At 61.2% G+C, this 136,344-nt stretch overlaps 6 protein-coding genes across 15 annotated transcripts; 2 read left to right on the forward strand and 4 right to left on the reverse strand.

The window, feature by feature from the left end:
• Window positions 1-462: 462 nt before the first annotated feature.
• COG1 (component of oligomeric golgi complex 1) lies at window positions 463-9,064 on the forward strand. 3 transcript variants are annotated; one of them, XM_074889659.1, is made up of 15 exons: window positions 463-782; window positions 870-1,114; window positions 1,576-1,757; window positions 2,062-2,232; window positions 2,333-2,486; window positions 3,276-3,486; window positions 3,662-4,453; window positions 4,759-4,905; window positions 5,778-5,939; window positions 6,210-6,370; window positions 6,836-6,944; window positions 7,273-7,382; window positions 7,475-7,550; window positions 7,926-7,965; window positions 8,903-9,064. In XM_074889659.1, exons 1-14 carry the CDS (start codon window positions 471-473, stop codon window positions 7,941-7,943), a joined length of 2,850 nt encoding a protein of 949 aa, XP_074745760.1. In that variant the 5' UTR covers window positions 463-470; the 3' UTR covers window positions 7,944-7,965; window positions 8,903-9,064. The 3 variants fall into 3 exon arrangements, with proteins under 3 accessions (XP_074745760.1, XP_074745758.1, XP_074745759.1); XM_074889657.1 differs by lacking the exon at window positions 7,926-7,965; XM_074889658.1 differs by lacking the exon at window positions 7,926-7,965 and having other exon boundaries at window positions 6,210-6,337.
• A 556-nt stretch (window positions 9,065-9,620) lies between these two features.
• Window positions 9,621-18,166, reverse strand: VCF1 (VCP nuclear cofactor family member 1). Of its 4 annotated transcripts, XM_074889660.1 has the most exons (5): window positions 17,975-18,166; window positions 16,172-16,268; window positions 12,300-12,341; window positions 11,966-12,028; window positions 9,621-10,276 (listed from the first exon to the last, which is right to left on the reverse strand). In XM_074889660.1, exons 1-5 carry the CDS (start codon window positions 18,019-18,021, stop codon window positions 10,031-10,033), a joined length of 495 nt encoding a protein of 164 aa, XP_074745761.1. In that variant the 5' UTR covers window positions 18,022-18,166; the 3' UTR covers window positions 9,621-10,030. The 4 variants fall into 4 exon arrangements, with proteins under 4 accessions (XP_074745761.1, XP_074745763.1, XP_074745764.1 ...); XM_074889662.1 differs by lacking the exon at window positions 12,300-12,341; XM_074889663.1 differs by lacking the exon at window positions 11,966-12,028.
• A 108-nt stretch (window positions 18,167-18,274) lies between these two features.
• Window positions 18,275-21,922, forward strand: MTNAP1 (mitochondrial nucleoid associated protein 1). Of its 2 annotated transcripts, XM_074889242.1 has the most exons (4): window positions 18,275-19,668; window positions 20,048-20,155; window positions 20,339-20,455; window positions 20,951-21,922. In XM_074889242.1, the coding sequence occupies exons 1-4, from the start codon at window positions 18,342-18,344 to the stop codon at window positions 20,977-20,979; spliced, it is 1,581 nt and encodes a 526-aa protein (XP_074745343.1). In that variant the 5' UTR covers window positions 18,275-18,341; the 3' UTR covers window positions 20,980-21,922. The 2 variants fall into 2 exon arrangements, with proteins under 2 accessions (XP_074745343.1, XP_074745342.1); XM_074889241.1 differs by lacking the exon at window positions 20,951-21,922 and having other exon boundaries at window positions 20,339-20,660.
• A 148-nt stretch (window positions 21,923-22,070) lies between these two features.
• On the reverse strand, window positions 22,071-25,414 carry CPSF4L (cleavage and polyadenylation specific factor 4 like). Its single transcript, XM_074889244.1, is given in 8 exon segments — window positions 22,071-22,363; window positions 22,723-22,905; window positions 23,060-23,102; window positions 23,414-23,507; window positions 24,028-24,123; window positions 24,387-24,539; window positions 24,987-25,037; window positions 25,312-25,414. Coding segments are annotated over 8 exon segments (792 nt in total). The 3' UTR covers window positions 22,071-22,294.
• Window positions 25,415-27,879: 2,465 nt separating this feature from the next.
• On the reverse strand, window positions 27,880-35,131 carry CDC42EP4 (CDC42 effector protein 4). 3 transcript variants are annotated; one of them, XM_074889379.1, is made up of 2 exons: window positions 35,073-35,131; window positions 27,880-29,852 (listed from the first exon to the last, which is right to left on the reverse strand). In XM_074889379.1, the coding sequence occupies exon 2, from the start codon at window positions 29,731-29,733 to the stop codon at window positions 28,804-28,806; it is 930 nt and encodes a 309-aa protein (XP_074745480.1). In that variant the 5' UTR covers window positions 29,734-29,852; window positions 35,073-35,131; the 3' UTR covers window positions 27,880-28,803. The 3 variants fall into 3 exon arrangements, with proteins under 3 accessions (XP_074745480.1, XP_074745482.1, XP_074745481.1); XM_074889381.1 differs by lacking the exon at window positions 35,073-35,131 and adding an exon at window positions 32,132-32,152; XM_074889380.1 differs by lacking the exon at window positions 35,073-35,131 and adding an exon at window positions 30,025-30,811.
• Window positions 35,132-40,913: 5,782 nt separating this feature from the next.
• SDK2 (sidekick cell adhesion molecule 2) lies at window positions 40,914-90,069 on the reverse strand. Of its 2 annotated transcripts, XM_074889263.1 has the most exons (45): window positions 89,845-90,069; window positions 70,369-70,528; window positions 62,433-62,539; window positions 60,954-61,101; window positions 60,064-60,197; window positions 58,915-59,026; window positions 58,533-58,723; window positions 58,328-58,411; window positions 58,059-58,253; window positions 57,784-57,900; window positions 57,469-57,636; window positions 57,120-57,222; window positions 56,709-56,885; window positions 56,475-56,611; window positions 56,127-56,274; window positions 55,912-56,052; window positions 55,649-55,830; window positions 55,297-55,412; window positions 54,406-54,601; window positions 54,056-54,154; window positions 53,331-53,522; window positions 53,117-53,238; window positions 52,939-53,048; window positions 52,693-52,843; window positions 52,333-52,570; window positions 52,129-52,244; window positions 51,681-51,870; window positions 51,383-51,481; window positions 50,906-51,100; window positions 50,600-50,801; window positions 50,320-50,423; window positions 50,133-50,203; window positions 49,897-50,032; window positions 49,226-49,282; window positions 48,892-48,993; window positions 48,672-48,787; window positions 47,855-48,041; window positions 47,282-47,419; window positions 47,019-47,180; window positions 46,755-46,880; window positions 45,030-45,194; window positions 44,561-44,701; window positions 43,815-43,953; window positions 43,351-43,477; window positions 40,914-42,298 (listed from the first exon to the last, which is right to left on the reverse strand). In XM_074889263.1, exons 1-45 carry the CDS (start codon window positions 89,921-89,923, stop codon window positions 41,945-41,947), a joined length of 6,534 nt encoding a protein of 2,177 aa, XP_074745364.1. In that variant the 5' UTR covers window positions 89,924-90,069; the 3' UTR covers window positions 40,914-41,944. The 2 variants fall into 2 exon arrangements, with proteins under 2 accessions (XP_074745364.1, XP_074745365.1); XM_074889264.1 differs by lacking the exons at window positions 62,433-62,539; window positions 89,845-90,069 and having other exon boundaries at window positions 70,369-70,437.
• Window positions 90,070-136,344: the final 46,275 nt, after the last annotated feature.

The following is a 136,344-nucleotide window of genomic DNA, read 5'->3' on the forward strand; positions in this document are numbered from 1 at the left end:
TCTGGATGCGCAGTGCTCCGCCATCCTCCGCCGTCCCGCTGCCTCCCTCTAGCGCTGCCGGGCCGCGGTGGCGGGTCGCGGGCCTGGGGGGGCGCCGGGCGGTCCCCTCTAGGACAGACCCGGCGGAGAGGGGACGCGGAGGGCTCAGCGAGAGCCCCTCGGGGCCCCCAGCCCCGCTGCCCCGGGGGGCTGAGGCAGGGCCGCGGCCCGCTCCTGGGCCCCCCCCCCCCCTCCTGAGGGGCCTCCTAGAGTGTGTGGAGCGAGAGCGGCACCCGCAGGGCGCACGGACCGGCCCGAAACGGACCGAAAAATAAATAAATAAAAAATTAAAGCGAGTTTTCTCCACCCCCGCTGCCCCGGGCCGCGTCGCCATGGCAACGGCGCCTAGGCGCGGCTCGGCCCTGCACAAAGATGGCGGCGCTCCGCCCCGCCGCCAACCCGGAAGTGCCCGCCCCCTTCCCGTCGCAAAGATGGCGGCGGCGGCGCCCACGTCAGCGCCGCCCCGGTTGCGGGCCGAGGCGGCCATGGCGGCGCGGGGCGCGGAGGCCGAGGCGCTTTTCGAGGCGCACACGGCGGCCGAGCTGCGGGCGGTGGAGCGGCGGTTACGGGCCGGCATCGAGCAGAAGCGGGAGGAGCTGCGACAGATGGTGGGCGAGCGGTATCGCGACCTCATCGAAGCGGCCGACACCATCGCCGAGATGCGCCTCAGCGCCGAGCGCCTGCTGGGCGCCGTGCGGGGCCTACAGCGGGGCGGCGCGGCGCGGCCCGGCCCCGCGGCGCCGGTGAGGGGGGCGAGGGGCCGCGGTGGGACGGGGGGCGGCCCCGGAGCCCCCCTTGACTCCCCATTTTTTTGCCCCTCCCTCCTCCAGGCTCGGCCGCCGGCTCAGGAGAGTTTCTACCGGGCAGCGGCGCAGCTGAAGCTGCTGCTGGATGTCCCCGAGAAGGTGTGGGGTGCCGTGGAGGCCGGCCGGTACCTGCCCGCCGCCCGACTCCACTTGCTCGGTGGCCACCTCCGCTGTCAGCTGCAGCTCGATGCGCCCCGAGCCCGCGCCAGCCCCGTCCTCGCCCGCTTCCCCATCCTGCTGCGGCAAGTGGCCGCTGCCAGCCACCTCAGGTGGGCCCAGTGGGACAGCGTGATGGCCACAGCTGGCTCCTTGGTGGCCACTGGGAAGAAATGTATCAAAGGAGGGTGGAGGGACACTGGAGCAGGTTGCCCAGGGAAGTTGGTGGGTGGCCCAGTGTTGGAAGTGGTCAAGGTCAGGTTGGACGGGGCTTTGAGCAATGTGGTCTGGTAGATGTCCCTGCCCATGGCAGTGGGGTTGGACTGGATGATCTTTGGAGCTTCCTTCCAACCCAAAACATTCTGTGAGCCCATGCCCTGAGATCCCAGTGCTGCCCCGAGGCTCTCGCCACCAGCCACCCTGCCCTGTGGGGCAAGAATGTTTCACTCAGTCCCATAACACCCAGGTAGTCCCACTTCTGTCCGGGAAAAATCACATCCCTGTTTGGGGGGTTATCACGTAACCACACCTGAATATCTCAGTCCAGTGACTGTCCACCAAATTCCCTTCCCAGATCCACCATCCTGCAGGAGAGCAAGTCCCTGCTGAAGAGCCAGACCGTGTCGGACCAGGCAGTAGCAGAAGCCCTGTGTGCCATCATGCTGTTGGAGGACAGCTCTCCACGCCAGGCCCTCGCTGACTTCCTTCTGGCCAGGAAATTGGCCATTCAGCAGCTCCTCAACCAGCCACATCATGGTGAGTACGATGGGGCTGCCTCCTTTTTAAAGTCAGGGTAGCCCCCTTCATCTCCCTCTTGCCCCACAGAAGAGCAGGTGGGTAAAGCTCATGATGGTGGGGATGCAACCATGTCATGCTGGCAGTGTTCTGCCCCAAATGCCACAAAAATTAACAGTGCTCGGGGTCTTAAGCCAAGCTCATCCGTAATGGGGAAGCAGGTGGTACCTGGGGCTGAGTCCTTTGCCCTCCAGTTCTTCCCTGGAAGATTCCACTGGTCCCTCTGTTGAAGGGGCTGCTTCAGCTGAAAGGTATTTCTCTGCAGGTGCAGGGATAAAGGCTCAGGTGTGTTCCCTGATGGAGCTGCTAACCACTACCCTGTACCAGGCTCATGCTCTCTTCTACACCCTGCCCGAAGGGATGCCACCGGATCCCGCCCTGCCCTGCGGCTTGCTCTTCTCCACCCTGGAGAGCACCACAGCCCCGCACCCAGCAGGTGAGCACGCGGGCAGCTCTGCGTTAGGCCCCTGCCCACCTGGGTTTGCAGGCAGGAGGCTCCCCCCGTGCTGGGCTGATCCCTGCCTGTGTGCTTCCAGGGAGAGGTGGGGTTTTAGAGGAGGAGGTGAAGCTGAGCAGCTGGTTCAGGTACCTCCCGGAGTCCGTGGTGGAGTTCCAGCCGGCCCTGCGGACGCTGGCACACCCCATCAGCCAGGACTACCTCAGAGACACACTGCAGAAGTGGATCGCCATGTGAGTGTGACTGTCCCCCTTCGCAGGGCTCCCCCAGATGCCACGTGGCCTCTGTGCCAAGGCAGCACCCAAAGCAAACCCACACTCACTTATTTCCTCACTCTCTCCAGCCAGGCTGTGCCTTCCGCTGGCTTTTGGCCCAACATCCCCTCTCCCCAGCAGTGAAACAGCTGGAGGCTGCACAGTGAGAATTGTCTAGAGCTGCTTTACGCTGCCGTAACTGCCCACAAACAAACCCAGAGTAAATGAGAAGAAAATCCCTTACCTGGCTTGCTTGGCTCTTGATCCAGCACCTCCTTTCTCCTCGCTGCCCTTCCCTGGACTGGGTGGGGGCAGCCAGACCCCTTTATAGAGTTGCCAGCTCCACCCCCCTCGCACCATGCCTTGCCCTGCAGCTGGGGACAGCCTGGCAGCCCCGCCTGCCCCTTAACAGCCTCCTCAGTCCTGTTTTGTTAGCCCATGGGGCCAGGGCCACGGCCACAGGCTATTTCCCCAGAGCCCTCACCTGCCCGCGTTCCTGGGGCTTTCCCAGGGCACTGGGCTCCCAGTTTTGACACCCACCACAGCCCAGGGTTCCTGCTGGGGGGCACGTGGCCTTCCCGTGGGATCCAGGGGGGCAGCTGCCTCGCCGAGAGGCAGAGGTGCCCTCAGCCCCACGGGGGATTGTGCAGGCAGAGCCTTGTACCCACAGGTTAACAATTCCCCTGCCCTGATGTAGCCCATGTTCTCTCCTGCCTTCCCCGGGGCTGCCTCCGAGCAGCTCAGACCAATGTGAATTGTTGCTTTCAGGTGCAGTGACGACATCAGGGCTGGGGTCAGCAACCTGCTGGTCTACGTGAAGAGCATGAAAGGCCTCGCGGGGATTCGCGACGCGGTGTGGGAGCTGCTCACCAGTGAGTCCATAAGCCAGAACTGGGAAGCGGTGTGCCGGCGCCTTTTGGACAAGCCTGCTTCCTTCTGGGAGGACCTGCTGCAGCAGCTCTTCCTGGACAGGCTAGAGGTGGGTGCTGTGCTGCAGCAATTCCCGGGGAGCCTTGCTCTGTGCCCCCTCTTGTTGTCTCGAGTGGCCCACTGGTGCCTGTTAGCACCCCTAAGTGTGTATTTTCAGTGCTAAGTGGCAGGAGACACATGTAAAAGGTGTGGTTTGGTTTTTTTTCCTCCTCGTTCTGTTCCAGACACTGACCAAGGAAGGGTTTGACTCCATCTCAAGCAGCTCCAAACAGCTTCTCACCTTAGCCTTGCAAGAACTCGAAGTCAAATCCAGCACCTCTACCCTCAGCAAGCACATCCAGTTTGAACACAACGTGGCCCAGTTCCTGTGGTCAGAGAGCTCCAGTGACCTGCCTTCCGATGCCGCGTGGGTCAACGTGGCAAACCGTGGCCAGTTGGCTAAGAGCGGCCTGTCCATGAAGGCCCAGGCGCTGACGCCGTGCGTGCAGAGCTTCTGCTCGGCTCTGGACTCCAAGCTGGAGGCTAGGTTGGACGATCTCCTCTCCTACCTTCCCACAGACTCCTCGGCCATCAAGGAGGCCGCTCCCACGGGGCAGCTGCGCTCTGCCTTCGACCGCTACGCTGACGCCGGTACGGTGGAGGGGCTGCTCCGCCACCACTGCGTCGCCTGCATCCACCACATCCTGGGCTGTGTGCGTGAAGAGCTCCAGAGGGCCCAGACCTTACAGGGGGGGCAGGAGGATGCTCCCAGCGATGCCAGGCTGAACGCTGTTCTCTTCATGGCGAGACTCTGCCAGTCCCTGACCGAGCTCTGCCCTCACCTGAAGCGCTGTATCCTGGGCCGGTCGGGCAGCGCGGAGACGGCGCTGAAGGAAACGCGCTCCACCAAGAAACTGGGCAAGGGGAAAGTGGCCCAAGAAGTGACACCCGTGCAGGCCAAGTGGCAGGGGGTGAAGGCAGAGCTCCTGCAGCAGAGCCTGTTTGCTTACCAGATCTGGAGCTCAGCCATCACCAAAGTAAGGAGCTGCTTCTCTCCTCGCAGCTGCTTCCTGCGTGGGTTTCGCTTGCAGTCAGCGCTGCTGCTCCTGAGCTGGCTGCCGAGAGCTCGCTGCGCCGCTGCCGTGCTGCTCAGTCAGCCTGTGGGGACGCGAGGTGGGGGTGGCAGCTCTGAGGTGGCATCCAGGGGGATGATTTCCAGGGGAGTCACTTGGGGGGATGTGGGCGGTGGGTCTCTCCGGGCAGGAGCAGGTTGCCCGTCCTTTGGTGCTCCTGGTAGAGCTGCCTGTCCCGTGACCAGCTGCTTTTGTGTTTTGCACTCCAGGGTCTGGTTCAGTGCTTTACCCGCACGTTGCTGCTCGACACAGCTGGCTCTGTCTTGGCCACAGCCACCAACTGGGATGAAATTGAAATTCAGGAGGAGACAGAGTCTGGAAACAGCGTCACGTCAAAGATCCGGCTGCCTGCGCAGGTACGAGAAACGTCCTCTCAGAATACACAGAGGAAGGGTCTGTTGGGAGGAGAAAAGCACCTGTTTCCAAAATCCCTGCTTTGTCAGATGGTGCTGACCTGCTGTGGTGTTACGAGCAGAGGGCAAACGCTCTCCAGTGTTCTTATTTGCTCTTTGAGATCCTCCCCTCCTAAGGACAGAGGTAGGAAACTTAGATAGTTGCTGCTGTATATCCAAATGAATAAGATTGGCCCAGATCCTGTAAAACTGAGCTAAAGAAAGACTTCTGCCTGCTCGATACACTGAGAGATTTCCTGGATGCACTGAAGGACAGGGCTGCAGCAGTGGGACTGTGCAGAGCCCAGGAGACCCGAGGCTTGCAGCCTTCCACAGGCGGGGGGGTGGTGGTGCAGGAATGACACGGTGACAAAGCATGGAGGGAGGGGAGGGCTGGGGCGATAAGTCTTTTGTAGTGAACCTTTTAAGGTGAATTTTGTTGATTCTGAAGGAAAAAGCAGCCACATGAGAGCTCAGGATAGGTGGGGGGCCCAGGAGAAGAGAGAGGGAGTAAATAACGAGCCTGGGTAGTGGGTGGTCAGCGCAGGGGCAGCAGTGACAGAGGCACAACAAGCAATTCTGTCTGACTACACTCGGGTGAATACCCCTGGTAAAAGTACTTGAGGACTGCTAGAACCAAAAGTCTGGTGTGTCAGGAAATAAAAACCCACAAGATGCTTGTGCCACGCTATGGGGGCAGGTGGGTCTTGGTGGCAGAGCTTTGTGGTTGCTGAGGAAGTAGGAAGCTCACGTGATGAGAATTGAAGCGATGTTGTGCCACTGATAAAGCGAACGAGCTTACAGCCCACGGGAAAGGAACACTTTTTCTTAAACAGCCATCGTGGTACGTCCAGTGCCTCCTCTTCAGCCTGTGCCAAGAGGTGAACCGGGTCGGTGGCCACACTCTTCCGAAAGTCACCTTGCAGGAGCTGCTGAGGACCTGCATGACAGAAGTGCTGGCTGCCTACGAAAAGCTCGTTGAAGAGAAGCAGGAGAAGGTACGTGAGTAGGATCAGCCCTCGCTGCAGCTGGCGTGGGGCGGGAGGGTCGCTGGGCCCTCGGAACAGAAAACATCTGCCTGTGAGAGGTGGGAAGGGTGAGTATATTCTTCCCCTTCTCCCCCAAAAATGAGGCAGGGAGGGATCAGACACCAGATTGCACACTCAGACCGGTTCTGAGGTCGGTTGTTTCTTGGTGCTGGTGTTTTTAAACGTTTCCCCTGCTCTCGGTGTGAGTGAAGAGCCCTGTGCTGTCCGTCCTATTTGCAGAAAACCGGCACCTTCCCCATGACCCAGAACAGAGCTCTGCAGCTACTCTACGATCTGCGGTACCTGAGTATCATCTTGACGGCGAAGAGCGAGGAAGGAAAAACCAGCAGGATCAAGCCCGACTCTGGGTGCGGCGCAGTTCTGGGGTTCAGAGACTCGCGGTAGTTTGTGGGGCTCTAAAATGGTTTAAACCTTAGCGGCAGCAGGGAGGATGCCAGCAGGAGCGGGGCCTTTGGGCCTCAGGGGAGAAGGGCAGCGCAGGCTCCAACATCTTCGCCGACACTTAAGCTCATCCTCAAAATACAGAAGGAGGGTGGGATTCTGCAGCGGATGCCCGGGAGAGAACAGTTAGGCTTCCACCCTAAATAAAACCTTGAGTACTGAGGCTTCTCTCCAAGATGTACCACGGGGAGAACGTTCCTCTGCAACAGCCGATGTTGTAGGCTGTGTAGTAGCTGGAAGCGCTTTAGGCAGCTGCTGCTCTGCTGAGTAATTCCCATTTTGCTCAGTCACCTCTGAGGGGTAAGTCCCTCACTGTTGGAGAGGGGCCGGTGAAACCGCCCTGTTGGCATCGCGGCCGTCGCCGTGACGCTGCCCCTGACAGGATTCCTCCGCTCCCCTCGTAGGATCGAAGCGGTGACCGACTTCCTGGAGGGACACATAGATCCGTTTGACTTGGATGTTTTCACTCCGCACTTGAACAGCAACCTTAATCGCCTGATTCAGCGAACCTCCGTAAGTTGAAGGGAAAGGGAGGGACGGATCAGGAAGCAGGGCTGCAAAACGCGTTCTGAAGGGCAGCTGGGGTGGCTTTATAAACTGCTTAATGCCTAAAGATAACTACTGGCACTTACTCAGAAATGGGAAGAGTGTTTAATGCCAGCTGAAGATATGAGGAGCTTGCTGAGCTGGCTGCATGGCACATAATCATGCATGGAGTTGGCTGAACTTTTATCTAACAGGATTCACTGGAACCTGGGCAACGCTAATTGGGTTAAGCAGTGCTGAAACAGGCCTAGAACTATGGTAATAATGAGCCCCACGGCTCCTTCGTGCCTTCCAGGTTCTCTTCGGGCTGCTGACCGGGACAGAACACCAGTACCCGGGCCGGAGCGGTGCTCTGAGCTCCCAGGAGCTCCACAACATCCTGCCGTTAGCGTCCAGCCAGATCAGGTACAAGATCCAGCTCTTCTCTGCCTTGGGAAGTGGGGCTAGAATTGCTGCTTCCCTGTGACCAGCCCCCTTTCTTTCTTCCATCTCTTCAGATTTGGCCTTCTGCCGCTGAGTATGTCGAGTTCACGGAAGAGCAAGTCTGCTCCCAGGAGCACAGAAAGAGTTCAGGTTGGTAAAACGGAGCCACATGAACTTTTTGCCATTACTCTAACCAACACTGAGCTTGTGGGGAAAGAAGAAAGTAGCCAAACAGTTAATATTTAACCTGATTTTTTTTTATTTTCGGTAAAATGAGAGAACCATTATGGCAACACAGCATGAGATGGTTTGGATTTCCCCTTGACCCTCAAAAACCCTGATGGCCCCTGTATTTTTGGGGCCCACTGCTCTGTGGTAAAACACAAGCCATAACCACCGTGAAAACACAGTGAAGCCTTACACGGATGAGGCATTTCTGAAGTCAATACATGAAAGACAATTCATTTAAAGGTGGCTGCAAGAAATGTTGCAGAATACTAGATAATGATTTGAACTTCTTTCCAGTGCACCGCGGACCCTTAACTCCTGAGGAAGCCTGGCTTGGGTATTTAAGCCTGTGTGAAGAGTGGCTTGCTTCTCTTGCAAAGACTTTGTCATCCTCTTTCTGAGTTCTCCCAGTAGCCAACCATCATGTTGCTACGTTTCCCCCAGTTTAAAACAGCTGCTTAGATGCGAGTTCTCTACGCTGAGGATTGAGAGCGCCAAGGAATACCTCACTGCTACGGGGAGCTGTAATTAGTAATCTCTTTCCTTTAGCTATTATCAACTCAATAATCCATCTGTGGCGCTGTGTTTTGAACTGGGACTGGAGAGTAAAAGTCTGGTTTTATCAGAGCAGGGTGTTACTTGAGATGCTGATGTTTTACGCTGCAGCTCTCGTTCTCCATTATTCCGAAGCATTAAGGTGTCAGGGCTGGTTAAAAGCCCAAAGCTTCACCACAAAGGTATTCTTTGCCTCTTACGCCTCAGCTGGAGTAGTGCAGAAGTGTGCAGTGCTGTCTGGCTCGCTCCTACCGCTCCCCTCGCCTGCCGTGGTGCCACAGGGATGTTCCTTGACAGCCGCTCGCTCCTTTTATGCTAAAACAGTTCTGGAGAGGTTAAAGTCCATAGTTACTCAAGCACAGTGCTCTGCAAGGGCAACAGCTGTACTTCTACGGTGCTGCTGGCCCCTTGTGCTCAGCCACAGCCCCTTCCCTGAAGTTCAGAACGATTGATTTATTTTTTTGAGCATTAAATGACATCTGAAAAATTACCTGTTGGTAACAGCACGGCGCTGTGCTTCTGCCGCTCAGACCTGCCTCTGTCTGCCTGTCACTGAGCTCCAGGAGTGACACCGCTGAGGTGGTGGCTCCAGCTCGGGTTGCCAGGGAAGAGCTGCTCTGTAGTCTACGCCTCCTTGCAGCTACTCTCGATGAGGGTATGGAGTAAGTCAAAGGTCTGCTGAAATAGTTACTGACGCTTTTGTTTTTAAAAACTAACAGGTTCCACCTCCTGCCCTCCCAAGAGCAGAAGATGAGGTGTCGCGCCCTGGCTCTTTGTTCAGGCAGCTCGTAAGCGAGGAAGAAGACACAGCTGCCCCTTCTCTCTTCAAGCTGGGGTGGCTTTCTGGCATGACCAAGTGATGCAATAAAAAATAAGAAGTTTGTCTGTGTATTTGTCTTCACCGAGATCGCTCTCCTCTGCTGCTACGGCAGAATTACTTTTCCATCCTTTGCCAGATCCCACGTGCCACTTGAACCAGGCACAGGGTGCATCGTCCTTCCCCTCTGGCTGCTGGAACAGAGGTGCAGCTCCTCTTTCACCCCCTATTCCTTAAAAGTTGTTAACCTTAAAGTCAAATTGAAGAAGAAAAAAAAAAACAACCAACCTACACACTAACAGAAAACACATTTCACAGCTAGAAAGGGGGAGTGGAGCGCTGTAAGCCGTCTCTCTCCTTCCAAAGCCCCTTCCCCAGCCCCCACGACTGCGCTCTGGGTGAACCCAGCAGGCACCTGATGTTTCAGCTCCAGCTGTCTCAGCTTTCCTGGTTCTCCTTTCACATTATATATTTTTTTTTTTCAGTGCTGCAGCAGTAAAGATCAAGATAAGGCCCAAGCTGGGTGGAAAGTTCACAGCTGGGGCAGTCCTAAGGGATTCCAGTGCCAGCACCTCTTCTGTCTCATTAACTCTACAGGCTCAAAAAAAGTATGTTGCCAAATAAATTTTTTACTAGTTTATTGAAATTAAAAAAGACTTATAAAACTGAAGATGAATGTTTGAGAGAACTTTACATAAAGCAACAAATTGCTAACAAACAGATTAGGCAGTCGATTGGAATTGGACATTTTGCAACCCTATAACACAGATGTGGATTCCTCAGTCTCCTCTTGACACGTACTTTGTAACCACCCCAAAAAGAATCCTATAAAAATTGCTTCAAAGCCCCTTTTGCATTGCAATAGTGCAGCAAACCACAAGTAAACAATTTCCTGTTAACCTGTTATTTCAAATATAGACTGAAAAGGCAACAGGCGTTTTGTGCAATTCCATTTTAACGAACTTTTAAGTTGAAATATCAAATCTACACAGTGCTGTCCCTTCACAGAAGGCAGGGAACTGCTGGTTCATCATGTGGGAAGGCGTCCCCGGCTCTGTAAGCTGTGAAAGTGTGCCTCCTTCAGGATCTGGTTGATGTGGAAGTAAGGACCTTGGCTTAGTGCAGACTGCTCATGGAAGGACTGAGAGGAGACAGGACTGGATCCCGCAATTATCGGGTTTAGGCTGGTTTCTGCACCGCACGCTCTGTCAGGGCTGTTGATGCTACTGCTACTACAGCTGCTGCTGCTGCTGCTGCCGCTATCGCTGCTGGAGGACTGAGACAAAGAGAAGGTTAACAGCAAAATCACACAGTTCTCTCTCCTGTCCGTAATGAAACGCCTCAGGTAAGCAAACAATCCTTACAGCAAGTCCCTCCCTTCCAGATTTGCAGGCTCACGTTCAGCCTGATGGACTAACGTAAATCCACCAAGTGCTTTCTTGGCATTCACAGCTTCCGTTATTGCCAACACATGACAAGCGTCACCGAGCTGAAGGGAGGAGCAAGCCTTCACCCGGAGGGTCGCCGACCTCCAGCACATTGGATTTCAATCTCTCTGTTTTAGGCCCACCAGCTCTGCCCCCATGACCCACGTTAGCACTAGTGAAGTTTGCTGAATTCATCCGAGAATTGGAAAATAAAGAACATTCCTACTGAACTGCACGGGTCAGTAAAGGCAGGCAGGGCACAAGGAAAAGTTTATCACTTCTGTTCTAGCAGACATTTTAGGTAAGCACCATGCAAAGCATTTTCCTACAAGTCAAATCTTTCTAAAATGAGATCTGAAGCATCCAAAGCAACAGGCTGTTAAAATCAAATGCCACACGATACCCATTTTAAGTCTTTGAACACCTTGACATATATACATCTACTCTTCTCCCAGTTAAGTACTGGGACGGCAACATTAACTGGTAGTTTTTCATAACAATTTACTCAACACGACAGTGAAAGAGCAACAGGCATCGAAGACTTCCACATGCAGGAAAGAGAACTCATGATTTAGCTCGCAGAGAGGACAGGGCTTATTTGCCAGCATTTAGGATAAACACATTTCATGGTAATGACTGGAAGAGCGTTAGCCATTATTTTCAGTGTTTCAAAGACATAAAACTGTTTGGTTTACCCCATTTTAAGGGCTGCTAATGAAAGGTTCCATTAGTTACAGCTGAAATATTTCATTACTGTGTGATATGCTGTTCAGGACAACACTACAAATATTTAGGTGCTTAAGAATCAGAGAACGGCTACTTTGCCATCCCATAAGAAGTTAATTCACAAAAGCAGCCAGCATAAGTGACAGCAGCTAAAAAAAAAAAAAAAACCCCCCACGTTTTTGTTAAGTATTAAACCAAAACCACAGAAGTCAAAGCTTGGTGGCCACAGCAGAGGCAGACAAATTTAAAGACGTCCACAGTAATTTAACAGTCAGCACCGCATTCAGAAGGCCCCACTTTGGGGTAAATCCGAAGAATGGTGCAAACTGCACCCGACATATCTGTCAGTGAGCAGTGAGAAAGGCCCAGGAAGGCACTGTATGAGTATTTGAGGTGGACCACATCTCAATGCCAACTGGAAACCCCATGGCACTGATTCCACAATCGATAGTGACAATTCAACCACATAAAATTTCCTGGTTTTGCTAAGCACCAAAAATGCTTCAGTTCTGTTGTAGTACAGCAAGCAAGACAATGGCACCAAGGCTGCACCCGCACCGGCGTGTTAGGTTCAGCTAGCGAGGAGAAAACAACACCACACATGTGAAGTCGTTCTCGAGGAAGCAGCAGATGTAACTACATGAGCAACCGGCTCCTCTTCCTAACGCTAAAGAGGGAGAGAACACCAGAAGGACAGAGAGGAGCCACGAAATGGTGCTTGCTAGACCATCTCAGTTTGCATAGAAGCACAAAGATTGAAATGCAATGCTGTTACGCTGAACAAGTCACAGCAGCCTTGGAGAGAAACCCACCGCACAGGACACTTTGTTTCCTTTTAGTCTGTGTTCCTTATTGTTTTTCGTTACAGGCACCTTCTGAAAATCAAGGTAAAAATCGAAATGAGAATCTAGTATTACTTACTGCTAAAGTTTCACATCTTAACAAACATTTTAGAGCTGTTAGTAATGGTTATTTTATGCACGTCTAATTTTTTTAAAACCGAGATAGTGTCCTGGGACGTGCTTCCTACATCTAAGGCTGTTGACAGATCTGGTTTGTCAGACCCTCTTTATTTCCATTTCTCTAATGCAAAAATTCACTAGCACGTGAAGCCCGTTTATTGCCCAAATCACGTCAAAGACCTACCATTTCCCCAGGCTGTGGTGCACATTCTGTTACGCATTTGGACTACAATTAGACAAAAAAAGAATCCTTAAAGTCATCATGTCAGCAATGACAGGCATCTACACAATGAAACAAAGTTTTAAGCAAAAGGGCAAAGGAAAGTAGCCCAATGAAAGTTTAGGAGTATTTAAGTATCAAAAGGGCATCTTCAAGGTTTACCCAACCCATCAGCCCCTCTTAACATCACACCGAGTAGCTATCGAAGTTTTAAATAATTTCCAAACAAATGTCCCAATAAATGTATTCATCTGCTGATCTGCGACGTGGCATCTCAATCACTCATGACAGGAACTTAAGAAACAGCCATTCAGACTCTGCTGTTCTCAAAAATCTTTCAAGATGGGTTTAACAGAGACGTTACCTGGGTTTAGCTAGAATTTAAGACCAGCTCGTCCTCAATAGTGCAATACTGTAGAGCAGCATAGCTGCAGTGCTAGACAAAAACTTTTGAGAAGCAACTGCTGCCATGCCTCAGCAATCTCCACCAGCACAACAGTGGTACCTCTAATCTCTGGGGAATCCTGTCATCGGTCAGAATAACAAAGAGGAACTACAAGAAATTAGGTTTTACAGAAGTTATTCAGGAAGGAAAAGAGTTACCCAGAACACTGCAGACTCCCTTCCTTCCCAGGGAAAATCAGAGCAAAGGGCTTTTCATTGGTGATTCCCCAGGCTGCAGAGCACAACTGCAGATTCTCCCAATTCCCGTGAGCGGCCGCTTGCAGTCGGCCCTCGGAGGATCCACTTCAATTCTGCCTGACTTGAGGCTGAATTTATAACCAAGTACCAGGGAAAACAACCCAGCGAGCCTCTTGGTAAATGGAGGAGAAGCTGAACAGGAAGTGAAATGTAGTGGCCAAAGCTCTGCTTTGCTAATGTTTAAGGTTGGCTGTAGTTCTAGTCTCGTGTTTTGGTCGTGTGCCTGCTCACGGACTGAACTGCAAAGCAGAAGTTTACTGTCGTCCTCAGGGTGGCTGTCACCCAGGAGTGTGGGTTTGTTCCACGAAGAGCAGGAATTGCACATCCTTAGAGCAATGTGCCAAGAAGCAGTGCTGACAAAGACTGAATAATCTCAGGTTCCCTCCTGTCAAAGTCGGAGTCAAGGCTGCTGTCTACCCTGGATGAAAGAGCAATCTAGTGGGAGAAAAGAGCCATATCCTTTTGCGTGGAATCCAGCTCACATCAGCAGTAAGATTCAAAGTGAGGGACTGAGGGGTAACATCACAGAACAGCCCACATTTGAACTGCCACTAAGAAGAAAAAAAAAAAAAATCTCCCTTCATCTTACATACATTGCTGTCAGCTCTGAAGAGTAAGACAAAAATATGGAAAGAGATCCTGACAAAAGCCAAGTCCAGTTTTAGTAACAGGGCTGCCTGATTTTCCTCGTGAGGTTATGTCCTCATGTAAACCACACTCTGCAAGAGAAAAGCCAACTTGCAAGTGAAGGAAGGCAAAAGAAATCAGTACTTTAGCTAATGTTTCACAAAAAGCAGGTATGCGTATGCCCGCAGATGAAAAGCAAGTCTCTTCTCATGGACTCTTTGAAGTTACAAATTTCTCCTACGCACAGACTTTCTCTCCCAGTTCAATACCCTAAAGCTAGTGAGGATTTTTAATCAGCCAGAGCTGTCTTTGCAAATGGCAAAGTATCAGGAAACTAAATAAAAGTATTACAAATGGCCAAGAATTTCAAAGTGACATGAATCGGAAGCACTTGTGCACTATAAGCACAAGAATTTCCCCATTTGGCACAGGAAGTCCTTAAAGAAACATTTGAGTAACACTGATTTAATCTCACGGCTTGAATTTCTGGGCATGCTCAATTCAGTGATCCTACATTACGAGAAAACAAGCACACACACACACACACACAAAAAAAAGCTCTATTCATCTGTAGATGACATTGTGAATTTTGTTCCCTCGAGAAAGAGAATGTCGATTTTTGTAAAACTGTGTCCAGCAGGCGCATTCCTCCACTTCAGCGTCAACGGTAAGAGATTCTCCTTGCCTGCACACCAGGGTTTAATGTGTTAAAAACATACTTTTACAACACAAGGGCATGCACGAAGCAGGACTCTCAATGTTAGCCTCAGCCAGGGACCTCGGCAGCGATTCCGCCGGCGGCGGGGCAGGCAGGTCATGCCCATGCTGTTCGCTTGCAGGCACCCCAAACAAAACGGCCGTTAAGGACAGAGTTAAGGTGTGTGGCTACTACAAGACTACTTCCATTTCTGCATTTTAGCGGCTTTGCCCGGTCAAATGCCAAGTGTTTACATGACAAGCAAAAGTGCTTCTGCCACTCACCATTAAGGTTTTTCCTGATATTCTTAAATTTCATTACTCCTACTTCAATCCCTTGTTCCACACTAAATTCTTCCTCCTCCCGCCACAAAGCTCGTTTAGCCATTAACTACTCTACACAGGAAGAGGTGTTTAACCTGTTGGACAAGTGATTCAGTGTCAGATGGCAAGCAACTATTTACGGTTCTACCCGTTATACCCGAGAAACAAAAACAACTTCATCCCAGCAAGTCTTACTTCTGGCAAAACAGCAATACAGGAACCGGGAACATTTTTCATTACAGCAAATTCCTTCGTGATTAACATCTCAGCTGTTAAGAGGGTTTTCTGTACCATATCACTGACTATCGCAGCAGCTACGTGTAAAGGTGTACTGGTTAAGAGAGTCTCCCTCACAAAAGGAATGGTGGGATACAGAGCTTCGTATCATTTTAAACGTAATTATATGTTTGAAGCCATTACCATACGTTGCTCAAAGCTACATAGCACAAAACATTTTCTGCAGTCAAAGTATAGTTAATAATTCAGGATAACTGCAATAGCTTGTAGTTACTCATTACGGCAAATCTTCGGAGAGGGCTGTACAAAAAAGCAGCAAGGATATTTCAAAAACCTTAAAAAAAATTCATTTCATTAACTTCCAGGGACACAAACCAGGAGGGAGCCTTTGCTCTGCACGCTCTTTTTCAGTAACATTTTGCAACAGAACTGCATTGCTAATTGGAAATGCATACCGTGAATTTTCAGATGATTAATACAGGCAACAATTCAGGAAATCTGGCAGCAGGTTGGAAACCAGCACTTTTTTTAAAAAGAAATCTCATAGCTAGCAAATTGCACTATCCTAGAACACCTGTCACGTGAGCAATGAGAAAGAGACAGTTTATCCCACGTCCAGCAAAAGATCGTGGTAAGTATGAGCGGAAACCCAACAGTTTGAGTTCAGCTGGTTTAGCTGTGAACGAGCAAGTCCTGTTTAAACTGCCGAGCTCTACCAGAGCATTTTTTAAACATCAGATAAGCACCACCGCTTGCAACAGGCACTTTGTGTATCGCACTAGCTGGAACGCTTTTTGACTTTCTACCACAAATCACGTTACTATAAGTAAATGCAAAACTGGAGGAGTAGATGGCCAGCAAAGCGACCACACGCGCTTGTAATCCACCCCAGTCATCTCCTCTGTTCTCGACACGCTACACCTCATTTCAGACAGCAAAACTAAAAGTGGCAGCAAATGCTTTTCTTGTATCTTCACTTGAGTGCTACACTCAGTATCTGAAATATATTAACAGAAATATTCAGGCCAAAGCTAACCAGGTTCACTGGAGAACATGCTGATTTCCAAACCATGTTTTACAGATTTCAACCTCTGAAGTACGTAGCAGAGAAAAGCCTCGTGACCTCGTACACAAAGTAAAATAAAGTGTTTTCAGTAACTACTCTCCATCAATAAAATTTCACAGAATATTACAACTGTTATTTAAATTCAGCATTAGAGGAAACTGAATTTGCCCAAGAAGGCTCTCACCTCAGTGTCCCAAGAGTCCTGAAGCACAGTATTCCTGGTACTACGTTTTGTCTGGGGAACGTGACCATCATCTTCATTGCCGTTCCTTCTCCTCTTCCTGAAGAAAGTTCAGGGAGAAAGGAGAAAAAAAAAATATTATCAGCTTACTAATATACCTTCTAGTTTGTTCTCTAAAAGCAACTCCATAAAAAAAGCAGGAAAACTTGATAAATGAATGAAGGCTGTATCTAAACCTCCCATGTGCTCTGCACTTTCATATTCTCTTTTTAGCTGGTCCCTACAGAATAAGGAGAAAACCACCACGTTTCTCACAAAGTAGCCAGGCTGATGTTTTCATCTTGGTTTAAGGGACACAGACTCACACCTACCATTAAAACCAAGCCTCAGCATCTTTCTAAATAAACTCATTTGACAATTCTCAGCCTTGGAACTGGTCTCAGTACTCAGACACGTCTAAAAATAAGCCTGGGACTTTGAATAACATCTGACAGGCTGAGAAAAGCACCCGAAAGAGCAGCAGTGACCACACTTCCAATAAATACCCAATTACATTCATCTTGTTTACATGAGTCTGCAGTTAGCCCCTATGAGGACTTTCTTTAGTCTCTCCACTCTGACAGCATTTGAAGTCACATTCCTGAGCAACATTATTTTCCATGCAGAAGGGAAGTTTTGAGAGAAAACACCTCACAGAAGACAAAATCCTTCCCTATTTCTGATGTATTTCCCATCCTCTTAAGACATCAACGCTGCTTCACAGCAGCTGATCAACAGCAGCAACCTAGAATTCCTGCAAACCAACATCTCCCAGTGTCCACGGAACTTTAATACTAATATCAAATTATTTTTCCCACCGTACAAACACCACAGGTCAACCAGGACCTCGGTGTGCTGAGCACTATCCGAAATACAGGATGGAGCTGTTTTGGTGCCTAAAAATTAATACATACTCAAATGAGTCAAAACAGACTCAAGTGAGGTATTTATAACCGAATGTTTTCTTACAGACAAGCTTCTGCAGCAGACTCAGCTGCCAGTATTTGGTCCACGCCTACAGACCAAGAGCTGCCTCCCAGCTCTCCCATCCCTGGGATGCCCACAGCTCATCAGCTTCTCCCTCTCCTAGGACCACTCCTCTAAGCAAAGCCTTTCCCCCTCCTCGCTCCACATGTGCGTTGCCCCCTCCTTTTCTTAACGCCTGCAGCCCACAAGCAAACTCAACACCTCCACCCCCCCACACCCTACCCTGCCGCCTCACAACGCCGGGCACTCACAGCCCAGCTCCTACGTGCTTCGCGGCCCCTCCTGTTTCTCCCCCACCCAGACAAGACCTACTTCCTCCCCTTCCCCAACAAGCCGAGCAATGCCCCTCCAGCGCACCGCGAGGCCTCCCATACCCTCCGCACTCTCAACGCCCGTTTGATCTCCCGAACGCAGCCAACCACCCCCTTCCCCCGCCGGCTACACCGTTAACGTTCCACCGCCGCCACACTCCCAGCCCCGGTTTAACCCCTTCCACAGATCAGGGGGCCGCTCCTCCCCTCTCCCCCCACCCTCGCAGCTCCTCTCTTCCGCGCACCCTCTCGCTCAAGCCGCCCCCTCCACCCGCTTGCCAGTCCGCCTCCCCAGGTCGCCACATACACGCCCCCCACACACCTCCGGTGCCCGAGGGGCTGTCCCCCAGAGGCCAAGCCCCTACCCCTCGCTCCAGGCCGTCCCCCGGCGGCCGAGCCCCTGCCCCTCGCCCCAGGCCCCCCGTCACCGACCAGCCACCTCCCCTCAGGCCGCGCTCCCCTCCCCCACCTCTGTCTCGCTCCCCGCTCGCTCGGCAGCGGCTGCCGGCAGCTCATGGCGGGCTGGGCTGAGCTCCCCGAGGCGGGACGGAGCAAGGCGAGAGGCTGCGGCCTAACCCGGCGCGGCCCCGCCGCCCACCGCTGAGCGGAGACGTCCCCCGCTCGGCTCCAACGGCCGCTTCCGGCGTCTCCGCCTCCTGCGCATGCGCCACCCCCTCCCCGGGCGGCCACGCCCCCCGTGCGTGCCTTGCGTGCGCCGGGGCGGGGCGGCTGCGCATGCGCGCTGCTAACGGCTGAGGCCCCCAGCGCGGGGAGGGGGGGCGGCTGCGGCGTTGCCTGACGGAAAAGCGGCCCCGGGAGGGCGGTGCGGTGCTGCCATGGCCGCGGCGCCGCCGGGGCGGGAGCTGTGCCCGTACTGCCACCGGCCCTTCAAGCGGCTCCGCTCCCACCTCCCGCACTGCAAGGCCGCGCCGAGCCCAGCCCCCGGCAGCGCCCCGGGGCCAAGTTCAGGCCCAGGCCTGGGCCGTGGCCCGGTCGGCAGCAGCGCCCCAGGCCTAGGCCTGACCGCCGGGCTCTCCGCGCTCGGGAGCGGCTCGGGCGGGACCAGCCCCGCCGCCGGGCCCGGGGCAGGCAGCAGGCCACGGGCGGCAGCGGCCGGTAAGAGCAGCAAGCGGCCGCCCAGCCCCGGCGCAGCCCCGCGGGAGGAGGCGGCCCGGAAAGGGAAGAAGGCCGCGGCCGAGCCGGGTGGAGGGTCCGGCCCCGCTCTGCACCACCAGCCCGACGGAGACCGCGCAGAGCAGAAGGTGGAGCCCGCGGTGCAGGACATAGCCAGGTCCCTCGATTTGCTCCCCGAGGAGGTTAAAGAGATACCCAAAAAGCTGAGTAATGGGGTGAAAATAGTGATAGAGAAGCACCGCGCCAGGGTGATCAGGGAGAAGAGCGGTTCCAGCAGCAGGGACGCTCCAGCAGGAAGCCCCAGCACACACAGGTCGCCTGTGGAAGGGCCGGCTCCGGGCAGCGCTGCTGGCCATGCTGACACAGCCCAGCCTGACCCGCAGGAGGGAATCACTGTAGCAGAAACCCCAAACACAGAGACGCGCGGCCTTGGAGCTGTGGAGAATGCGTCTGGAAGCGCAAAGGGAGAAAAAGGCCGTAGTTTAAAGGCCACAGAAATACACGTGCTTCAAGATGCCCCTGAAGCTGGCTGCAGAAGTAGCCCCGATGACCTCATTCAGCAGGAGGTAATAGACAAAAGCGTGACAGAAGAGAAGCAGATGTACCGAGAAGTTGGTGTGGAATATAAAGCCCCTCTTTCTGCTTTGCATACCAAGAGCCTCCATCTGTCAGTGATGGAGGGTTTCAGAGGTCACAGTGAAGGGACATCCAAAAATTACCTAACCAGCATACAAAAGCTTCAAGAGAGCAAGAAGCAGATGGCTGTAGCTCCCGAGCCCATCCTGAATGCGAGGAGAGACACCGAGCTGGCGTTGCACCAGCTCTCGCTCCACACCTCCAAAAGCCAACCCATCTGTCTATCCCAGGCCTCTGGCAGGAGCGTGGCCGTGGGTGCCACGGGCTTAGAGTGGTTTCCAGACTTCTATCCTAATTACGATGGGCTGAGTATTTTTCCAGGGAAGCCTTTCCAAGAAAATGTGCGGATCACAATGAAGACACCAAAAAGCAACCTCTCAAAGGGCCAGCAAGGTAACGTGAGAAGTCTCTGCTGCTGAGATTTACTGCACTGTCAGGGTAAACTGTCCGATGTGAGTGGGAGAGGAGGGGTAGGAAATGCTGAGCTGCTGGGCATGTCCAGAAAGGATTCAGGGAGGTTAACTAGCCAACCCTCCAGCCTGCAGAACCAATGGTTTACATTTTTATTTAGGTTTGAGTCAGGCTTTTGCATGTTTGGGCTGGTGGAGCCAGCTCACTTTGTGGGGAAGATGATTCGTTCTTTCTTTCCGAGCAGTCAGTCCCAAGCCCAAGTCACTTGCAGCCGCGTTGGATACCAGCTCTGTGCTCACCACCCAGCGCAACGTTGCTCTCGCTATCCTACCTTTGACCACTCTGGCTTCTTCTTGCCCAGGTCCCCTCTCAGCACAGCCTCTGATGGATGTAAAGCTGGGGGAGCTGCCCGCGTGGCTGACCACCTGCGACTTTTCTCCCCCGCGGCTGCTTGGAGGAGTGCAGAAAGGTGAGGCTAAATTCCTGGCTCTTGGAGCAGAATTCTCCCACTTACCTGATTTACTTGCTGCAGCCTGGGCTGAGCAGCCAGGCTGGATCTTTATAAAGAATAGACCCAACCATTTGGCTTTGGAAACCAATGAACTCCATAAAACCTGCGTGTGATTTGACCCTTGCATTTCTGTTCCAACAGCCTGGAGCAGCTATTACGACAAGTACATCAACGTGAAGAGGGGTGGACCAGCTGGGATCTCCATGCTGCTGGCCGGATACTGCCTCCTCAGCTATGGCTGGAACTACCAGCACATCAGTAAGATTTCCTTCTTGGTATCTGTCTTATTTCAGGAATTCTCATTTTTTGCAGCAATTGGAAAGTCTGTTTGTCATTCATGTTAATTCAAGCTCTGAAATAATTTAAGTACATCCCAGTTAAGACTAATATCAGAGCTCAGAGAACAGTATGCTGACCTGGCTTAGGTAGAGAGAGGAATTTCGATAATAAAGGTGGTAATAACAATTGCTGATTCACAGCTTTTCCCTGGAGAGCACCAGGAACTGTCACTGTTAAACCCTGCACAAAGCAGAGGGAGGAAATGTTCCAACACTAAGCACCCATTCCCTGAATTTACTTATAAATGACAAGGGATTTACTGGTGCTTATGTAGTTTCCCCAGCAGGACTTGCTCTCATGCGCAGCTCTGCAGCACGTAAACCAAGAAGGCTGCAGTCAGTCTCCCCACCATGGCTGTCCCCGAGCGTAGCACTGTGCTGACACTCTTCTGGTTTTCCCCTCCCATTTTTCTAGAGTGTCATCGCTGGCGTAAATACCACTGAAGAAGCTGGAACAGCACCCAAGGAACAGTCACAAATATTTGGGAGCAGAAGTGCTCACAACCAGTGTCCCAACAGGGGTTCAAATCAGCAGAGGCCCATTTACCGTCAGAGATGGTTCTTTAATTGCTGAGGGGGCTGCTTTTCACTTACCCTCCTGTAGGCAGGGGGGTGACACTGACAGTAACAGCCTGCGGTCGCTGCTCTGTGGTTCAGGCAGCGTTTAACGCTGAAAGTGTTCGAGTTGCCTCTCAGAGGTCTGTGTGCAGCAGAGCTCCTGGAGTCTGCAGAAGCCAAAATCTCTCATTTTGGGACCCCAGAAACAACAACTCCTTGACCTGGGCTGTTAATACAGACCAATCAACATGTTATGTTGTAGTCAGAGTGTTTGGCAGGAAGGTTTGTGGAGCTTGTGGCAGGGTAAGCTTCACCCAGAACAACCATTCCCTTGAAGTTAGCGGAGTTAATGCCCAGCACAGCCCATCTTTGACTTACCCCTCTCCACAGCAAGTGTGATGGCAGGAGCAGGGTAATCCCTTCCACAAAGGGCCCCCAGCCCCCTCTTTGCTGTCAGCACAGCACTGGTGGGACTGCCCAGGCTCTGCGGGAAGGATCTTTGCGCAGGCATTAAAGCGGCAGCACTCAGACCGCGGCGCCCTATTTCTGGAGGAAGAAAATCCATTGGATTAACTGTTGTGCCCAAAGGGCAAAGCGATGGCTGTCTCAGACAAACGAGGACAGTTAGAGCACTAGTTGTAGCCTGCCATCACTAGACATGTCTGGAAAAGGGTTGGTCACGTTACAGGCATGAAGGGTGGAAAAAAAAAAAGCACCCAAGAAAAAAAAGTGTGAACTCTTTATTCAAAGAGAGTGCGGTAGTACTGTGTCAGAGGTGTTTCACCACAAACTCCCTCTCGCCAGCAATAAAAGCCTTTGTGAATTTTCCTTTCCTGCTTGGTACTGTGTGCTCAGACATGGTGCTTCTTGCCCCCCTTCATGGGGGATTTGCAGACCCACACCTCCTCTGCACAGGACCGCAGCTCAAGGCGGTCCCGTGCCCCTTCAAACCCATGATTGCACAGTGACCACCCCCACTGCCCCCGTCCACCCACGCAGGAGGCAACGGGGAGCTGGGCAGGGTCCCATTTTAGTTGTGTTAGGGAAGCTGTGATTTCTCTGCTGCTTGTGCAAAGAGCTGTGAGAGCTGGTGCTGAGCAGAACCAACTGGCTTTTCTAGTCCGGCAGCTGCCCTCGTGGCCGTCTGGCTGGCTCCATGTCACGCTTTATGGTGTCCTCTTTCCACAGCCAGTCACTCCAGTCACTTCCCCAGCAGGATTCCCACCCGAGTCTTCCCACTCTTACTGGTGTGGTGACCCTTCTGTCTGCACTGGGGGCACAGGGAGAGGCGTCGGTTTAGTGCTGCATCAACGTCACCACATGTTCGTTTTCCTGTCATTTCCCAGCAGTGGGGGCGAACGGAGCCGTGTCTTGGTCCAGCACAGCTCACACCTGCACCCCGAGACCCCCCCAACTGCACCAAACCTCCCACCCAGAGGCACGCGAGGGGCTCGCTGCTCTCCGGGGCTGTTCCACTGCACACCAAGGGTTTATTTCCTTCACTTGCAGTCAGATTATTTCAACCCAAGGACAGCCTCAGACATCTCGAGCCAAGGGAGCTGTTTTGAGACACTGTACCCTCCCCTTCCAAGGCAAGGCCATTGCTCCCAGCCCCTCAGAAACACTCACCTTGAAGCAGATGCCTTGTTCAAGCTGGCTCTGTGGGCCCAGGGCACAGCTTTTAGGGTCCCACAAGTGCTGGGTGGTGTCGGTGACTGGTGGAGGGGGCTCCACGGGTGGCACATCCCTGCAGCCGTTCTCCTTGCCAGCAGCCAGGTCCAGCTGGACCAACCCCCAAGGACAACCAGCTCCCTGGGGGGGCAACACAGGGCAGGAGGGGGAGATGGCAGCTTCTATCCCACAAAAACTGGGGCAGAAGCAAGGGAAGCAAGAGCTGCTGGGCAGAGGCACAGAGCAAAAGGGTTTCAGCTCAAGAGGGAATGGCACAGGACCATCCCTGCCTCACCTTGGGTGGATCTGTGCTGCTCGGCATCAGCCCAGCCTTGAGGCTGGAAGGGGACACAGAGGACAGGCAGTTACTCCCTGGGCCATGGCAAGGGCTACCCCCAGATCACCCCCCGTAGCTCCCTTGGCCTCAAGGAGCTGGTACAGGCATCCCCAGAGGGACTGGGGCTGTCCCCTGCCCACCTACTGCAAACCCTGTGGTCCCCAGCTCAGGTTGGGCACAGGGAGAGACCAGAAGGACCCAAAGCACCCTTGTCCTTGACCCAGACACTTCAAGGGCCACAGCCACCCCCGCAGCCTTGGGGAGGGGCCCCGTCCATCCCCCGAGCTCCCCCGCAGCCTGCCCCCTACATACTGCATGAATTTACACTTGGGTCCTTCCGGGCAGAAGCCGACGAGGTAGTTGGTACACATCACCCTCCGCGTGTGCTGGTACTTGCACAGGGGACCTGCCATGCAGAGGAGAGGTGCCCATTTGTGGGGACACGGCACCCCATGCCCTGCCCCGCAGGGATTTCGGGAGCTCAGCTTTCCCCAGCAGCCCCCTTCCCTTCAGCTCTACGGGGGCCTTCGCTGCCCCAAGCCCAAAGCCCCACCAGGCTCCCAGTGCCACCCCCAGGCAGTCCCCAGACTGTGCTTAACCCCACTGTGGCTTGGTCACCTCAGAGGTGGCAGCAGGGGCCCCTCATCACCAGTGGGTAGGGAACACAGAATCATCTTGGCTGGGAAAGCCCTTGAAGCTCCTCCAGTCCAATCATTCACCTCACACTGACCGTTCCCAACTCCACCAGATCCCTCAGCGCTGGGTCAACCCGACTCTTCAACCCCTCCAGGGATGGGGACTCCCCCGCCTGCCCTCGGCAGCCCATTCCAACGCCCAACAACCCCTTCTGCAAAGAAATCCTTCCTAAGAGCCAGTCAGCACTGCCACAGGAGAGTGGGCAGCCCCTGCTCACCCCGGCAGCTCACCATTCCAGCAGAAACCGCGGTCGTACCAGGGGCAGCCCACGGGGCTGGAGGTGGCATCAGCATGCGGGAAGGGACAATCCTTGTTGCTGCACTCACCTGTGGGAGCAAAGGGTGGGACATGCGGGACAACACTCACTCAGACGCAGTAGAAATCACTCAAGGATGGGCTGGGAGGAACCATGGTGCCCCAGGAGCACCCAGACTTGCCCTGGGGCACAGTGGCCCTGGGTGGGTGCCAGCAGCGTTTCTTCCCACAGACAGGAGGTGGCATCAGGCACTTGCCTGAGGCCAGACCCGAGGGACACAGGTGCTGGGGTGGGAGAGGCTCACTGCGGTCCCCAGCCCCGTCCCACACCTACCAAGCTTGGCATGGAAATAGCACTCGGGCACCTTGGTCGCTTCGTACTCGTGCAGGAAGTCACACCCATCGCCCTTCTTGCAGAGCCCGCGCAGCCAGTGCTTGCACACCACTGTTTTCTCCCCGCCGACGTGCGGGAAGGGGCACAGCACGCCTGCCCACAGCGCACACCCACCATCGCGGCCTGCCCGTACCCCCCGGCCCCTGCCATCACAGCCCCTGCCTGCACCCAGGAACCTCCCGCCCCAGCACCCCAGTTCCTTGGCTTGGGACATGCCAGCAGGAGCTTTCTGAGCTGTGGAGGAGATTTGGGGCACCCAGTGGGTGTGTGGGGCTCAGTGCCCCAGGACCTGTCAAGGTCTGGTTGCCCCGGAGGTGCTCAAGCCCTCCCCGGTGCAGAGGGGTAGGAGCGCTCATTCGAAGGGCTGGGGGGGGACGATGGGCTCTGAGCAGTGTTAGAATCACAGGCCAAACCTGCCAACCCACTGGCCACAGAGCAATCTGCTGTGGATGTGGGCTGGTCACAGAATGGAAAGGGGCCCGTCCAGCTCCCTGGTGTCCCCAGGATCTTGCAGGGGACATCCCTGTCCCCAGCACTCACCCTTGGTGCACAGCCCTAGGTGGAAGAACTCTCAGGCAGCCGCCCCCAGCTCTGCAGGGGAAAGCAGGGCAGGGAGAGCTTCACCCCCTGGCCCCGGTGCCACCAATGGCAAGAGCTTCTCAGCCCCCCCCAGAGCTGTGCCAGATGCACCCCCAAAGGAGCGATGCCTAGAGCCAGCCTGGCCGCAGGCAGGAGCCCTGGGGAGGAGGCAGGACCAGGGGCACCCAGGCGTTGTGAGGGGTGCAGTGAGAGCCAGGAGCACCCCAACACCTCCTGCACCCCTGTTACCCTCCAAGGATGCCACAGGACCCTGTCCCCAACTTACCGTCCATACCCAGGAAGGGCAGGGGCCAAGCTCCCCGCTGCTGCTCCACGTCAGCCTCCAGATCAAACCTGATCTTCTCCACACCAGCCACCAGCTCCTGCATCCCCCCTGCTCTGCCAAGAGGCACCCCCAGCCCCGCACAGGCAGGGCAGGCGGCGGCAAAGGGGCTGGCAGTGGGGCTGCCCGAGGAAAGCCCAGCTCTCCCGAGGGAGCACCACGCTCTGCAGATCACTGCAGCCAACCTGGGCCCCAGCGAATCCTCCTCCTCCTCCCTAAGCCAGAGTAAAATGAGCCCAGGCAGCAGCCCGGAGAGCTCCATTTAGAGAGAGAAGCAGCCCACATCTGATCTCAATTTGCAGCCGTGATCGCCTGGTGCTGCAGCCCAGCTGCAGGGAGCTCAGCCCCAGGCCCCCATCGCATCCCCCCCCACCCCGCCGTCATTGCCTCTCCGCACCAACATCTGCTTTTTCCTCCAGCCCCGGCTCTGGGGCAGCGCGGCTGCCCCCCATCTCCCCAGGAGCATCGGGGGCTGCCGGGGCTGGCTGTGAGCTGGGTTCAAACCCCCTCCCACCGGGGCTGCTGCCTTAAGCTGAACCAAATGTGGCTTGGGTGCTGTAACTAGACGCTCAGATAGCAAGGGACGGATCCTGCATGGGTTTTGTTGGGCTCTGAGTGCTCTGAGCACCAGCCCCAGCCCCTCTCTCCAGTGTCTGGTACCCGGCAGGACAAACCCATGTCCCCGGGGTCATGGTGGGGACGGCCAGGTCACACTATGCACCCTGAGGAGAAGCTCCTTTGGTCCCCGCTGCCGGGCCGGGGGCTCACACGCGTGCCAGGCCGCAGCGGCACGTGCCAGGCACGACCACGGTGCCATGCTGCACCCAGAAAAAGACAACGCAGCCCCCAGGTTTAACCTAACGCTCCGTCCCTCCGCCATCACGTGGCTCCCGCAGCCACGCTTGTCCCCGGCACACGCCCGCAGCGACGTGGCCTGACGCATCGGGGACGGAGACCTGCTCCCATTCTGTCACTAGTGATAAAGGCACTGGACCAGCGCTGCCCGCTTGCCGGAGCACTGCCTGCGGGTGCTGTGCACCGACCCAGCACCGAGCCGGGTGCCCCGTGCTGTGCGGATGGAGGGTTTTGGGGAGGCTGTGGGCGCAGCCCCGCTCCGCAGCAAGCGCTGGCCACGCTGCTGGCACCGCACTACTAGCCCCACTAGCCCAGGACCTGTTGTGCTGGCCCCGTGCTCACTTGCTTGTGGTGTGCCAGGGCCACTGTCCCGTCCCGTCGAGCGGGGCCATGTCCTGTGCGTGCTCAGTGAGCCGGCACCGCTTTCTGCCCCATCGGCTCGTGGCAGCGCGGTGCTGCCGAGCGGGAGGCTGGAGATGACAGGCGTCACAAAGATCACAACTGCCAAGTGATGGTCGCGTGTCACCCCAGGGCCTGTCCCCTCCCCATGAGGTCCTGGGGAGCGAGGGGGTCCCAGGAGGGGGCGCAACCCCCAATGCCCTGCCCCGCTGCTTTGTGTCAGTGTCCTTAAGGGACAAGAGGAGCCAGAATCCCCCCGCAGCAGCCTGGTGACCTCGCAGGAGGCAGGGACCAGGACGATGGGCGCAGGGGATGCTGGCATGGGGCGGGGGGGGCCTGCGCTGTGGTGGCTGAGGCAGAGGCTGCCCGGTGAGCTCAGAGCCACCCGCTGCAGCTGCTGTTGTTCTCCCCAGGGCGGACAATAGCCCAATGTCTCACGCCATGGGGCGTTGCATCGGGCCTGGCGCATGCACAGGACCCCATTGTGTCCCCACTGCGGCACAGCACTTGCCTGCTCCCACCAGCTTCACCAGGGGAGATCCCTCCGGGAGGACAGGGGCACCCAGCCCCTCCTAGGAGATGATGGAGGGGCCAAATCCTTTCGTCCCCCTCCATCAGCGGTGAGGAGAGCCTGGCCGGTGCTTTCCACCCACTCGGGGAAAGGCTCTGAGGCTGCTCCCAGCACTTCACCCCATCACAGCCCAGCTCCACACGTGGGACTGGGGAGGGAAGGCAGCCCCGGCGCTGTTGGATGGGAACAACTTGCCCCACTCCCCATGCCACGGCAGCCCCACGGGGCTGGGAGCACCCGGGGCAACCCCACCGCTGGCCCCCAGCCTGTGGGAGCGGGCACAGCCAGTCCTGACCCCCCCCATCACCCTCCCCTCCTCCCTGGCTGGCAGCGAGCGGGGCTGTGGGTTGCAGAGTGGCGTCTTGGCAGAGCCGTCCCTTGGCAGGAGCCGGCCTGGCCGGAGGGTCCCAGCCCAGAGCCAGATCCGGCCGGTGGGAGCTCGCCCACTTCCTCCCGCCACAGGCAGCCCCGCACGACGGGCAGATAAAGCAGGGCCACTGCAGGTGCCGAAACGCCAGCCAAGGGACCGGCCGCTGGGCAGGACTCCAGCCAGGGAAGGTGGAGGCAGCAGGACAGGGTCTGGGGATGGTGGCAGCACAGAGAAAACCGGTCCCCACTTGCGCAGTGGGGTGCCAGCACACGTGTCCCCCCCACGTGTCTCATCCCCCAGGAACTCAGGCCGCTGCTGTCACTACCATTTCCTTTTATTCTTTGCATTTGTACATACACGGTATAAAACCCTCCTCTTCCACCCACCTGCACCGGGCCAGCGTCGGCACTGCCCAGCCAGACTGGGCCCCACGCCGGTGGCCGCCCGGCACGCGGGACACTGGGGCTCGCCCTGGCTCACGGGGGGGTTCCAGGTGTTCCTCCCATGGGGGACAGACCCACGCTCCCCTCGGCATCCCCGGGAGCAGCCGCCTGGAGGGCTGGCCAGGGGGCATCCCCCCAACCCCCGGGCTGTTTGGAGGGTTGAGTGCCTGGGATGGATCCATCCATCCACCCATCTGAGGGATGGGGAGTGAGCCCCCACCATGGCACGGGGCTGGAGGCTCTTGGTCTGCAGAAAGTCCCCAAAAAACCCAGGGAGCTGGAGCTGCCCACGGTCCCAGGCCTCCTCTGAGCTCCAGAGCCAAGTCCTTCCTCATGGGAAATCTCCCCTCCGTTAAAACCAAAAGCGAGAGTAAAGAAAGTTAAGTACAAATCAGAGGGCAGTAAAAACCGTACGGCGGAAAAAAATATATATATTACTAAAGGGGCTAAAACTTCAAAGCCTCGTCTTGTTTGATCCTATATTGCTTTACATGGACAAGGGGGAAAACAAAGAAAAGAGCTAATATCCAAAGTCCAACAGAAAGAACCAAAATCGAGTCTGCTTTCCCCTCCCGGGATGTGCTGGAGCTCTCCGAGGGCCAAGAGGCGTCGGGGCTGCCCCCGGCCCCGGGAGCAGAGCGTTGTCCTGCCGCGGCACGTCCCCGGCGGACGGGGAGAGGGAACGAGTGAGGAGTTGAGTCTTCCCTGGTGCCACCCGTTGCAGCACCGGGGTGTTCGGCCCCGTGTCCAAGCAACCACAAATGAGAACCAGACCCCTTGGCTCAGCCGCCCGCCTTTTATACTCTGATCTCGTCGTCGTCTTCGTCGGCGAATGAGAACTCCTTGTCGGGGCGTTTTGGGGGGCCCCCCCGCTGGCTCGGTGGCCCGGGGACGGGGCTGCGCTCCTCCGGTCCCGAGGTGCAGCTGGACGCTGAACTGCTGTCTCTGGGGCAGTGGCTGCTGGCGCCACGGGACGGGCTCTGGCTTGGCGGGGCCGCTGCCGGGGAACCGGGCAGGGCAGCATCCTCCTCCTCCTCCTCATGGCTTTCCTCCGCCTCGGGGTCTTCATCCTGCTCCCACTGCTCCTTATCCATGATGCTCAGGACGTCCCCGAGCATGGAGGGCCCCAGGTCGATGTGGAAGGACATGATGGACTCGGCATGCTTCATGCCCGCCCCACTCTTGGCCACCACGACGGGCAGCTCCGTGATGTCCCCGAAGTCGCGCTCGTCCAAGCCGGGGCTCAGTGGCCCGGCGGCCGCCCCGTTCGGGCGCTGCTGCTCTTCAGGACTCACCTCCTCGGGCAGTTTCTTGACGGGGCTGGAGGAGAGACTCTTGGGCAGCTGCCCCGCGCTCCTGTCCACCTCCTTCTCGTTGAGCTGGGGCAGGGAGACGGCGTTCTTCACAAAGAGCGCCGAGTCCCGCAGCGAACCCAGCATGTCCCGCCGGTCACCTCGCGTCACCGACTGCGAACGTTTGCTGCTGCGGAAACGCCGGGAGAGCAGGCTGGGTTTGGAGGCGCCCGGCTCCTCTCCCACGTCCGGCCCCGGCTCCCCAGCCTTGCTGGTGAGGAAGGAGGTGTCCCCGAAGGCGTCCCCCGCCCGCCCCACGTGCATGGTGTGGCGGAAGTCGCCCAGCGGCGCACTGATCATCTCGGCCGTCAGGTCGGCCCGCGAACGCCGCTTGGAGTGGGCAGAGTTGGAGACGAGTTGCTTGAGGATCGGCATCGCCACCGCTGCGCCGGGGCGGCCGAGACGGAGCCGCACGTCCCACCACGGAACTGGCCGGTTGCTCCCACCTGGTGCTCTGCGGCCGCGCTCCCACCGGCGTCACCGACAGGTCACTCCTAAGGGACAGGGGAGAGGGACACGGTCAGGCTTCGAGGACATGGATGGGCACAGCCCCGCCAGGCTGCAAAACATGACCTCGTGGCCACCAGCCACTCCGCTCCCCCAGCAATAACCTCCACACAGACACCCCCGAGCTCCCCACACCCCCTAAACGTGCAGGTCCCAGACCCTGGTCACAGATCAGACGTGCAGAAAGAATCACAAGACAAAGCCCTGGGCACGGGAGGTGTCACAGGATGGTCCCCAACCCCGTGCCCCACGTGAACAGGCACAAGGAGGGACGCGAGGCACCGCGGGCACCCGCCATCCCCTCCCCACGCAGCCCCAGCCCGCTGGCGCGGGGCACGGCAGCGCTCGAGTCTCTGGGAGCCGCACGCCCGAGAAGATGCCTGGGATTTTTTTTTTTTTTTTTTTTTTTTTTTTAATTGGAAGAAAGCAGGGAGGAGCAGACGCCAGGAGGAATTGGAAACAGACGGCAGGAAGTGTGCGAGGAGGGCGTAGAGCCCCCGGGAGGCACCGCCAGCCCAGCGGCGTGCCGGGGGGAGCTGGGACGGGGACAGGCAGGCACCCGCGGGTACCCCTTCACCTTGGCAGGAGGATGATGTGGGGGTGCAGCCTCGCTGCTGCCCATGAGCACCCCAAATCCCTCCATGCTGCTCTTCACCACCCGTGGCCGTGCCCACCCTTCCTGGCCACCTCACTGTCACGGCTGTGACTCAGGGGTGGCAGCCAGTGGCCAAGACGACGAGGGCCATGGCTGACCGGGATGTGGAGAGGCACATTCCTCCTTCCCATGGCCACCTCGGTGCCACCAGCTGACCTGTCCAGCCCCATGCCTGTGGCCACGCAGGAGGGGGACAAGGACAGCCACCACGTCACTGCATCCCGCGCTTCCCCTGGCGCCAGGCAGCCCCAGGTGGTCCCGGGAGAGGCTGCCGGGGAGGAAGGGCTCGTGGCCGCCCGCTTCCTCCCTTCGGGCACCACCGGCGACACTGCGGCCCCGTCACACGCACGGGGAAGCGACCGACGTCTCTCCTCCGAGTGAGCCTCGGGGTGGGGGGGCCACATTCCCCCCCCGCCCCCCCATTGCCCACCCAGCCCCAGAGTACAGCTAAATGGCTCCGCAGCGTCAGCCGGCAGCGAGCCCCGGCCCCACAGCCCAGGGGCAGCCATGGCAGCACGGTCCCAGCTCCGCCGGCCACCGCAGCGTCTGCCCCCCAGCTCCCAACACAGCTGGGGAGGGCTCCCCCCCCCCATCCCTTCCCAAACCTGCCCCGCGACACCCGTCCGTCCCCCGCCGCAGCAGCAGGGCCTCAGGCAGGATGGACTCTGACCCCAAGGCGGTGCAAAGTCCCGGTGCCCAGCCCTCCCACACGCAGCTTCCCCACAGGGCCAGCCAGGCCCCACGGCACAGCGCTGGCCACGCCGTTCCCCGTCCATCCCCGTGCCAAGGCAGCAGCCTGAGCCCTTCTGCAGAGCCCCGGGGATGTGATGGCATGGGGAGGGGGGGGGCTCTGACCAGGGGAGCCCCCAGTTTATCCCCAGACAACTGGGGAAAAGAGACGGAGCAGCCGTGCCACCTTCTCCGCACCCTCAAACCAGGAGCTGGGTGGATTTTCCCCCCCTCGCCAGGATCTCCCGCACGCCCAGCCGAGCGCGTGTGCATGGCACAGACATTTTCCCTTCTCAGGGTCTCCGCTCAGGCCGGCATTCCTCCAACCTTTGGTTTTACATAAAACAAACACTCCCGGCGAGCTCCCCAGCTGGGCCAGGCAACCGTGCTGCTGATTTAGGCCATCTGGGGACTGTCCCTCCCTTGTATTTAGATTTCGGGGCCAAGTTCAGCATTTGTGAGATACTTCGCAAGCCTCGGCAAAGGGGCCACCGGGAGGTTGAAGCGTTACCGGCGCGTTGCCGCAGCCTCCCCGGCCAGCAGCTCTCCATCACCGTCACAGCCTCCAAAACAAGCCACCGCGTCCCTCCCCTCGACGCTCCTGCCCACGAAGCCTTTTTGTAGCGGCCAAAATCTCCCCCATCCCTCAACGCTTCGCTCCCAGCTTGCCCCGAGAGGCGACGGCAACGCGGCAGGACGCTGCTGCCCGCACAGCCCGGCTGCCGGCCCCATCCTGCCCAGGGGGGAGCGGGACACAGAGCCCTTTTCTCCTCCTCTTGCTCAGGGGAGAGGAGAGCGGATCCTGTGACATTCCCACTGCCGGCACTTTGACAAAGAAAAGCAGGCCAGGGCGGCTTCGCCACCGCCTCGCCAGCTACCTACCAGGGAAAGCTGCTCTGTAACCCGAGAGACTTTGCAGGCAGGCAGGCTGGCAGGGAGCGCTGCCCGGCCTGGGGCAGCGAGCCCAGAGCACGGCCAAGTCCCAGCAGGGCGTTGGGAAAAGGGGAGGGGACGGGACCTGCGGAGGACAAGAGGGATAAAGTGTACCGACGGACCACGCGCCACTTCCCGCTTGCCCTCTCAGCCCTTTGGGACCACAAGCTCTGAGGAGCGGGAGCCTCAGGTCCCCAGGGACACTATGTCCCCGACGAATGGAGCCTCAGGTCCCCGGGGACACGATTTCCCCCGCGAATGGGTGTCTGCTCACAGGACAAGCGGGGTCCCACAGCCAGCGTGGGGGGGTGGGACAGCCCTGGCTACCCAGCCAGGGAGACCGCGTGCCCTGATGGTGTGGGTGACCCCCCCCACCCTCCCCATCTCAGCCCGCTCAGCACCAATCACCCGCAGGGACCAGAGGGACGAGGGGCTTAAAGAAAGAGGCCACTGAATGGGTGCACCCAGGGAAAAACGCCGAGTCCAGCCGCGCTCCCACGCATCCTGCCCCAGCTCATCCCGTTGATGGGCTGGAAAAGCCAAACCTGCAGACGGGGAAAAGCATCCCGGCCGGCCCGGCCGGCTCCAAACGAGCCTCCCCGGCTTTGCTGTGCGGAGCACCCCAGGCTGTGCCCTCCAGCCCCGAGATCAGAGGATGCTCTCCCCACCCTGCCAGGCGCTGGGGCAGGGTCTGTGCTGGACCGGTTGGGTCCCCCCCCAATGCCGCCCAGGGCCAGGGAGAACCCGGGAGGACGCACCGGCTGCTCAGCCCCACTTTTCTGATGTACTACCCCTCGGGAATTCGGCTCAGGAGGCCCTTTGATGTCACTGCCTGACAGACAGATGCCGGAGACAGGGCACGGGTCACACCCTGCCACCGCCAGCCCCGGGAGGGGACCAGCCCTGCTGTCACACCCTCGCGTCGGGCTCCCCGGCGAGTCTTCCCAGGGCCTGGGGGCAGACGGTCCTGTTGGTGCGGGGCAGCCCAGGCGCCCCGGTGACAGGTCTGGTCCTGTCCCTGGCACCGGGACGCCGCTGCGGTTCAGCCGTGGGACGCGTGGAGCAGCCCCGGTAACGCCTTTGGAAGCGGAAAGGCAGCCGGCGGCCAGTATCGGAGCCAAGGCCGGCGAGACGGCTCACCGGGGTGGGAGGTGAAGCCCAGCTCTGGCGGGGGTTACCGGCACACAGCGAGGTGGGGAACTCACCGCCCCGGTGCCGAAAGCAGAGCTGTGCTCCCCGAGGGACTGCCAACGACCGGGAGCCAGAGTTCAGCGAGGAACTATTGGCAGGACACGCCAGAACACGCACAGGACCATAAATCCTCCTGCTCCAGGGCCATGAACCAGCCTGTGGCTCACCGGGGCGAGGAGGGGACGTTTCCGGGGGGAGAGGTTATCTCCTGGCTGGCCCCAGCTCTGTCTCTCACAACAACAGGGGCTGGCCGGGGTCCGACAGGATACTGGGGCTAAACAGCCCTCCCGACCTCCGCCAGGCTCCAAATTCCTGTGGTTTCGCTGGGGTGGACGGGAAGTAAACAGGCAGCCTTCCCACGGCTTGGCCACGGCAGCCTACCTGCCGGCGGGGCCCAGCACCCCCCAGCCAGCCAGCTCAGGGTTTTTTGGGGGGGGGGGGCCCCCGCGACCGCGCCGGCTGTTTGCGCTCACGACAAAACCTGGGGAACAAAGGGAGAGACCGCCACGGTCAGCACAACACTGCCGGCAGCGGGGCTGCCTGCGGGCAGCGGCGGCGGGGGGCTGTGGAGGAGCCCCACTGCTGGGTCACCCCGCGGCACAGAGTCCGGCGGGTGGCCCCGGTGACGGGGATTCAGGCTGGACTTGCTCTTTCCCCGCCACCCCGTCCGCCACGACCCCAACCCACCGAAACTCCTCCGGGCTGGATTCGCTCCACGGTCGCTGAGGGAGCCGTGTCCAAACTAGACTTGTTTACTCTGCACCCAACGGGGGAGAAAACCCCGTCCCGGGGCGCGGAGACTCGCGCTCCCTTCGGCCCCTCGCTCCGTGCCTCAGTTTCCCCCCACACCCCCAAAACTGCTGCCGGGCCCCCGTCCCTTTAGAACACCCCGATCTATACATTCCACACACGGAAACATCTATACTCAGCGCTGCTACCGCCGGGGTCAAACCAGGGCGGCCAGGGCTGAGGCCAGCTCCCCGCGAGCAGTCGCGGCCCACTAGCCCCAGGAGGGGTTTTGGTAGCCAATCCCATGTGCAGGCTTGGGGAAGCTGGGGCACCCATGGGAGCCGGCGTGTGGTCCCCAGGGGGGCTGAGTAATGTGGGAGGGCAATCTGGGGGGCCCCTCATTCCCTGTCCCCCCCCCCGGGGATGAGCTGGAGGGGGATTTTGGGTGGCTCTGACTCAGCACCCGCCTGCGCCCAGCCCCGGCCGGCCCGGGGGTGCTGCTGGACCCGCTCCAGCGCGGGGAGGATCAGCCTTTCCGAGAAGGGCCGCGGGCAGCCACCGCCCCGGCTGCGGCCACCGACGGCTCCGGGCACCCCCGAACCCCCTCGTCAGGTTCTACCGAACGCGGGGTGGGGGGGAGCCACGGGCGAGCGACGGTCACTAGCCAAGCGCCGGGGCGGGGTGAGCCGGGCCGGTGCCCCGCGCTGGGCAAACCCGGCTCCTCATCCTGTTAACCCCTTCGCCCACCCGCGCCTGGCCCCCCGGCAACCGGACAGGGGGGAAGGGGGGGTCACCGCCTCCCCCAGCCCGTTACCGGAGCGGGGCGCAGCGGGGGGGGCTTGGGGTAGCCCCGGGGACCGCGCCCGCCGCCGGACAATAGCCGAGCCGTGGCCCGGCTGCCCCCCCCCACCGTGCCGAGCCGGGCCGGGCTGAGCCGAGCCCCAGCGTAGCCCAGACCCCCCCCCGTTACCTGCGCGCCCGGGCCCCGCCGCCGGTCCATGGCCGAGCCGAGCCGAGCCGGAGGGAAACTGCCCCCCCCTCCGCCCTCCCCGTCCCCCCCCCGCCGCCGCGGCGACCATGATGTCATCGCCCCGCCCGGGCCAATGGCGCGGCCACACGTCACGGGGCAGCCCCACACCCTCCATTCAAACCCGAGTGGGGCGGGGGGGGAGGTAACCCTTGTCCCAGGCGGGGCCCCGCCCGTGGGGGGTGTCCCCCGAGTGGGGTCACGAGTGGGGGCCCCGACCACTCCTGGGTGGGGTGCAGAGATCCGCGGGAATGTGGGGGGGTCCCGAGTGGGCGTCTTTTCCCTCGAGGGGGTCCCGGGTGGGGCCCCCAACCCCTCCTGGGTGGGGCGCAGAGATGCGCGGGAGTGTAGGGGGTTCCCGACTGGGGGCCTCTCCCCTCGGGGGGGTCCCGAGTGGGGTCCCCGACCCCTCCTGGGTGGGGTGCAGGGATCCGTGGCCGTGGGGGTTGTGGATGTTCCTTCTCTCGGGAAAGGTTCCCAGTGGGGTCAGGGCAGAGAGATCCTGGGGGGCAGGATCCAAGTGGGATCCCCAGGGGCAGAGCAAGGGGCTGGCTGCACCCCTGGCAGACAGGCCAGGGTCGAGGAGGTGGGGGGGTGACTGACTCTAATTAATGAAAAGAAATTAAGAGCTCAACTGAGCTGGCAGGAGGAGGCGGGTTCAGCCCCACTCGTGACCGTGACACCCACTGCAGCATCTCCCACTGCCCCCCCCCAGCTCTCTGTCCCCAGCCAGCCCCACTGCTGCTCGGTTAGAGGGTCCATGACCAGGCCATCGTGGCCACCCCGGCCCCCTGGCACTGGCCATGTGCCGACAGGGAGAGTGCAGGGCTGCACAGCGGTGCTCCGGGGGATTAAGGCGAGACCTTTGTGGGAGAAAAGGGGCGGAAGAGACCACGAGATTATCCCGAATCTGCCTAATTCAGCGTTTCTCGCATATTCCGGAGCGCCTGGTGTCGCTGTGGAAGGAGCCAGGCTGGGGCATCGGGGGGTGGCAAGTGGGGTCGGGGGGTGCCCCAGCTGCATGACCCCAGGGACTCGCATGCTGGGACATGAAGCTGTGGGGGACCGAAGGTTTCTCACGTCACTGGTGCAAGGAGCCGCGGCCAGCCCTGGCCTCGGCGACACCGACCAGGGGGCCAGGTGTGTTGGCTCAGCTTGGGGCAGACGCTTCCCTCCGTGGGAAGGGCAGGAGGCCGCCGGCGGCACAACCACGGAGCAGCCGTTCCCGCGGGCAGCGAGGCCAGCGCCTGGCACTGCGGAGATGCCAGCGTTGGCACGGTGGAGAGACTCCGCCAGGCTGAGCACCGTGGCCAAACTGCCCAGGGCACGGCCTCTGCCCACAGCCCTGGTGTCCGGCACCACCCCGCCTCCGTTCGTGCCCACAATCTGCTTCCCAGGCCGTGCCGCTCCCTCAGCTCACGCCAGCACCATTTTCATAGCTGCTTTGTTTGGGAAAATTTATTTTCCTTGCTTTCCATATGGGGAAACTGAGGCAGGAGGCAAAGCCCCGCACCCATGGTTGAGCAGGGGTCCCCTGGGAGCCACTGCTGGATGCAGCAGTGGTTTGCCGGTGGGTGAGGAAGAGGAGGAGGGTTTGCCAGAGCCCCCACCAGCAGCTCTACCCACTCGCGTGTTAATCAAAGGCCGCCGTGGCACCGCTCGCCTCACCTGACGCTGTCACGGGAGCACGGCGCTGGCTGAGACAGCGCAGTCAGGAGGGATTAACATCAACCGGCTGGTGGGAGCCGCCGGCAAAGGCTCCGTGGGCTGGCCTAGCTCCGGCTGGGAAGAGCAGGCACCCACTCGACTTGAAAAACTACCTGGGAGACACCGGGCTCCCTCCCCTCTGCTCGGTGGCAGCTCGGGCCACGCAGAGCCCTGGGGCTGGATCCAGCCTTGGGGAGATGGCAGCGAGGTTGGGGAGGTGGCAGCAACACTGGGGAGGTGGCGGCGAGGTTGGGGAGATGGAGCGAGCTTGGGGTGCTGGGAGGCTCGGGGGCACAGAGCCGGTGGCTGCATCGTTCCCACCCTTCCTGAACCCATCGCCGGTTCCTTTTACTGCTTCTCAGCCACTTTTGAAAGCAGAGAAGAAAAAAGAAAAGCCTTGAAAAGCACTTTGAAAAGCAGGGCAGGGAGAAGCACCCGAGTTTCCCGGCAGCCTCGTCCCCTCCTCCTGCCGCCAGCGCCTGCCAGCTTTGTCTGCCTCGGCTGCGCAGGAGATGCTGCTGAGCAAAGCGGGTGCTCCCCCCGAGCCCCAGTGCCGCAGCACGGCACGGGGGTCACCATCCGGACACCCCAGGGTGCTGGGAATGGGGCATTGCCCCCCCCAAATCCCTCCAGCCCCAAGGCTTAGCGCTGGCTGCTGCCAGAAACCTCCCCCACCAACCCCACAGACACCACTTTGCACCCTCAGACATGGGGTTTCACCCCTTCCCCGTGCCGTTTGCCCTGGCGGGACCGCAGCACCCACTCACCGCTGGCACCTCGGCACCCATGGGGGTCTGGGTGAGCGCCAGGACGAGCTGTGCCACGGGCGAGCTCTCCCTGTGGCCACCCACCTTTCCCACCCGCCACGCTCGGTGGTGCCAGGACAAACAGGCTCCCACAACCCCCCCACCCAAGAACCCATCACCTCACCACCGTGCAGCCGCCCCAGTTTCCCCCGGGGGCTCCCACCTGGAGCGCAGCTGCCGCAGGGACCCATCGCGGCCGACAGCACCCATGGGACCCCCGTGTCCTGGCCCAGCTTTGGCGCAGGGTCCCCTTGGGTGCGCCGGGCACCCACACCCGCGGGACAGGGTGCACAGACCTGGGGCTGTCCCCTCCCCTCCCTGCCACCCCAGGAGGGCTCCGCTGCCATCCCCGCCACCGGCAGCTCTGCCCATGCCGTGAGCTTGGCAGCCTGGCACAGCACGGGAGGCGGCGGGGCCTGGGGCACGGGGGGCTCTGAGGACGCCCCATTTAGCCCCCAGCGTGGCAGGAGGGGCTGTCCCTGTCCCCACGGCCCAAGGTGAGGGAAAGGTGGGGACACTTGGCTCTGCCCCGGGAGCTGGTGGGGAACTGGAGAAATCTGGAGGACAGGGAGAGCCCGGGCTGCGTGTCCTCCACCACACACCGAGCATTTCCCTTTGCTCCGGTTACTCCTTGCTTGATCTAATCTCAACCTGGAAAATAAACTGTTACTACCTGACTCCTCCACCACCAACACCGCTTCAGCTAAAATAAATAAATACAAATTGCGGAATTCAGCCCAGCTTTACCGGTCACAACCCCCGTTTCTGGCACGTCAACCATCTCCCCATGGCATCTGGGGCAGTCAGCGGGTACCGCCTCAGCGCTTCTGCCCCGTCGCAGAGTGAGGTCTGGGGGTGCAGCTTCTCCCCCCTGTCCCGCTTCGGTAAGCGAGCGGCGCTGTGCCCTTGGCAGAACCCCCCTGTCCAGGCTGGTTTGGTTCCTGGGGATGGATCCCTGCCTGGAGTACAGGCAGCGCAGGCAGCAGCGGGGCTGGGCATGGGCAACCCAGACCTGCCTGGAGGGGCCAGGGTGGTGGGAGGCACTTTTGGAAAAAGCTGGTTGTGGTGAAAGAGGTGGGAGAGAGGTGGCTGGGCTCGGCAGGGAGCCCGGCATCTTCTCCCGCGAGCCGTGGGAAACTGAGGCAGCACAGGTGAGCATGAGCTCCCGCTGGCACTCGGCCCATCGCCGCTGTGCCCGAGCCGGGCTTTGTGCCCCGCGCAGCTCCTGGCCCGTCCCCAGGAGGTTCCCAGGGAACCCAGGGGATGTGGGATCCGCCGCTTCCTCCTCGGATGCTGCATCCATCAGCTGTGGGAAACCACGAGCAGAAAGGGACTCACCTTGGCTTCGTCGTGGCCGCTGCCACAAGGCCGCGGGTGCTCCGGGCACAGCCACACCGGCGGCTTCACCTCCCGGCACGGCCCCGGCACCAAACCCGCCGCAGATGTTGCTGCACCCTCCGGCTTCTCCTCCTCATGCTCAGGGACAAGCTGGGCCAGGGCAGGCGAGCGGGGTCTGGGCTCTGCTCTGCCCCAGCTGCCGGGGCTGCGGCACGTCACTGTGCCGGGGGGCACACGCAGACCCCACGCAGGCACCTCCCGGCAGCCGCACCCTGCTGGGCCACGACGGGGGACGCGGCCAGGGACCGTGTCGGTGCTCACTGAGCTGCTGCTGCTCACAGGAGCTGGCACTAGTCCTGCGTGGGAGGGCAGTGTCCCTCGCACGGGAGTGAACCTCGCACAGGAGCGTCCCTCTCACAGGGAGCATCCTTCGCACAAGAGTGTCCCTTACACAGGAGCGTTCCTCTCATGGGAGTGTCCCTTGCACGGGAACATCCCTCACACGAGGACCATCCCTCGCACTGGAGTGTCCCTTGCACAAGAGCATCCCTTGCACGAGAGTGTCCCTCACATGGGAACATCTCTCACAGGAGTGTCCCACTCATGAGAGTGTCCCTTGCACAAGAGCATCACTCACATGAGAGTGTCCCTCACACAAGGAGCATCCCTCGCACGAGAGTGTCCCTCACATGGGAGCATGTCTCTCACAGGAGCAGCCCTCGCACAAGAACATCCCTCACACGGGAGCGTCCTTTGCACCCTCGCACGGGAGCATCCCTTACACAAGGAGTGTCCCTCACACGAGGAGCTTGCCCGTGCTGCTCGACTCCCCAGACCTGCTCTGCCCCGCAGCTCCACGTCCCAGCCCCGGTGGAAGGTCTCTCTTGCACAAGCCGGGACGCCCGGGGCTGGAGCCGGGCATCAAACCAGGGGCAGGATTTGTCTGGCCAAACGCTGACCCCCCTGCTCTGCCCTCGTGTAAATGTCTCCGCCCCAGTGGGATGCTGGGGCTCCCTTTGCTGCCCGGGGAGGGCACAGGCACCCCTGGGTGCTGCATTCCCCTCGGCGCCAGCTCCCAAGTAGGTCAGATGAGTCACCTGGCAGCAGCGTCCTCTGCTCCCCGCCTGCTCCGGGGCCACAGCCACATGCGGAGATGGGGACGGTGCTTCTGCCGGTGGCCACCGCAGCATCCCCCGGTCCAGGGGATGGGCAAAGGGGGGGCTGCGGCGCTGGGTCACGCACCCCCAGCTCCAACCCATCCCCAAACGCAGCACCTCAAAACACTCCTTCTGGCAGCCCCAAACCCTTGTGCCCACAAAGGGCCCCCAGTCCCTGCCCCGCCAGCAGCGGGGTCCTGTGGCAAGGGGCTGCGAGACCCCCGGTCCTGGTAGCCCCCAGCAAGGGAACAGCCCCCGGCCAAGGAAGCGGGAGCCGGTGTTTTGCCGGTGTTGTTGGCTGAGCCTTCCCCAGCCCTCGGCCCCAGCCCCACCATTTGCTGCCGGAGGGGTGACGGGCGATGAAACCTGAGCGCGTCACCCACGTTTTCCTGCCAGGCCTGAAGGGCAGAGCAGGCTGCGGGGCGGCTGCAAACGGCCCCGGGAGAAACCCCCAGTGCCGGGGGTGCGGGGCTGCCGCTGGCAATGCTGAAAGCGCCCAGTGCCGCGGGGTCACTTCCCCCCTTCCCATCTCACCCCCAAGTCCCCCTTTTCCTCCAGCCACAGACCTCCCTGGGATGGAAACATGCAGGGATACGGCCCTCACAGCTCCCCGCACCATGCTGGGCCCTATCCTGGCACTGCAGCCCCTGGCACCCTCTGCCCGGCTCCTCGGTGCTCTAGGGCCGACACAAGCCCAGCCGGGGCAGCAGGACAGACGGACACATCCCACCAGCCCCTTCTCAGCTGCAGCGGGGTGACAGAGAGGCAAGACGGACTGATCCTCAGGCTGTTTATTGGCATCTCCCTCGGCTCAGCCCGGGCGCCGTGGCCCTGCCGGGTAGGCACTGCAGGGGTTTTGCTGTGCAGAGACCACCAAAACGGCCCCCAGCCCCAGAGTCCCCTCCAGGGCATCACCCCTCCTGCTCCCAGGCCTCTGCACAAATCCCTGTTAAAAAAAAAAAAATATCAACCCCAAACCACCAGAAAGGCAAAGAGGTGGCTACGGTCACCCCATCGCCCCATCCGAGCCCTCGCCAAAGCCCCTGCGTGGCCCCGGGGTGCAAAATCAGGGGGGGACATCAGCACCGCGTGCACCCCGGCAAGGCTCTCCTGGGGTTTTAGTCCTGGGCGGGGCTGAGCTGGGCCAGGCACAAACGAAGGGAGGAATTAATTGTCCCCTGGGATCGTAGCACAGTGGCTGCCCCCTTCTCCCAAAGGCTGGGGGGGTCCAGGGTGGGGGTTTCGCGCCCAGAGGTTTTAAGATCAGCAGAGCTCCTCTTCCCTTCTGCAGTCAGGGGGGTCTCTGTGTCACCGCTTGTCCCCATGTCCTGGCGGGGGGGACACAAGCCGAGGCTGGCGAAGGGACTGGGGTTTGGCACGGCGAGAGCTCCGGCCCCCAGCCCGGCAGCACCCACAGGACCCCGGTGAGGCCGGCAGCAGCGCGGGGGCAGCCACAGCAGGTGCCGAGGGCCAAGTCCGGTGCCATCCTGCCGGCACCCCAAACCCTCCGGCCCCACCTTGGCCCAGGAGTCCATGACACAGAAAGCTTTGGCCAAAAAGAGGGGGAAGGCGCTCGGCGTCCTGCTCCGGCACTGCTGAGAAAGCGAAACACCCACCGGGGTGCCGAGCCTGAGCCCGCTGCCCCCCCCCCCCCGGCACTGCCACCATCCCCGGAGCCCTTTGGCTTCTCCGCTTCCTCCTCCTCGCCATTTTTTTTCTTTTTTTTTCTTAATTTCTCAGGACTTTTCTTTTTTTCCTTTTTTTCTATTTTTTTCCCCTCCTGTTTGTTTTTGCTTCTGTTTAAATATCAAACGAAAGAAGAAAATCCAGCGATGGGGGCTCTGGAGCCGGGGGCCAGGCTGCTGGGTGGGCGGTAGAGGGTACCGGGCTGACTGGGGGGGTTGCCAGGGGTCTGGGGGGTGGGAGTCCTGCTGGCTTTGGGGCGGAAGAGGCTGCCCTGCTGTGTGGAGGTGCTGTTGGAGAGGGGTGCGTGGTCGGGCTCCCCCGAATCGCTCTCGGTGTAGCTGTACGCCTGCGCCCGCGAGATGCCCTTCTGCTGCCGCCGCCATGAGTTGTAGTAGGTGGGGTCGCTGATGTAGTGGTTGACGAAGGAGTGGGCTTTCTGGTGGCCGGGGTCCACCTCGTACTCACTGTCACTGCCCTGAAAAACAGGATGGGGGGTGGGGGTGAGCATGGAGTGGGGGGCCATCACCCGCCAGCCCCAAAACCGGGGCGAGCTTTCCCGGTGCTCTCGTGGGGATGCTGGCGAGCACATCCTGAAAGACTTTAGGGGCTGCAGCACCGCTGGGGTGTTTCTGCCTCTTGCTAAAGCAAATTAAAACCTGATGCAGGGTCCTGGGGCCCTTTGAGGGGGTCCCCGAGGCCGCGATGCCCCCGGGCTGGTGGGGAGCGTGGTTTTGGGAGGGGGATGCTGGCGGCGCTGCCTCTCGGCTGGCGGTAATTGGATTCAGCTTCCCCTCGCCGTGCACAAAGGGCCCATTGAGGGCGGTGGGGAAGCTGCTCCGCGCCAGCTCCCGCTGCTCTTCACAGCTCCTCCAAAGCCACTCCAGCTCCGCTCCGGCAAGAGGGAACGGAGCCGGCAGCTGCCACGTGAAGGCAAAAGAAACAGCCGGTGCGGGCAGCGATGGGGGGGCCCCCCCTGGGGTCGGTCCCCCTCCTGCTCAGGGACAGCCGTGGGGACCCCCCAGGACCTTTCCCTGGGCTTCAGCTTCATCTTTTCAGACACTGCCCAGCACCCGTGCTGGGGGTGATGCTCCTGGGAGGCTGCCTGCCCGCGGAGCTGCCCGTGGCCGCGCTCCTGCCCGGCCACAGCTGCCCGTTTCTCCGGGAGGAGACAAAGGTGCCATTTTGTGGGGTTGGCAGAGCCGCGGCTGTTGCCACCAGCGACCGGGCAGTGGGACAGTCCCCAACCCCGCTGCTCTCCCATCCCCTGTCCCCAGCAGTTCCAGGGGCCCCCGTGGTGCCACATGCACAAAGGCCGGGGGATGTGCCAGCTTCGCTCTGGCCCCGAGCCGCGAAGCCACGGGGGATGCCACTGCCTAAAAAAAGCGGGATGGGGCAGGAGAGCGGGACCAGCATTGCTTTTCCCAAATATGCACCAGGACCTGCAGGGCTGGTGCTCAGGGAGGGGCCCCCAGCACCGTCCCATCCTGCCCCAGGTCACCGTCCCCGCAGGCAGCCCCGGGTGGTCACCTGCGAGTCGGAGACCTCGGAGGGTTTCTCGGTCAGGCTGCTGCTCTCGGCGGGGATCAGGTCGTTGTACTTGGTCACGTCTTCATCCGAATAGTGGAGGCTGCCGGGGCTGGGCCGCGGCGGGGACCTCGGGGAGAGGCGGGTGCTCAGTGCCAGTCCCCCGCAGGGATGAGCCCAGCCGACCCCCGGGGAGGGCGCAGGGACCACCCCAAATCCAGACGAGCCCCCCGCCAAGGACCCCGCCCGTGCTCCGTGAGCTCTCAGGGATTCCCAGAATTTCAGGGCTGGTGCAGTGGCTGCAGCTCATGGTGGGGGGGAGGCACTGGGCAGAACAGAGTCACCCCCCCTGGGGTGGTGCCAGCACTCCCCAGCCCCGTGCCCATCCCACAATGAGTGCACGATGGAGGAATGACTGAAAAAACTACCCCCTGCCCAGGGAGGGGGCTGCGGCGGGGGGTCCCTACCGGGTGTAGATGCCGTTTTTCCGGCAGAAGGAATTCTTGACAGAGAGGCGCCGGTTGTTGAGCTCCAGGGCAGGGAAGCTGCCCTCGTCCAGGCTCACCATCTCGCCGTGGCTCAGGGCGGTCGCTTTGGAGCTGTTCCCTGGGGGGGACACAGGATGCTCAGCCTCCCCCAGACCCTCCCTGGGCAGCACAGCGTGGCGGGGGGGTGGAGGTAGGGGGCCTGGACCCTGTGCTGGGGACCTGGGGAATGGCCCTGGGGAGGGCTGGGGCAGTGGCCACGAGCCCCACGCCGAGCCTGCCCACCTTGGCTCACACCCTGACCTGCCCCATCGCCTCTGGCTCCCAGCTCAGCGGCCGTGTTTGCTCAGCCAGGAGGTCTGGATTTTCCCCACAATTTGAGCCCTTGATACAGCTAAGAAAACAGAGCAGTGTTTGACTAATCCCAATGACCTCTGCCGAGCCCCCGGGCTGCCCTGCCTCCACAGCTGACGGCAGGACAAGTCGCTTACTTAATCTTTAGCTCCCAGCGCTCGCCGGGAAGCCCACAGCATCTTTATCGGATGTCACCAGGTCTCTGGAGGAGCCGTGTCCCGAGGCAGGCAGGGAAACAGGCTCCCACCACCCCGCTCAGACCCCAAAGGTGGGAGCGGAGGGCCCGGAGAGGCTCCTCTGGGGTGAGGGCTCTGCACCCCATCACTGGCACCCTGGGAGGTCCCATCACCACCCACCACACCCCTGGTGCTCACCTGAGTCTGACTTCTTGGCGTACTTCTTGCTCTGCCCACGGATGATGAGCACAAAGACGAGCAGGAGGATGAAGATGAGCCCCACCAGAGCGATGACCACCAGGAACCACCACTCCTCGTAGAACGGGTTGGTTTTCTGGGCTGGGGCACAGCAGGGAGGATCAGAGGGGGACGGGCATGGGGGGCAAACCAGTATGGATGGGGAGAGCCCGCTGCAGGGCAGGGGGTCACCTTGGGGAACTTTGTGAGACCTGGATGCATGTGAGGGAGCGGGTTAAAGGGGGGTAACGGGGCTTCACGAGGGGAGCGCTGGCAGATGCTGTTGGCAGCGGGATTTGGGGCTCTGCAGGGTTGGGGGGATGGATTTCAGTGATGGTTGGAACAACACAGCAACACTGGGACTCTCCCACCGGCATAGAGGTGACAGGCTCCCCCCCGGGGACAGCCACGTGCTGTCTCTGCTGGCTACCTGACACAGAGGGGGAAGGTGTGCTGGGTGTCCCGTAGCCGTAGTCATTCACAGCGATGACGCGGAAGTCGTAGCTGACCCCCTGCTTGAGGATGTCCATGCTGAAGGTGTAGGAAGTCACCTCCTTGGGGATATCTTTGATGAGAATGTCCCAGAGCCCCTCGTCTGGAAGAGAGAAGGGGCCTGGGAGGGGGGGCCGGGCTCTGCGGGACTCCCCAGGGTGGGAGGCCTGATCCACATGCTCTCTGCCATCTGCCCGGCCCTCCCGGCCCCCTCGGGCACTGAGCTGGCTCGCTGCAGCATCATTAAAAAGCCGTAGCGGTGCACGTGGCTGATCGATTGCCTGCCCCGGTCAAGGGCAAGGCAGCTCCCTGAGGACCTGCTGCCCCCACAGCCCTGGAGCACCCCCGGCAGCCCCATGGGCTCACGGGAGCGAGGGGTTTCCCTCCAGGTGCTGCCCTCCACGTGGGGAACGGTCCCGATCCCCGTTAGCGATCGATCGGGTTGCCCGAGGTACGGTTGCTGAGGCAGGGAGAAATCGTTAAGGCAGGGCTGCAGGAGAGAGTGTGGCCGTCCCTGCCGCGAGGGAGTCCCAGCTGCCAGCCCTGCCTGTCCCTGCCTGCACAGAGTCACAGAATCATCTCGGCTGGAAAATCCCTTGAAGCTCCTCCAGTCCCACCATTCACCTCACCCTGACCGTTCCCAACTCCACCAGATCCCTCAGCGCTGGGTCAACCCGACTCTTCAACCCCTCCAGGGATGGGGACTCCCCCCCTGCCCTGGGCAGCCCATTCCAATGCCCAACAACCCCTTCTGCAAAGAAATCCTTCCTAAGAGCCAGTCTGACCCTGCCCTGGCGCAGCTTGAGGCCATTCCCTCTTGTCCTGCCGCTGGTTCCTTGGCTCAAGAGACTCATCCCCCCTCTCTGCACCCTCCTTTCAGGGAGTTGCAGAGGGCCAGGAGGTCTCCCCTCAGCCTCCTCTTCTCCAGACTAAACCCCCCCAGTTCCCTCAGCCGCTCCCCATCAGACCTGTGCTCCAGACCCTGCACCAGCTCTGTTGCCCTTCTCTGGACACGCTCGAGTCATTCAATGGCCTTTTTGGAGTGAGGGGCCCAAAACTGAACCCACTCATCAAGGGGCGGCCTCACCAGTGCTGAGTCCAGGGGTGAGATCCCTTCCCTGTCCCTGCTGGCCACGCTAGTGCTGACACAAGCCAGGATGCCATTGGCCTCCTTGGCCACCTGGGCACACAGCTGGCTCATTACCAACCCCCCCCCCAGGTACCTCTCTGACTGGCAGCTCTCCAGCCACTCCTCCCCAGGCCTGGAGCGCTGCTGGGGGTTGTTGTGGCCCAAGTGTAGAATCTGGCATTTCGCCTTGTTGAAACTCCCCCAGTTGGCCTCAGCCCATCGCTCCAGCCTGGCCAGATCTCTCTGTGGAGCCTCCCTACCCTTGAGCCGATCAACACTCCCACCCAACTGGGTGTTGTCTGCAGACTCACTGAGGGGGCACTCGATCCCCTCATCTAGATCATCAATAAAGGTGTTAAACAGGAGTGGCTCCAAAACCGAGCCCTGGGGGGTTACCCGGGTGCTAACCCCCAACCCAGCCTGTCGGGTGGCCTGGGAGAGGTCAGCACTCCCTGCCTCAGTTTCCCTTCCTCCTGAACCCAAGGCACCGCTGGTATCGAGGCGGGGACGGAAAGCAAAGAGGAGCTGCAGTACCTGAAGGACGGGCTTCGATGACATATCTGGTGATGGGTCCTTGGCCGGGGTCCCCGCTCGACCAGTGGATGGTGATAGCCGAGCCGTAGCGGGAGATGAAGGGTTCGCCGGGGGGACCGGGGGCACCTGGGGACCCAGAGCAGAGCTGGAGGCACAGGGGTCCCAAGTGGCACGTGGCCATACCAGCCCCGGTGGCACCGGGGAAACTGTCCCCACCACATCTCCTCCATCGCCCCGGCACGACACCCCGCACACCCCCCGTACCTTCCCCAGGCCCCGTGGTGATGTTCGCCTCGACGTCGGGTCCGTAGGCGAAGGTTTTGGCCCGAATCCGGAACCGATACGTCACACCCTCAGCCAGGTCCTTCACCTTCATCCACAGCGGGCTGTTCCCCTTCACATCCACCGTCACGATCTTACTGACGCCTGCGGGGACGGATGCTGAGCCGCCCCTTCCCTGGAGCCCTCCCAGTTCCCCCCAGTGCCCCCCCCAGACTCCCTCCCCAGTGCTGCCGCCGTGGCCTCACCATCCACGGGCATGCAGGGCTCGTAGACCAGCCTGTAGCCCTCAAGGATGCCGTTGGGCAACAGTGGTGGCTCCCAGGACACGTTCACCGACGTGGTGGTCAGCTCGCTGAACCGGATGGAGCCGGGGGCACTGGGGGCTGCGAGGGAGCGGGGGGGGGGCCAGCTCAGTGCTCCCAGGGGACACCCCCAGCACCGAGCCAGCCCCTCTCCCTGCCTCCACCCTAATGGGGCTGGGACGTTCATCCCCAGCTCACACCACCCTGGTGCCCCCATCCCCGCTGCAGCAGGGCACCGCACCCGGCCAGGGGAACATCTCCTTCTTGTCTCTTCTCCCGAGACCTTCCTCCTCCTCAAGTCTCAGCCAAGACCTTCATCTCCACGATCCCCCCACCCACAAATCCTCTGGGGTGAGCCCGGGGCTGATCTCTGCTCAGGATTACAGGAGCAGGAGTTGGGGTGCAGCTGGATGAAAGGGATCAGCCCCCCCGTCACCCACGGAGACTCGTCCCCACAGAACCCACGGGCCAGAGAGGGCAGATGTGACCACACCGAGCACATGCCATGGGCCCCACCTGCCTGCTGTGTCCGGGCCTGGACGGGGGGGCTGCGGGGCCCGTCTCCTGCGGCGTTGAAGGCGGCGACGCTGACCCAGTACGAGGTGTACCCTGTGAGGTTCTTCAGCTTCGCCCCGTTTTCAGGCAGGAAAAGCGTCTTCACCCGCACGCTCTCGTTCTGGCGCTGGGCCTCCCAGAAGTGGATCTGCGGGAGGAGGAGGAGGAAGATGGGGCATGGAGACCTGGGTGATTCATGGACCCAGCCCATCCACTTTCCTAAACCCCCCCGCTGTAGCCCTGCCTGGGCTCGGAGGCCCAGGGCCAGAGGGAGAGTAAGGGCCTGCCCCCAGGACCCCCGCTCGCCGTGTCCAGCACCGCTGCACTGGGATCGGGCAGGATGAGATGTGGCTGAATCTCAAAGGACGGGGCCGAGCGGGAGGAACCGCCATGGATGGTGCCCAGGAGGTGCCCAGAGCATGGGGCTGGGCAGCCCGGCCGCATCCTGATCCCAGCACCATTCCAGCAACATCCCGATCCCAGCAGCATCCCGGCCGCATCCCAGCAACGTCCCGATCCTGGCAGCATCCCAGCTGCATCCCGATCACATCCCGATAGCGGCCGCATCCGAGGACCGACGGCGCCACCTCCTGTCCGGCACCGGGATGGGACACCCGGCACCTCCCGGCATCTCCCCGGGATCCCTCCGTGCATCCCAGGGCACCCAGCGCCTCCCCAGACCCACCACCACACAGACAGTCCCCCAGGGGAGCTCCCAGGCCACCCCGTGTCTCCAAGCCCCGGCTGGGTGCCAGTCCTGGGTGCCAGCCCCCCGTACCTTGTAGCCCTGGATGTCCCCGTTCTGGGTGGCGGCGGGTGGCGGTTCCCAGGTGACATCCAGCTGGGTGGCCGCGGCCGCCTGCACCGCCACATTCTGGGGCGCACCAGTGGGCACTGTGCCGAAGGAGGGGACAGGGTGACAGCCCTGCTAGGGCCAGGACAACGGGACCCCCCCCCACACCCCTCGACATGGGGGGTGCCATGCCAGCGGGACTCACCCGCTTCGCCCACAAACACCTCCTGGGGGGGGCTGGGGGGGCCCTCGCCCACGGCGTTGTACACGCTCATGCGGATCTCGTAGCGCCGGTGCTTGCTCAGGTCTGAGGGGAGGGGGAAAGGGGAGATGGGGTGAGTGGGGACCCCTCTGCGGCTGGCACTGTGGGGGTCCCAGCAGAGCCCCCCCAGCGAGCCCTCCCCAAGGAGCAGAGGCCCCTGGGCGCAGGGCACGTGGTTTTCACCCCACGCATGGGCAGGCAGCAGGGAGGGACACGCAGGGGGGTGGAAGTGGAGGGGGGGACACGCAGGGGGAGGTCATGGGGAGCGGTGACTTACTGTCCAGCTCATACTGGGTGAGGGAGACCTCGCTGAGGTTGTGCACGGCGTAGGCGGCTGGGCAGCACGGGACAGAGAGAGCAGGTTAGTCCCGAAAGCGGCACGGGTGGGCTCCCGCCTCCAAGCACCCACCCCAGGGCGGGCCAGGGGTCCCCCCACAAGGGCCCTGTCACCCCCAGGTGCCAACGGGGCCATCACAGCGCTGAGGAGCCTTCAGCCTCATCCCCTGAGCAGGCATGAGCCCGGGTCTGGGCATCGAGGTCTCCACAGGGGGTCTGACCGCGGGGACGGGGGGCGAGGTGCTGCCTTGGGCTCTGCCTTTGTCACTCATGTCCCTGCTGCCCCCCGAGGGGACGTGACCACCTGTTGCCTTCGGGGTCTGAGGACGGCAGCACACATGCAGACACCCAGGTTAGGCACAGACACGTGGACCCCTGCGCTATGGGGACACAAGGAGGGGAGCTGAGCACAGCGGGACGGAGCCAGCAACATCGCAGACAGGGACCACGGACCTGGTGACACGAGGGGCCCGGTGACAGCTCCGTGGGGCACAGCCTGACCCCGACAGCTCCAGGCTGGTACCCGAGAGAGGCCGTGGAGTGCAGGATGCTGCCCTGCCCCTGCCCCCCAGCCACGCGTTCCCCCAACTCGGCGGGACCACAAGCACTCACGGGTGAGCTCGGCCCAGGTGGCGCCGGGGTTGCCGACACCGCGCAGGGTGAAGCCGCGCAGGCTGTCGTACACCAGCTCGCGGTAGCGGAGGCGGAAACCCAGCAGGATCCCGTTGATTTTGTCCTCAGCTGGAGGCTGCGTGGGGAGGACAGTGAGGGGCTGCTCCCTGGCACCCCGAGATGGTGTGTGACACCTCGTCACGCCGTGACACCCTGCAAGGCGGAGGGGACGGTACCTGCCAGCGGATGAGCACCGACGTGGTGGTGTGCGGGGTGACGGAGAGGATGGTGGGGGCTTCCTCGGGGGCTGCGGGGGAGAAGCGGACAGTGAGGCTGCGGAGATGCCCTGGACATGGATGGGGGATGCCCTGGGCACGGGGGGTACCCCCTCTCCCCGCCCCAGGAGCTGCAGCCTGCGCTGACCCGCCTGCAGGGTGGTGAGAGACTCCGACTCCTCGCTGTACTCGCTGTCCCCAATGTCATTCGTCGCCTTCACGCGGAACTTGTAGGAGGTGAAGGGCTTCAGCCTGGACGGAAGCGAAGTGGGTTGGTGATGGCGAGGCCCGTGGATGAGCCAGTGAACCACCCTCCCTCCCTCCGGGCCCATGGGCTGCTGCTTTCCAACCGCTTGTTGTCGGATGGGGAAACTGAGGCACGGGGCAACCGCCCAAAGCAGAGCCCGTCATCTCCCCCCCCACCTCACCTGTCCACGACGAAGGCGGTGGCATTACGGCTGACGGAAGCGGAGTGCGGCGCCCACTCGCCGTCGGGCAGCTCGCGGGTCTGCACCGTGTAGTAGCGGACAGGGGAGAGCCCGTCGCTGCCCGGCTCCCAGGAGAGCAGCACGCTGCGGGCTCGCACCTCCTCCTGCCGTGCCAGCGGCTTCCCGGGGGGCTGCGGGCGGTCTGGGAGAAGCGAGGGGCTGGGGGCACCATGGGCACGGGCGGCCCCCCACCACTGCGGGCTTGGACACCCCCCCACTGCCCCCCTCCACCCCGCCTCGCATTACCTCTCTTCTCCGTGGTCACAACGAGGGCTTCGGCCACCTCGCCCCAACCCTTGCGGGTCTGCGCCGCGATGCGGAAGAGGTAAGTGGCCTCGGGCTGGAGGCCGGTGGCCACGTACTGCCGGGCGTTGGGCTCCAGCACCTCCACAGTGGCCGTGGTGGCTGCAGTGGTGTTGAGGCAGTGGCTGACCTGGTACGCTGCAGGGAAAGGAGCAGGGCACGGTGGGGCTGGCGGCGGGGACACCACGCTGGTCCCCCTGCGCACGCCTCCCTCCTCCATCCCCGGCCACACACGGGGCCAGCAACGAGGGGGTTTTGGCTTCCTGCACAGGGGAGCTCACGCAAAGCCTGCCAAGTGGGGGCAAGGGGCTCCGAGATGCTCAGGGGATCTTGGGGAGCCAACCCCTGCTCCCACAGGACCTCTGCACCCCTCTGTGGAGCCTCCCGGTGTGGCACAAGAGGGAAACCCCCCCCACCTACCCAGGATGATGCCATTGGGTGCTGCAGGCGGCTGCCAGATGAGCCGCACCAAGGTGGTCCTCACTTCGGGGAAGAGGATCCCCACGGGGGGCCCGGGCACTGGAGCAGGGAGAGATGGGGTTCAGCGGGGAGCACACGGGTGCCAGTCCCCATCCCCTGGGAACCGGAGCCCTGGGAGGCCTGGCCAGGGTGGGGAGAGGGATCACCCCAGGGAACTGGGTGAGGATGGGGCACCCAGGGACACCCCCCCCCCCCAGCCCATTTGGGTCTCTCTGAGCACCCGGGTGCTGTCACCCACCATCATCCAGCGTCCGCTCAAGGACGGGGGGCCGGCTGGGGACGCCATCGCCCATCCTGGTGAAGGCCAGCACGCGGATCTCGTACAGCGTGTATTTACCCAGCCCGGTCAGCTGGGCACTGCGGGAGGCATTGCCCTCCGCCAGCCAGAACCGAGCCTGCGCATCTGCCTCCTTCTCCTTGTACATCACCTGCAACAGACCCCGTGGGACACAGCCACAGCCCCTGGGAGCCCCCCCCAAGCCCCCCCCCCCACCCCAGGATGGAGCAGCGTGGCCAGGGCTGGCACCATCTTTTTGGAGGTGACGCAAGGAGGGACCTGGAAGTCTGCAGGGTGATTCCCCCCCAGAGAAAACCACCCTTCCCAGGTCTGCGGGTGAGGCTGGCAGGGCACAGGCAGGGCTGCAGGCAGGCAGAGTCACAGCACCAGGGCTAGCATAGCTGCTCACCTTGTAGCCCAGGATGAGGCCGTTGCAGTCGGCCTCAGGGATGTCGCTCCACTGGACCAGCATGCTGCTGGAGCTGGTGGCCAGCGCTGACACGTTGCTGGGGCCAGAGGAGGGCACTGGTGGGGAGGGGGATGAGAGTGGGGGTCACTGGCTGGATCGGGCCGGGGCGGGGGGTGCCCAGCGCTGCGGGGTGGGCAGCAGTACCTGACTCCCGGGTGCGTCCCAGCACCGAGTGGCTCCAAGGCCCCAAGCCGATGGCGTTGAAGGCTTGGACCTGCACCCGGTACTCGGTCCACTCCTCCAGGTCCTCGATGGTGTATTCCCGCTCCACGCGGTCGGGGATGACGTGCAGCGCCGGCTGCCCTCGCCCGTCCGAGCGCGCGTACCGGATCTTGTAGCCCACGGAGTCGGGGTTCCCGTTGTACTCCTGCTCCAGGAGTGGCTGGCCCAGACGGGCACCGTCACTCCCCAGCGCCCGCAGCCACCCCAGCCCCATCCCCACTCTCCCACATGCCCCCATGAGCCTTGTGCCCCCCTCCTTAGCGCCGTGTTCCCCCCCCTCACCATCCAGCGCAGCCACAGGCTGGTCTCACTGGCCGTCCTCAGGGTGACGTTGGCAGGTGCCACATCTGGGGGGGCCTGCAGGGTCTGGATCCTCCGGGAGGGCAGGCTGGGGGGGCTGGTACCCACGATGTTCACCTGCCGCATGCGGAAACTGAGAGACGAAAATGGGGTGGGGGGTCACGGCGGGGGGCGAGAGGGCTCCGGTCCCCCGGGCAGGGACACCGCGGCGCCGTCCTGGCCACTCGCCTGTAGTAGGTGTAGGGCTTCAGGTTGGGCACCTCCATGGAGCGGGCGTCGGGCTCGTTAGCCAGCTGGTGGACGAGCCCCCACTCTTCGGCCTCGCCACTCTGACCCACCTGCGGGACAGGAGTGGGGTGAGCTGCCCCCCCAGCACCCCCCCACTCCCCGCCAAGCTGGCCCGTACCTGCGCCTCCACCTGCCAGCGGGAGATGGAGGTTTTGCCGTCGTAGCCTGGGCGAAACTGGAGGGTGACGGAGCGGGGCCCGATGTTGGAGATGCCCAGGTTGGTGGGGGCACCGGGGAGCTCTGCGGGGAGAGGGCAGGGCAAGGAGGGGTGGCACCAGCCCCCCCAGCACCGTGCCCGCAGCCCGCCGGCATCCCCGTGCCACCGCGCTCACCTGGTGGCACCCCCGAGGAGATGGTGGAGGAGGAGAGCTGGCCCTGGCCCTTGGAGGTCATGGCAGCCACCTCGATGGTGTAGGTGGTGAGGGCGGTGAGGCCGGTGACGCGGTACTCCAGGGTGACGTTGGGCAGGTAATGGGTCACCCGCGTGTTGGTGCGGTTGTACTCCTCCCAGGAGATGCGGTAGCCTGGAAGGTGCCTCGGCAGGTCAGGGCCCCCCTTATCACCCACCCCCAGGAGCTGAGTGGGGCCAGGGGGAGATGCTGTGGGGCAGGAGGAGGACCAGGGGGAGATGCTGCAGGGTGGGAAGGGGATGAAGGGGAGATGCTGTGAGGTGGGAGGAGGACAAGAGGGAGATGCTGTGGGGTGGGAAGGGGACCAAGAGCAGATGCTGTGGGGCAGGAGATGCTGCGTGGAAGGAAGGGAACCAGGAGGAGATGCTGTGAGGCGGGAGGACAAGAGGGAGATGCTGCAGGGTGGGAAAGGGATGAAGGGGAGATGCTGCGGGGCAGGAGGGGGACCAGAGGGAGATGCTGCAGGGTGGGAGGGGGACCTGGGGGAGATGCTGTGGGGTAGGAGATGCTGCAGCGCAGGAGGGGGACCAGGGGAAGATGCTGTGGGGTGGGAGATGCTGCGGGGCAGGAGGGGGACTAGAGGGAAGATGCTGTGGAGTGGGAATGGGGCCGATGCAGGAGCCGGGTACCCGCCGGCACTCCCTCACCCGTCAGGATGCCGTTCTTCTCCAGTGGCTCCTGCCAGCTGACCTTCAGGGATGTGTCCAGGATGTCGCTGAAGCTGAGATGTCCCACGGGGCCAGGCACTGCCCAAAGACACCCAGGCTCAGCACCCAGCCGCGCACCCAAGGGCAGGAGCCCTCAGCACCCACGGGACCCCCAGAAGGAGCAACGGAGGGGGCTCCCCTCGGATGGGGCTTCCCACAGCTCGGCAGCACCCCCGTTCCACGTCCCCACCGGCAGCACCGGTGGGACCCAGTCGCCCATCTCGGGGCTGTCCCCACCCTCCCCGGCGTGGGCAGGGTCCGTCCCGCGGGCACGCAGAGCCTCCCCGTACCGTCCTCGTGGGTGCGCACCAGCTGGGGGGGGCTGCGCGGGCCGTCCCCCGGCGTGGTGAAGCAGAGCACCGAGGTGAAGTACTCGGCGAATTTCCGCAGCCCCGCCACGTAGCCCACGTGGACGCTGTCCTGGAAGTTGGGCCGCACCGTCACCACCGTCGCCTCTTCCTCGTGCTCCGGCTCCCAGGCGATGAGCTGCGGGAAGAAGGAGCTGGGACGCCGAAACCGGGCACATCGGTACCACAACCACCATCCTCCAGCACTCCGGGCCTCCTCGTATTTATTCAGAGGTGATTAAATATCAATTAACAGCGCAGGGAGCACTCGATGCCTTTAACAGAGCGTGTTTACCCGCACGAGCCGACACGGAGCGCGCGCTTTGTGATTAACTCCCATTGATAACGGCGCGTAATCACCCGCTCGCCTGCATTTAGGAGGGATGTTTGGGCATTTAATTGGTATTGTGCAAGATAGCCTATAGCAACTTAATTAAATACTAATTAGGCCCTAAAAATACTAATCAAAAATACTAAGTGGCATTTAATAAGAATGTTAAATATCCTACTTGCTGTGGTTATCTCATTCAGCGGCAATTAAATTCCTGAACTTCTTTTGAGTGGATTAAGAAACAAGTTTAATGTTTTAATTCAATTTAATTAATGTAAATTTGAATTAATTGCGATTTGGAATTAATTACAGAGCATGGGAGACTCCGAGCCCATGCAAGTGTTAAATCTCAGTAAATACTATTTTAACAGTCAGGCTGGAACCAATTAAAATCTGAGGTTTCGGCGCGGAGGAGTCGAGCCAGTTTGTGGAGGTCGGCCGAGGGGTTTCCCCCCGCCCCGGCTGTCCCGTTTTTGGGGACACCCACAGGAATCGCCCCTCACCTTGTACCCCTGGTTGATGCCGTTGATGAACTGGGGGCTGGGGGGGTTCCAGGTGAAGCGGATGGTGGTGGAGTTGGTGGCCTCGGCCTGCACGTTCCCCGGGGGCACGGTGGGGACTGCGGGGACAAAGGGACAGGTCACAGCGGCTCCCGCTGCGCGAGGTCCCCTCCATCAGCCAGGCACCCGCAGCGGGAGGACCCCGGGCACCCAGGGTGATGCCCCAAGTTGCCCCTGGCCCCCCCTCCCCAGCACATCCCAGTCCCCCAGGACTCCTGCCACTTGTCCCCAGCACCCCCACGGCACAGCCTAGTGAACACCAACCCCCTGCCCGTCCCTGCCCATCCCTGCCTACCTCCCTGCAGCGTCCACTCGGTCACCTTCATGCTGTACACCCCCAGGCCGGCGCTGTTGTACGCCGCCACCTCGATCTCGTAGTTGGTCCAGATGATGAGGTCCTCCAGGAGCAGGTTGTTGACGTCAGCGTTGGTGATGTTCTTGAACTGGTAGCCCACGGGCAACCCGGCCAGGCAGTACCTGCAGACCAGCGGTCGTCAGAGCTGCTGGTGTCCCCACTTAGCACCCCAGGATGCCGGGGATGGGACACCCGGTGCCCACCGGATGATGTAGCCCTTGAGGACACCGTTCTGGTGGCTCTCGGGGGGCGGCTGCCACTGGATCATGATGGACTGGTTGGTGCGGCCGCTGGCGATGACGTTCTGGGGGGGCGCGGAGGGGGGCTCCTCGGGCAGGGACACCCTGCAGGGGGACGAGGTGGGGGTGAGCACCCAATGCCGCCAGCCTCCCCTTGGGCCCCCCTGGCCACGTTTCACCTCTCCGTGTCCTTGCTGAACTGTCCCCTGCCCACGTCGTTCACGGCGCAGAGGCGGAACTGATAGGAGCGAGCAGGGACCAAGCCCCTCACCGCCACCGACGTCGACTCGGGGTCCACGCTGGCCAGCAGCACGGTCCAGGGCGCGTCTGTGGAAGCGGGGGGAGAGGTGGGGGGCAGCAGGGTGGAGTGTGGCATATTGGAGGACCCAACCTGCAGCACACCGGGGTCCCCTCCCCAGCTGATGAGTCCCACAGGGCCCAAGCTCCCCGCAGCACCCCTTGCCCCCCAGTGATGCCAGAGCCTGGGTTTTGCCCGGGGCCGGGGGTGCTGGAGCGCAGCCCCTTACTGTTTTCGGAGACCTCCACGACGTAGCGGAGCAGGGGGCTGTTGCCATCGAAGGGCTTGGCCCAGGTGAGGTTGATGGCCCGTTTCTCCAGGGGGCTGAGGGCGGCCACGGGGCTCTCAGGGGCGTGGGGGAGCTGCCTGGACGGGGAGGGGGGTTAGGGAGGGGGTGGTTAGGGAGGGGGTACAGCCCAGGGTGTGGGGTGCTGGTGGTGATGAGGGGTGGGGGGGGTCTCACCGGACGCGGAGGTGGGCACTGCGTGAGTCGTTGCCCCCAGCCGAGAGCACCTTGCAGGTGTACGTGCCGATGTCACCCGACCAGGTCTGGGAGATGTGGAGGGTGCCTGTCTCGTCCAGGCGCAGCCGTGGGCCACTCTCCGGGCTCAGCGGTGCCCCGTCCTTCTCCCAGACGTACCTGTACCAAGGAGGGGGACCCAGGAGTCCTGGCACCCTGCAGCCCCCCCCAACAAGGAGCGGGGACCAGGGGTCCCACCGACGTGCCAGGCTCCCCGTGCGCAGGGCACCAGGTGGCACTGCAGGACCAGCAGCGCAGGGCTGGCCATGGTAGCACCCCCCCATCTGCAGGCAGGCAGCCTTGGGAGGGGGGGCCCAGAACCCCCCCAAACCCTCCCAGTCCCGTCACACACACCTGACGTCCACGCTGGGGTCGTGGGTGACCCCGCAGCTCATGATGGCTTTGGTCCCCTTGATGACACTCTGGTCCTGGGGGGGGTCAGTGATGCGTGTCCTTGCTGCAGAGGTGGGGGGGACAGGGTGAGGTAGTGGCACTGCCCGGGGTGGCAGCAGCAGGGGACAGCCCACACTTGCACCCATCCAAACTGAGCAGCCACGTGCTGGTGCCCACCCTTGGCATCCCCAGGGAGCTCCATCCTGCACCACGCACGGCAGGAGACAGGCAGGGCCCATCCTGCCCCGGTTGCCCGCAAGCAGGGCACAGGCACAGCCAGGTGACATGGGCACGTTGGCAGGTGCCTTACCCCAGACAACCAGGTCGGCAGACGCCTCGTCCACGCCGCGGGAGTTGGTGGCCAGGCAGGCGTAGGTGCCGGCATCGGCGAGGTGCGCGGGGCTGACAAGCAGGCTGCCCGACTCCAGCAAGGTGAAGCGCGGGAGCTGCACCGAGCCGCTGGCCAGGATCCGCTCCCCTGGGCAAGACGGGGGAGCCCCATCAGCTCTCAGTGCCCCAGCCACCAGCCAACCAACTGATCCAGTGGCCACGGAGCCTGCAGAGTTTGCCCCGGGGCCATGCGGGCAGGCAGGGATGGGCAGAGCAGCCGCCCCAGCCCCTTTACCTTTCTGCCACGTGATGGCCGGGCGCGGAGCCCCCGAGGTCTCGCAGTTGAGGATCACGGACATGCCGTCGATCACCGTGCTGTCCTGGGGGCCCCTGGTGATGTTGGGGGCGATGCCTGCGGGGCGGACAGACACACGGCCACCGCTGAAGCTCTTCCTGGCACCCAGCCTGGGGCTGACCCACTCCGAGGGGAGTCCCACCCCCACGGGAGGGTGCATGGAGCCCAACTGGGGGGGTTCCAGGTTCCCCAGGGTGGGGGTGGCTGGCACCTACTGGTCACGGCCAAGTACGTGGTGGTCTGCACCTCGCCGGCTGCATTGCGGGCGAAGCACTGGAACATGCCGGTGTCGTCGGGGTCCAGCCCGCTGATCTGCAGGCTGCCGTCTGCCAGGAGCTGGAAGCGGGACAGCTTCTCCAGGTGGATGAGGGCAGCGTCCTTGTACCAGGCCATCTCGGGTGGCGGCACCCCTGCAAGGGCCGGGGCTCACGTCAGGCACACGGGGCCGCGGCATCACGGGGAGGGCAGCTGGGGAGCAGCTCACCTTTGGCTTGGCAGGGGATGGCCACCACCTTCTCCATCTCAGCCGTGATGTGCCTCTCCGGCTCCTTGACGAACTGCGGCGGCTCTGCAAAGGGAAACCCGGCGATGGGCAGGACCCACCATCAAACCACCCCCCCAGCGCTTCCCATCTCAGCCCCCGGGGCTGAGACCGCCCCCAACTCATTGCACGTGTGGTTTGGGCTCACCCAGGACGGAGAGGTAGGCGCCCTCGGCCACGGCGGGCACACTGCTGCTGCGGAGCACGGCCTCGCACTCGTAGTAGCCGCTGTCGCTCAGCGCGGGGTTGAGGATGGTGAGGCGGCGGCTGTAGTCGCTGATGCCGCTGGAGAGAGGCACCCCGTCCTTCTTCCAGATGATGTGCAGCTTGATCAGCGGCCTGGGGGCACCAGGAGCACGTCAAGAGCCAGCCCCAGCCCCCCAGCCCCTGAAAAATCCCCCCTTTTCTCCATCGCACGGGACCCAGGAGCCCTGCAGGGGGGAAGGAAGGGACCTGGGGGCACCCTGGGGCTGGGCGATGCCAACAGGGAGATGCCCTGTCCCTGTCCCGCCTGCCCCAACACTACTCGCCTGGCGTTGGCCACGCACTCCATGGTCACCTCCGAGGTCCCGGCCACCACGCTGGTGTTCCTGGGTGGGACAATGATGGTGGGTGCAATGGGATCAGCCGGGCCACCCACGTCTGGGGAGAAGGAGGCCAGAGGGACAGCCATCAGCACCCCCTGCTCACCCCCCTGGCACCCCAGCCAGGCTGATGGGGCACCCAAAACCCCCCTGGCTCACCCCAGCCAGGCTGACAGGGCACCCAAAGCCCCATCCCGCTCTGCCTGGCACAGAGGAGACAAAGGTGACAGGGACCAAAGGGCCACGGGCTCTGCTCTCCCGTGGGACGGGCAGGTCCAGCCCATCCCCCTGGCATCAGGGTATGTTCATAGCTCTCCCTAAGTCCTCTCCTCCCGCGGGAACCCCGTGGCACCCCATGGCCCCCGTGGCCACAGCGTGGCAGCGCTGGCCGGCGGGGAGGAGGGAGATGGGGAGTATATAAAGCAAAATGATTGCAACAATAAAAAACCCTCATGTAGGCACTGTAAAAATGTGATCGGCTTGAAAGCTGCTGATATAGCTGAATCCATAAACATGGGCTCCAGGTTGTTTATTACGCGCCGGGACGCCGAGGTACAGAAAAACAGATTAATGGGGCGGGAGGGGAAGGGGGACAGGCAGAGCCCTCTGCAGAAACGGATAAACTCCCCCACCCCAGAGCAGCGGGAGAGACGATGGGATGAGAGAACCGGGAGGACCGATGCCACTTTGGGGTGGGCTACCAAAACCTGAGCGGGGGCCAGGGGACCCTCGGCGAGGTTCTGCTGGGGCCAAGGGGAGCAGAGGGATGGGACCCAGGGGGGTCCCCCAGGCAGGGCAGGAGCGGGGCAGGGTGTCCCGCAGCAAAGTTGCTCCCCTTGGGGCTACGCTGCTCCATCCAGGGCACGGCCGGATCCTGCCCTGGCAGCGGGGCCGGAGCAGGGAGGCTCTGCCCGTGATACAATTAGCGCCTGCCAGCGCAGCCCAAAGTGCCTAAATAAATTTTGAGGCAGCTGAACTGTGAAGTCAGCAGAAGCCGGAGCCTCGGAAGAGATTTACTGCAAATTAAACCTGGGGGTGAGCCAGGCAGCGCGGGGGAAGTGGGGCTGGGGGGGGCGCAATGCCCCCCGCACTCACTGGCCACGCTCAGCGTGATGGGCTGGCTCGTCTTGTTGTCCCCGTTCTTGTCGTTCACCGCCTGCACGTAGTAACGTCCCGCGTCCGGGGCCACCGTGGAGAGGATGACGAGGGTGTTCTCCAGCGTGATGGCTCTGCAGGGACGAGCGGGTGGTGCGAGACGGGGATGAGAACCCGATGGGGACACTGAGGCAGCGAGCTGGGACCTGTGTTCCCCCACCCAGCACCCACTCGGGGCACCCACGTGGGACAGGCAGGCCCCCCAGCCTTCCTCCTGCCTGCCCCAGGCACCAGCCCTGGCTCAGTCCCAGACAAGAGCCAGGACTGAGCCCCACACCCCCCCCACCCAGCAGAGCACATCGGACGGTGCAGATTAATAGGAATTTTTTTTTTTTTTTCTTATGGAACGATCTAATCTGCTGGAAACATAAAATGGTTTGGGAAATATATTTTTTTACCATTAAATATGAGATAAAGGAGTTTTATCTCCTCAATCCTGCTTTGCAAATAGAAAGGAGACCAGTTCAATTCCTGCATAATGTGGGTTACAAATTCAATTCCCACACGCTGCGTCTGCCAGCGCCGGGCTCGCTGCTCCGGTAGTGCCGGGGCCTGCCGCAGCCCCACGGGGACACCCGGCACGCCGGCTGCCGCCCCGGCACGTGCTGTGTCCCTTTTGCCCGCCCTCCTCCCTCTTACTTTCTTTTTTTTTAAAAAAAAAAAAAATCATTTCCCCAATGACAAACAGAGCCATTAGTCGCCAAGCCTGTCTCCAGGTTTGCGCTCAAGACGTTTGTTAAACATCCTTATTGCAACACGGGTAATGCAGCCACCCCCGGATGCCGGGGGGGTGCTGGGGGGATATCGGGGGGATGCTGGGGGGCACTCACATGCGGCTGCTGGGGGAAATCTTCCGGCCATCGCGGAACCAGGTGACCTGGGGCTGGGGGAAGCTGGCGATGCGGGGGGCGCGGATGACGGCCGCCTCCCCGTGGGACACGCTCTGCTGCGTCTCACTGTCCTCGAAGCTCCCCATGTCTGCAAATAGGTGGGAAATCATGTCAGGGCTGGGGGGGGGGGTGGAAGGCAGGGGGCAATGCACCCCAGGAGACGCAGCAGGGTCCGGCTGGGGAGCAGGCTGGAGGCTACGGGGATGGGCTCCCCCAGGGGGCGCAGAGGGGCTGCCCTGGGCTCTGCTCCCCGCTCCTCTCCTGGGCTGGGGTGGTGGTGGGGCAGCTCGGGCCCCCCCACACTGCTCCTGCGTGCCCAGGGCTGTTCACCCCCCGCTCCAGCGCTGCAGCACCCGGAGCTGCACAGCCCCGTCACCCCCACCAAGGATGGGGTGCAGCCGTGGCAGGGAGGGCTCAGTCCCAGGGTTCCCCGGCATCTCCCCCTGCCCCAGCCCCTGGCCCAGCGCCGGCAGCATCCTGGCACGACCTTGGCTCCGCGGGCAAGGTTGGGGCACCCGCTGCCTCCATCCTGCCCGGCCCTTCGCAGGCTGGAAGTGCACAGCAGTTGAAAACGGAGGGAAGCAGGGTGCATGGAGAAGCAGGGGGGGTAGGGGATTTTTATTGACTTCCCTTAATTGCTGTAATTAAAAACATGTAAAGAATCTTTTTTTAACGACTTTGCCATTATCATTAGTTGTTAGCACAGCTGCCTTATTAATTTCTCATTAGCTTCCTGATCTGTCATAGCTCCTCAGGAAGGGGTTTAAGGGGACAGGACGGGGGGCATCCTGCTGGGGAAGGGGTGACAGAGAGGGAGCAAGTCCCCTGGGGCGCAGAGCCAGCGTCCTGGGCCTCAGCACCCTCCTGTCCTGCTTAAACCCCCCCACGGTGCCTCTGCATCACCCCCCCAGCGCAGCCCCCCAGGCTCTGGCCTATCCCACTTGGGTCCTCTCGTTGGCAGGATCCGTGCCGAGCCGGAGCAGCAGCACCGGGGACCAAGTCCCCAGCCCGGCTGCCCTCGCTTCGGCGCTGACGGATGCAGCCGCCCGGCCCCTGTTTGCTTTCAGTAACGATTATAAACGGTGTTTGCTCTCCGCGCAGCCGGCGAGGAGCGGGGCTGCTTTCACACTGCCAAGTGTTTCACCCCTCCAGGGAGCTGGAACCGCCTGCCTGGACGCGGTGCTGCGGGTTTCCCAGCCCCAGCGCTCTCTGCCTGCACCCCCACACCCTGCCCTGCCCGTGGGGTGCCCCCCTGCACCCCCAACCACCACAGCCCAACAGGGAAGAGGCAACAACAGCCCCATCGCTGCCAGCATCACTGCAAGGATGCTCCAGACTTGTGTGCTGGCCACGGGGTGCAGCAAAGCCTGAGCCATTCTGCGGCTGGGTGTCCCCAGCTCGTCCCCCCCCGTCACTTACAGGCCACCTGCACCTCGGTCTGGCGCTGCAGGAGGGCTCCCAGCCGGTTGCGGACGATGCAGCGGTAGAAGCCAGCATGCGTGCGGTCCAGTGACGTGATCATGTACCTGCAGGAGAGAGGAGCCACCTCAGCGGGGCGGGGGGACACATCCAAATCACTGTCCCAGCCCCCGAGAGAGGCTGCAGGTCCTACACAACCCCCATGTGAACTGCTGGGCAGCAACCCCTGCGCCGGGTGCCAGCTCCTTCCCCGAGCAGCGGCTGCTGGGGTTGTGAACATGCGTGTCCATGTGTGTCCGTGCAGGCACATGTGCACACACACACGTGTGGGCACGCTGGGGAGATGACACAGTGTCCCTCGCCACCGCAGAGAGGAGCTGCTTTCGCTCCGGTGGCCCGGTGCAGGGAGGGGGATGTGGATGGTGGTGGCTTCGAGCTGTCAGAAGCAGAGGTGGCTGCTGGGGACCTGGCACCCGCTGTCCTGACCCCTGCGCTGAGCCACAGCGGTGCGTGGCAGAGGCACGCCAGGGGCTGCTGGGGTCTGCCGGGGTCTCTCCACCTCGGCCCCGCATGCAGCCGAGCCCAGCACCACTCCAATTAGCCAGGGCTGAGCTGCCTTATCATCCCCAGCCACTGCTCTTATCAGCTGCCAGCAGCTGATAAGCAGATAAAGGAAATAACCACATCTCGACTCGCCCAGAGCATCACCCTGGGTCCCTAAGATGGACCCGGTTGCCACCAGACCCACCCCGAGCAGCCCCCACCCCCAGGAGGGACGCATCACCAGCTCCATCACCCCCCAAAAGCGGCTGGACCACCCCCCCCGCCCCACCAGCCTCACAGATGGGTGACCCTGGGGGGGACAAGCAGGCACCGCAGCACCACCTTCCCGATGGGGAGCGCTCGGAGATAAAGCAGAGAGGGAATAAATAAGCAAGCTCAACCCTCCTTGCCCAAAATCTAATCTCACATTAAAACACGCCGCGGGCTGTTTCGGCAAAGCTTTGTTTGTTCTTTTGATAACTGAGCGTAAATTAAACTTTCATAAGACACAAGGAGCACGTCCCCTCTGCCGGGAAGCCCCTGTGCCCACCTCCCCAGTGCAGGAGATGGTGCCGGGGACACGGGGCTCCCCTCACCCACCAGCACAGCGTGGCTGACACCCACCCCCCCACCCACGTGGCGTGCCGGGGGTCACCCATCCCTGCGGGAGAAGGGAGGATGCCCGTTGGGAACGAGTCCTTGAGTGTCACGGCTGATATTTAAAAATGATCCCTGGAGGCTTTAAATAAGATATTTCAATTCCATGGAGCTGTCAGGAACTGATGCGGACACCAGGAATAATGGGCCCGCTCTCCTTGGTGTGTCCTCATTAATAAATCACACGCAGACGCCGTGACTCCTAAAGACACGTGCGCACGCGGGTGGACGGATGGACACTCGCTGACGCTCATCTGTCCCCGCGCAGACCCCCCTGCGTGGCCACCTCCTCACTGCCACGCCCCCCCCCCCCCAAAACCCCTCACCCTGGGAGGGGGGGGCTGCCGCAAAGCCCCCAGCCCAGCCCGTGAGCCACCCTGTGGCACCCAAACTGCTCCCTCCCCTCCCTCAGGGCTCACGTGCACCCACGTGCGGAGCAGCACCCACTGACACGCAGCCCCACGGCACCGCCTTGTCCCCACACGCTGGGAGCCAGGACACCTCCGTGGGCACCGGGAGCCTTCGCCCTGCCGTTGGGGACGCCCCCACAGCCCCAATTAACGGCGCCTCGTCCCTGTGCCACCAGAGCTGGAGGAGCTATTAAGGAGCCGAGCTTGTGCACGCACCTAAGCGGCTGAAAATAGCTGGGAGAAAGGAAATCAATTACCGGGCGCAGCCTGGCCCGCAGTCATTAACCAAATACGAGCAGAGATTTTGTTCTCTGCCGCTCAGCTTCCACCGAGGCTTTTATCCAAGACCGCTCTGATTTGATTTCCTTCCCCCATCACGCCCAGCTGTAACCGGTCACCGATTTCACCCCTTCGCAGGGCGATGTGCTGCGGGCAGGAGGAGGGGTGAGGCTTGCAGCCCCAGCACCCCACGCAGCCCCCCCAGTTTGAGCAAGCTGGAGCAGCCACGGTTGCTCCTCCGTGGCCAGGAGCTCCTGGCTCCCCCGTGCAAGCTTCGGGCTGATCCCACGTCGGGGTGGCTTTTTTGCCCCATCCACTGACCCAGAGGCAGGTTTTGCGCCGTGTGAGTGGGGCTGGAGGTCCGGCCGTGCTCCCGGCACAGCCCTTGCTGCTGACTCGGCTGTTTCAGGGGTTTGGTTTGGAAAGACGGAGGTTGACAGGGCATCGTCTGCAGGGAAAAGCGCTTCCGAAGCAAGGAGTGACCCCAGGCTTCAAAAAAAATGCACTGATGGCAAAGAGCAGCGGACTCCAGGGTGGGTCAGGAAGCGGCTGTGCCACGCTCAGCCCCGGGGTCAGGAGGGGGCTCCGGAGCCAGGAGCTCGGTGCCGGGGGAGCGGCGGGTTTGCAGAAGCAGCCGGCCAGCGGAAGGCTTTTGGCACCGGATCGATCTGACAGATGGATGTGCTGCACCTCGGGAACGACGACCTCTCCATCCATCCATCCATCCACCCACCCACCCAGCAGCTCCCCCGTGGCGAGACAGGGCCCAGCGCCGCCATCAGCCGGAACCCCCCCACCTCACCGCGTGACCCTGGCAAGGCACCGGCACCGCCGAAACGCTCGGCACGGCAGAGCTGCTGCCGGTGCCGCGAGGGCCCTGCTCCGGCAGAGCGATACCCCGGCTGCTGCTCCCGGCTCTATTATTGTAGGGTTGCTGAGAAGCGCGGGGCTGACGCTGCCGAATTATTATTAGATTGAGGGGGTGGAGAGGGGCCGGGAAAAGCATCAGCCAAAGGATTTGATCCATCAAATTGAAAGCCAGAAGAGTGCAGAAATCTGTGTGGTTCTTCCAATGTCACCCAGTAACACCAACAGCTGGATCGGATTTTGGATATAAGCACATCGGCACGGTCCTCTTTGATTAATATCCTGTATAACGACTAATTAATTGTAGAGGGGACATGTATTTGAATAGTTACTGTGCAATAATGAAATGTCAAGTGAGCATTAAAACACACTTAGCAAAGGTTTAACGACTCCCAGCATCCGCGCCACGCGCCCCAGCACCTCCGCCCGCGCCCAGCCACGGCGCTGGGCTGCCGCTCAATATGTTTTTAAATAACCCCCCTGGTATTTCATCAGCCCCTGTTAACTGTATTATTGGATCTCAATTAGCTCCTGATTGGAAAGCGTTCCGTTTTGACACGCGCGGCCGGAGCCGCCGCCTCTTCGCTTGCCGATAGTGTTTCCCTTCGGTCAGGGGAATTCGGCGGGTGCCGGCAGCCCTGTAAATCGCTGCCTCAATTGGCCCTGCCAGAACAATGAGCCATTTAATAATTAATGCCCACCTATTAATCTGCCACCCTCCTGCAGAGCAGAGAGGGGAGCGAGCACACAAGCCTCAATCCGTGTTGTGGCATCCGGAAGGCTCCGGTGGGTCCCTCACCAGGAGCTCGGTCACCGCCACCACCCAGCTCAGGTGGCATCTTTGGGTCTGAGAGTGCCCCACGGGTCTCCTCGCTGAGCCCATGTGAGGTCCCAGCGAGGAGATCCCTCCATCCCCTTCCCCCCACGCCTCCTGCCAGCCCCGATGCCCACGCAGCTCCCGGCAATCGCTGCCGCTTGCTCACACCCACCCCCTCCATGTTCCCCTCAAAGCCCAGCAAGGCAGAGGGAGAGGCAGGAGCCTTCACAGCACCAGCATCCCCAGTAAAGCCCACCCAGTGCTGCCCAGTACCGGCCTGGCACTGCCTCACCGCCACTCCTGGGGCTTTGCCACAGGTGACAATGCCAAATGTGAAGCTGGCCAGGGTGGAGCCACAGGCACCAGGAGCTCACTGCTGAGCTCCCACTCAGCCTGCCTGCAACCCCCCTGATATTTATCAGCTCCCATTAATTATATTATTGAATGGCAATTAGCTCCCCGGGGAGAGGGCTGTGCTTCACACCTGGGCTGGCAAAGAGCTGGTCCAGCCGTGCTCCCGGCGAGCACAGGCACAGGTTGGGGTGAACCGCCCCGTTTTCCCCCAGGTCTGTGATTTTGAAAGGGTCCTGGCTCCATATTTTACATAATTTGGGGACAAAGTATGGCCACCAAACATCTGGGGTCCTCAAAAGGCCACAAAGACTTGAGGGGGGTCCCATGCGTGCAGCATGCCGTGTTCCCTGCGTCCCCAGGGGACATGCACCCTAAAACACCCCAACCCAGCAGGCTGGGGGGTCCAAACAGCCCCAAATCATCCCCTCCTCGGTGAGCCCATGCAGGGCGGCTCCTGCCAACCCTCCCCACGCACGGGAGCAGACAGAGGGGACACGACATGCTGGAAACCAACCCTGGAGCTCGGGGCGGGGGGCTTGGGGAGGGGCTGGAGGCGTTGTGCTGTGCCCAAAAAAGCCAGGACAGCGCCGGGAGCTCAGTCGTGCAGACCTTGCTTTGCTGGGGGAAGGCACGATGAGCGCCGCGGCGGCAAAGCCGGCCAGCGTCGGCGATGGAATTACACCTTCCCAGGCTCCGAGCTCCCAGCAAAGGGGATCTGGGCTCTTGGGAAGAGGCAGGGGATCCTTTAGTAGCTGCTGGGCTCCCGCACCAGCTGCAGAGGGACGTGGGGAGGGGAAAGAGGGCTGATTTAGTAGATAGAAGATGCATCTCTATGGATGGGAGTCTGTCCAGAGGTAATCTATGTGTAAGGTAATTTCTGAAGGCAGCAGGACTCGATGCAACCCTTAATAGGACAATCTCATGTGATAAATTACCAGCCTCAACTAATCTGCATGTTAAATTTCTTGTATGAGAAATAAATATCCTCAATTCACCAGAGAAGCGCTTTCCTTCCGAGGATTTCATTAAAGACATCAAGCTGCCTGATTTGCATGTTATGATTCCTCATACGAGAAGAAGTCAGGCTCTGGAGAGCTCGCAGGAGAGCCCAGCACCGGCGAGATTATGCACGGAAAAACAGAGCTGGCCCCGGAGAGCACAGTGCTGGCGTGCCAGGGCACGGGAGCGGAGCGCGGGGGCAAGGCTCCGCCGCCCGCCCGCCCTGCCGTCACCTTAATGAAGGTCCCAGTGAGCATCGGAGGGGACGGGGTCTTGCTGTGGGGTCCCCAGGAGCAGGAGGCAACTGGGGTCCCATGGGAGAGCTGCCTCCACGCACCCCACGCAACGGAGGCAGCGAGTGGGTGAAGGCAGGCTGGTCCCTGATCACCTGCCATCCCCAGGGATGCTCCCGGCATGGGGACGGGTCACTGTGCCTGCGGACCCCAATCCCTCCGTGGTCCCCGATCGCGCTTGACCCCCCCAGGGATGCTCCTGAGGGAGGCTGGCTCCGCAGGCACATGGAGCCGAGGTGGTCCCCAAGCCCCCCGTCGTCCCCAAGGATGCTCCCGAGGGCTTGGCTCCACTTGCCCGCAGCAGCACTGCCTTAGCCCTCGCCAGCTCAGGGCCAGGGCCCGGCCAAGCCCGTTCCCCACCTGCCCTTCGTCGCACGCCAACAAGTCGCTGGGGTGGCAAGCTGGTGGCTGAATCGCTGCGGGAAGGAAAAGGGCGGTCGCCATGGAAACGTGCTGCCAAACTGGGAGAGCGGCTCCTTCCCTTAAAACGTGGCGTGAGCTTGTCTGACCATCAGATGAGGATGAACCAGGATGGGGAGCGTGGGGCCGAGGGGGTGTGAGCCCCAGCCCACAGCCCCCAGGAAAATGGGTAAAACACACAAGGGCGGCTGCCAGCAGGATGCCCTGCGGCAGGGGAGGATTTGGGGAGGAGCGGGGAGGACATCGAGGACAAAATGCTCGGTGACATGCTGTCCTGCCTGGGAACCACAAGGTGATGCCACCAAGCCTGGCCGGCACCCCAGACACGGCCCCCCACCCCCCAGCACATGCTGCAGAGCTTGGTGCGTCCTGTCACGGGCACGGCCAGGCCCTGGGGAAGGTCCCTCCTGCCCCTGGAGTGGGGACACGCTGGGGGGCACGTGCCAGCCCCGAGCTGGGGGCGGGGACTGGCTGCACCCCACACCCCTCACCCACGCTGCTGGAATATGACCCCTGCACGGACAGGAGCATCCCTGAGCGTCCCCGGCCATCAGCACCAGCCCTCCTCTCTCCAAGGATTACTCTGTTTCTAAACTCGTTAACTTTTAATTACTACCTTCCCACTGCCTGAGCAGGCTGGCTCCGTGCCACCGACATCTCTATTAAAATTCAATTTCTGCCCATCATAACTAATTTTGGTACTTCGCCTTCCTCACCAGCAGCCTTCAGTTCCAGGCAAGATGTCCAAACTCTCATCGTGACACGTTAAATCCCCGCGGGGACCCGGGGACAGGCAGCAACGCCGATGCCAGCGGGTTGCGTCCTCGCCGCGGCGAGGACGGGTTAAAGCCAGGCAGCGATTTGCATAGAGGCTGTTTGCTTCATTAGCTGCGTTTGTTTGGGTTTTCCCCATGTGTGTGTTTATTTTCTCGCTTCCTTCCTTAATCCTTTCTGGCTGGATGCTGGAGCCGGAGGCGGGGGCCAGGGGGCTCAGGGGGAAGGGAGTCACCTTGGCGCGGGGACTGCGTGGCGCAGGACTCCGGGTGGCCCAGAGCAGAGACATGAGCGCTGGCCTCCTTCCTGCGCAAGGGTAAACTGAGGGACGGAGCAAACCCAGGAGCAGAGTGGAAGCCAGGAGTCCCCGTTCTGGGTTTGGAGGTGCCCCCCAGGCACCCTGAGATGGGGTCGGGGTCCTGACGCCCTTCTCCTGCCTGGGGTGGGTGGCTCTGCCCCAGCGCTGTGTGGCTGTCGCTGCACGGGCTCCGTGTCCCCCCACCCTGCTGTCACCACCATCCCCACAGTCCCATTTCAGGGTTGACATTTTGGGGTGTTCCCGCTGCAGCTGGTGTGACTCCAGACAGGTGGGAGCTGCGGGAATCGGGGGGTTCAGCAGGGCTCTAAGCTTTGACACCAGGGCTGGGGACAAGGCACCCATCCCACGGGGCAGTCGGCACTGGGGCGAACACCCAGCACCGAGCCTGGGGCGTTGGGGACATCACAGAGCTGCAGCCACCATGGCGTGGCAGGGGACAGCCCCCCTTGTCCCCAAGGACACTACTCCAGCACCCAGCACGGCACACAGTGCCGGGGAGGGGACCCAGCACCCAGCAGAGCACACGGTGCCGAGGAGGGGACCCGGCACAGCACCCGGTGCCAGAGAGGGGACACATGGTGCTGGGGAGGGGACCCAGCACCCCGGCACAGCACCCGGTGCCAGAGAGGGGACGTCACCCAGCCACATTGTCTGCCTCGCTGGCATCCCGGAGCAGCCCCGCGTTGCCACAGCAACACGAAGCCTTTGGATTCAACGCCTTTAAAGGGGGAACGGCTCTTCTCGGGCTCAATTATTGATTAAAACAGAGAGGATGACACACGCACGCAGAAGAGATGGCGAGAGGTGCCCGCCTTGATTTAAAGGCGAGCTCCAAGCGGGCTGTGATGCGGGGCCGGCAGGATGGGTCGGCACACGGGGTCGGATGCCCAAACCCGGGGTGATCTCTCGTGCCGCCCTTTCTCGCTCCTTCCCCAGGTCAGGCCGCTCTCGGGGAGCCACGAGCCGTGATCTGCGGCCTGGTGTTAATCCCGCTCTGTGCAAACGCCTCCTCCCTGATGTTAAGCTGCTTAAATCCACCGTTTGCTCACCAAACAGAGGCGGCAGCTCCCGGCACGCTACCCGCTGCCTCCGCGCTGCCTAGGTGACATCCCCTCGCCGGGGGACCGGCGATGCCCGCGGAGCCGTTGGCGGCAGGGACAGGCATGCCGGGATTCGGCGCGGGTGCTCGGCGCTGGCGACTCACCGGTATTCCAGGGAGAACTTGGTGAGCTCCCGGCTGTTGTGCAGCCACTTGAACTCGAGGGGCCAGCTGCCCTCCGCCATGCAGGTCAGGACCAGGCGGTTCCCCTCCAGGTGGACCTGGCTGCGCACCGGCTCCGTCTTAAAGTACGGGGAGACATCATCTGCAGAGAGAGGGGGGAAAGGGGTGAGAGATGTGCCCAGCCCCACAGCATCAGGACCACTTCATCACAGGCAGGACCGTAACTCAGCACCACATGGGCAGGGGGATGCTGGTGGCCACTTCCCCATCCCCCTGTGCCAGCCGGCGCGCCCAGACCCCTCCACTGGCCATTTTCCCCCTGCCCTGAGCCATTTCACAAGCCTGTCGACAAGGGCTTAGCCCATCTCGGGTTTATCTAAGCTGCTTGCTTTGCTTTATTCCTGGCGGCCTTTGTAGTGTTTCAGAAGCACTGAGCTTTTAACTCGGGGGGTGAAGGGGGCGGAGGGGCTGGGAGCGGAGCGAGACATAAACACTTACTCCTCTCCTGTTTTATTTGCTAAGTAAAACTATAAATCGAAACACACAGCTCCATTTTCTGCTTAACAAATGGAAGCCCTTTTACTTCAAAGACACATTCATATTCCCCAGCAGCTTTCAAGTGCGCTTTCAATCACGGCTTTGGGTTTTTTCTTTGGGGTAGGGCTTTGCTTGCTTGTGTGCACGAGCTGAATTCCTGCCACGGCTCTCCGCACCATCAGCTGCCACCAAAGCCCCGTGCCCGTGGGCTCAGCCTGCTCCAGTGCCCCACCACCCCGGGGGTGGGATGTCATGAGTTTGCAGGAGCTCAGAGGCACCCAGACACCACCAGCCCTGCACTGGGGGGGTCCCTCTCCTCTCCTCACTGGCAGGGCCCGGCTCCTGCGCACCCTGGGGTGCCCGCTTGCTGCACCCACGTGGAAATGCTCATCGGATTTACACCCGGCTGCTTGGTCCTGCCTGTCCCCAGGGTGGCCACAGAGGCGCTGAGTGCCAGGCAAGTCATTAGGCAGCGAAGGAAGGAGTGCCCACAGGCACCACGGCAGCTCAGTGCCCCCGCTGGAGGGTTTGGCACCGAGGGCAACTGGCTGCGAGCCCGGCCCAGAGAGCTCGTGGTAGCCCTGCGCTGGCCGAGCTGCAGCTTTTGGGGTGCCCAAGGAGCACACGCACACGCGTGTTGCTGGGATCTGTGCCTGGGCACAGTGCGTGCCACCTCTGCATGCATGTGTGGGGGGTGTACACGCGTGTCCCCACCAAGGCGTGGCAGGAGCTTGACCTGCAACCCTGAGGCTTCGCCCACGTCGGGTTGGGGACCTGGGGGATCACCACAGCCCCCGGCTGCGGCCGTGGCACAGCCAGAAGCCGGCTCTGGGGCCAAACACCTGCATGAAACCAGTAAATGAGATGTGGACCAGACTGGGGTGGGGGGTGTCTGGCTGGGCTTGATGCAGCCGCTGCATCACCGCCACGAGGACCCACGGCACAACGGGCTCATCCCCAGGCAGCAGCGGTGGTCACGCACGCTTGGGCTGCACCAGAAACCACAGCACCACGGGGCTGTGCCAGCACCCAGCGTTGGGGAGGCGTTGGGGAGGCAGGGTGCTCCCCGCACACCTTCCCCTGGGCCCGCACGCCGTTTGCATACATCCTTAATTTGATTTTAAACAGCTAAGGCTCATCTCGCTTTGAAGCACCCGAGCCATCTGTTCTGCATTACGGGGTGAAAAATGGCGCAGAGGAGGAGAGGCGGCTCCTAATTCCACTATTGATCGCACGATCGTTATCCGCCCGCGAAGGTCACAGCAGCCACCTCGGACCCAGCAGCTCCCCTGTGTCCCCCCCCGCAGCCTCCGCTCCCCTGGGAAAGCCAAAACTGCCCCCGCCATGACAGGGGACAGCGGGGATGGGGGTCCCGGGTGCACTGGGGGTCTCTTGTTGGGGGTGACGGTGGCACCGGGTGCTGGCCGCGCTCCCCCGGGGTGGCTGTGCCCGCTCTCACCATCAGCGCGAGGGGAGAAGGGGGGGGCCCTGATGCTGAGGAGCACTGCACCCCCTCGCACCCCAGCCCCTCCCTGCCTCAGTTTCCTTCCGCTCCCCGGCAGCACATGGCACCTCGGCTCCGCTCCAGGCAGGCCTGGGGGGAAGCTCCTCTCTCCCACCATCCCGGCAGCGTGACAGGCCATGGCACCACCAAATCCGGGGTGCAGTGGGGTGCCCACCACCCCCCCACCCCGCCGGCATGGCCGGGGGCTGTGATTCCCCCAGTCCTGGACCCAGTGGGAAGTTTCCTGGTGCATGACAGCCACACCCCCCACCCCAAATGAAGGGTCATTACCACTAAATCCACCTCTCCCCCATCTGTTGTGACTATTTACACTCCACTTGCTAATTAGAGACTAATTAGTTGGTGCAGAAATTCATCACTTTCCAAACACAGGCAGCAGCAAGAGGCGTCCCGGGGAACATCTGCACATCTGCCAGTGGCACAGGCCGGTGCCGAGCCCCTGGGGCCACTGGCCGGGTGCCGTGCCAGCCCCGGCAGCCCAGCACTGTCCCCTCCATGCAGAAAGGTGCCACCAAACTGTGCCGTCCCCCTCCTGCCCGCAGTGGTGACCCGGGGGCTGAGCCGCTCCCGCCGAGCTGCCGGCGGTGACGGATGGGATAAATGGGATGCCAAGAGCTGGCAACAGGGAAGGGGGACAGGAACGGGGCTGACCCCGGCTCCCCCCCTCCGCTGCCGACGACATTTTAATGCCAGGGCCTCCCAAGGCACTAATCCTGCCTAATGGGATCACAATCTTTGCCCCTGCGCTTTATTTACAGCAGGGCTGCCGGGAGCTGGGGCTGAGCCCCGTGCATTAGCACCAGGGAGGGGGCGCGGATGTAGGGCAGGGAGCCCCCGTCTCGCTGAAAAAGCAGTAATGGATCCTAATTCCTGGCGTAATGGGTAAGCTGGGAACTAAGCCCCCCTCTCCCCAGCTTCAAATCCCTCTTGATGGGAAGGGACAGGGAGTTTTAAGGCCAGAGGAATCCCGGAATGCTGCCAAGGGCAGGGCTGTGCCGGGCAGCTGGGGGTGGGGGGGGAAGGAGGGTGCACCCCCTCCCTGCGCTCGGTGAACCCCAGCAAATGGAGATGAGATGGGGATGGGGGCACCAGGCCAGCTCCCCCCAGCCACCCCGAAGGACCAGCAGCTCGTGGGACCCCCAGGTCCTTCTCCACCTTCGCTGTGGATGCCTCATAAATAACACGATCGTCCCCCTCCCTCCCCACCGGCCCCTCTCCAGCCTGGCCAGTGCAGAGGGGCAGCCCTGGGACGGGGCTGCTCCCTGTCTGCACCCACCTTGACCTTGGGAGGGGGGACAGAGCTTCGCAGGGCTCCCGCATCCATCCCTGCCGGGGCAGCGCTGCCCACAAAGCAGGAGGGCACCCGGCCCTGCCACCGCGCTCCCGCTCCGGCCCCCCCGTGCCCCCCCAGCATGGGGAGATGGAGTTAAATCTCTTCTGCATCAGACTATCGCTGGCGCTTCGCAGCACGAAGAGATTAAAAAACAATAAAGAGAAAGAGAAACCCTCTGCTATAATTACCAGCCTTTAGCCGCCAGCGGAGGCAGGGAGGGAGGGAGGGAAGGGAAAAGGAGGAAAAAGAAACAGAGAAGAAGCAATCCACTAAAATTTTAATAGGAACCACTGCATTTAATTTAACGACACATTTTTTCAATTACCAGAATAATTGTTTTATTCATAAAACGAGTTTCAATAAGAGGGTAATTTTCCTTTGTTTTTATTATTCATTTGTGTAACATATTCGCGGCGCAGTTCCCCGGCGCCGCAGCAGCCGCTCTGCATCTGAGGGGCAGGGGGGAGGAGGGGGGGGGTGCCTGTGCTGTCACGGCAGGCAAGGGGTTAACATCACCTGGGTGCCCCACGGCCCCCAGACACAGCACCCATGGGGGACCACAACATCCCCGAGCACCCCAGTGGGGTCACAGCCCTGGCTGGGTGCAAGGAGGGATCACCCCGGGGGACCCATCCTGGCTCTGGGGACAAACCATGTCCCCTCTGCACCCACCCCGGCTGGGTGGCCCCGTGCCCAGGGACGCGGCTGGGGACAGGCGAAGCCCCAGGCCCGTGCCACTGCCCGAGGAGCCGTCCCTTGGTGAAGTTACATTTTCTGCTTGTCGGACGCCAGCGTGCAGTTGGGAGGCATCAATTTTTCAGTGGCTGTCGGTAAAGTCATCGGGCTGATTAAATGGCACCGGGGACACCGCGGTCCCCTCCTGGGGTGGTGACAGGGGCCACACAGGGTGGGCAGCCGGTGCTGGGGGATCAGCAGTGCTCTCTGCTGCTGCCAGAGCCATTAGTATTCCTGAGATGAGGCTCCATCCCCTTAATAAAAAGCAAACACAGAATTGAAATGCCGAATGCTCCCGGCACCTGGGGAGTGCAGAGCACAACGTGCTGCCGAGCAGGGACCCAGGTGGCCGGGGGGGACCCAGGAATCCGTGGGGGACCCCAGCATCCGGGGGGTGCCAAGCACAAAGTCGAGATGGCGTGGGCATCCTCGCTGAGCCCCGCTTGCCCTCCTCCCAACACCTGAGCAAGCACGAAGCAACCTGAGCTGCTACAGCCCCCTCAAACTCAGCACATGAGTGGCCCCCGGTTGCCAGCACCCATCTGTTCCGCTGGCAGCCCCCAGCCGTGGCAGCCTCATCCGGCACAGCAGGGCCAGCGCTGGAGCCGTGTCCTGGTGCCCGTACCATGCTCCGGCAGAACATGTCCCCTTCAATTCATCGTCTCTCCCACAGTGACTCGATGCCGGCTTCAAACTCCCAGAATCATCTGGGCTGGAAAAGCCCTTGAAGCTCCTCCAGTCCAACCAGGAACCTCACCCTGACCGTTCCCAGTTCCCAGTTCCCAGATCCCTCAGCGCTGGGTCAACCCGACTCTTCAACCCCTCCAGGGATGGGGACTCCCCCCCTGCCCTGGGCAGCCCATTCCAACGCCCAACAACCCCTTCTGCAAAGAAATCCTTCCTAAGAGCCAGTCTGACCCTGCCCTGGCGCAGCTTGAGGCCATTCCCTCTGGTCCTGGCGCTGGTTCCTTGGCTCAAGAGACTCCTCCCCCCTCTCTGCACCCTCCTTTCAGGGAGTTGCAGAGGGCCAGGAGGTCTCCCCTCAGCCTCCTCTTCTCCAGACTAAACCCCCCCAGTTCCCTCAGCCGCTCCCCATCAGACCTGTGCTCCAGACCCTGCACCAGCTCCGTTGCCCTTCTCTGGACACGCTCGAGTCATTCAATGGCCTTTTTGGAGTAAGGGGCCCAAAACCAAACCCACTCATCGAGGGGCGGCCTCACCAGTGCCAATTTGAGGGGAGGGGTGGCAGGGAAAAGCAAAAAACCCACCCGCCCAGCGATGGGGAAGCACGGGCACGAGCGGGGATCGCGGCACCCACGCAGCACCGTCACCCGTGGGGACATCAGAACCCCAAGCATTGGCCGTGCCACAACATCCCACCGGCACAGGGCTCTGGGCAGAGCCCAGCTTTCATCTCACCGCCCGGCAGATGCGGGTTTGACAGCAAAACCCACCAGCAAAGGGCTTTGGGTGCCAAAGCGCCTTTGCTCCTCTCTAATTTCAGGTGAACACGCCTGGTGAAGTGTGGCCACAGCGTGGCCCTGCGGGAGAAGCCATGCGTGGCGGGAAGAGGCACGGCACAGCACGGCACGGCACGGCGTTCAGCTCAGCTCGCTCAAACCGGGGGCGAAAGGCAGCGCTGCTGCGCTGGATGTGGGGGGGGAAAGGGGTCCCTCTGCACCCCCCCGGAGCAGCACGACCACAAGCCAATATCCATCCCAGCATCACCCCTTGGTCCAGATCCCAGTGGGAAGGGCTGGCCCAGGAGCGAAGGGGCAGCCACGGGGGACACCCCAGCTGTCCTGTGACCCCCCAAGGCTGGACTGGGGGCCATGGGGGGGCCTCAGTCCCCACTGGCACACAGAGCGGTGCCAAAGGCACCGGGCACAATCCTCCCCATCTCAGCCACCCTATGCACCCCACCCACGGTGTGTCTTTTAACATGCTTTTAAATTTTACCGAAAAAGAGACTTAAAATTGCAGAAGTCTCCATTAATCCTCACAACTTACTTTGTTCCCCTCCTTCCCTGCTTTCCCCTTCCCTCCTCTTCTCCCCCCACCGAGACCAAGAGCTTAAAACTCTCCTTCTGGCTATTAATCAAAAGCAACCTCTCCGCTATCATGAGTGTATTTGCCATAAATTAATAGCGGCCTTCTTAATCAAATCTTATCTCCTCTCCGAGCACCCGGCACACGGTGCTGGGGTTGGTCTCCCAGTCTGCCCGGCCGTGAAATGCAATTTCCAATGCTCCGGTGGACTTGGCAGCTCTGCTCCATCTCCTCCTCCCCACCCACGCCTGTACCTGCGCCGGCCGGCAGCACCGCCTCGGCCGAGGGGCCCGGCACAGTAACTGCCGAGGTGGCTCCCAAAAGACACGCTCCATTTCTCGGCCATTTGCCGCGTTTATCCGCAGCCCCCGCGGACAGCACTTGCCTTCCTGTATTATTTAGAGGGCACAGCCCAAGCCGGGGGGTTTCGGTGCTCGCCGGCGGCACGAGGCTGTGAGATGTTGTGGGAAATCCTCCTGCCGCGGCTGGGGGCACGGGAAGGCAGCAGGGCTGCAGCAGGGCGGGGGGGCGGTCAGCCAACAGCGATGCTCTTGGACCGCCAGCCCATGGGAGAACATCGTCCCTCTGGTCCCCGCAGCCTGGCCCCCCATGTTTCCCTTCTCCCCTACCCACACCCTTTCCCAAGGATGAGGATGATGAGGGGGTCCCTCACACATCCCAGGGCAGCCCCTGCCCCACGCACGGCCCCGGCCATCCCGCCGCAGCTCCGATCCATCCCCAGGAGACCCGCAGTGGTACCCCAGCCCCAGCCCTCCCCTCCAGCCCCATCGAGCTGCGACAGTTCCCAGTCCCCACGGGGTTCCCAGGCACCAAAGGGGAGCTGGGGCAGAGCAGCACCTGAAATTGGTGCCCTACGGCTGCTGCTTCTCCACGCTGGGGCTGTTAATTACAGCTTTTTCCTTTGCCGCTCGGAAAATTCTGCGCTGGCTGTGATTTTCCTGCTTGGCAGAGGCAGCATGGTCTGAGACAGGCGTGGGGGGGCTTCAGCTCCATCCCCCCCCGCAGCACCGTGCTCCGAGCCAAGCCCCGAGCGGCGGGGCGATGATGGGGGCTGCAGCCGGGAGCCACGCCAAAAAGGAGCTGCTTCTCGTAAAGCGACTGCAGAGCGGAGCCAAGAGGGGTTTTTTTAACCGAGGCAGAACAGCCTGAAGAGCCTCCCTCGCTCGGCCCCCCGTCACGCCGAGATCACAGGAATAAAACCAGCTTTGTTGCACGTCAGAGGGGCCGCAGCCCTGAGCCGTCGACAGGTCGGAGAGGGGCTGCGCGGGAGCATCTCGCAGCGGCCGCGTCCCCCCAGCAGCGAAGCCTGTGCCCGTCCTGCCCACGACAGGAGCCGGAGCGGGATGGTGTGGCCGAGAGGTGCCCTCCGGCCACCTGTGCCCTGCAAGAACGACCTTGCTGCCGAAACACATCGGTCTCTGCTCCGACGCCTCACGCTGAGCCTGTCAGAACGCTCAGGGCACCGGGACCTGCTGGTCTGCCGTGGCAAAGGGGCACAGGCAGCGGGGGGGGGGGGGGGGCGGGGTGCCAGCTGAGGGCACGTTGCCCACCCAGAGAGTCCCAGGTGGGGCTGGGCACCTTTTCATCTCCATTTGACCCTCTGCGTGTCTGTGCAACTGCTTTAGCCATCTCCTCGCAGAGGAAAAAGGTCTTCTGGGTGGTGGGGGAGCCCTCGGGCCACGGGGCCACCTCCCAGTAAGGGTGCGAGCACCTCACCTGCGCCGCAGGAGGGGTCTGGCAAAGGAAGGGAGCCAGACCGGGCAGAGAACAGGGCTCCAGCCCCACAGCCCCGCTCCCCTGCACCTCCCTCGGAGGAGATTTGGGGTTTCTTCCACGCCGTAAGCCGATTGCAGAGGTGTGTTAACCGGATTAGGTGGGAGGCTGCGAGAGACGCAGGCCTGGAGGAGCTGCTCAGCGGAGCGCGGCTCCTGCCCGTGTGACTCTGGCACGATTTGCAGAGCCAGCTTTTGAACTGATTTTCTTCCCTTCAGCCTTTGGAAAGGTGAAGTTGCAGGAGGGAGGGAGGCTCTGCCACCTCCTCCCCCCCCCCCCCGCAAAAAACCCCACCGGCTGGCAGCGGGGTCACGGCCCCACGTTGGTCCCCACAGCCACCCCTGCCCCAGGGTGACACCGCAGCGCCTCGGGCAGCACCAGCCCCGCCAGGCACCCGCAGAGCTTTGGGGAGCAGCACAGAATTACAGAATCCCAGAATCATCTGGGCTGGAAAAGCCCTTGAAGCTCCTCCAGTCCAACCAGGAACCTCACCCTGACCGTTCCCAACTCCACCAGATCCCTCAGCGCTGGGTCAACCCGACTCTTCAACCCCTCCAGGGATGGGGACTCCCCCCCTGCCCTGGGCAGCCCATTCCAACGCCCAACAGCCCCTTCTGCAAAGAAATCCTTCCTAAGAGCCAGTCTGACCCTGCCCTGGCGCAGCTTGAGGCCATTCCCTCTTGTCCTGGTGCTGGGTCCTTGGCTCAAGAGACTCATCCCCCCTCTCTGCACCCTCCTTTCAGGGAGTTGCAGAGGGCCAGGAGGTCTCCCCTCAGCCTCCTCTTCTCCAGACTAAACCTCCCCAGTTCCCTCAGCCGCTCCCCATCAGACCTGTGCTCCAGACCCTGCACCACGGTGACCCCGAGCCTGGCACAGCCCCACCAGCACCCACCTGCCCCCTGATAAACCCTGCAGGCAGCAGGCAGCAGCTCGGGGCTCATGGTGACAGCCCTGCAAGCTGACCAGTGCAGGGCACAGCCCGGGACAGGGGGTCATGGCCTCAGCACCCCCCTCCCCGGCTGCCCCCAGCCCAGGGGAGCTGCCCAAATCCCCCCACCCAGAGCCCACCCCAGCGCAAAGGAGACACCAACGGGGATGGCAGCCGTCCCTGGCTGGGGGGACATGGGAGCGGCCCAGCGAGTGGCATGTCCCCCATTCCTTGCAGTCCCCAGCACGGCACCGGTGTCACCTGCGACCCGCAACAGCCGTTTTGCCGGTGTCACACTTCACCCATTGTCACCAGAGCTCTGCCACGGCGCTTCCCAGCCTTGGGGTGGGGGGAAGAGGCAACGGGTGCAATGTCCAGGGCCAGCAGTGCTGGGCAAAGCCCAGGCAGAGCCTGGGAGCCCCAAACCCAGCCAAGGTGGCCCCAGCACGGTTCACGTCCAGATCTGCCATGGCATGAGCCAGGATCCAGCTACTCGCACCCAGCAGCTCCAAGCAGGGTTGGCGCCACCCGGCAAGGCCATGGCATCCCCCAGGATGGACAGATGGACAGACGGACACCCTCCTCCCACGCTGCCTCCTGCCAGGCCAGCGGGACACCCCAACCTCGGCAGGACACCCCAACCTTGCTGCCATCTCTCCTTCCTCCTCCCACATCTGTCTCCAGGCCCATACTTATTTATTTATTTGTTAATTAACTGCTGTTTCCATAACAAACGCTCCAGCTTCTCCCAGCCTCCAACAGCCCTGGGGCTGGATTGTTAACTAGGATTTTAATTTGTTAATTAAAAGCAGGATGGCTCCATAACAAGCTCCTCTTCCGCAGCCGGGCTCTCGGAGGACTCAGCGGGCCAACGGCTGAGCCAGCGGCCTCACCATGCCCAGCTGAACCCCCTCCCCACGCCTGGCTGAACCCCCCAGGGATGGGGCACATGGGGAGGGGTGAGCACGGCTCCCCCAGGACACGGGGTGTTTGCAGAAGGGACACGGAGCCCGGCAGCACTGCGGTGCCCGCTCAGCACCTCCCTTCTCCCAACAGCAGTGCTGGAGATGACACCACCTCCCTTCGCGGTCTCATCCTTCCCCAACCACCACACAACCCCCAGCACACGGCCACAGCCATCGGAAGGTCCCAAACCTGGCGACCAACCCCCCGTTTCACCCAGTGCGGCAGAGCCGGGGCCGTGCCAGCATCATCACCCAAGGACCACAGCCCAGGGCAGCGCTCAGCACCCAGCCCCTGCGGCACTGGGGACCCAGCCCAGGCGCACCCCAGTGCCAACAGGGGCCAGGTAAGATGCTCCCGGAGCCAAGGGAGAGACGTCAGCCCTGGCCATGGAACAGCATCTCCTTGAGCCCCGCGGCGAGGCCGTGGCTGGGAACAGAGCAGGGCTGTGTGCCTGCCCGTCCCTGCCTGCCCTCGCGCACCCAGCCCCTCTGCCCGCCCCGGCAGCACCAGCTGGAAAAAATAACATTTCCCCTCGCAGGAAACCCCAAACAGACACACACACACGGCCCTGTTGTGTGTCCCCAGCTCAGGAAGGGGGACACACACACACACAACAAGCAAAGCTTTGTGCTTTGAAGCACCGCACGGCCCCTCCGGACCCCCACGCCAGGTCCTGAGCGCACGGACCCTGGGAGCTCGGTCCCAAACCTGACCCCAAAGGCACAGACCCCAGCGCCGAGCTCCAAATCCAAGGAGCTGCGGGGAGCTGCATGGGACCCGCAGCAAAGGGGCCACGCACAGAGGCTCCTGGGGGGACAGGAGCCCCCCAGCCCAGTGGCAAGTCCCCAGGACTGCTGGACATCACCGCGGGCGGCAGCGAGCCTGTCCCCTCGCTGAGCACATCCCCACGCACGGCACAGCCCCGTCCCCAGCTGGGGATGTTTAACAAGCTCCAGGCTCCGGCCGAAACTTCTTCCCCAACAAACTCCTTCCGATGCCTCAAATCCTCCCGACCCCGCGATTACGCAGCTCTGCCGAATCTGGGTCACTGCTGTGAGTCACGGACACCCGGAGAGTGACTCAACGCTATTAGAGGGGCCGGATCCTGCGGCTGATTTTGCCAGGAGAGAATCCAAAATGGTGAGGAGGGGAAGGATGGACAGACATCACCTCCAGACCCCCCAACAGCCGCCAGCCAGACCCTCTCCGTGCAGGAGAGGGAGTGAACACGCATTCTCCTCCCTGCAGCCTCAGAGGGGTAGAGGGGCCCTTCCCAGCCCATCCCCAAAGGCTTCACAGCCAGGACTGGAGCTTCCCGGCGAGGGTTTGGCAGGAACAGGCTCCGCACCCAGCTGCCAGCAAGGTGGGGGTGTCAGCCCCACACCCCAACCCCAGGGTGGTCCTGGCACCGGGTGGGAGGGATGGCACACAAGTCTGGTGCAGCCCAGCCCAGCTCCGGGCTGGATTTGGCCCTGTGGAGCACATCGAGTGCATCCTCCAGGTATTCCTGAAAGGCAACCACAGCCCTGGGTTGGCTCCCAAGCCAGTTGTGGTGGCTCCCAGGCCCACGGTGGCCGAGGAGGGGTGGGAAAGCAAAGCCACCGCTTGAGATGTCACTTCTGCAAAGGGCACCCGTGTGCGTCCCCCTCACCATCCCGCCACCCTCCCCTCCCCGCATCCCCCAGCCAGGCAGGATGCTCAGCGCAACCCTCGCCCTGCAACCGCCCTCGCAGACAGACAGACAGACAAACAGCCGCTTTCCAGCCTCGCCGCGAGAATCTCAACAAGGCGGCATTTCCCAACCGAAAAAAAATACAGCGGGGAAAGAAAAACAGAAGACAGAAACCACAAGAAAAACCCCACTCAGCCTTTCCCATGGCGCTGACGCAATTAAGTCGCCAGCCCCGCGGGATGGAAAACACTTTGCCAGCTCCCCGCCCCCCCCCCGTGCCGAGCGGGACGAAGGCGCTGGCGGCCGCGATCCCCCTCCTCGCGGCACGGCCCCGAGCCAGCGGGCACCGGGCACCGGCCGATTTACTGGGGTGTTGCCCAGACATCCTTTTTCCGAAGTATTAATTAGTCATTGCATTGCTCGCTTGAAACATAAATAGCTGTAGCACGACAGCGACGGCGAGTTTTCCTTGGAAAAATCTTTTTCCAAAGCTTTTCCTTCCCAGACACCCCGGTTTGTAGGTGGGGGATGGGAATAACTCACAGCCTGGCGATCCCCCCCCAGCCATCCACGACTGAATTTCCTGGGCAGAGAAGCGAACTCTGGTCATTGCACTTATTTGATACACACTTGTGGCTCTCCCTGCCAGAGGGGCTTTTCCAGCCAAGGCGGCGACGCCGGGCCAGCGATTCCAGCGGGAAAACCAGCGCCGCTGCCCAGCCTGACATGAAGCTTATGGGGAGAAGCCAAGCGAGCGAGACTCCACCACCGCCCCAGGTGAAGCGCTCGGGCAGCTCATCACCCCCTGCTCGCTGCACGGGCCTTGTTTCCACCCTCTGCTGCACAGCTCGGCTCCCTTCTTTCCACCACGTCAGCGAGAAAAAATGGAAAAACCGGGGAGATGAAGGCACCCATCACCTTCCTCCCCTTGCACCGCCTGCGTGCAGGCAGAGGCCGGGTGCTCAGCGCTTCCCGGTGCTCAGCCGGCGGGGAGGGCTCTCCCCACGGCGGAGCTCTGAATTAAACATACCCCCCTAATGAGTTGATTTTATTAGTTTGCGAATGCATTGAGAACTCATTATCAAAATAAACATCAATTCACTCCGCCGAGCGCAGGGGCTGCACACGCACAACACCCCGGCAGCGCTGCAGCTGGGGCCGCATGCTGCTCCCACCCCGAGACGCGCCGCTGGGTCCCCTCTGCACCCCCATTGCCAGTCCCCACCACAGGCTGGCCCCCGGGGGGGTGCAAGGGGGCAACACCCCCACCTCGAGGTTTGCTTCTCCTTGTGCAGGGCTTCATTCTGGGCACCCAGTGTTGATGCTCGCTGGGGTGGGACAGTCCCCAGGAGCTCCTGCCACCCCAGCACGGGCCAGGCAACGTCCCCCAGGTCCCCCTCGGTGCTGCTGCGGGGCAGGAAGAAGCCCCCACCCTGCCCCAGGGTCTCCAGCCCCCTGCAAGACCCCCCGGGAGGCTGTGCAGCACCCAACGTTGGAGCATCAGGAGCTTTGGCAGACCCCGAGACCCCCCACCCAGAGCTGGCCAGGGCAGGAGGCACCACCCCAGCCCCGGGGAGCCAGGGCCGGCGCGTCGAGGCGTGAAGCGGGGGCACAGCGGGCGCATTGTCCGGCTTGGCAGGACGCGCTCCCTTTGGAAACAGCAGCTAATCCCATTTCATCCCCCTTCACGGCCATCAGCTGTTTTTCAGGCATTCAGGAGGCGGGTTGCTGAAACCAGAGCTATTGTGTCCACCTCGCCCCAGCCCCCTCCATCCATCCCTCCCTCCATTCCTCCAGCCCTGCGCTGGGCCAGGACCCAGCAGCATGTCCACAGCCCCTGCAGCTCCCTTCCGCCTCCCCGCAAGCTCCCAGCCCGACCCCACACTCCAAGCCCAAGCGAAGAGGAAGAGGAGGAGGAGGAGGGGAAGCACTGAGCATCCCACCATGCCGAGACTCAGTGACAGCCACCTGCACAGCCCAGTGCTCCATTGCTCCTCGCCGAGGAGACACAGGCTGCTGGAAGGGATGAAAAAGGAAATAAATGGCCCTAAATAACCCCAGTTGATGCCCAGCACCTGCCCTACATTCAGCCCAGTTTCCTCACCCAGCCACGGCTCACAGCAGTGAACTGAGATGTGCTGGGGGGGCTTGGCCATGCAGGATGGGGATGGAGGGGAACAAGCTCCTCCAACCAAACTGGGTGAGGCCGGGGGAGCACGTGGGTCCCCAGCCCCGCTCTCACCCCGGGGAAATGCCCTCTGGTTCGGGCGATTCACACACCCAGGAGCGGGTACACGTGCCCTGATCGATGATGGGGCTCTAAAAATAGTTTCCCTTCCTCAACTTGTTGAGAGCCACGAACTCAACCATGCTGCCGAGTGCCGGGGGGCTCCACCCCACCACCCAGGTGACCCACTGTGGCCCCAGGGGACAGCCAGAGTCTCCCCCCTGACACACGTGTCCCCAGTTCCCGAGGGGCACAAGGGATACCCGTCTCTGGAAGCCAGGGGCAGCAGGACACTGCCAGGCACCCCAACCCCTGCCAGCTTCACACGTGGACCCCAGAGCCCTGGAGAAACCCTCCCCAGGGACCAATGATCCCCCAGAGGAACCCCCATCCCACTCCTCGCCCTGGCAGCACCCAGCCATCGCCGCTGCACGGAGCCAGGAGGGCTCAAGGTTACCGACGAGGACTCGCAGGTTGTCGTCTCACCCAGCAGTAGCGAAAAGCAATTAGCTACCACAGCTAAAATTAGCTCAGCGGTTTCTTTCCACTAATGGTCAAACTCATCAAGGTTTCCCTACGCCGGGGGCCTCGGCACCTCCGTGTGGGCAGGCAGGGATGGATCAGAGCCCACAGAGATGCTCACGTCTGTCCACATACACAGAGCGCGGGACGTCAGCCGGCACCGCGCCGCAGTCCCCATCCCACCGTGCCCACCCTCTGCCCAGCGCCTCAGTTTCCCCCGCAAATGCCCAGGGGCAGAGGGAGAGCTCCCGGGGGCCCAGAGCTGTCACACGCCAAGGTGGATGACGGGGACAACGACTACTGGCTGGGAGAAGAGAGAGGGTGGCTTCGGCACGGGGCGGGGGGCCCCGGCATTCCTGGAATTGCCACCGTGCCGTCCCCGCTGCCGGCCGGGATGCCCAGCTGTTGGCACGCGGCGGCAGCTGGTCCCAGTGCCCAGGGCCTTCCCCAGCTTGCGGGTGGCTGCTGGCCAGGAGGTGACACTGATCCACGCGGGGAGGTGACAACGGGGGGGAGCAGCCAGCAGCTGCCAGCCCCAGCATCCCCAGGGACAGCCCTGCCTGAGGCCGAGAGCCCCCCGCGCCCCAACGCTCCGTTCCTGGGGGGTCGAGGGTCGGGGAGCAACCACCCCATCAGAGAGGGGAGACAAAGGGGGCTGGGGACCAGCTGCAGCCCGGGAATGTCCCCTGCCCTCGGCCCCGTTCCCAAGGATCAGGTTACCCAGTTCCCAGGCAACCCGAGCCCGGCATGGCTTTCCAGGCGCAGGCATGCCTGCACCCCGCAGGGCTGGGGGCGAGGGGAGGGGGCCGCCGAGGGGGCCGCTGCCTGCCCCGGGCGCAGGCAGGTGGTCGGCGTCAGGCAGAGGAGAAGGGTTGGAAGGTGAAGCATCGCTGGGAGCGGGGTGGGGGCTGCACCCCCAAAGCATCGCTGGGAGTGGGGGGACCCACCCTGACAGCCGGTCGCCAGCCCCACGGAGGGGGTGCCCAGGGCTGTGCCCATGCCGGCGGCGTTGCCAGCGTGCCCAGGGTGTCAGGGATGCCAAGCAAGGCAGGGAGCTGCTGCCAGCACATTCCTGCCTGCCGGTGGGGCGAGGGGTGGCGGGAACGCACCCTGAGTCGGGATCCACCTCCACGGATGGCTCCGGGGATGCAGAGAGTGGGAACCCCAAAACAGAGCAGCAGCCGTGGGGATGGGGCAGGTCCCTGGCATCATCCCCACATCTCCAGTCACTCGGAGTGACCCTGGCCCCGCATCCTCTCCAGCAGGAGCTCCCAGGACACCCCTTTGCTCCCAGCACCCACCACCCTGAGCCCTCCTGGCCCCACAGGGGTGCTGGATCCCCACGGATGCTTTGGAAGACCAAGGCCCAGTGCCACGGAGCACCGCAGCCACCGGGTCATCCTCACCAGCCCCGGCACAACCCTGGGCATGGCAGGGGCTGAGGTTGCCCTTCGTTAGCACGATCACATCACCACTGACAGCAGCATATTTATTACTGACCTGGCACTGACCGTTTTTCACCCAGCGACACGCGACTTGCTAATGAACTGGGGGAGGTAACGAGGGCTCGGAGGTGAGGGCACCCACCACTCACCCACCCCAGCTGGGATCCAGCACCCAAAGGGTTTTGCTCCCACACAGCTCTGCACCCCAGTCTGGGCAGGGCCTTATTCACCCCAGATAACAAACAGCCTGTGCTGCTGTCAAACACCAATGCACCCCAAACAGTTTGTGTAGGGCCTACAGTAACGCGTGTTGTGGCTGGAGCTCGTCCTCAGGCAGGAACCAGCTGCATCGGGGATCAGCTCCAGGCACGGGCCGGGGACAAGGACACGGTTTGTAAAGACACAGGGTCACTCCTCATCACACCACCCTGCGAGCCAGCCTCCCTCCTCCCAGGTTTAATAATCAGCATTTTCCCAGGTTCGCAAGCAACCTGTATCTGCCCGCCTCCCTCCTTCCCTCTCCTCCAACTCCTCATCCGCTCCCGCTGAGCCAAAACGCCGCCACAGCCTAAACCCCATCGCTAAGGGACAAGTGGCATTGCCACTCCAGCCCCAGGGCAGCAGCCCCTCAGCTGGCCCCGGCTTGCTCGGCCCACCAACACATGCCCCACGGTGCCAGCAGCTCTGGCTCTGCCGGGCAGCAGGGACAGGTACAATCCTGCAGCCACCCTCCTGTGGTCCCCCAGGGAGTGGTTCCCCGGTGGCATACCCCAGTGCTGCTGTGGCTTGAGTCCCCGACACCTCAAAGCTTTGGGGACCAGCCAAAGCACCAAGCACAGGGATGGGGCGCGGTGACACGGGCTGCCGGGGATGCCACCGTATCCCCCTCCCCTGACGGTTAGCATCATCAAAATTTCATCGTCGCGCCTGGTCACTAATGGCTTCCAAAGCAGCATCAAATTTTAATCTTCCCTTCCTCGCCCCTAAAAGCCACTTTCCTGCCTGAGCCGGAGCTTTGCACGAGGCCACCGGCTGACCGCGCTGACGGGGAAGGGGGAGCAGGAGCCACCCGCACCCGGCCGCCCCTTCCCAAGTCCTGGCTCGAGCCCGTCACCAGCACCTCGGCCCTGGGAAGGAGCTGGGGCTCGTCCCGCTCCCGCTCTGCCCCGTGGGGCTCCGGACATGCCCAGGCACCACACATGGGTGCCAGAAGGTGCCAGCACCCCCCCACCCCCTAATAAGCCTCTTTGGAGGAAGCCGCCCGCCTCAGGCCCCTGCCCCAAATCCCGTCTGGAACCTTAAGCCTCCCAAATCCCTCCTGGGACTGGCCGCAGCCTCCTCAATCTCATTAGAGGTGCTGTGCCAACACGGGGGGTCCCAGACAGCACCCCCAGACCCGAGTGGGTGGAAAACCGCATCCCTGGGGGTCACAAAACCTACAAAAAGTGGGGAGGAATGGGCAGGGACCCCCCAAACACCCACCCCAGCTCTTGGAGGGCCCTTTCTCGTCTTGCTAATCAGCCTTGCGGCAGGCGTGGGCTGGCAGCAGCGGGCTGCCCGTGGCCCCCCGACCATGGCACAGCCCCCCCCGGCCATGGCACCAGCATCGGCACAGGTCGCACTGCGACACAGCTCCCGCCCGGGCGGCGCTGACTGATTAGCCTTCCACCCAGCACCGCATTCGGCTCCGGGTAATTAGCGTGAGGCTCCTAATCAATAAGTTATTTTTTGCCGTGGATAATTAATAATTACACAGCACAGACGGGCCGTAATTAAACTTCCATCCCCTCTCTCCCCAGCAGCGCAGGGCCTTTGTTTTACCAACGGCAGGTATTAAAGCGTTTCATCCTGCACCCGGGGAGCCCCCACACCCCGGCCGGGGAGGTCTCGCGCCGTCCCCTCCTCCTTCCCTTTCCTATTGATCCCATTTTCTTCAGTTGCCCGAATCAATAGCACCGGCACAAAGCGCCGCCGGCCTCCGCGCCCGCCGCCGGCCCTGCGGGGATGCCCACGCGGGGTTGAGCCGGAGGCCGAAGCCGGGCATCCCACCCGCACCGGGGAAGCTCCTTCACCGGCTCCAACAACACCCGGTTGGCCCCAATGAGCCGCAGCGGCGAGCGTCGGCGGCCACCGCATGCCGGGCACCGCACGCCGGGGGAGGTGACCCTGCCAGCGTGTCCCTGGCTGCGGACACGGGCACACGCCAGGCTTTGGCGATGCTCCCCCCACTGCGACTCCATCGCAGGCAGCCACGCTCACCCGTGGCTACCAGCCACCGGCACCCAGCAATGTCACGCCGCCCGCGAGGACGTGACGCGCGCCACAGCCAGCCCAAGCCGCAACGCTTGGCTCCCGCACCCGGAGAGGGGAGCGAAGCCCCTTCCCTGCCCCTCGAGGGGGCCGAAGCGCTGACAGCCCCACATCTCCCCCACTCCACGGCGAGACCCCGCAGCCCCCCGGACAAACGGAAGGAGATTCGGTCACACCAGGAGCCCGTCCCACGGGCGGGGAACAAACGGAGCGTTGGGGACCCGCCGGCCGGAGATGCCAGCCAGGAGAAGAGAAACTCGGCAAGGGAGTGAATCAATCAAAGAGACCTTCACAGCTCCCCACACAGGGCCTGCCCGGATAATATACTGCCGCTTTAGATGTTATGTTCTGAACTTAATTACTGAGAAATTATAGCAGTGCTGGGGGAGGCTCAGGGGGAAGCGGGAGGACGGGAGCGCACGGGGATTTCTGGCTCCACTTGCTGCCACAAACAAGGGCAAGAAATGTCGCGGGCGAGAACCCCCAGCACTACGCCCCACTGTGCCCCCCCCTCCTTTTTATTTTCCAGCCTGGATCCGCTTGGTCTAAGCGGCGGGGATGGAGGCGGCCGTGCTGCAGCCCTGCCAGCCGGGAGGGGACGGGACCCCAGGGCCCCCCCCGGCATCTCTGCACCCCAAAGGGCCACAAACTATTTCTACATCCCTGTCGGGAACAGCTAAAACCAGAGTGTGCTGTGGCAGAGCCCCGGGGGCGAGGAGCAGAGGAAGGGCTCGCCCTGCCTCACCCCAAGAGCCGGCTGGGTGCGCAGGGAGCCCCGGGCACCCACGGGGGCTCAGGGTGCAGCCCCCTCCCAGCCCCAGCCCCCTGCCCAGTCAGCTGGAGGGCGATGAGACCAACAGCAGGGTGAGAGCGGGTCCCCGGGAGCTCCCCAAACTTGCGCCCCAGGTCTTGTGGTGCAATGGGGGTCCCCCGGGAGGGGGTGAAATGGGGGCCTTCACCCCCCCCGCCATCCCCGGGGGATGCTCAACCTCCCGGGAGCGGTCCAGGGCAGACTCTACCCCATGCTCAGAGCAACATTTCCACACCCCCCCCATCCCATCCTGGGGGCAGTTATGGGGCAGGGGGAAGGAGGAGGCAGAGCAGAGCCGTGCTGCTCGCCCCCGCCGAGCCCCCCCGGGCACCGCGCTGTGCTCAGCACCGGCGGGCGCCAGCTCCGGGGAGCGGGGGCTCCTCAAACGCCACCGATGCTGTGCCCCCCCCCCCTTCAGCAGAACCTCCGGGGCCGTCTCGGTCCCCACCCCCCCCCCGGCTGGCACAAAGCTTCCCCGGCCCGGGAGAGTGGGGGCTCGGTTGAGGGGAGCTGCGCCGGGACCCCCCCAAACCCTCCACGGTCCATCCCCAGCATCCAAATCGGAGCTGGAGGGTGCCCCCCATCCCCCTTTGCACCCCCTTACCTTGGGCGCCGGCTCCCGGGGGGCCGGGCAGGGCGAGCACCACGAAGCACAGCAGCCCCCAGCTCCCGAGCCGGGCCATGGCTCCGCCGAGCTGGGGGGGGGCAACTTCCCCGACTTTATAATCCGGGTGGCTGCGGCGACTGTCCCCGCTGCTGGCTGGAAACCGGGGTGTCCTCGGGGCCCCCCGCAGCAGCGCTGCTCAGGGCGAAGACGACTGGGGGGGGGGGAAGGCGAAGACGATGGGGTGAAAAGCTCCTGGTGGGGCGTTTGGGGGGGGGGGGGGATCCGCAGGCAGCTCCCCACCATGTGCAACTTCCCGGGGGACGTGCGGAGCCGGGACCCCCAAATCCAGAGCGGGGCCGGCAGCCGAGCCCCTCCCCAGGGAAGGGGACGGGAAGCGCAGGGCTGCCCCCCCCCAGGCACCAAGGAGCGGGGGGGGGGCGGCCGTGCCCCCGCCGCCTCCCGGAGCCGAGCGCACCGCAGCCGCTGAAAAGTTTGGGGTCCGGGGGCGGGGGGGGGGTGGCCCCTCCCCAGCGCTCAGCTCCTGCCTGGGGACATCCCCGCCTCGGTGGCTCCTGGAGACGGGGGGGGGGGGGCGCTTCTCCCCCCCCCGTGAGGAAGCGGGGAAAGTGCGGCGGCGGTGCGGGGTCCCGCTCGGAGCCAGCGGCGGCGGGGAGGGGGGGGGGGGCAGGCGGTGCCGCGCACGTCCCCTCTCGGAGCTCCGACCGGCTGCCGGCTCCTCCTGCGCGGCTCGGCGGAGCCGGGGAGGGAGGGGGGGCGGACGGACGCCGAGGGGGGGGGGCCAGCCCGAACGGGGAGGCGGGGAGACAACGCGGCTCCGAGCGCTACCCAGCGGCCGCGACCGGGTGCGCACGGAGCGGCGGGGAGGGAGGGAGAGGAGAGGGCGCATCCCCCCCCACCGCCCCCAGTTCGTGCGGAGCGGGGAGGGGGTGTCTGTGTCGTCGTCCCCCCCCCCCCGCTGTCCCCGGCTGTGGAAGCAGCAGCTCCCCCCCCGCAGTTTTCGCCTCTCCCCAGAGCCCCTCCGCGCCGCCCCCACAGCGCTCAAAGCATCAACCCCCAGTCCCTTGGAAGGGGACACAAAGGGGACACAGCGTGCCCCCCCCGCTCCCAGAGGTAGCTCAAAAGCACAACTCATCACCGCGGGATCCCCAAAGCAAACATTTTGAGGCTTTTTCTTCAAAAAAAAAAAAAAAATCAAAGCTCTCACCCCCGAGATGAGGCAGCAGCACCTCTTCAGGGCTGATCCTGCCGCTCTGCCAGCCCCGCTCCCCCCGTCAGGATCAGGCCTCGAAGGTGCATCCCTCAGAGATGTCTGGGCTTCCCGCCGCGCCTGGCCTGGGCTGGGGGCGAGCGGCTGGGCCACGGCTCCGCCGCGTGTTAACGCCCGAGGACCCCCTGCACCGTCTGTGCGGAAGGAACCGGCCACCCCGGGCGCTGCACCAGCGTCCTGAGCCCCGGCCGTACCTCTGAGCCGGGAGACCTGCAGGGATCAGGGGGAAGTGGAAGCGTGAGCGGATCAGCCCAAAGCCAGGCCTAGCACGGCCGGGTCAGCTCAGGGCAGGGACGGAGGGAGCGCGTCGACACAACCGCGTGTGTTCGTGCCCAGGCACCCATGTGTGCGTGTTTCCACTTCATTATACACACGCAGGCCTTGGGGTGGGGGGGACACGCACACAACGCCGGTCTGCACGTTGCAGGTTTGGAGAGCTCCTGCCAAATTTCCCATCGACCTCTTGAAGAGAGACTGAACAATAACCCAGCACTTGCCCACCCCGGCATTAATCAGCTCCGTGGCTGGCATTCTCAACCGAGGGATGACTGGGATCGATGTGCTGTGGGAGGCTGCAATCCTGGCTCGCCCCTCGAGGAGGTGGTTCCCAGTACAGGCTGGAACAAGCAGAGAGGGATTGAAGCTGCCCTGGCAGGGGGGAGCTCAGCCCGCTGCCGTGGGCTCGGACCCTGCTCTGCTGCAGCGGGGAGCAGCCACAATAATACTCAGCACGCTCCCCAGCCCCTGCAGGATCAGGGCTTTGTTCCATAAAGAACAGGAATTCCTGTCTCCAGGGCCATAAATTCAGCGCCTGCTCCTGGTGCCTGCACTGATTTACGGTTATTACAATTAATCTTGCCGAGGTGTGAGCCGTTTATTACCCACTTGCACAGGTACCTGGTTCCCCCACAGTCACCCGGGCAGACTGGTTGGTTTTTGATCACGCAGCAACGCTCCCACCAGAGCCCGTCCTCCCCCCCAGCCCTGCCCACTCCGTGCCAGCTCTCCCCTGCCCAGATCCAGCCAAGCAGGAGCAAGTTCCAGCACGTAGCACCACAGCTGCCTCCGGGAGTGGGTTGGAAAAGCCTCGAGCCGCCCTGTACAACGCTGACACATCCCGGGGATTGGAGAGGGCAGCGGGCTCTGGTGACACCCACATTGTCACCTGTGACACCCAGGTGGCCCCCAGGTGCTGCTGGGTCACCCCTGCCCCACATAGGGCAGCCCCACCTCTCCATCTCCCTTGAGTTTTGGCCCAATCCTCCAGCAACATCCCACGGCTGATGGAGAATCCCAACCCTGAGCTACGATTAGGGGCAGCATCACTCGTAATTACACCAGGAATCCCGACGGCACGCGCACACGGAGCGGCTGCGAGCCGCGCTGTGTGACTCTCGCCTCTCCAAGACTCTTCTGGAAGGGATGAAGACTCACGAGGTCTCCAACTGCTCATCAGGGTTGGGGTTTTGGAGCTCCTCTCTAGAAATCCCGGACCTCCCGGAGCAGGGGGGGGGGTGTCTCCAGCCCCCAACAGCAGCAGCACGTTCACCAGCTGCTGCTGGAGACCTCGGCTAATGAGGGGTTCGCCTTGCGCAGCCGCCGCGCCGGCCCCGCGGGCAGCAGAAAGCCGCCTCGGGCCTATTTGTAGATTTGAAAGCTGTTATTTTGCCTCCTGCTTGAAGAGGGCGCATCAAAGTCAAACCCAAAATACGTTGCTGGGCTTGAATTAAAAACCCTTGTCTGAAACCAAGGCAAGTTCCAAAAAAAGATCAAGGTTTTATTTGAAATGTAAAAGTCTTTGCTGGGATGTCAGGCGCTTTGGGGACCGTCAGCATTATCCAAAAGCTGCAGGACAACAGCCAAGAGCTTCCTTTAGCTGTCCTCAGCATCCCTTGTCTTCTTGGGAGAGGCACCGGCTCACTCTCAGCAGCTCCCTGAGCACAGGAGCAGCATCCCACGGGGAGCACCGTGCCCCCTCCGAGCTCCCTGCTCCAGCAAGGGGCCAGGAAACGCGAGGAGAGGTGAGGTCAGAAGCGCTGCCTGGGAGTGAGAGACTCCGGGAGCTCGGTCCTTCTCCACTATCAAAGGGGAGAGGAGGTAGATGTAACCACAGGTTGTCAGCGCCGGTGTGAGGATGAGAAATTGGATAACGGAGGCTCTGCAGCCTCGCAGACGGAGGTATAACAAGCTCCCATGGGCAGAAGCTGAAGCACCTTATTGCTAGTCTGGATAAGTCTGGCACGTTTGTAATGGTGAGGATAATTGACTGGCTGCAGCAAGGCCCCCCAATACTTTTTTTGTAATTAAAATTGGAAGGGGCATTTTAATTTCTTCAGAAGCATCTGCTCTCCTGGAAGGCTTAATTCAGGGTAGTGCTGGAGGCCACAAGCAGCCTTTGCGATCTCTTAACTCCTCTTTTTAAACCTGGGTTTAGGACAGGTCCCCTCTCCCCCCACCCCGAGAGCACCTGCAGCACAGGGTGAGACACAGCCCTCGCACACCCCTGGGGACCCTCCCCACCCCCAGGCAGGGCCACACACAGGCAGACGCTTTGTTTTCGGCAGGGTTGAGGCTCCCTCCCCTTGAAGGGCATCGAACAGCGCTCCACGCTGCCCTCGGATGCTGTGCGAGGAGCCTCCAAACCAGCTTGGAACAGAAACATCTTAAATATTTGATGTCTAAAAAAAAAAAAAAAAAATACCGAGAGAAGGAACAGCAACAGGAGCAAGCCCTCTCCTTCCTTCCAGCGCTGCTCCTCTTCCCAGCCCAGAGCTCTCCCCCAGCATTTGCTCCTTGGGGTATCTTGGCCTAATTAAAATCTTCCTTCAAGCCCAGAGCGAGACCACGCTTGGTGCTGGGGCTGCAGAGCTGGGGGGGCTCCGAGCTGGCAGAGGAACAGCATCTCCCCAGCTGTGGTTATGGGAGGCCCACTTCCGAGCAGGATCGGGCTCTCTCCCTGGAGAGCAGCAGTTTGGGAACAAGCCAAGAAGGGCCAGAGACTTCCCAGGGAGACTTGCCCGTAGCTGCCACGACTCTGTTCCACCTCTGCACCCACCAGTCCCCATCAGATGGGTCCAAGTACCTAATGAGCTGCTGGAGCAGAGCAGGGGGACCCGAGCAGCCCCAACTCTCCCCAGACCCCCTCACTGGGGCCCACAGTGCCACCAGCAGCACCGTGAGCATCACCCCACAAGCAACACTCGCCGAGCCCGAGGGGTTTCCCCCCAGCCCTGCCCAGTGCTCCCACCTCCCTGGGGTGGGACATGGGGAACGGGGGCTCTCAGCCCCGTCTCCACCAAGCCCAACCGCCCCTCATTCCCCCTCAAAACACAAAGGTTTGGCACATGCAGCACCACCAGGCTGGGGACTCCCAAACCCGCTGCCGTGTGGAGACAGTGCTGGCGTTAAAGCTCTTTTCTCCTGCTCTAAACCACCTCTAATTGAGCACCCCGAGACAGGCTGCACACCTTCCCCTCCGCCGGCGAGCGGAGAGGAGGCATTAATCCCAGCAGCCGGCCTCCGCCGGGGAAGCTGAACAGGAGCCTTTGCTCCAGCACGAAGCTTTTATCAGCCTTCCCGCAGCGCGGCCGCTCTGCGGAGGAGCTCAGGGCAGCGCAGCGAGAGCTGCTCGCACCGGTGGTGGCTGGGGGGGGGCCTCTCCCCCAGGCAAAAAGCAGGAGGTTGGGGGTCCCAGCTGGATGGGACCAAAAACTCCCGCATGCTGCTCCAGGAGAGGCGGGGAAACACCATTCCTGCTGCTGCAGACCCACGGCCCTTCCTCAGCTGGGGGCTCGCACTGATAAATCCTCCTCCAGAGCATCTTGGAGGCCACAGGTACCGGGGAGCAGAAACATTTCTGGAAGTAAAACAACCCAAAGCCACAACCACAGGACTGGGAGCCTCACAGCTCTTGGACATACCAAATGCTCCTCCACCACCCTGCAAAGCTGAGTTTTGTCTTTTCTGTCAGCTGGAAAGAGCCGAGAGGAGCCCCCGGGATGGGCCGCAGGGAAAGCTGGCTGCGCTGTGTGCTGGCGGGGTAAAGGTGTGACTGCCGGCTTCATGGCAGCGAGCTCGGCGCTGGCCCCACACCCCGAGACCACCAGCACAGAAACACCAGCTCAGCAGGACCAGCCCCCTGCCAACAGCCCAGACCTCAAGGCTGATTTTTAAATCAGGAGATTAAAAATTTAAACTAAAGCTCTGGCTCACTTTAACATGATTTCTTAACATTTAAAGGCCACCTTCCTGAGCATTTCTGGAGAACAGCAGCTGGGGACCAGCCAGGTTTGCTAGGGGCCAGATCCAAGACTCTCACTTAATCACACACTTCCAGGAGTTGAGGTTTTAAAGGCACTCACTGCTGAGCCCCACATGCCAGCCAGGGCCAGGCTGGAGTGCCAGGACCCCCCCCCAGCTCCACTCCCCTCAGCCAGAGCATTTGCAATAAGCACATTTCTGATCCCAAGCTCCCCACATGCCTCAGTATTTGCTGCTCAGAAAAGGATTTTTTTTTTTTTTCTGGACACTCCAGACCCAAAAGCAAAGGATGTGGGCAGAGAGCAGCTCAGTTTCTGGGATCACATCTCCCATCTGCTCATGCTCTCCCCAACACCTCTGCCTTTGCACCCACCGCACTGAAACACTCACAAGCACACGTGTACCTGCCACGGCCCTGCTCACACCCCACAGCCCAGGGTGCCTCTGAGCAGAACCTCACAAGAGCAGCAGATCCTAAAGTCCATCTTACCAGTCCCCAACGGGCATCACTTGGGGCTCATCCCTGTTGGAAAGGGCCAGCTCCCTCCTGCTCCTTCCCAGCTGGCTCCAGCATCCCCCTACCCCAGCACAGGGCTGGGCAGCACCAACATTTCAAGGCAACAACACAAAAAAACCCCAACCCTCACCCCAGCTGTGCCAGATCGGGCTCATTTAACACTTCTGCATTAAGCCAGCGGATTTAATCCACCTGCAGCTTAAACCCCTCCAGGTGTGTGCAGGGGGTGGATGCCAGCCCTGCCTGCAGGATCAGGCCCCTGCCTGGGACAAGGGTAGGGAAGGCACAGAGACACCCCTAAAGTGTCCGGCTGCTCCCCAGGGCCCTCAGGAAGGTGGCAGGAGGCTGAACCCCCCCTCCACATCCTTGCCCCCCACATCCATGCCCGCTCAGCCCCGGCCTCGGTGCTCCAGCCTGGCACGTCGCTGGGGGTCTCCATCCCCCAGTTTCCCAGCACAGGACGCTTCAGGTGCTGCACTGATTTCCAGCACTACAGGGTGAGGTGATAAATAATGGTTAATAATAGGAGAAATAATAAATATTTACAGATTTGGATAATGAATAACACCGAGCACAGGCTGCGCGGGCGATCGCCGGTGCCTGGCAGAGGCGGCTGCCGAATCAGCAAAGGGGAGTGGGCGCAAGCGGGGACCTGGGGAGGGGGATACACAGCTCCCAGAGCCTGTGCCCCCCAAACAACAACCATCTGCTCCCCCGCTTCTGTTCCCGCCAAGCCCCAGGGGCATTTTAGGGAGATGTAATCACCAGTTCCTCAATCAATCCTGTTAGCAGCAGCAAAACCTGGAAGTGAATTATTCCACGCTCATGGGCAAAAAATCGGGTTGGGATCGGGACTGCGGGGGAACCCCTGCCCACCCCCCTCCCCACGCCGAGCCCACCGGACCTGTGGGGTTTGCTGTGCTGCTCCCAGGGATGGGGGGGTCACGGCACCCCGAGCATCACCCCGCATTACCCGGGGGGTTGCCGGGGGCCAGGGAGCGCGCAGATGCTCGGGAAATGGATTCCGGCTGGTTCCTGCCGAGTAATTACGCTTAACGAGGGGCGGCCGATGGGATTTGCTGTGAATTGTCACCCTGTGCAGGGGCGCCCGGGGTGCACCAGAGCTGCCGAGTCACTAGCGAAGGGAGCGGAGGCCGTTTGGCGGAGTGGGGGGGTCACGTCTGTGCTGCGCGGCTGCTCCACCGACACGCTCCTTCCCACACCCAACGGCCTCACGGGGCCCAGCCGGAGAGACCCAACCTCTGGGCCCAGCTCCCGGCCCAAGCTCGCACGCAAAGCTTGGCTTGGGGGCACCCCCCCAGCACGCCCCGTGCCTCAGTTTCCCCACGTGCCTGGGGGAGCTCAGCCGGGTGAGGTCTGGCGCGGTGACGCCGGCTGCCGCCACGCGCCGTGGGTGAGGCGGGCACCGACGCGGGGTCACGTGGAGCCTTCGCGAATGGTTTGTGCCGCCGCCGCGCCGGCCGGGAGCAAGGCGGGCAGAGCTCCGTCTTCCTGCCTGCCAGATAAAACGGCTACATTTCAGATAATTCCAGATAGTAAATTTTTTGAGTCCCTATAAGCTAAAATCAATATTGGCACAACTGTGCGTCATTAAAAACTAAATGAACATGACAAAGCCAAACTGCTGCCTATTAAACAAATGAGTTTTCTATCCACACAGGCACAGCGGGTTATTAAATTCTTTATTACAGGAGCAGCGCTTTTTATAAAAAGGGGGTGGGAACACGTCGCCCTGCGAGGTGCGCTGCCGTGATGGAGCCGGCGTGTGCCTGCCCTTCCCGTGACACCGGGAACACGCTGTACTGGGAGCAGAGCGATGTACTGGGCAGCCCTCGGCTTCCCAAGCTCAATGCACGGAGCTGCCCAGCCCTGCGCCCCCTCCTCGGCTGGGTTTTGCTGCAACAAGGGAGAAACAGCAGGAGAAGAGGCCTCTGCGCCTTCGGCCCCGGGAGAAAGGTCTGGGGGGAGCCCCTGGGAACCTGGTGTGCGCCCGGGGCTGGGCTGGGTGCGGGGCTGGGCAACGCCAGGGGGATGGGTGGAAACGCTCCAGTGATGTTACAGCGATGCAGCGGTAACGCAACTGTAACACAACAGTAACACAACAGCAGTGCAATGGTAACGCAACGGCAACGCAACGGCAACACAATGGCAACACAACAGCAACGCAATGTCAACACAAGGGCAACACAATGGCAATGCCATGGCAACACAAGGGCAACACAACAGCAACGCAACGTCAACACAACGGCAACACAAGGGCAACACAACAGCAACGCAACGTCAACACAAGGGCAACACAACAGCAATGCAACGTCAACACAAGGGCAACACAATGGCAATACAACGGCAACACAATGGCAACACAACAGCAACGCAATGTCAACACAATGGCAACACAACAGCAATGCAACGTCAACACAAGGGCAACACAATGGCAATGCAACAGCAACACAATGGCAACACAACAGCAATGCAACGGCAATGAAACAGCTATGCCATGGCAATGCAACAGCAACACAAGGGCAACACAATGGCAATGCAATGGCAACACAATGATAATACAATGACAACACGACAACAATTCGATGATAATACAACAGCAACACAACGGCAATGCAATGTCAATTCACCAGCTGCGCTCCCGTGCAGGGCAGTGGGTAACCTCCTTCCCTTGCTCCTGAAAGCCGGTAGCATGGTGGGAAGGCTGCATCATGCCTTTTCAGCCCAAATCTTGGAAGTCCTGGGCATGCCCTCCATCCTCTGCAGGGACCGGGAGGACCAGACTCTGCCGGTCACCCTCATCTGCCACCGTCACTCCCTGGTGTCACAGGTACCACCATGTTGGACACAGCAACCCGCTGTCTGTCGCCATCTAATAATTTCAATGTCCTGATTGTGTCCAAGTTCTCACTGCACACCCTGGGGTATAAATATTAATCGGTGCTGGATGAGTGCTGGGGAGGAGAGGGCTGGGAGGGGAGCAGAGCGGGAGGAAGGAGCCAGGGCTGCTCATCTGCAGCCGCTCCCCCCCGCCTCCTGCCCTCACCGAAGCCAGCAACCGGCTGGGGGCCAAGCTGGGAAGTGCTGGGAAAAAAGTCAGTGTGCTCAGCCACGGAGAGGAGAGCGCTGCTGGGCAGCTGCTGCCTGAGCCACTCCGACAAATTCCAGCAGCTCCGGGGATGTCGGGGAAGGTCTTCCCATCCCCTTCCTCCAGGACACGCACGGGGCCAGCATGGCGCAATGGGTGCTGGCCCAGCACCCACTGAACGAGTCCCACGGGCTGTGCCGAGCTCTTGTACCTGTCTGCACCTGATTTGCACCAGCATCGCACTAGTCCTGGTGACACACGGTGACCCACACCAGTCCCTGGCTGTGCCCTCCCCGGGGAAAAAGACCGCTCCTGCCTGCTGCACACCCCGGGCCGACGGCCACGTCCTGCCCTTGGCGGGGCCAACAGCCCCCCAGGACTTTCCAGCGCAGCAGCATCCTCAGCACTCGGCACAGGGAGCTGTGCCGCGTGGCACTGGTGCAGGATGCAGCCCAGTGTCGAGATGGTTTGTCCCCTTGGGGACAGCATGAAGCAGCTGGTGAATGGACCGGTGGCACCGAGGGTTTGTCACTTGGAGACAGAGCGTGAAGTTCCCCTCTGCAAGGAGAAAAAAGTGACTCAGACGGGAAAACCGTGGCGAGAGGCCGAGGGCAGGATGCGGCCTGACTGATGAGGGAAGTCACGGTGGCACAGGTGCCAACCTGGAGTGGCTCTGGCAGGGAGCTGGAAAGAATCGGCACATCCAGGGATGCCGGATAAATCCCGCTGCAGGCGGAGGAGTCGATCTATTGAACAGAGGCAGAGCCGGCCGGGAGGGGTGAGAGCTGCTGCGGGAAGTTTTATGGGGCCTGAATCAATCAGTGGGAATCCCATAAAAGTCGGTGGGTATAAATGGGCTCCTCGGATAGGTTTTGACATCCAATTGTCTTTTCCATTTCAGTTGTCATAAAGCTACGCGCACCCATATATACAGCGAGAGCGAGTACACACACGCAGAAATACTGATGCGCAGCCACGTGTACGGCAAAGCTCAACCCACGTGCACGCAGGCACCGAGGGGCTCTGGACACACACGTGTTGCACACAGAAAAAAAAAATAAAAGACCCCTCCAGCACTCAAGTGTTGCTGCAGTGTCCCAACCGTGTCCTGAGCAGCACGATCCAGTGGTCAGAGCAAAAGCGAGCCTGCGAGGAAACCCCCTCCTCCCAGCCAGCTCTCTGCGGAGACATCCCAGCTACAGGATTAGGCACAAACTTAGATGAGCAAGCAGGTTGTACATCATCTCAGCGTAAATCATTTGCCGGGCTCGGGGACGTGAGCGTCAGGGCCCGGGGGTGGGGGGTGACTTGTGTGTTTTAATAGAACGATGGGAAATTCGCACCGCTGAAAGAGAGTGGAAAAATGCAAACCCAGAGCGGTGGGGGAAAACGGTGCCCCAGCCATGGCACGGAGGCCACACGGGGCTCCCAGCCTGCCCGCAGACTTAATATTGCTTTTATTTTGTTTTTTTTTTCTGCTGGTGACTATCCCTGAAAGTGCCACAGCCTCTCCATCACACTGTCATGCGTCACCCTTGGCCGTGGCCAAGGACCCATTTGGAGGATGAGGAGCAGCATCAGTATCATCAGGCACGGGGGAGAGGGGAAAGGAGCTGGAGGGGGATCACTGCCGGGACCGTGGGGGGAGAATGACTCTGCCGCATCGCATCGCAGAATCGCTTCTGGATAAACAATTACGGCTGATTTCCCTCTGCCCATCTGGCGCGCGGGAAGAGGTGTGCAGGAATGAAACAGCCAGCTCCAGAGCCTCTTCTTCCTCCTCCTTCCCCGTCTTGGGCTGCAGCCTGTTTGTAAATGAGAACTAAAGAAGATGGAAGGGCTGGGGGGAAGAGGAGGGACTGCGTGGTGCAGCGCAGTGCAGCCGCGAGGCGTCACAGCGTGGGACAGGAGGGGACCAGGAACCACAGGGTCCCCCAGCACATCTCAGTTGCAGCCATTGTCCCCATTGTGGTCCACCCAGAGACCCAGCATCCCTGGGGTCCCTCACCAGAGCCCCAGCATCCCTGGGGTCCCACACCAGAGACCCAGCATCCCTGGGGTCCCACACCAGAGACCCAGCATTCCTGGGGTCCCACACAGGAGCCCCAGCATCCCTGGGGTCCCTCACCAGAGCCCCAGCATCCCTGGGGTCCCACACCAGAGACCCAGCATCCCTGGGGTCCCACACAGGAGCCCCAGCATCCCTGGGGTCCCACACAGGAGCCCCAGCATCCCTGGGGTCCCTCACCAGAGCCCCAGCATCCCTGGGGTCCCACACAGGAGCCCCAGCATCCCTGGGATCCCTCACCAGAGGCCCAACATCCCTGGGGTCCCCTGCCAGCTGGCATGAGTGCTCCCCAGACAGTAACTCACAGCCAAGCCGCTGCCTTCCTTCAAAAACCATCTCATCTGAGCACACGGCCGTGGCGAGGGGGATTTATCACTTCCCTGGGTGCCAGATCCCCTCTGCGGATAAAGCAGTTTGTGCAAACAGACGCCAGCCTGTGTCTCCTTCTTATTTCTCTCTCCTGACTCGCAGCTCATCATTGGTTACGGCGGTGACCAGTCACCTAAATCACCTGGCTTCGCTCTCGCTCCCCGCTCTGGTTGATGCTGAGATTTTTCTTCTCTCCAAACTCACTGGCAGGGACCCCAGGGAGGGGGAAGTTGGGATCGAGGGGCTCTGTGGTGGCACCTAATCCATGGGGCACTTTGGACCTGCAAAGGGATCGCCAGAAACCCACACCCTGGCACTAATCCTGCTTGTTCAGAGCGGGCACCACGCTCGCTCTCATCGGCATCCAAAAACCTGGTGGTTCCCGCTCAACATGGCCCGACAGATTAACAGGGACTTGTTCACCGCCACGGCTCCCCGCCTTGGCACGGGCTGCGGCACGGCTGCCCGCTGCCAGGCTCTGCCTCTCTGGCAAACAGCTGCTTCCTCCTGGCTACCATCAGGGCTGAGGGCTTGGAACTGCTGAGAGCAACCCAGGCTGCTGGCAGGGCCGAGGCAGCGGCACTGGGAGCCCTGCAGCCACGACGAGTGCTTTGGGTGGCTTTGGCACAGGGGCCATGATTAAACTCACATCAGGGTCCTCTGATGAGCTGGGATGGAGGGGTGGACCCTGCCCTGCTTTGGTGTGGATGCTGCTCAGCACACCCGCGCCACGCTCGCATTTGCCTTCTCGATGAAGCAGAGGACGCCGGTGCTCAGGCAGGGTCTGCTCCTGCACCACCGAGCTGCAGGGAAGGGAGGGATGGACGGAGGGACCGTGGGCTGTGCCGGCTCCGAGCATCCCAACTCCAGCCTCTGGCCAAGGCCAGGCGCTCACCGGCTTGCCGCCAAAGGAGGCTGGAGGGGAATAAAGCGTGTCGCCTCGCAGCATATGCAAGCTAAGAGCCAGCGGTCCCCCAGCAGCACGGCGAGCAGCCGGGCGTGTGCGCAGAGCTGGCTGCTGGAGCCCGCGTCCCCTGCCAGTGCCTGCCCGCGTTTCCACGCTCTCGTCCCCTGCCAGGTTTCGTCACCGCAGGCTGCGTGGCGGAGTGGGGGGGGATATGCTCACTGATCCACCGTGCTGGGCTCAGCCTCCCGGCATCCACAGCCAAGGACGTGGCACAGCCCCATGGCCTCGGGGAGGGGACAGTGGCGGGGAGGCAGCACCAGTTACGGTGCAGGATGGAGCTGGAGGTCCCTGTAGCCACCTTGATCCTGACAGGATGGACCCATCCGAGCCCCCAGCTTGCTGCTGCCCACAGAGAGGCAGTGAGGACAGGCAGCCGGTGCCCCTTGTCCCCTGTGCCAAAGATGTGACCGTGGCCAGGCCACAGGGACACACATTTCTGGGTGCTGGGGACAGTGGGTTTGACTTAAATCAATTTTAAATGCACGTCCCCCTCCGTGAGCTCTGGCCCTGACTTGTGTGACATTAAACTCCGGCATCGCAGGGGCTGGATGAGCCGTCCTGCGCCGCGGTGCCCAGCTGAGCAGGATCAGGCCCCACGCTGCGTTCAGCCGCCAGCAATTCAGCTGAGCACAGAGGGGGGGTCTGCGGGGCGGTGGTTCCCACCCGGTCCATTTGCACCTCCCTAGCAGGGCGCAGCCAGCCCAGGCAAGGTGCGAATGAATCCCTCCTGCTCCCCCGAGGCGCTGCCCTCGCGCTGCCCGCGCTGCCTACCCTTACCCAGCCACCAGCCCCTGCAGATCCTCCCCCTGCGTGTCCCTTTCCCCTTGGGGGGCTGAGCTCTGGTCCCCAACTTCCCACAGGCCACCCCGGGATGTCCCCTCTCTCTGCCACCAGAGCCCGGGCCCGCGCTGGCACGGGCTCCCCAGTGCACACCAGTAACATTCTTCTGTTAAATAATTGAATTTCTCAAATCATTCTCTTTTTCCCTCCGGTTTCAGTAGACATTTGTCACCGTGCCACCAGGCAGACGCTTTGCTCACACTTCATTTATTCATAAGCGTGACCGTGACTTGGGCAGCGGTGATGACAGCGGGGCTGGGTGCAACCGCTGGCACGGGACACGGCTGTCCCCAGCGCTCCCGGCTCTCATGGTGGCACCGGGATGGTGCCAACACCGGGGCGATGGTGGAGATCGGGGCCTCTATGCATCCCCCATCAGCTCAGCTCATCGCCGTGTCAGGGGACAGATGGGGACATGGCTCTGTGCCTGCTGCACCCCATGTCCCCGCAGCAGCTTTGGGCAGGGAGGGGGACCCCCCTCCCCCATTTGGCAGTGTGGAGGCAGCACCCGCCCATGGCTCGTGTCACCGTACCTGATTCCTGCACTGAGCAGCCTGTGACAAAGCAAAACACATAAGTCCTTTAGGGAACAGCACCGTTAAAAGTCAACAGGGAACAGCAACGCCTTGGTGTTGAATGTCACCGACCCGGTGGGACCGGAGCCACGTGGTGCCAAGGGACAGTGTGGGATGGCCGAGGCAGATCTGGGGGGGGGCAGCAAACCCCCACACCTGGCCCAGAGTCCCCAAGGGACTGCGCACCCTTCAGGGTGCTGAGCTCAAGCCCCCCGAGCCACGTGGAACATCCCCAGGTCCATCCGGGCCGTGCTTGGTGGTGCCACCACCACGGGCTGCGGCACCGGAGGGGACGCGACTTGCTGTGCGTAGGCCAGCAGGCACTTGCAGGAGCACTGCTCAGCTAATTGCAGTAATTAGCCCATAATGAAGCAATTATTTGAGGACGTGGTGCCATGTGTTCCTGCAGGGGAGAAGGGCAGGGGGATGTAACCTGCACGGCTCGGAGTGGCACGGTGGGCAGGGGCGGGGTGATGGAGGGGACAGGGGCATCACCCCAGCCTGTCCATTCCCTGAGGTGTCCAAGGGAACTCGGGGGTCCCCAGGGCTGCTGCAGGGCAGGGAAATGAAAACTGGGGAGAGGAGAGGCAAGACAGGGCCAGTGCTCCCCCAGCTCCTCCCTGGCTGTCCAAGGAGTCTTCCCACTCCACCCATTTTTCCATCAGGCAGCCATAAATCTCCGAACTGCCAGCGGGAGCGGCTGCGGCTGGCAGACGCCGACCCGGCGCTCAGGCTGTGCCCGGCGGCTCTCGCTCCTCCTCCAAACCACCCGGCAAACCCAACGGCCGCCGCTCACTCTGCCGTGCCACGGTCCCAGCCGGATGCGCTGCCCATGCGCCCTGGCGGCACGAGGGTCACGCACGCAGTGACAAAGGGACATCTGGCTGCAGTGGTGATTCACGGCACTGAAAGATGGCTGAGAGGGGGCGGATGCAAAGCCCGGTGCCACCCTCCCCTTGGGACAGACCCCGGCCGCATCCCCGTGCCGTGCCCTGGTGTCCCCATGCCCAGAGCAGGAGCAGACTACATTTCCTCCATGAGCTTTTACCCCAGGATGCCGGCACCCCCATGGCCCCCCCGGAACCACCAGACCCCCACGGGGGGATCCTGCGGTGCTGCTGGGTGGGATGGATGGAGCCGAGCGCCGAGCAGCCGCGCTGGCGGGTGCTGAGCAGCCACGTTGCTCCGGAGGCATGTGCTGGTGCCGGAGCCAGGCGAGGGGCTGTGGCCAGCTGGCCGGCTCCTGCCTGCGCCGGCTGGCTCGGCGCCGGGCCCTGTCTCTGCTTGCACTGCCGTAGCCAAGTTAACTCCCAGCGCATGGAGAGGGGCCGGGGCTGGCTGCAGCCTGCGGCGCAAAGGCATCGGCAGCCCCCAGGAGCTGCACGGGGCCATGGGGGCACGTCCTGGTGGTACCCCTGGGTGGCAAACCCTGCGGTGCTGGAGCCACGTGCCACGGCACATCCTCACTCCTTAGGGCTCCCGGAGTGGTGGAGGCACAGCTGGAGGTGTGGGAGACCCCAGGATCCCCCTTGGGGGTTGCCAACCCCCAACCCCTCCCCACTTGCACCAACCCCACCGGCACAACCAGCAGTCACCAGCGCAGATTTCCCCGATTTCCCCCAAATTTCCCCAATTTCCTGTTGTTGGAGAAATAAGGGCTCATCCCAGCTCCAGCGAGGGACATGAGGAGCCCTCTGATGGCATCGCAACTGCCAGAACGCTGGGGCCCACCCAGCCCCTCGGCGTTGGGGCTGGCCCCAGCCTGCGGTTGTGTGCCGGGAGCCAGCGTTCGGCGGCACCCCCGGCTCTGCCGGCACAGGCCGGGCTGGCAGCAGCAAAGCCCCCGGCACGGAGCGTGGCTGACAAGTGAATCGTGGCTCCGGCGGGGAAGGAGCAGACGGGAGGGAAATAAAAGCAAATGACATCAGTGCTGGCATGGGAGCCCACCCCAGCGAGCTATTTCGGGAAGGGCCGGGCCGGCTGCGTGGTTAAGCGTTTGCAGATGTTGCTTTGTGCGTCTCACAGGGCTCCTTCTGCCGGCGCTGCCGGACAGGGGTGCTGCCAGCACCGGGGATGTGGCGGTGGGGTGATGTGGGGCTCCATCCTCCACCCAGTGGCGCTGGGGTCCATCCCCTTGAGCCCCAGCACAGCCTGGGGGGGGTGGTGGATGCCAGGATCCGGCCCCTTGCGCCGGGGTGGGGAAGGTGATCCCCAGTACGGTGCCACCGCATCCCGCTGCCACGCGTGCTGGAGCAGTTCAGGGAGCTCTGCGGGGGGGACACGGGGTGCCCGGCTGGTCACTGGGACGTGGTGGCATCTCAAGGTGACTGGCAAGGGCAAGGAAACAGAAACCTGGCAGTTGCCATGGTTACCGCTTCGCATTCACCAGCGCAGTCTCCAAGCACGTGTAACGCCCGTGTTTAATCGCCGGGGTGGGTTGTAGGAGGAAAGGAAGGGCTGGACGGCTCCCGGCAGCGCCATTCGGTATTGGGGAAACTGAGGCACGGCCCTGCCACCGCTGTCCCCAGAGGCGGCACTGGTAGGAGCGCAGGCGCCCTTCGCTGCACGCCGGGGCACTAACCCAGCCCTCCTCCCTCCGAGGGCAATTAGCACCCTCCAGGTTTGCAGGGTGAACTCATCCTGTTGGGTTTTTTGCATGGCACAATTTGGGGGTGACGGCGTCCAGCCTGGTGAGAGCTCAGCCCGGGCCAGGCTGGGGGGGCTTTGGTGAACATCACCCCCCAACCACTGCTGAGCCATCTCGGGAGGATCTGAGCCCCCGGCACAGATCTGGACTCGGCTCCGGCTGCCGAGGGCTGGAACACAGCTCAGAGCCGGGATCTGATCCTAAGTCTCCATCAGCCTCGGCGCTATCCTTAAACCAAAAAAAAAAATGTCTCAGGATGGAACAGAGTCAAATGAAAGACGTGGCAGATGTTTCTCCTCTTCCTCACTCCCGGTTTGCTACATGGGACAAGATGCTGGCAGGTCCCCGTCCTCAGTGCCACCCATGTCACCCAGCAGCAGGGGATGACGGGCACCGCAGTGGCAGGTGGCATTTGCCAGCTGCCCCCGGACACTGCGGGGAAATCAGCATCTCCTCTACGGCAGGCAGGAATAGCCCGTTCGTTAGCTGCCACCAGATGTTCCTCTGCAGAATAATTTGATGGAAAAACAGGGAAGGGAGCGTGAGATTTGCCAGCAACAGCTTGCTTTAATAAAAAAACAGGAAATAATGTTGGAGGAAGGAAAGACATGCCCAAGTTTATCCCCCTCCTGCACAGAAACACGCTCTGTTTGGGGAGGGTCTGCGACACTGGGCTGCGCTCCTCACCCCAAAAGGATGGCTGGATGAAATACTCATTTCCCAGCTTCACAGCCCAGCCCAGCCCCGAGGACCAGCCCAGCACCCCGAGGACCATCCCGGCACCCCGAGGAGCCCGAGGGTGTTTGAGCAGGCGCCATCCGGACTGGCGATGCTCCGTGGTCCCTGGCCATGCAGGGGTTTCAGACCGACTCGCATCACATCTGACACCCGGGATTTATAGCCCAGCTGGCAGCCAAGTCCCTCCGCAGCCTCCAAGGAAGAGCCAAGGAAAACACAGTCCCTGTCTGACCCACCAGCAGCCCCCCCTGGGCCCTGGCTCCCAGTCCTCTCCTGCCCACCCTGGGGAAGGCAGAGAGCCCTGACATCAGGCCGAGGTGAGGAGGAGGGGGTCACCCATGGGGCTTGGCCTTCACGGCTGCCTTCCTGCCTCGGCGGAGTCGGCTGCCAGCAGGGACGGGATGGGGAAAGGAGCAATTCGTAATGCCGGCAACGGGCTCCAGCCACAGGGCCATGGGTGGGATCCGCATCTCCATCCCCATCCCATCCCATCCCATCCCACCCCATCTCATCCCACCCCATCACATCCCACCCCATCCCCATCCCATCCCATCCCATCCCATCCCACCCCATCCCCATCCCATCCCATCCCATCCCATCCCACCCCATCCCACCCCACCCCACCCCATCCCCATCCCATCCCATCCCATCCCATCCCACCCCATCCCACCCCACCCCACCCCATCCCCATCCCATCCCACCCCATCCCACCCCATCCCATCCCCATCCCATCCCATCCCACCCCATCCCACCCCATCCCATCCCAACCCATCCCACCCCATCCCACCCCATCCCATCCCATCCCATCCCCACCCCATCCCATCCCATCCCATCCCATCCCATCCCATCCCATCCCATCCCCATCCATCATCCCCACCATGATCTTGCTGCCATGTTGCTTCTGCCGCCGAACAGCTGCAAACGGGGCCCGAGGAGTCGGGCTGGAGAAGGAGCGGGGCCAGAACACAGACACCAAATAACATCGTGGTCCCGAAGGAGAAAAAAAAATCCCCTGGGAGAGGAGGGGGAAAGAGAATAAAAGGGAACTAGCAGGGAAAAAAAACTTCAATCAGATTTGTAAAGGGCACAATTTACAAAATCCATCACATATTTTACTAGGCTGGGATTTACGGATTAGCCTGTAATACTTAGGTGGCTTTTTGTAATAAAACCCTGAGCTGCAGCAGCCTTGGGAAAGCGAGAAGGTGGAAGCAGTCTCCTCTACATCCCGCGCTCATTTTCCCAGCATTTCCTCCTTTTCTTTCTTTTTTTTTTTTTTGATCTAGGCAGCCCCGTTAATCTGGGCTTTATCTGCCTATGGAGAAGGACTGAGCTCTTTATTGGATTTTTGTCAAGAATAAATGATTTAGTTTGGGATATTGTGGAAACGGTTTCTGTGGTATTACACCAACTAATAAATGAAACAGCGGGGATCAATTCCTCCCTTGCAACGCGCTCAACAGACTGCGGGAAATGCGCCCCGTGCCTACGCGCCGCTGCCGCAGGAGCGCAGGTACGGCGGGTACGGTGCAGGTACGGTAGGTACGGTGCAGGTACGGTGGGTACGGTGCAGGTACGGTAGGTACGGTGCAGGTACGGTGGGTACGGTGCAGGTACGGTAGGTACGGTGCAGGTACGGTGGGTACGGTGCAGGTACGGTGGGTACGGTGCAGGTACGGTAGGTACGGTGCAGGTACGGTGGGTACGGTGCAGGTACAGCAGGTACGGTGCAGGTATGGCGGGTACGGTGCAGGTACGGTGGGTACGGTGCAGGTATGGTGGGTACAGTGCAGGTACGGCGGGTACGGTGCAGGTACAGCGCAGGCACGGCCGGTACCTGCGATGTTCACCCAACACCAGTGGGCACCATCGCTGACTTTCCCCCATCGCTCCCGTCACGCCACAGCCGGCTCCCGGCACCCCAGGCGGTGTGAAACCCACCCGGAGGAGGACACACGTGGGGTCGTGGCTGTGCCAGGGCAGCGGCTGAACCATGTCTTGCCTCCCCAGCGCATTTGGGTGCTGCTGGCATCAGCCTCATTCACCCACGGCCGTCCAGCCCCGGCCCCACGGGCAGCACCGGGATCAAACCCAACCGATGAATGGGCAGAACCTGCCCAAAGGTGCCGGGGAGGACGTCAGCACGATGTCACCATGAAGGAACGTCCCCGTTGGGGACAGGAGGGACAAGCCAGGGAAAGCGGAGACGCATTTCAGGCAGGATTATAAAACCCATCACTGAAGTTCTTCTTAATCGTCTTAGCACAGACCTCATTAGGGAAGTGAACTTCAGGGCGCAGGAACGCGCCCCGTCCGTTCTTCCCTGAGTTCAGCCCCGGGGGGGAGCAGGGTCCCCGCGCCCCCTCCTTGCCACGATGGCACCGCGATGCCCCTGCGCCAGTCCGGCCCCGGCCCCCGCCCGCAGCGCTGCGGCAGGGGGGGTGGGCAGAACTTTGAAGAGATGGAGATGAGTGGGTGTGCGTGTGTGCGCGATAGCGAGTTATGAAGTCTCCTAATTAACAAAATCCTTTGGGGAATGAAAATCCCTCAGCTGTCAGGTTTGTGTGGGAACATGAACAGGTCGAGCCAAGGACCTTGGGGATGGGGGTTTCGCTACCAGCATCAGCAGAGCCACCCCTGTCCCCGTCCCCATCCCTGTCCCTGTCCCATCAGTGGTGCAGGCAGGGGTCGGCAGCCCCCTCCCTGCCTGCAGGCAGGAGACCCGGCTGTCCATGAGCATTGGGCTGGGGAAAAGGCAATGCTGCAGGACAGGGGCCCAGGGGCACCCCTGCCTGTGGGGACCCAGGTGTGGGGGTGAGGGGGTGCCCCATCCCTGCCAGGGGCTGCTCAAGGGTGCAGAGGAGCCCCGCTGCCCGCCCTGGGGAGCGTGGTGAGTTATTGCTGCAGGAAATGAAACTGCTAATAAATCCCCAGACAGAAGCCGGGAAGGTTAAAACTCCATCTATAAAAAGGGATGATGATTTATAAAGTGACGTCCAACTCCTTGTCCCTGCTGTGGAGCTCTCGGGCCATCAGCTGCCCAGGGTGGGAGAGCCGGGGCCGGTGCCCACCTGTGCCGGGACTTACTGGGACCGGGCTGTGCTCTCGCCCTGGGCTGGTGGTCCTGTGGGATGGAGGGGAGGGGAGGGAAGGTCCCACACTGTAGCCACCATCCCATCCCATCCCATCCCATCCCATCCCATCCCATCCCATCCCATCCTGTCCCGTCCCGTCCCATCCCAGTCTATCCCATCCCATCCCATCCCATCCCATCCCATCCCATCCCATCCCACCCCATCCCATCCCCTTCCCCATCCCATCCCATCCCATCCCATCCCATCCCATCCCACCCCATCTTACATCTCCCAGGGATGAAGACACTCCCTGGGCAGCCCTGGGTGCTGGAAGGGACCTGCAGCACCCCGGGGTGGGGGCACCACAGCTGATGCTGCCCGGCCCTGCCAGGGAGGTGCAGGCAGCGACAGGCCCAGCACCCTCCCCCACCCCGCTCCCACCACCCATCCTGCACCTCTCCTCCCGCCGTGCCGCGGCGGCAGCGGGTCCTGCACCCACGCGTGGCGAGAGAAAACCGAGGGAAAATGTGAGGCGGGGCGGGGAGCAGGAGAGCCCGTAAGTCACTGCCACCCCGAGACGTTCATAAATAACGTACACGGCACGGGGCTGGGGAGCTTTTCACCCACTTAATTGATATGTACGGTGAGCGCACGCACGCTCAGCACGACGGCAGGGCTCCCCCCTCCCTCCCAGTGAAAATACTTCTCGCAGGACTGACACATTTATTATTTTTCCCATAATTACCTTATTGTGAGCGTTTGTTAGAAAGCACCCTGGGAACCCCGGCCCCGTGCAGGGCTCCCAGGTGGGAGCCGGCTCTGAAATGCTGGCGGAGACTTTTTTGCTTTGGAAAGTGGGTCAGGATCGGGCCCGAGGCCTCCGCGCCGCGATGCTTGAGCCCGCGCATCACGTCCTGGGTGCTGGAGCCGCTGCTCCTGCCCACAGGCAGCTGCCTGCACCGGCAGCGGCAGGCATGGGCGCTGGGCGGGGGGGTCTTGCCACCCGTGTGCAGGGATGGAATGGGAACAGGAACGGGGCTGAGCGATTGCAGTGTGAGCTGGGAAAGTGGATATTAAAGGCTTTATTACAGGGTGACGCCGGCTAATTGCAGAGCTCCTTTCAGGGAGCCGGCAGAGGATGAGCTCGGGCGACAGCACCCAATTATTGCAGCTCAGTGGGGGGAAAAGGGAAAGAAAGGAAGAAAAGAAAGCGCAATTATCGGGACCTCGTCTGCGGCACAGCACAGGGCTGCAATTTCCAGGCACGCTCGCTTTGCCCAGCCCCGCTCTCGCTCCCAATACCGAGCGCGTGACAGTTTGCATTTATTTTTAAACAGGCAGTTGCCCGTCTCTGCCTCCCGTCCTTCATCCCTGCCCCGCCGGGACACGCTCCCGCATCCCACTGACACAGGGACAGGCTCCTGCATCCCACCGATGCTCCCCCGAGCATCCCTGCCACCAGCTCAGCCCCAGCCCTCGGGGGGTACCGAAACGCCGCTCGGCCGACCCCGCTGGGAGCCTGCGATGCTTTTTCTTCCCCCCATCATCTCACCCGCTCCCACCTTTTTCCTCCCAGAGCCGCTCCCGGCTCCGAAATTGCAGCCTTGTATATTAAAAAAGGTCAGATTTCAGCTCTTGTGAAGTAGCAAAAACCAGAGCAGCGTGAACAGACGCAGCCGCCTGTTTCTTGGGGGATCGGGAAGCCGGGGCGCGGGGGGGGGGCCCGGTGCTGGGACTCTGTCACCTCCGCTGCAGCGTGCTGGGGGCGGATGCCGCCGTTTGTGCCTATTCCACATCACCACTTAATAATTGACAATTAAATTTAATTACACCTTTGAGAAATAATAGCGTACGTTGGTTTAACGGGCCTGTCTAGAGCGGGGAGGGTTCTCTCCTGCGCCCTCTGCTCGATAAGGTGGGTCACGGGGTGACGCTCGTGGCGCGGTGACACCGTTTGCCGGGTTGGGGTGCCAGGCGGTGCCAGCACCGTCCCCCAGCACCACGTTCGCTGCCATCTCTGCCAGCGTGGTGGGGCTGAGCAGCGGCTCAGCACCCCGGCACCCCGGCATCGCCGGAGCCAGCCTCGGCACGGGGATCCGGCAGCAGCGAGTCCAGTCCGAGGCGTGTCCCAGCCGCTTCGCCCGGGGGGGTCCGGCAGCGTCCGAAGGAACCGGTGCCATCGCCTTCCATCGGGCCCGCGCTGGCGGGTGCGCTGAAGATCCCCCAGAATATCTTAATTATTTATCTCCATAGAAAAGACAGGGCATGAAGCTGCTGCGCTGGCTTTAGCTGTTTCCATCTCTCCTCTTTTTGCCGCTTTTTAAAATTTTCTTTGAAACAATATCGCAGAGAACCCCCATTATTTGCCGCCTGATTTGTGAATCCTTCAGAGGCAATCACCAGCGGCTCTCAAGGTTTCTGCTGCAATTAGGGAGGTTTGAGAGAGAGAGGAGGCAGGTGCTCGGCGGGAGCCGAGGCGGCCAAGGGGCTCAGAGATCCCGGGGCTAACCAGGCGCTCAGCATCTCCCTGAGCCTGGCAGCCTCCCCCTTCCCATCCCCCTGATTCACACCCCTCCCTTTCTCTAATTAAAGATAATCACCTGCAATTACCTAATTAGTTATCTGATTTTTGCCCTCTGATTCCATACCTATCACGCTCCCTCGGGATGCGATGCTGCTCAGTGCCACCAGCACCCACTCCGGGGCACGGCAAGGGGTGACGAGCGGGTCCTCAAAACCAGTTGTCACCTCCTGGGTGTGATTCATGATCCAGCACCCCCCGCTGCTGCCCAGCCCCTGGCACCCCATGTCACCCTCTGGGAAGGACAGAAGGAGCCCAGGGAGGCAGCGGGGACACACGGACACCGCGGAGTGCAGGGGCTCCTCCCTGGGGGCCACCGAGTGATGCAAACGTGTCGGCAGGAGGTGGCCGTGCAGAGGTGGCCTTGGCACCCAAATATTCCTGCGAAAACCAGCGCCTGGGCAGGGACCGTGGCGCTCGGTGTGGCAGCGTAGCCCTGCACGGGGGCCACGCACAGAGCTGGCAGGGCCACCGCCACCGGCTGGGCACAGGGACAGCCCAGGCTGTTGGACACACCACGCAACCACGGAAGAAAAATTAGGCCAAAGTGGGGCCGGCTCGCTCTCTCCCTCCGAGTGATCATTGCCCTCATTAAAAAACAACTAATTATTATTCTGGCTCATTAGCAATTATAAATCTCCAGCTCCGGTACTTCATTAAAAAAAATGACAAGTTAGCACTTAATTATGTTCCCCAGCAGCCCGATGGGTGGAAGTGTTAACCCTCCCCACCCTGCTGCCCACCAGAGCCCGCCAGTGCCAGCACCCACACCAGCACCCACACCAGCACCAGCACCCACACCAGTGCCAGCACCCACACCAGCGCCCATACCAGTGCCAGAACCCACACCAGCACCCACATCAGTGCCAGCATCCACACCAGCATCCACACCAGTGCCAGCACCTGCACCAGCCAGCTCCTGGGGTGCAAGGGCACTTCGGGCTCCCCCCTCCACACTCCGCAGAGGGACGCTGAGCCCCAGCACCTCCCCGGCCACTGGCCCTGCGGCAGTTGGGGCTTGCTGAGCTTCCTGCTGCAGCACTGGGGAGCAGGGAACTGGGACCAGGCAAGAAACCAGTCTGTGCACCCAGCATCTGCGGGGAGTTTACTGGAGGCAGCGAAAACACCCCTGCCCAGAGGGCAAAGCTGGCCCTGGGCACATGTCCCCGGGGAACGCCGGCTTCGTGTCACCCCACCATCGCCACTGATGCGGCAGGTCCCGGGGCAGAGGTTTGCAGGCAGCAAAGCCGATATTTGGTGCAAAAACCCTCGAAAAGCTGAGCCGCGGCAGGGCAGGCAGCTGCCTGCATCCCCGGCACTGGGCTGCCTCGCCGGCACCCGGCACCCGGCGCCTGCAGCGAGCACCTTCCCGCTACCCGACGGATAATTGGCCACTAAATCCCTCCGGGAGAGAAACAGGGGGGGAAAAAAATTACAGCTGCGGAACTAGCTCTCCAAAATTATATCACCTTCTCTGACAGGATAATTGCTCCTTTTCCCCGAGATTTAATACGGATCTCACATCCTTAAACAGTTGGGTGTCATTTTAAGGGTTCCCAGTGTTTTTCCCTCCTCTCGCAGGTAGCGCCGAATGCGGCGGCAGAGGCAGTGCCACCCGGCACAGCGTTTTGGGGTGGAAGATGGTGACACTGGCCCCCTGCATGGGGGCGATGCGGGGAAGCACACGCCTGTGGTACCCAGGGGATAAGCGGGGAGGGGGGGGGGGGATGACCCTGGTCCTGGTGTCGCCGATGTCTGCCGCGTGCGAGCAAGGTCCCCGGCGCTGCGGCACCAGCAGCGTGCCTTGTTCTCCGTGCACTCTAATGGCTACATCAATATTATCTCGCCTGCAAGTTGCCCTGTGACAGATGTATTAATGATACGGTGCAGAGCCCGCGCAGCGCCGGGGGAGGACATGCACGGCGTACGGGGGCTGGCACAGGCAGGGGCCTCGCTCGGAGCAGGCAGGGCCCACCCCAGGGGGGGACCAGGGGGATATTTGGGGGGTCAAAACCCTTGGGCAGACCCCGAGGACTCAGGCTGTTTTCATCCCCAGTGCTCCTGCGAGCCAGGAACCCCTCCTTGAGACAGACCCTGATATTTTGGGGTGCCCGGTGCAGAGTGTGTGTGGTTCCCCGTGCCAGAGCTGCTCCTGAACGCTTACACCCAGGAAAACTCTCGCTCTGGCTTTCATCCAGACTTCGATCCTACAGTAAATCCAGCAATAAATCAGCCTGTGGATGCAGGAGCCCAGCACAGGCACCCGCCCGCGCTGCCACCGGCCGAGCCCCATCCATCACCGCCACGGGCCTGACCCCACCGTCCCCGTTGCCGCCTGCCACCTGCGTGTCCTGCTTGGGGATGGTGGCCCCTGCAACCCGCCAACCCCCAGGGATGCTCTGCCACGAGGACTGGGGGGACCCCCAGCAGCGCCAGATTTCCCCCCAGCTCCCCACTGGCCCCGGCATCGATCCGGCAGCAGCTGGCAGCCGGCGTGTGGGAGCAGCTGGGGAGCGGTGCCGGCAAGGGGGTCCCGACAATCACCGCCCTCCCACTGCCCCACACCTGCCCCACACTGCCACCAGCTCACAACCAGGTTTGGGGTGGGCGAGGGGACACCCGTGTCACTCCACTGCCCCTCCACACCCTCCTGTCCCTCTCTCTCCCCACACACTGACCCCACACCGGCTATCCAGGGCGAGTCCTTGCTGTTCCATGTACTGCTCTGAAAATAAACCACCATTAAAACATTTTCGGATTACAGTCAAGTGCGAGCGCGTTGTTTAGCAGCCAGGGAGCATGAAAAGATGGCTCAGCAAGAGACTTTCCATCATGCAAGCGCCATTCAGGAGCATTAATCCGTGGCATTTGGGAGCTGCTGCTTGATTACGCCCCCGTGCCATCCCCCAGTGCCCCCCCCCCCACCCCCCAGCCACAGCGTGGGGCCTGGCACCCTCCAGCAAAGTTTGGCTTTGCCAAGCTGCACCGAAACACGGCGTGACACCGGCCACGCTCACGGGGACCCACCAGCCCCATCCTCGGGAGCTGGCTGGGGCAGCGCTGTGAGTCTGTAAATATATTATTTATTATTTCTATTACCCTTCTCCATTATTCATTGTTTAATTCGCTGCTATTCTATTATTAACTCTCCCCCGTGTTTTGGCGATGCTCTGACATGAAAGAGGCACCGCAAATTTTTGCTTGCGTACCGCGCTCTTCACACCGACTTGGAGGCAGATCCGGGACCAGTGGCCACAGTGTGCCCCATCAGTGGCCATGGGGCTGGCCAGGGGCTGGCCACTGAGCCCTCTCCCTTCTGTGCCACGAATCAAACCGGAGCAAACTGTTTCCTAAGCCTTTTCGGGCACAATTTGGCTGTGCACAAGTCTTTTAGCTGAATTAAAGTGTAACGCTGCTGCTGCCGCCGCCTTCACACCGGGGGGATTCGCATCCAGCCACCGCCTTTGGGTTTTGGTGGGTTTTACCTCCCTTGGGGATGGTGGGGATGGTCATGGCCAAGCCCCCTCCCCTCGTTTCCCCCACAAGACACAAAAAACTGAGGCATGGCTGAAAATCCAGACATGGGGAAATTTGTAAAAAGGGCCAAGAAGCTTGTTTTCCTTAAAAATCATGATTTGTCAAAAAAAATGACCTGAGCTCAGCTATGTGGGTTTCTGTTGCCCCCCCAAGCTGCTGGCCCCGGGCAGCACCATGGGATAGGGGTGGCTTTCCCCAGTGACCCCCTGGCCACCCCGGCAAACTCCGCAGTCCCGGCATTAGTCTCCACACGGGCAGAGCCGGAGCTGTTGGAGGGACCCGTGGGTTGTACATCCTCGGTCCTCCAAATTCCTGCTTCACGCTTGGACGCGGTGAGGACCTCGCCGAGGGGTCTGAGCCGCTGTGGGCAGCCTCAAAAAATAACCACCCCTCTTATTCTTTGCTGGGGGACGCTTTTACTGATGAGTTTTTGCATGGCCAAACCCTGCCGGCGTGCTCTGCTGCTTATCTGGGAGCCAAGGGAGCACACGGGGCTGCTCAGCAAATAGCGGTGGCGTAATAGATGGGGCACCCAGGGAAACAAACACTTACAAATGGCTTTAGCATTTCCCGAAATGTCACGCCGGCGGCTCAGCACAGACAGGTCCCCAGCTCCGCCCAGCTGGCAGAGGAGCTGCGTGGTGTTTCGGGGTGGTGGGAGGTGCTGCCTGAACGCCCCGGAGACGCGGGGGACCCCTCGCCCACCCCGGTAGCCCCGATTCCGGCGGCTCCTTCCCATCTGGCGGGTGCCGGCGCCGGCACAACCCACCCGGCAGCGCGCGGGTCCTGCGGGCAGAGCACCGTGAGAGAGCTGGGGAAGGCAAACCGCACGGATCCATCCCAAATCTCCTCGTGCATCGCATCGATTCCTCTTCCCTACTCCCCCCAGGGTGAGGGGGCTGCCAAGGAGCCGGCCTGGACTAAGAATCCTCATTTATTCTGATTTATTCTGATTCCATCACCACGTTCATTCATTTAGCGAGGCGGGCGGGGGTGGCAGTTTGCTGTGGGGTCCCCAGGTTTCACCCCAAGCTCCAGCCTCTCCCCACCCGTAACACGGCTCCGTTGCTTTTCTGCTGAGATCAGCACAGAATCTCAGAATCATCTTGGTTAGAAAAGACCTTGAAGATCACCCAGCCCAACCGTGAACCTCACACTGACCATTGCAGGGCATAAGCTCCCAGAGCAGGGGGCTGGGGGCTGCAGCAGCGTTGCAGCGCAGAGCAGCCCACCCTCTTCCTCCTCCTCCTCCTCCTCCTCAGGCGCTCACGGGAGATCCCACAGACAGGTTTTACCTTGGGTGCAGAGCACGGCCCTGCCACCCTGGGATGCTCCGCGCCCGCCTGCCCACCCCGGGAGGATGTCTGCTTTAAATTACTCTGGTTAAATTATGCATAAGCTTGGAGCAAGATGCTGGGGGGGGGGGGTTGACAGCACCTGATGCCCACCTCAGGCTGTTAAATTTCATCTCAGGCCGATCAGATGGATCATAATTTCTCCCATTATTGAGACGTAGGAAGCAGCTCCCATCCTGGCACGTGGGCATTGCAGCTGCCGTCGGCACGGGCTCTCCGGCTCCAGTGCCTCAGCCCTCCTCAGCTCGCTCTGAGATATTATGGTTTTTTTGGGGTGATTTTCAATGAAGGCAACAGGGGTGAGGTATCATGGAGATGGTGGGACCCTGAGCCCTGGCACTGTGCTGCGGCCAGGGCTCTGCTCCTCTGTCACACCTCCCGGTGTCACACGCTGCCACCAAACCTGCCCCCAGCCCTGCTCCCTCCTCCGGCACCGGGGAGCCAGCATGGTGAGGAGTCACTTTAATCTCAATCAATTAGAAATAAAGCAGTTCTAACAGCAGGGCAATAAAAGAACACTTTAATTTTAGAGCTAATTAAATATCAACAATTGGAATGCAGCAACAGACAGTTAACCTGGAGTAACCCATTATTTATAAGGAATATAATGGATTGACTGGGGGGATGAAGTGAGTTGTAGTCATTTTAATATCAGCTGTCACAGTCTAACTGTTCTCTTTTGTCTCACTCCAGCACAATCATCTCGCCGGCTTCCTCCGGGACCATTACCACTTCTCTGCTCGACAGAAGATTAATTAAGCTCAGGTCCCAGCAGAGGACGGGCACGTGTGCTCCTGTCCCCGCTCGGTGAACCGGGGTGACGCTGGGGCGCAGCCCAGGCTTCGGGGCTCCGCCAGCCCAGCCGAGCGAGGCGATGCCTCCAGCCCCAGGGTTCACTGATAATTGCAACCCACCGGCTCTCTGACAGCACATTAGAAGCTGTAAATTATTAATGGGAGCTCTCGCGGCTCTGCTGGGTGCCCCATGGGCTGCGGTGGCTCCGGGGAGAGACAGAGCCACGGTCCTGATGGGGCCAGGTGGGAACAGCTCCCCTGGGGAAAGTGAACCCCCCAGCGCCCTAAAACCCAGGACAAAGCCCTCTCTGCTCCCCATGCTGCCACAAGTCCCCAGCTCCCTGCACCGGGGAGCAGAAGTACGTGGAACTGGGGGAACCCCAAGCCTGCCAGCCCCAGCACAGCCCTCGGGGGGTCTCCTGGGGTGCCCCGGGCACCGGTCCAGGCCCCTGCACCCCAATCCAGGAGCCGGGCAGGAGGGGATGCTCAGCCCCGAGATGCGCATCCTCCCTGCAGCCCTGAAAGCCTCTGTCGCTGCAGCCCAGGCACATTCATCACGGGGCTTCGGCAACCTCCCGGCCTGCTGCAGGGAGGTTCATTTAATATGTGCAAAAGCACTATTTAATTTAGTACATTTGTTAGATTTTTTAATAGCATCAGTGCCAGGGAGGAGCAGCAGGGACTGAAGAGTGAGTTCAACCGTCACAGGCAGCAGCCGCGGGTACCTGAGCTGCCCAGGGTCCCCAGCCAGCCCTAAGGGGACACGGGGCTGATGTGACACCACGAACCCCCTGTGGTTTCAGCCCCTGGAGCCCTTCTTCCAGCTGAATAATTTGTGGTGGAATAAACCCCCCCCCCCCCCGGGCAGGGACTGTGTGTCCATCACCGCTCACCGCAGGCTCAGCACCGGCATCGCACCCCCAGCAGCAGCCTTTGGGTGAAAGGGAAACTCCTCCATTCCCAAAATTTGTGTTTTCCTCTGGATAAGTTCCCTAAAACTCATTTTGGTCTCACCAGGGCACGGTCCCAGAGCTCGCACTCCCCTGCTGCCACCGTGCCACCACCGTGCCACCCTTGTGCCACTCGTCCTCCCCAGCCCCTCCGGCGTGTGTCCCCCCCCCGTACCTGCCTGGAGTAAGAGCTGCTGACAGTCAGACTCACACTAATAGAATTATTCCTGTATTGAAGCCATAGGTTGACCTTCCCCATTAGTTATTCGCGGTGCCGGGCCGGCTCCGGCCTCACTGTGTCCCTGAGCATGCGATGAGGCTGCCAACGGGACCACAGAACATCCCAGGTTGGAAGGGATCCATAAGGATCATCAAAGCCAAGGTCAAATATTGAGGCTCTGCCCCAACAGCGCCGAGCCCAGCGTGGTCAGCGTCACCCCGGGCCCAGGAGCCGTGGGGAGAGGGGAGGAAAAGGGGGGTTTGGGGGACGCAGCAGAAGCGAGGGGCGTCTTGGCACAAACCCAAAGCTCCTCGCTCAAGGCGGAGAAAATGTTTTGACTCCCAGTCGCCAGGTTTTTGTTACAGGTTTGATGTATCGGCTTTAAAAGAAAAATGCCATCGCGTGACAAAAAGTCAAGAAATTTTCTTTGGGAAATGTCAAAATGAAACACTCGCGGAGTGAAATGTCTCACCAGCAAAAGGCTGGCAGCAAATCCCCCCTGCCAAGGCTGGCACCATCACCGCAGCCCCCAGCACCTTCGCTGCTGGCAGGGATTTGGGAAGGGCAGGGGGGAGCAGGGGGAGGGCGAACACCCCCCCCCCCGCCCCCAGCCATCCCCTCATCCACAGCGTTTCCATGGGAGCTCCTCACGGCCCTAATTACTGGGGAAAATCACAGCCCTTTTCCACCTGCCAAAGCAGGAGAGGGGCTGCTCTGAGTGGGAAGTTACGTGGGATTTCATTAGTATTATTATTGTTATTATTTAATTCTCAAGGTCGTAGGATTTACGGCCCAAGCTTACTTATTATCAGACCCAGCCAAATAAAAATGATAGATTCCTGTGCCTGCCTTACAGCAGCTCTCAGTGGCTATTACGGTTGCTAAAAACGTTTTCTGTTAAAAAAAAAAAAAAAAAAAGGGAGAGGAAAGAAAAAAAAGGAGGGAAGAAAAAGAGCAAAAGGAAAAATGTGCAATAGGAGCCAGGGAAATGATGGATTGCTGGAGATAATCCATCTTGTCAGCCCAGGACTACATAACCTTGATGTCAGCGGGTATTTTTCTCTGCCTGAGCTCTCCGGCTCGCCAGCGCCGGGACGGAGCCGTGGCCTGACGAGGAGGGGCGTATGGCACAGGGATGGCTCCCACCACACCTCCGGAAAACTGCCAGGATTTGGGGGTTCCCCCTCAATCCTGTGTCCCAGGTGGGGAGGGGGATGCGAATGCCCAGCCCCAGGTCCCCAGGGGGATGTGGGGGAGGACTGGAGCTGCAGGCGAGACGTGGCGGGGTGGCAGGGGACAGCAGGGGACAGGGGGGGACAGCAGGGGACCATCCCCAGGCACGTCCCAGCAGCAGCACTGCCTCGGCTCTTTCCTCCCCTCAATCTCTTTTTGTCATCTGCCAGTCCCCCCCCCCGCTCCCCCCTGCTGCCGCGCTCTCTTCCTGGCGTCTCTGCCATTTTTATCTAACGCTGGCCGTGAAAATTGGTGTGAAATAAAAAAAGGCATCTCTGCCCACAGATGAAATCAATTGATTTGGCAGGTCGCCCATGGACACCTCCGAGCAGCACTTCCAATTTGCAGGATGGACGCCGGCTCGATGCAGTTTCTTCCCTTTCTTCTCCTCTGTCTCCGCCACCCCAGCTTCTCCGCCCCGATTTTTTTCTTCTGTCTTTCCAATTTCCCTTTGATGTTCCCGTTATTTCTGCTTTCCACTTAATGGAAATCAGCCCTGGGTGGGTGTGGATGTGTGTGCGGGGTTTGTTTAGGGAGTCTGCACACACGTTCCTGTCTCCTTTCATCGAAGACGGCTCAGGGGTGTCCTTGGTCCCGGCGTGCTGGGGGACAGGGATGATTTTGGGGATCCCATGGGGTTGGGTGGGAGCCGCAGCACCCCGGTGCCGTGAGTCTCTGGTCTCTCACCTCCCACCCCACCTCTGCTCTGGCTCCAAAGGTGATCTCAGGGCTGGGGACAGTCCCTGGAGGCTGGGAGCAGCCCCACACATGGCAGGGCACAGAGAGGACCAGGAGTGGCTGTACATGGCGCTGGCCCTGCCCCGGGCTCTGCTCCATCCTTCCTCTGTCTCCTTCCTTCCTCCAGCTCCATCTCACCTCTGTCCCCATCCCTCCCTCTCCATCCCCCTTCCATCTCCAACCCTCCTCCATCTCCGACCCTCCATCTCCATCCCCCTTCCATCTCCATCCCATCCCCCCCAGGGACATGCTGGAGAGCAGCAAAATGAAGCCAAACGGCTGTAAAACCCCCTCTCCCCAGCCTGCGAGTGGCCAGACGGGGTTTTCTAGCCCCAGACCAGCCACGTGCACCCCCAAAACCCAGCAGCACATATCAGGGGCATCAAGCAAGTCCCTGTTGTGGTGCAACCAGGAGGGAAACACTTCTCTGAGCCACGGCAGAGCCTGGGGGCCGGGAAACTGGGATGCTGGGGCTGCTGGCTGGCTGGCTGGCTGGCTGGCTGGCCACCCCCACAAAGGAGTTGCCCAGCAGGGAGGAAGTCACCTGTCCAGCGTTTTTAGCAAGGGGTTAATTAAATATGGGTGTCCCTGGCTACAGGCAGCTCCAGGGCCGATGTGACCGGGGTGTGCACGGAGAGCGCAGGGCCGGCAGCGTCGGCTCCCGCCCGGGTCCTGGGCTGCCCTCCTGCCCGCACAGGCAGGAGCAAGGGTTCACACGCGGCCAGGCGCAGCCTCGGACCCGGCTGACACCGGCCCGTTTATTCCCCAAAAGTTAAATATTACACAACTCCATTAGAGCTTCAAGGCAAATGTGACGTTAATCACAAAAACCTTGATATTCTGCAGGAGACTTAAGCCCTGAAAGGGAAGGGGGAAAAAAAACCCCACGCTTTCTTTCTAACGCTTTCATTTTACTTTGAGGTTAATAGAAGGCTAATTTGAAAGCACTAAGCTAATGAGAAAGCTAAAAATACTCCTCCTGTGCAGACCCTTCCTCCATACCGCCTGTATCAGTGGCGTCGGCTGCAGATGATGCTCCTGGCAACCCGGGGACACGGTGCCCCTCACCTGTCCCCACCCTTTCTGAGGGACACGGGTCCCTCCTGATGGGGACACTGGGTGTCTTGGTGACCTCCCCAGCACGGATGTGTCCCAGCCGTAGTTGGGGTCATGCCATGGCCCCTGGGCTGGCTCAGACAGGGATGGGGTGTGAGGGGGAGACCCATGCAGGGATCTACAGGGCTGCAGCCCCGAGGTCCTTGGGGTGGCCACGTGTGGGGTAGGGGATGGGGACAGGGACAGCTGGGCTTGCAGCCACACCGTCACCTCCCAAAAAGGAGCAGGGCTGGGGGGACCAGGGCGCCCATGAAACATGAGCCTGCATCCTGCCCATCCCTCGCTGCCTTCTGCATCATCTGGAACACGCCGCTGCCGAGGGAATACGTTGTTTTCCAGCACATCGCTCTGTGATGGGAAGCTAATGTTGTGTGGCTGGTTCCAGCACAGCCCCCGCGACTCGGGGGAGACAAACCATGATCCGCCCTGAAAACATCCCAGGGAGCCCCAGGCTGATGGGTAGGGGGGGGCTGCCCCCTCACACCCCCTCATCCCACTGACACCCCATCCTCCCAGAGCCGCCTGCTCCCCTTTGAACCTGCTGCAGCTCCCACGGGAGACCTGCGGGCACGGAGCCCCTGCCGTGGGCACACAATGGGGCAAAGCCCCCCTCCCTCGGCTCCCCCCGCCAGCACAGTGCCGGGGGGCCGGGGGACGCCAGCTCAGCCACCCCGTGCATGAAACAGGGTTAATAAAGCTCCTCCGCCTCCCCCGGGGCGTTTGCATGGGCTCATCCATCTTTCTGCTCATCCTGGTTTAATTTCCACAGTGGCTCCGCGTTGCCTTCCCGGAGCAGCCGATGATGCTCCCGGAGGAAACGACCGGCAGTAACGGGTGAGCCGATGGGATTTTCCGGCTGCGGGAGGGCTTGGGGCCAGCTCTGCTTCATCCAGCTCCTCGCACGGGCACGGCTGCCGGATCCCAGTTTTCCATCGCGGGGGCTGGACCGACTCCAGGCTGGTGGGGAGCTACCCACGTGTGCCGCTCGCCACGAGCCCCTGCCAGTTTGCACCCCTGGGAGCCGGCGCCTTCGCCGGTGCTCCCAGCTCGCACGCAGTCACTTGGGATGTGGTTTAATTAGGAAACGATCTGTATGGAAAATTGAGCCTTCGAGTGCCTCGAATCTCACGCTCATGGCTCAGCTCCAAACCGGTGGAAAAACCACCCAAGTTTGAGGACAATTTCTGGAGACTTTCTGCAGCTGCTGGGTGGGACCGGCAGCCGGCGGCCGCGTGGTGCCACACACACGTGGCACAGGGCTGAGGACCGCACTGACTGATCGGAGAGATGCCAATGTCTCGGGGGTCATCAACCTTCGGAAAAAAAGCCACCTCCCCTGCACCCCGTATCTAAACTGCCTCTAAACTGAGGCCTGGAGGAGCCCTGGGGCCCTCCCCGGGCATTGCTGGGCTGTGGGGAATTGCCCTGGTACCCCTGGGAGATGCCAGGAGATACTGGGACATGCTGAGAGGTGCTGGGAGGTGCTGGGATGTGCCATGAGATGCTGGGACATGCCAGAAGATGCTGGAAGATGCTGAGAGGTGCTGGGAGATGCTGGGCTGTGCCATGAGGTGCTGGGAGATGCCAGGACACGGTGGGACAGGCGGGGACATGCCAGGAGAAGCCGTAGCCGGCGGCAGAGGCAGTGGCAGGCAGTGAGCGGCCGGCTCTGCCCGCCGTCCCCAGCACTCCCCTCTCCAAAGGTGCCCCAGCGATGCCAAAGCGTTTACAGCAAAATGGAGTTCAGGAGGGCAGGGCTAAACTGCCTCCCCGGAATAAACGAGGAGACTTTAATTCCCTTTCTACAAAGCCACATTAAAGGGTTTCTTGTTCTCCTTGCCGCAGAAAGGCCGTCCCTTTCCCCGTCTCTCTTCTCTGCTCCTCCAGAGACTGGCTCACATGTCTTTCCTCTCCTTTGAGGAGGGCTGGATGTGTTTAACCTCCACATCCCCGGACAATTAAGAAGTTTTATTTGGGGGGACACGGTCAGATGCAGGGGGGACACGCACACCAGCACGCCGGTGGCTCTGCGGCTGCCACCATCGCTCCCTCCGGCTCCCTGACTCCTATTGATGGTTTAATTTTCCTTGGGGTTGGGGGGGAGAAGAAAAGCACTGGATAATTGTAGCGGAATGGGCTGATAAGTAATGTTTGGTATCCTTTTTACAACCATTCCCCAGGGGCCCATTATGGTAATTTTTCTTCTATAACTGGCAAATTGTATAACAAGTCAGATGATAAACTAGCAAGCCAGGCAAAAATTTGCATTTTAATACAACTGTCTAAATCACTTCTCCACGTAGAGCCGGACAGGGCACTTCAGTCGTCTCTGCTGCGTGGTGGGTTCCGGGGGGTGAGGGTTGGGTCCCCCCTCGCTGGCCCTGGCAGTGTGCAGGGGTGAGGGTCACACCGTGGGGCCATGGGCTGCCACGGGGCTGGGCGGTGGGAGCCCCCCACCCGCAGTGGCAGAGCTATTTACTGGAGCCTTTCCTGGGATGTGACGTCCCTGAGACCCCAAGGCCTGTGCCACCATGTCCCCTTGTTCTGCAGCACGACATCCCAAAGCTCTGTGCTGTGACATCCCCAGGCCCTGCACCGTGATGTCCCCAAGCCCTGTGCCAGCTCCACCTGCCCATTCAGCAAAGCTGTTAGCAACTAGAAATCTGGTAGCGAAGTGCCAGGCTCCCCGACAGCCTTATAAATAGCTGCTTTAAGTCCAGTTTGAAGTTTTGATTAAAAGGAAAAGAAGAACAAAAAAAAAGGGGGAGGAAAAAAAAATCCTTGTCTGGAGAAGGCATCAGCCACCCCTCTGTGGCTGCAGGGCACACGCGGAGCCGCAGCATCCCCGGCGTGCAAGGCCATTAAGGCAGAGCCTTGTACCCGTCCCCGTTCCAAACGTGAAACCTAATTAAGATTTTATAAACAGTCACCCAACACAGAAAACTGCCACCGCGTTAGCAAGGCAAATAACACCCAAATTAAGTTATTTTCTTGCCTTGTTTTAGTCCAGTTTTTAATTAGGTGGCTGCTGAAATGTGGTGTGGCCCCGCGTAAGCGTGTCACTGTGATTTATTAGGGCTCTTGGCTGGAGTTACTGCTGCGCTCCAACCTCTGCATCTCCTGTCACAGATCGGGTCCTTCGTGCCGGAGCACAGCGGGGAGCTGGGGATGTCCCTGGCCCTGTCTCGTCCCCATCCCCGCAGGAGCTTGGGGACCCCCTCCTGCTGCCTCCCATCCCGCTGCCTTCCCAGGGGAGGAGGAACCTGCTGGGTAATCACCACACCACTACAAACTGAGGGTTTTTTTAAAAAATAGCACAAAAAACCCCACAATGGAGCTGCAAAGATTCTGTGTCTACATTTTTAACAACGGGAAAGATATTTTTGAACAACCTGATGACACCCCGTGCCCTCACCCTGCCCCACCGCGTTGCTGCCCGGTGAGGACGGTGGCACGTCCCCGCAGGGCGCAGGGGAAGGAGCGGGGTGCCCCAGCACCCCCTTTTCAGGGTGGGAAGGGGGAGGCAGGGCCGCGGGGCCAGCCGCTGCGTGCCAGCTCTTCAGAGGACATTAAACCCGTTGCCACCATCTTGCAGAATTAGCACAAGTGACATTCGCTTTGTAGCCACATGTTTCCAGCGCGGAGCAGATGGCGAGGCCGCTGGACGCGATTCAGCTCCACGGCGCTTCGCCGAGCCGGGCACCGCCACGACAGAAAAGCTGAATTTCCCCTCGATCCGCTGGGATATTCATTAGCTCGTGGGCGAAAGGCAGCGGGGCTTTGCCAGCTGCCAGCGTGTTCAGCACATCACCCCAGCTCCGGGAACAATCCGGGGCTTTTTGGCTGGGGTTGGCTTCGTTTGGGGCCTTAAGGGATGCGCAGGTAATTACCAGTGACAACATTTGCATTGCCAAATTGCCTCGAAAAAGGAGGAGGAAGAAACAAGCTGGTTAAAAGCGGGTATTTACCCAACGGCGAGGGCATTTCCTACACGATGCAGCAGCCAAGTGATGGGTGGTGGGTGCCATCCTGGGGGACGGCCACGGATTTTGGGGACAGAACCTGGCAACGGGCTGCGGGATGCACCAGCGGGGATGTGGCACTGGAGCCCCATGTCGGGTCCACCGCAGCTCTGGGCTGGGATGCTCCGGTTTCGGGGAGATTTTCCCAGTAGGAGCGGGATGCTGGGGCTGGGTCCAGCAGAGCGAGGCAGGTTTCCTCGCCTCCCCCTTGCAGCCTGCCTGGCTCCTGCCACCTCCGCTGCTGCTCTGTGATTGATGAAATAATTCAAGACTGAATGACCGGGAGAGAGAAACACGAGCATGTTGTCCTTTTTCTTTATATAAAGAAAAAAAAATCTCCCAGGGAGCTCTAAAGGCAGAGTCAGGGAGGAGAGCCAGGGCGAGGCGCTGGGGTGGGAGGGTGAGCTCTGCCCGCCCAGGTTGCTGCGTGGTCGTGGGGGGTCCCACCGTCTGTCCCCTCGCTCCACCGCTGTCTCTGCTGACGGAGCAAGACGGGTGACACCGGGCAGCAGCACCCAGGATGCACAGCCGGGTGTCCCCACAGTCCCCAGACCCCCCCGCACCCCCATCCTGCACCCGCTGCGCTCTCCCAGCCCTCCTGAACCTGCCGCTTTCACCACGCTTTGAAGTCTCAGCTAATTTCGTGCCCTTTGGCAGGGCTGGTGCTTGGGCAGCCAGCGGCAGCGTTTGCAGCCAGAGCTGGGGAATTTGCCGCCCCGTTTGCCAACCCGCAGCCTTCGCTGCTGGCCGCTCACCGGAACGGCTGCACCCGAGACCGGGCTGTGCCTGACAGCTCGGCTGAGCATCCTGCTCCAGGCAGGAGAGCACCGGAGGGACCAGGAACCCTTATCCTGAGCACCAGGGGGGCCGTGAATAATGAAAGAGGAATCCATAAGTAATTACATTCTAATTAATTAAGAATGATGGATAGAGGGGACTGGGTGACTCCACGTAAATCGTACAAGCTGTAAAGGGCCTCGCTCCCGCCACCATCAAATTGATTTGCTGGTTTGGAGGAGGGGGGGGGAAAAAAAAAAAAAAAGAAGAAAAGGAGCTTTGCGTTATAACATTTACAGCCTTGGAGGTACCATCGCACTGCGGGTCCCTGGCCCGAGCTGGGTGGGGAGTCCCGCCCGGGCTGGCACTGGGGCTGGCACGTCCCTGTGAGGAGAGGCGAGGGGTGCGCGGCCCAGCCACGGCCGCTCTGGGGACGGCGGGATGTGGCTTTGCAACCCCCAGTCCCCGGGGTCATTTGTGAACTCGCACACAAACTCCTAATGACCTGGCAGTGCCGCGGCAGCCGTTCAGTGTGACAGCCGGCGCTCGGCTGAGGGCTCTTCTGTCAGCCAGCGCTGCGATTAATTAGCGCTCTGCTTTATTAGTGCCTTTATCTACTCAGCCCTGTGCAATGCAAACCCGACGCTGCTCCCCATCCCACGGTGGGGCCGGCAAAGGGCCCGGCACGGAGGTTCATGTGCCACGGGGCTGCCACCTGCGGGGGTCCCCCCCGCCAAACCCCATACGTCACCGGCCACGAGCGAGGGCTGGAGCTGCCACCGCCGCTGTGCCGCGGAGCCCCGGGGGGGTCACCTCTGCGGGGACGGCAGCCCCCAGCCTCCTCGCTCTGGCTCTGCACACGCGTGGACACGCACGCACACGCGTGCACAGCCGCGCTTCCCCACCTCCCCCCCTCCCTGCCGCGCACCCTCGTGTGAGCGGCCCCATTTCCACAGCGTCGAGACGGTTGCATTACCTTGGAGACTAATTAAGGCGGCGGGGAGAGCTGGAACACCTTGACCCGGGGAAGGTTAATGGCTCGCGCTCGGCGAGGGGAGGCTGGGGCTCAAGTCAACTCCGCGACATTAATTGCGGTATCGAGCGGCGCGGCGCGAGCGGCCCTGGAACCGTTCCTCGCCATTACGTTAATGGCGTTGCCGTGTCTATATTCTTTAAGTAATTGGCAGCGTTTTCTAGGTCTCGTCCTCCATTTACTTTCCCAGTACATCAGGAGTCATCGTGTACAACCGCTCCGCAAACGCCAGTTCCCGCGTTAAGTGGGATCGGCGCGGAAAAGCAGCTGGTAATAAGGTGAGGGACAAGAGGAGGGGCAGTGGTGCTGGCAGGGTTATTCCCTCGGGAATGGAAAACTCACTGGCTGGGACCACGGCACTGCCAGGGATGGGTGTCAGGGATGGACGTGGCCGTTGAGAGAGGAACCCCCAAATCTCCAGGCTGGAATGTGTGGGATGTGCACCGGGTGAGACTGCTTCAGTGCCGGAGGAGCCGGGACAGAGAGGTGAGGGATGGGATGGGATGGGATGGGATGGGATGGGATGGGATGGGATGGGGTGGGATGGGATGGGGTGGCATGGGACGGGACAGGACGGGATGGGATGGGATGGGGTTGGGTGGGATGGGATGGGATGGGATGGGATGGGATGGGATGGGATGGGATGGGGTGGGGTGGGATGGGATGGGATGGGATGGGATGGGATGGGATGGGATGGGATGGGATGGGATGGGATGGGGTGGGGTGGGATGGGATGGGATAAAATGGGATGGGATGGGATGGGGTGGGGTGGGATGGGAAGTGCCATGATTTCGGATACGAGCTGAGCCATGCCTGGAAACTGTTGGGAGGTGACGGGCGTGCCTGTGAGCCGTGCCCGAGGGCCGCAGGTGCTGGGCTGCCCGGCAGAGAAGCTGTGCCTGGTTAGCATTCTCCCGAGGAGCCCAGCAGGTAATTACACACAGATTAAAAATGTAAGCAAAAGCAATTTTTCTTCCTCACAAGTCTGGGCAGAGACGTGCGACCTGGTACTGATGGGGAGGAAGGAGCCAAGCTCGCTCCGTGGCAGCCAGTGCCCTAGGGGGAAAGCGGGGTGCTACACCCCACAGCCGTGCACCCCAGGGCCCACGGAGGGGTCCCAGTGGGCCACACTCCTCCATCCCCATCGTCCTCATCTTCCTCCACAGCTCAGAGCTGCTGGACCCTCCTTGAACGTGGGCTCTCCCCTGCCCGATGGCATCTAGCAGCCTTCAAAGTGCAGCCAAGGAAGCGAGCTCCTGGTGCAAAGGGCACGCTCGGTGCTCCAAGTTCATTCCCTTTTTGTGATCGCTGGCTTTTAGCAGCCCAGGGAAGGAAAAGTGTCGTTTAAGAAAAAGCATATTTTTAAAAAAAAAATTGCCAGCATCCCTTTAATTAAGCGATAAAATGAGTTAGAGCGTGAGGAACTGCACACTAATTCATCCTGAAGACGTTGGGCACCGGGCCAGGAGGATCCTCTTACTGCAGCGATAAAATTTCATTAAAAAATGTTTTAAATTTTTTTTTTTTAAACACTTGTTAATTTAACCAAGAAGCTAGAAAGTTATGAGCAGGGAAAGCTGTCTTCTACGAACTTACCACCACACGAGCCCCGGCGCCGCTCGCTTCCTGCGTGCTCCCTTCCAGCAGCCGGGGAAACGCTTAAGCCACCATTTCCCTTTCCCATTCCTAGGTTTTAATCCAGAATTATTTTATCGCCCACTGAAGAAAAAAAAAAGAAAGTGCTTAAGTAGTCATTTATTAACAGCTATAAGTATCATTAGGCAGAGAGATGTGGTAAAATATAGATTACACCGGGAAGAACCGAGTATCCGAGTGCCATTTTTCCTGTTCAGCATGTCATTACACATCCCGTCGTGGCATATCACAGCGATGATTAGTAGCATCAAATGACTTCTGAAAAATGATTATGTGCCATTAAAAACATTAGTCTGTCTGAAACCAGCACAAACAAATGGCCGTGCTGGGGATGAGTCATTAGCTCTGGGGCCGGGGGATGTGACGGGAATCCCGGAGACGCGGCGGGTGCAACCGGTGGGTGTTGTGGTGGCACCTGGGGAACGAGGGTGCTGCAAGCGCGGTGGGGTGACAGGTGACAGACCGAGTGCCAGGCTGGCTGGGTCCCAGGAGGGACCCGTGGGGAGGGCGGTCGCAGGGTGGGTGCAGGAGGTGCCTGTAAGTGACTCCTCTCCCTGCAGGTCCCAGGCATGGGGCTCCCCGTGCCTTGCACTCAGCTGGCCCCACTCTGTCCTTCCCTTTCACCAGCTGCAGCTCCAGAATGTGGCCCAGGTGTCTCCTCACCACCCCATCACCCCAGCCAAATTGCCCCATCTCCACCACCCCAAGTCATTGCCCTGGCTCTATCCAAACCATCACCTGGACCCCATCACTCCAACTCATTAACCCAGTTCATCACCCCAACCCATTTTCCTGGCCCCAACCCATTGCCATGGCTCCGTCACGCCAACCCATCATCCAACCCATCGCCCTGGCCCCATGACTTCAACTCATCAATCCAATCCATCACCCCAACCTACTGCCTGGCTCCATCAACCCCAGTTCCATCACCCCAACCCATCACCATGGCCCTATCTCCTCAACCCATCACCCCAACCCCATCACCCCAACCCCATCACCCCAACCCCATCACCTCAACCCATCACCCCAACCCCATCACCCCAACCCATCACCATGGCCCTATCACCTCAACCCATCACCCCAACCCATCACCCCAACCCCATCACCCCAACACCATCACCCCAACCCATCACCCCAACCCCATCACCCCAACCCATCACCCCAGCCCATCACCCCACCCTGCCCTCCCCACCCCACAGCCCTGCCCATGCCACACCAGCCCACTGCTGGCACTTCGCTCCCTGCTGTTTCCACTTTAAGAGGACATAAATCCAGTTAGTACGTCCAAAGAAGAAAAATCAAAATGTCACATCTGTGGAGACGGTTCAATTGAAGGGGTATTGATTGTCACAGAGAATATTCTCACTTTATTCACCTACTTAGTCCCTTCCCCTAGGCACATATGAATTCATCAAACATTGTCACACCACATAATAATACTTGTTCCCGGGTGTTGTCGCAGCCGCTCAGACTTTGTCCTGCCTTGCTGGGCAAGCAGGAATTTAGGGAAAAAAGGCTTCACCGGCAGAACAGACGTGTGACGGCAGCTGAGGTGCAAATTAACCCTCCCGTGGCTGAGGGAGGACTCGGACCCCCTCACCGCGATCATGCGCAGGACTGCTTGGGCTTTGTTTCCAGTTCCTTGGGATTTTTGGTGAAGGGTATGAATATAAGTTGGGGAGAAAAGATGTTTTCCCTTTGTTTGCAGCCTTTTATTGTCGCATCATCGCTGCCTCGTGCAGCCCCAGGAGCCCTTCGGCGCAGGAGCCGGCAGAGCGGGGATGCGGTGGCTGCTCTCCTCTGGAGGGGAAATGGGGCAGCGAAGGAGAAAATACAGCTGAAAAGGAGATTTAGACAAGAAGGAAAGGCCACAGAGCTGGCAGCGTGTCTCAGGAGGAAAGCGGACACCTCCTGTCCAGCCAGCCCCGCTGCCGGGCTGGGGTCCCACATCCTGCGGGTCCCCAAAAACCCTCGTTGGGGCAGAGCCAGGGCCAGGGGCCGTTGGCACGGAGCATCGGGGTCACGCTCAGGTGCTGCCATTGCAGGTTGCTAATTCCCCCCCAGGTAAAATGCTGCTGCTAATGACAATTCCCAATTACGAAAGGCTGGATGAAGTGCTGCGGCTCAGGGATCCAGCCGCTGGGGTTGGATCTGCTGAAGGGTCCCTGCTGGGGTGCTGGTGCTACGGGGGCTGCAGGATCTTGGTGGGGTGAGCAGGGTGCTGGTGGGGTGAACCTGCCCCCCAAACAGAGGGGCTGGGTCATGCTCCTACATCTCCCTGGGGATGTGCCAGGCTCCCTGAGGGATGGTGGCCCACCGGGACACCACAAGTGGTGCTGCTGTCCCCAACCATGGAGCTCCTCCGGCTGTCCTCTGCCCTGCCGGGAGCTGAGCCGGGCGCTGCCACCGCTGTCCTCGGGCCACGTGGGTGGTGGCAGCCACCAGCCCTTGTCTTCTGGTTGCGATAAATTGGAAGCACGAGCCGGTGCCTCTGAGCCACGTTTATTATTCATATTATTTGTGCGTTGATCTGATTCTGTGTAATGATTTAATCTGTTAATGGCCCCTGATTCAATCTGCTCCTCTCCGCTTTAATCTGCTTTTGCCATTTGCACCTGATTTGCTGATTTATCTGACGGCCTTTTGGCAGCTTGGGGTCGGGTTCGCAGCTCTGGGCACACCGCAGTGGCGGGTCACCGATGGGCGATGGCAGGATGCCGGCACGCCGCAGCTGTGAAGGGCGAGGAAGAGGAGGAGGAGGAGGAGGAAGAAGCGGGTCCCTCACAAGGGAAACCCCTTGGGGCTGCCCAAACCTGGGGATCCCGAGTGGGGCTGGGGCGCAGGGAGCATCTGGGCAGGTCCCAGCTCCATCACCACCCCTGGGCACCCCGGGACTCAAAGGTGCCCCTGGGTGCTGGTGCTGGATGGGGTTGAGCCCCGGGATCAGAGCCCGGGGGGGTGCATGGAGCTGCAGCCCCCCCATGCCTGGCAGAGGCGGTTTGCACCGCACCCGATTTACAATTCAGAACGGGGATTTTGGCAGCACGCAGCCTGACGGGGTCGGTGTAATTTAGACCGTGGAAATATTTTCAGTGTTTTCAATTCCCCTGACATCTCAGGGAGGGGGGGGGGGGGGGGGGGGGAGCGGGGGGGAACACAGAGCTGGTGGTGGAGGAGAGGGGCTGGGGAGGGAAGGAGAGGGGGGCACCGGCAGCCTGCGTGTGTCTCAGGGTGCACAGAAGCTCTCAGGGTGCACAGAAATCTCTCCGCCGAGACCCCCCCGGGGAAGGGGCAGCTCCTGTCCCCCCCCAGCTCGCGGTGACCCTGGTGATGCTCATCCCCTGCCCGCCGTGACATTGCCATTCCCCACCTCGCGCTGCCAGACCTCCAGGGCTGATTTATGGCGGCGCGAGGATGCAATCAAGGCCCCGGCCTCGGAGGACGCGGCGGCGGCTCCTCCGCTGCATTTGGAACCAGGAGCACGCGGCAGGCGCGGCGGCTGCATGTCAATGGGGCCTGGTGGCGCTCGGGGACATGGCGGGGCCCCTCCCGGGATGATGGATCTCTGCACGGGTGCCCGAGGAGGCTCACGGCAGGGCTGGAGCAGCGGGATGCGCTTCTGCTAACGGGAACATGGCGTCCGGAGAGCTTCGGGGGATGCGCTGAGCTGCGAGTAACCCACGACGGGGCAGTGACAAATGCCATCGCTCCGGGGACGAGCCCCCACCGAGGCAAAGCAAATGTCCCCCGGACAAAGATGATGGCAACCGTGGCAAGTTATGAGATTTGTCACTAGTTCCTGGGAGCAAGCCAGAGTTGAGGAGCCTTTGCCTTCACCTCCCGGGGAGCCCCCAGCCCCCTGCGCTCCCCTGCCTTGATCCTGGCACCGCCAAGCCCCAAACAGCACCTCCCGGCGTCGGTCTGGTCTCTGTTCCAGCTCCTCTCGCCTGATGTGAAATGATTTTTGGAGGCAGTTGGTGGCGAGGGAGTACAGCTGCCGCTAACTTACCCAAACGATTTATCTTAAGATTCATACAGAATTCATTGTGCGGGGAGCCTGGGCAATGTCGGCTTTTAATATTCATGCGGATTTGGAGGGAGCGTTAATCACAGGGTCTGACAATTTGCACTTCCCTTAATTGCCCGTGCAGCCGGCTCTGCCTGGTCACCACCCCTCGCCTCGCCGCCCTTGGGGACCAGTGTGGGGTCCCAGCACGTCCTTGCTTGATTTTTTTCTTCCCCGTGAAATGTTTGCTGTCGCTTGGCCAGTGCGGGCGGCTGGATGTGGGCACGGGGTCAGCTGGGGGGACCGCGTGGCGCTGGGGGAGCGCTGCAGCTGCACCCCGACTCCCCGGCTGGAGCATCCCGGGGTGAGCATCCCACCGCAGAGCGCAGGGGCCTGGAGCATCCAGCCCCCAGGGGCTGTCCCCGTCGCGTGTCCCAGCATGGGGACGCAGGCAGAGCTGTGCCCCCGCTGCCGACCCGCCGGTTGCTGTCGTCCCCGTGGCTGGCGTTACCTGTCACTGCTGTCACTCCGCTCCCATCCAGCCAGCTGCCACCGTGCGGGGACAGAATACCAATGAGGCTCACGGAGTTGCAGCCTCATGGGTGGCCCCTCCTCACTGAGCGGCACGACGGGCACCCCTGGGGATGGGGGACAAGGTGTGCCGGGAGCCGGGGTGGCAGCTGTCCCCTGCACCATGTCAGCAAGGTGCTGAGACCCCTCCAGCTCATGACAGCCAGCGAGGTGGGGGACAGACCTCTCACGGGCACGCGCATCCTCGGGGACCCCCAGCAGGACCCCAGTGACATGCCCACTGGGGACATATCCGAGGTCACTTCCATCCCCCCGGGGCTGTGCACCCCAAAGCCAGTGTCACCCCGGCATGAGCAGCACCGTGAAGGAGCCCTGGGCCAGCGTGTGGGGCTGGGACCCACCAGCCCATCCATCCCCCCTGCAGAGCCAAAAAACCCCCAAAACCCCCAGTCCCCCCTCTCGCTGGCGGCTCAGCCGAGGCGGCTGGTTGCGGTGCAGTTTTGGGTGGGTTTCAGCTGTCCTCATGCTGTAATTGTCCTAATTAGATCTACATATTTTGATGAAGGTTTCACAAGGAAAAAAAAAAAAAGAAGGAAGGCAGGAGGAGATAATCAAATCGCAGATGACATTCCCATCACCCAGCCTCTCCGCACAGCCTCTGCTGCAGCCGAGTCGGAAAATTATGCATAAAGGGGGAGAAAAATTACCATAATCTTCCTCTGCAGGATGACACCAAATTCGGCTGGAGCTGCACGGGGCGGCGGGGAGCCAGGCGGGCACCGCAGCTGCTCTGCCCTTGCCCCGACGGTGCCACTGCTGATGGCACCCATCGGTGTCACACACCTGCCCGGTCTGTGCCCCATGGCCACCAGCACCCTCCGGGGTCCTGGTCTGGGACGTTTGGGGCTGCCCACCCACTGCAGCCTCCCATGGGGTGCTGGTCCTGCCCGCACCCTTATCAGCCCCTGGATGTGTTGGGCTGGTATTTGCATCCCTGGGCCACTAACGGTGACTCGCCATGAAGGCAGGTGCAGGGGACATCGGGGGGACACGACACAGCACGCCACATGCTGCCCTGTGCCCCTAACTGGGACAAATCCCCTCTGCAGATGTTGAGGGTCAAGCAGGGGGGGGGAAGCATCACCCTCAGCTCCCCCTGCTCAGGGACCAGGACCTGCAGGGGGGGACGTGCAGGATGAGGCCCACAGAGGGTCCCCGGGGAGCCGGGCATGTCCTGCCCCACGCAGGGGGGTTGTCCACTGCCGGAGTGGGGTGTCCCAGCCTTCGGGCTGCAGCTCCACACCCTGCTCTGCAAACTGGAGCCCCAGCCAAGGCCTGGGGGAGCTGGGGGGGGAGCTGGGCACTGGGACTCAGCTCCTTTTTATCTCTCCAACTTCAGCGGGAGACCCCGGAGCTGGGTGCAAGAAGGTCCCAGGGGGGGTGAGACCAACATCAGGGGAACTGGGCAAGTGGAGCGTGCTGTAATGAAATGCAAT

The sequence above is a fragment of the Strix uralensis genome, chromosome 19 (genome assembly GCF_047716275.1).
Source record: "Strix uralensis isolate ZFMK-TIS-50842 chromosome 19, bStrUra1, whole genome shotgun sequence".
NCBI lineage: Eukaryota > Metazoa > Chordata > Aves > Strigiformes > Strigidae > Strix > Strix uralensis.

What these genes read in the sequence shown, in the direction of transcription:
- COG1 (XM_074889657.1), top strand. Translation starts at nt 471, where the DNA reads ATGGCGGCGGCGGCGCCCACGTCAGCGCCGCCCCGGTTGCGGGCCGAG. An exon ending in CACAGCCCCGCACCCAGCAG is followed by an intron (nt 2,233 to 2,332) that starts GTGAGCACGCGG and finishes GTGTGCTTCCAG; the next exon opens with GGAGAGGTGGGGTTTTAGAG. An exon ending in CTGGGGTTCAGAGACTCGCG is followed by an intron (nt 6,371 to 6,835) that starts GTAGTTTGTGGG and finishes CTCCCCTCGTAG; the next exon opens with GATCGAAGCGGTGACCGACT.
- VCF1 (XM_074889660.1), bottom strand. Translation starts at nt 18,021, where the DNA reads ATGAGCTGCCGGCAGCCGCTGCCGAGCGAGCGGGGAGCGAGACAGAG. An exon ending in AGGACTCTTGGGACACTGAG is followed by an intron (nt 12,342 to 16,171) that starts GTGAGAGCCTTC and finishes GTCTAATTGTAG; the next exon opens with TCCAAATGCGTAACAGAATG. An exon ending in GAAACAAAGTGTCCTGTGCG is followed by an intron (nt 10,277 to 11,965) that starts GTGGGTTTCTCT and finishes TCTTTGTCTCAG; the next exon opens with TCCTCCAGCAGCGATAGCGG.
- MTNAP1 (XM_074889241.1), top strand. Translation starts at nt 18,342, where the DNA reads ATGGCCGCGGCGCCGCCGGGGCGGGAGCTGTGCCCGTACTGCCACCGG. An exon ending in CCTCTCAAAGGGCCAGCAAG is followed by an intron (nt 19,669 to 20,047) that starts GTAACGTGAGAA and finishes CTTCTTGCCCAG; the next exon opens with GTCCCCTCTCAGCACAGCCT. An exon ending in GCTTGGAGGAGTGCAGAAAG is followed by an intron (nt 20,156 to 20,338) that starts GTGAGGCTAAAT and finishes CTGTTCCAACAG; the next exon opens with CCTGGAGCAGCTATTACGAC.
- CDC42EP4 (XM_074889379.1), bottom strand. Translation starts at nt 29,733, where the DNA reads ATGCCGATCCTCAAGCAACTCGTCTCCAACTCTGCCCACTCCAAGCGG.
- SDK2 (XM_074889263.1), bottom strand. Translation starts at nt 89,923, where the DNA reads ATGGCCCGGCTCGGGAGCTGGGGGCTGCTGTGCTTCGTGGTGCTCGCC. An exon ending in CACCTGGGCCGAGCTCACCC is followed by an intron (nt 49,283 to 49,896) that starts GTGAGTGCTTGT and finishes CGTGCTGCCCAG; the next exon opens with CCGCCTACGCCGTGCACAAC. An exon ending in GGTGTTTGTGGGCGAAGCGG is followed by an intron (nt 48,788 to 48,891) that starts GTGAGTCCCGCT and finishes CCTTCGGCACAG; the next exon opens with TGCCCACTGGTGCGCCCCAG.